General features: G+C 47.3%; 8 protein-coding genes, 1 long non-coding RNA gene and 1 pseudogene across 19 annotated transcripts in view; 5 read left to right on the top strand and 5 right to left on the bottom strand.

Moving 5' to 3' along the window:
* Positions 1-8444: 8444 nt before the first annotated feature.
* On the bottom strand, positions 8445-18144 carry LOC130190987 (acyl-coenzyme A thioesterase 5-like; annotated as a pseudogene).
* A 6538-nt stretch (positions 18145-24682) lies between these two features.
* On the bottom strand, positions 24683-29321 carry LOC130190977 (acyl-coenzyme A thioesterase 5-like). The gene is made up of 3 exons (XM_056410645.1): positions 28585-29321; positions 27658-27860; positions 24683-25075 (listed from the first exon to the last, which is right to left on the bottom strand). The coding sequence occupies exons 1-3, from the start codon at positions 29069-29071 to the stop codon at positions 24683-24685; spliced, it is 1083 nt and encodes a 360-aa protein (XP_056266620.1). The 5' UTR covers positions 29072-29321.
* Positions 29322-37712: 8391 nt separating this feature from the next.
* On the bottom strand, positions 37713-88796 carry LOC130190950 (supervillin-like). 10 transcript variants are annotated; one of them, XM_056410603.1, is made up of 41 exons: positions 88623-88795; positions 87097-87160; positions 86077-86144; positions 85932-85989; positions 85685-85836; positions 84862-85588; positions 81114-82787; positions 79514-79687; positions 79345-79382; positions 78045-78106; positions 76549-76685; positions 76408-76467; positions 74824-75103; positions 73385-73450; positions 72302-72394; positions 71812-72190; positions 69411-69765; positions 67890-68016; positions 67013-67060; positions 66225-66302; positions 65918-66065; positions 65710-65793; positions 65550-65630; positions 64566-64743; positions 64321-64490; positions 49671-49823; positions 45778-45914; positions 45311-45458; positions 45082-45227; positions 44382-44557; positions 43809-43956; positions 43429-43708; positions 43192-43343; positions 42776-42881; positions 42365-42572; positions 42137-42270; positions 41500-41658; positions 41249-41392; positions 40778-40899; positions 40055-40210; positions 37713-38313 (listed from the first exon to the last, which is right to left on the bottom strand). In XM_056410603.1, exons 1-41 carry the CDS (start codon positions 88663-88665, stop codon positions 38227-38229), a joined length of 7800 nt encoding a protein of 2599 aa, XP_056266578.1. In that variant the 5' UTR covers positions 88666-88795; the 3' UTR covers positions 37713-38226. The 10 variants fall into 10 exon arrangements, with proteins under 10 accessions (XP_056266578.1, XP_056266572.1, XP_056266571.1 ...); XM_056410601.1 differs by adding an exon at positions 39958-39974 and having other exon boundaries at positions 38226-38496; positions 71812-72394; positions 88623-88796; XM_056410600.1 differs by adding an exon at positions 39958-39974 and having other exon boundaries at positions 38226-39583; positions 71812-72394; positions 88623-88796.
* A 10073-nt stretch (positions 88797-98869) lies between these two features.
* Positions 98870-100193, top strand: LOC130190983 (uncharacterized). Its single transcript, XR_008831093.1, has 2 exons — positions 98870-99485; positions 99836-100193. It is a non-coding gene; the product is annotated as an uncharacterized LOC130190983 (long non-coding RNA).
* A 15210-nt stretch (positions 100194-115403) lies between these two features.
* On the top strand, positions 115404-123498 carry LOC130190871 (protein starmaker-like). The gene is made up of 3 exons (XM_056410460.1): positions 115404-115559; positions 121367-121714; positions 122311-123498. The coding sequence occupies exons 1-3, from the start codon at positions 115404-115406 to the stop codon at positions 123496-123498; spliced, it is 1692 nt and encodes a 563-aa protein (XP_056266435.1).
* LOC130190969 (G protein-activated inward rectifier potassium channel 3-like) lies at positions 123446-129486 on the bottom strand. The gene is given in 9 exon segments (XM_056410633.1): positions 123446-123791; positions 124321-124451; positions 124742-124939; positions 125661-125853; positions 126391-126592; positions 128035-128248; positions 128316-128484; positions 128486-128727; positions 129406-129486. Coding segments are annotated over 8 exon segments (1449 nt in total). The 5' UTR covers positions 128567-128727; positions 129406-129486; the 3' UTR covers positions 123446-123530.
* Positions 129487-130226: 740 nt separating this feature from the next.
* Positions 130227-133903, top strand: eif3f (eukaryotic translation initiation factor 3, subunit F). The gene is made up of 8 exons (XM_056410634.1): positions 130227-130364; positions 130652-130722; positions 131665-131744; positions 131839-131976; positions 132069-132160; positions 132685-132821; positions 132905-133018; positions 133749-133903. Exons 1-8 carry the CDS (start codon positions 130253-130255, stop codon positions 133824-133826), a joined length of 822 nt encoding a protein of 273 aa, XP_056266609.1. The 5' UTR covers positions 130227-130252; the 3' UTR covers positions 133827-133903.
* Positions 133904-135428: 1525 nt separating this feature from the next.
* On the bottom strand, positions 135429-136225 carry LOC130190872 (MICOS complex subunit MIC26-like; the record flags this gene model as incomplete). The annotated part of the gene is given in 2 exon segments (XM_056410461.1): positions 135429-136124; positions 136127-136225. Coding segments are annotated over 2 exon segments (588 nt in total), but the record flags the coding sequence as incomplete, so codon positions are not given.
* Positions 136035-139414, top strand: dnaaf6 (dynein axonemal assembly factor 6). Of its 2 annotated transcripts, none has more exons than XM_056410636.1 (7): positions 136035-136221; positions 136713-136996; positions 137368-137431; positions 137524-137629; positions 138366-138462; positions 139027-139112; positions 139222-139414. In XM_056410636.1, the coding sequence occupies exons 2-7, from the start codon at positions 136898-136900 to the stop codon at positions 139352-139354; spliced, it is 585 nt and encodes a 194-aa protein (XP_056266611.1). In that variant the 5' UTR covers positions 136035-136221; positions 136713-136897; the 3' UTR covers positions 139355-139414. The 2 variants fall into 2 exon arrangements, with proteins under 2 accessions (XP_056266611.1, XP_056266612.1); XM_056410637.1 differs by having other exon boundaries at positions 139027-139109.
* Positions 139415-140469: 1055 nt separating this feature from the next.
* pip4p1a (phosphatidylinositol-4,5-bisphosphate 4-phosphatase 1a) overlaps positions 140470-142500 on the top strand; it is a 16631-nt gene continuing 14600 nt past the window's right edge. Inside the window, exon 1 of the mRNA XM_056410635.1 lies at positions 140470-140646. Within this exon, the coding sequence (XP_056266610.1) occupies positions 140526-140646 (121 nt within the window). The 5' untranslated portion in view covers positions 140470-140525. The remainder of the gene's footprint in view (positions 140647-142500) is intronic.

A 142500-nucleotide genomic window follows, 5' to 3' on the forward strand; every position in this document is an offset into this window, starting at 1 on the left:
GCAGTCTGCTAGTACTCTGCTAGTACTCTGCTAGCAGTCTGCTAGTACAAGATTCAAGATTCAAGATGTTTTATTTGTCACATACACACACAGGGTGTGCAGTGAAATGAAAGTGGCAATGCTCAGCAGGAATGTGCAAGGGCAACAAGTACACACTATTTACAAATAAAAAACAACACAATATTTACAGTAAGTGTGTGTGTGTGTGTGTGTGTGTGTGTGTGTGTGTGTGTGTGCCTAAGAGGGGCAGTTGTGTGGGTCTATGTGGGGGTCCTGGTGAGGTCGGAGTTCACAATCCTGATGGCCTGAGGAAAGAAACTCCGTCTCAGTCTCTCTGTTCTTGCAGCGTGACTACGGAGGCGCCTGCCTGACCGCAGCAGCTGAAACAGTCTGTTGTTGGGGTGGTGAGGATCCTTCATGATCCTGCCGGCTCTGGTTCTGCACCTCCTGGTGTACAAGTCCTGCAGGGTGGGGAGTGTAGTTCCAATAGTGCGCTCAGCCGAACGCACTACTCTCTGCAGAGCCTTCCTGTCCTGAGCGGAGCAGTTGCCAAACCAGGCTGTGATGCTTCCTGTCAGGACGCTCTCTACAGCTCCAGAGTAGAAGGACTGAAGGATCCTCTGGGAAACTTTAAATTTCCTCAGCTGCCTGAGGTGGTAGAGGCGCTGCCTTGCCTTTCTCACCAGAGTGTCTGTGTTTGTTGACCATGTCAGATCCTCGGTGATGTGGACTCCCAGGTATTTATACCCGCTCACCCTCTCCACAGTAGTCCCGTTAATCCCCAGTGGTGAGTACGTCCTCTGTTGTTGTACCCTCCTAAAGTCCACAATCAGCTCCTTAGTTTTGGTGACATTCATGATGAGGCTGTTGTCCTGGCACCAGAGTGACAGATCAGCAACTTCCTCCAGGTAGGCCTTCTCGTCGTTGTCGGAGATCAGGCCCACCACCACTGTGTCATCCGCAAACTTGATGATGGTGTTGGAGCTGAACCTGGCCACACAGTCATGTGTGTACAGGGAGTACAGTAGGGGACTGAGGACGCAACCCTGGGGGGATCCTGTGTTCAGGGTGAGGGATTTGGAGGTGTGTCTGCCCACCCTGACCACCTGTGGCCTGGCGGTCAGGAAGTCCAGGATCCAAGCACACAGGGGTGTTCAGTCCCAGCTCAATCAGCTTGCCGGCCAGTCTGGAGGGACTATGGTGTTGAAAGCTGAACTATAATCAATGAACAGCAGTCTCACATAGCCCCCTCTGGCTGTCCAGATGAGAGAGTGTGGTGTGCAGTACCTGGGAGACAGCATCATCCGTGGATCTGTTTGGGCGATAAGCAAACTGCAGCGGGTCCATGGAGGAAGGGAGGAAGGCGCAGATGTAGTCCTTTATCAGCCTCTCAAAGCATTTCATGACCACCGAGGTGAGGGCCACGGTCGGTAGTCATTCATACATGCTGGAGAAGCATTCTTGGGCACAGGGACAATAGTGGATCTCTTGAAGCAGGCGGGGACCACGGACTCAGCCAGGAGAGGTTGAATATTGTGGTGAACACTGGAGCTAGCTGGTTAGCACAGGTCTTCAGTACTCGCCCAGATATGCCATCTGGACCTGCAGCTTTCCTGGTGTTCACCCTCAACAGAGCCCTCCTCACACTGTGCTCGGTCACAGAGAGTGTGTGTTCATCCCCAGCGGTAGAACTCACCTCGGCTACGCTTAACGGTGTTGTTGTTAGCCGAGCTAGCGCTGTTGTTGCTAGCCTCAAACCGTGCATAAAATGAGTTCAGGTCGTCCGCTAGGGATGCGTCGGCACTCACCATTGCGGGGAGTCTGCTCTGGAAGTTTGTGATAGTCCGTAGCCCTGCCATAGGCACCTGGTGTCGCTGCTCCATCTGTGATTCCACTCTGTCTCGGTACCTCCTTTTGGCGTCCTTCACCGCCCTCCTCAGTCCATAGACCGCTGCCTTGTACTCGTCCATGTTGCGGATACAAGACCGGAGTTATAGGCAGCAGTACAGGCGTTCACAGCTTCACGGATGGATCTATCAACCCACGGCTTTTGGTTAGGAAAGTCCCTAACTTTTACCGTGGGGACGATGGTGTCCGTTAGCGTTGCTATGAGGCTCATTGCTACTTCCGAAAACTCGCTGACGTCACTGGAACTGGATTGGATCATGTCCCAGTCGACAATACTCAGAGCGTCCTGTAGCTCAGCCTCTGATTGGTCAGACCACCGCATTCGTTCCTCGTCACTACCGCTTCCGCGCGATCCTTTGTTTATACTCCGGAAGCAGAAAAATGGCGGCATGGTCTGATTTCCCTAACGGAGGAGAGAGACAGCCTTGTAGCCTCTCTTGAATGGCGTATAGCAGTGGTCCAACGTTCTTTCCCCTCTGGTAGCACACGTAATGTGCTGGTGAAAGTTCAGCATGACTTTTTTTAGGTTTGCCTTGTTAAAGTCCCCAGCCCCCACCCCAGCCCCGGCGGGATATTTGTTCTGATGCCGACATAACACATCATGTAGGTCCCATAGTGCTACGGCGGTGTCCGCTTGTGGTGGAATGTAGCGGCTGTGGTGATGACCGAGCTGAACTCCGGGAAGGTAGAATGGACGGCATGAGATCGTCAGATGTTCCAGGTTCGCGAGCAGGAGCGAAAGAGTCTTAATGTTCTTGGGGTCGCACCACATGTTGTTCGTCATGAAGCAGACCCTCCACCCTTAGATTTACCAGACTCTTCCGTTCTGTCTGCACGGAAAACAGAGAAGGACTCGGTTGGGCATATGACTCGATCCGGCATCAGCCAAGTTTCCGTCAGACAAAAGATGTTACAATCCCGCATGTCCCGTTGGAATCTGATCCTTGCCCTAAAATCATCCATCTTATTTTCCAGAGACTGGACGTTAGCAAGAAGGATGCTGGGCAAAGGTGGACGGTGGGCTTGAACTCTCAGTCTGTTCGAATTCGCTCCGTTTCCTCGATGTTTTCGTCGTCTCCCGTAGTAGCGGCTCCACTGTTGTTGTTGCGGTTCGCCGACGATCTCTGCCGCCACGCTGGATCGATGGAAAAAGTGGACAAAAACCCTTGTTTTGCGCAAAAGTTTATGTCCAAAAGTGTGCTGCGGTCGTATGTTGTTAGTGCCGATGTGTTTGTGGCAAAGAAAATATTAAAAATAAACACAAAAACTAAAAGAGCGCACAATCTCCGCGGAGCTGCCGCGACGGCGACTGGACACAGCCGCGCCATGTTTGCCCCTACTCTGCTAGTACTCTGCTAGTACTCTGCTAGCAGTCTGCTAGTACTCTGCTAGTACTCTGCTTGTACTCTGCTAGTACTCTGCTAGCACTCTGCTAGTACTCTGCTAGTACTCTGCTAGTACTCTGCTAGTACTCTGCTAGTACTCTGCTAGCAGTCTGCTAGTACTCTGCTAGTACTCTGCTAGCAGTCTGCTAGTACTCTGCTAGTACTCTGCTTGTACTCTGCTAGTACTCTGCTAGTACTCTGCTTGTACTCTGCTAGTACTCTGCTAGTACTCTGCTAGCAGTCTGCTAGTACTCTGCTCTGCTAGTACTCTGCTTGTACTCTGCTAGTACTCTGCTAGCAGTCTGCTAGTACTCTGCTAGTACTCTGCTAGCAGTCTGCTAGTACTCTGCTTGTACTCTGCTAGTACTCTGCTTGTACTCTGCTAGTACTCTGCTAGTACTCTGCTAGTACTCTGCTAGCAGTCTGCTAGTACTCTGCTAGTACTCTGCTAGTACTCTGCTAGTACTCTGCTAGCAGTCTGCTAGCAGTCTGCTAGTACTCTGCTAGTACTCTGCTAGTACTCTGCTAGCAGTCTGCTAGTACTCTGCTAGTACTCTGCTAGTACTCTGCTAGCACTCTGCTAGTACTCTGCTAGTACTCTGCTAGCAGTCTGCTAGTACTCTGCTAGTACTCTGCTAGCAGTCTGCTAGTACTCTGCTAGTACTCTGCTAGTACTCTGCTTGTACTCTGCTAGTACTCTGTTAGTACTCTGCTAGCAGTCTGCTAGCACTCTGCCAGTACTCTGCTAGCAGTCTGCTGAGTACTCTGCTAGTACTCTGCTTGTACTCTGCTAGTACTCTGCTAGCTCTGCTAGCAGTCTGCCAGCACTCTGCTAGCACTCTGCTGCACCCGCTGCTCTGCTGTACTCTGCTAGCACTCTGCTAGTACTCTGCTAGCACTCTGCTAGTACTCTGCTAGTACTCTGCTGGCACTCTGCTAGTACTCTGCTAGTACTCTGCTGCCAGTACTCTGCTAGTACTCTGCTGCAGTCTCTAGTACCTGCCACTCCTCTGCTAGTACTCTGCCAGTACTCTGCTAGTACTCTGCTAGTACTCTGCTTGCACTCTGCTCTGCTAGTACTCTGCTAGTACCTGCTAGTACTCTGCTAGCACTCTGCTAGTACTCTGCTAGTACTCTGCCAGTACTCTGCCAGCACTCTGCTAGTACTCTGCCAGCACTCTGCCTTGTACTCTGCTTGTACTCTGCTAGCACTCTGCTAGCACTCTGCTGGTGCTCTGCTAGTACTCTGCTAGCACTCTGCCAGCACTCTGCTTGTACTCTGCTAGTACTCTGCCAGTACTCTGCTAGTACTCTGCACTGCACTCTGCTAGTACTCTGCTAGCACTCTGCTGGTACTCTGCTAGTACACTCTGCCAGCAGTCTGCTAGCACCTGCCAGTACTCTGCTTGTACTCTGCTAGTACTCTGCCAGCAGTCTGCTAGCACTCTGCTAGTACTCTGCTAGCAGTCTGCTAGCACTCTGCTAGTACTCTGCTTGTACTCTGCTAGTACTCTGCTAGCACTCTGCACCTGCCAGTACTCTGCTAGCACTCTGCTAGTACTCTGCTAGTACTCTGCTAGCAGTCTGCTAGTACTCTGCTTGTACTCTGCTAGTACTCTGCTAGTACTCTGCCAGCAGTCTGCTAGCACTCTGCTTGTACTCTGCTGGTACTCTGCTGTACTCTGCTAGTACTCTGCTTGTACTCTGCTTGTACTCTGCTAGTACTCTGCTAGTACTCTGCTTGTACTCTGCTAGTACTCTACTAGTACTCTGCTAGTACTCTGCTTGTACTCTGCTAGCAGTCTGCTTGTACTCTACTAGTACTCTGCTAGCACTCTGCTTGTACTCTGCTAGCACTCTGCTTGTACTCTACTAGTACTCTGCTAGCACTCTGCTAGTACTCTGCTAGTACTCTGCTTGTACTCTGCTAGTACTCTGCTAGCAGTCTGCTAGTACTCTGCTAGTACTCTGCTAGTACTCTGCTAGTACTCTGCTTGTACTCTGCTAGTACTCCGAGTACCACTTGTACTTCTATTCTATATTCTACCACTATTACTGTGATTGCGAAACACTCTCAACATGTGTACTTCACTTCCTCTACTACATGCATTCACGACAGAAACACACTATATATATATATATATATATATATATATATATAATCAATAACACAATCTGTTCGCACACGGACAACAACACAAAACCTGGAGCAGCACCAGAGGAACGCTCGGCCTCCGAATACCTCGTCAGCTAAATATAGCCGGGAGATGTCTGTCAGCCCCCCCCCCTCCCCCGTCCCCTCAAGCCCTTATCTTAATTATTTCCAGACCTTTCAAACACACACACACACACACACACACACACACACACAGCTGATAAAAAAATACCAGTGTTGTGTTTACAGGCCTTCCTGCTGATGTTAAAGTCAGAAGAATGGCCGTGACTGTGTGTGTGTGTGTGTGTGTCTCTGTGTGTGTTTGTGTGTGTGGGTGTGTGTGACTTTGTATCTGTGTGTGTGTCTGTGTGTATGTATGTGTGTGTGACTGTGTATCTGTGTATGTGTGTGTGTGTTTCTGTGTGTGTTCTCTGTAATCTGATGTGTGTAGTTGTGCGTGTCGATTATACAATAATAACACAAAACTCTCCTTTTCTCATTGTTGCATAATTTGTAATAACATAAAAAATTAAGAAAAACTCTACGCCTACTTTACCCATGATGCAACTGGAGCCCCGTTACCCATGATGCAACTGGAGCCCCGTTACCCATGATGCAACTGGAGCCTCGTTACCCATGATGCAACTGGAGCCCTGCTAGCTTTCCTTCTCTGTAAACAACAGAGGTCAAAGGTCAACGTCGACTTGAAGTTCTCGGTGATTGTTACGTAACTCACTCAAGTCACAGCAAAAACCAGCAACCGTGTACGGCGGACGTGCCTTGCTCAGGGGCAGCGACACGACGTCGATGGTTTCATCCTTTAATCTTTATTCTTCAACGACACTTTACAAGATGAAACCTCTCCTCCTCTTCTCCTCCTCTTCTCTCTCTCTTTGAAACCGTCTCAGGCCACAGGGTCATTTGAGGCTTCTCTATATTTTGCACATGCACACACACACACACACACACACACAGACACACACTTTAGTTTTATCTCTTTATTCTACTCAAGGTCGACGTTTATAATAAATAATAAAGATCAAAGGAGCAGCGGGCTCTCGAGGAGGTCTTCAGTCTGAAGAGATGAATCATTCCTCAATTAATGTTGCGTTCAAGCTCCAACTGCTCAACTGTAGCGCCCCCGAGCGGCTGAGCAGAGTATTACACCATTAGAGAACAATCTTGACATAAACTATATATAAACTATACAATTCTATATATAAACTATACAATACTATATATAAACTATACAATGCTATATATAAACTATACAATACTATATATTGCTTCTCAGAGAATCTTGATTTTATAAAAACACACACACATACACAAACCGACTTCTGCTAAATGAATGAATGTCTCTAACAATCACTAATAATTCATAATTATAATCGTTGGTCTTTCCGTTGACCCGTATCGTGATGCACTGTTGCATTATGGGTAATAAGGAGCACATATGAGAATACTACTACAGCAAAAGTATTAATATATAAAAAGGTAGTTGTCTTCACATGTCGAGGTATTCACAGGTAGAGGTCTTTACGGGTAGAGGTCTTCACATGTAGAGGTCTTCACATGAAGAGGTGTTTATGGGTAGAGGTCTTTACGGGTAGAGGTCTTCACATGTAGAGGTCTTCACATGTAGAGGTCTTTACGGGTAGAGGTCTTCACATGTAGAGGTCTTCACATGAAGAGGTCTTTACGGGTAGAGGTCTTCACGGGTAGAGGTCTTTACGGGTAGAGGTCTTCACATGTAGAGGTCTTCAGAGGTAGAGGTCTTTATGGGTAGAGGTCTTCACATGTAGAGGTCTTCAGAGGTAGAGGTCTTCACATGTAGAGGTGTTCAGAGGTAGAGGTCTTCACATGCAGAGGTCTTCACATGTAGAGGTCTTCAGAGGTAGAGGTCTTCAGAGGTAGAGGGCTTCACATGTAGAGGTCTTCACATGTAGAGGTCTTCAGAGGTAGAGGTCTTCACATGTAGAGGTGTTCAGAGGTAGAGGTATTCACATGGAGAGGTCTTCACGTGTAGAGGTCTTCAGAGGTAGAGGTCTTCACATGTAGAGGTCTTCACATGTAGAGGTGTTCAGAGGTAGAGGTCCTCACATGTAGAGGTCTTCAGAGGTAGAGGTCTTCACATGTAGAGGTCTTCAGAGGTAGAGGTCTTCACATGTAGAGGTCTTCACATGTTGAGGTCTTCAGAGGTAGAGGTCTTCAGAGGTAGAGGTCTTCACATGTAGAGGTCTTCACATGTAGAGGTCTTCAGAGGTAGAGGGCTTCACATGTAGAGGTCTTCACATGTAGAGGTCTTCAGAGGTAGAGGTCTTCACATGTAGAGGTCTTCAGAGGTAGAGGTCTTCACATGTAGAGGTCTTCAGAGGTAGAGGGCTTCACATGTAGAGGTCTTCACATGTAGAGGTCTTCAGAGGTAGAGGTCTTCACATGTAGAGGTCTTCACATGTAGAGGTGTTCAGAGGTAGAGGTCTTCACATGGAGAGGTCTTCACGTGTAGAGGTCTTCAGAGGTAGAGGTCTTCACATGTAGAGGTGTTCAGATGTAGAGGTCCTCACATGTAGAGGTCTTCAGAGGTAGAGGTCTTCACATGTAGAGGTCTTCAGAGGTAGAGGTCTTCACATGTTGAGGTCTTCAGAGGTAGAGGTCTTCACATGTTGAGGTCTTCAGAGGTAGAGGTCTTCAGAGGTAGAGGTCTTCACATGTAGATGTCTTCACATGTAGAGGTCTTCAGAGGTAGAGGTCTTCACATGTAGAGGTCTTCACATGTAGAGGTCTTCAGAGGTAGAGGTCTTCACATGTAGAGGTGTTCAGAGGTAGAGGTCTTCACATGTAGAGGTCTTCACATGTAGAGGTGTTCAGAGGTAGAGGTCTTTACGGGTAGAGGTCTTCACAGGTAGAGGTCTTAATAATTTTGGCTCTAAAGTTCTTAATTAAATTGTAATTCTTAACTTTTCCCTTGAAGCACAAATAGATGTAAATGTTGTAGAAACATTTTATTGACTTGCTTGAAGCTGCTTTGTGTTTCTGAATATTAGATTCTTCACATTCTAGCTTTAACATCCTTGGTGCCGACGCTCAGGTGAGCCCTGAAGAACTCCTGGATCTTCTTCCACAGGTGGATCTCGGCGTGGGCGTGGCCGCGCGGCTCCCCGCCCCACATGACGGGCTGGCTGACCACGCGGTGGAAGCTGGAGGGGCAGTAGGGCCCGTAGGGCGGCTCCAGGTAGTGCCCCGCCCCCGGATAGCACACGCACTCAAAGTTCTCCTTCCCGTGGCGCCGCAGCCTCGCCGCCGCCGCCTCCATGTTCGCCGCGCTGTCTCAGTTGTGGTCGTCACCCGCCGCTGCGAAGAGGAAGCGGCACTCGGCGTGCTCCACGGGCACCAGGGCGGCCCGGTTCTCCTCCGCCAGCGGGTCGCGCAGCACTTTCCTGCCGTCGGCGGCGCCCGACTCGTCCTTGGGGGGGATCAGCTTGTCCACGTCGAGTCTCAGTCCCGGGAGGAGTTGCTTCCCGTGGAAGTGGAGCGGCAGCATGACGTTGGAGCAGCAGCCGTAGATCCACACGGTGGCCGCCACGCCGGACAAGAAGGAGGCGATGGACAGAGCCAGGTCGGCACTCTTGGACATCGAGATCACACCGATGTCGTTACTGCCCACCTGCAGGGAGACACGCTCAGTATGGACTCAACACGCTCAGTATGGACTCAACACGCTCAGTATGGACTCAACACGCTCAGTATGGACTCAACAAGCTCAGTATGGACTCAACACGCTCAGTATGGACTCAACACGCTCAGTATGGACTCAACACGCTCAGTATGGACTCAACAAGCTCAGTATGGACTCAGCACACTCAGTATGGACTCAGCACGCTCGGTATGGACTCAACACGCTCGGTATGGACTCAACACGCTCGGTATGGACTCAACACGCTCGGTATGGACTCAACACGCTCGGTATGGACTCAGCACGCTCGGTATGGACTCAACACACTCGGTATGGACTCAACACACTCGGTATGGACTCAGCACGCTCGGTATGGACTCAACACACTCGGTATGGACTCAACACGCTCGGTATGGACTCAGCACACTCAGTATGGACTCAGCACGCTCGGTATGAACTCAACACGCTCGGTATGTACTCAACACGCTCGGTATGGACTCAGCACGCTCGGTATGAACTCAACACGCTCAGTATGGACTCAGCACGCTCGGTATGGACTCAACACGCTCGGTATGGACTCAACACGCTCGGTATGGACTCAACACGCTCGGTATGGACTCAACACGCTCGGTATGGACTCAGCACGCTCAGTATGGACTCAGCACGCTCGGTATGAACTCAACACGCTCGGTATGGACTCAACACGCTCAGTATGGACTTCTTCTTCATCATCGTCTATGTTGTTTCCTTTTCTATTTCATCTTTATTCTTATTTGTCTTATTTTCCTTCATTGTTGTCTTCTTTTTCTCCTTCTTTTTCTTCTTCGGCATTGTCGTGTTCTTCTCCTTCCTCATCCTTCTTTGTCTTCTTCTCCTTCATTCCATCCATTATCCATACCATTTATCCTCATTAGGGTCACGGGGCGCTGGAGGCGATCCCAACTGACATAGGGCGAAGGCGGGGTTCACACATAGAGACAGACAACTAAGATCAATTGACTGCATGTCTTTGGACTGTGGGAGGAAGCCGGAGAACCCGGAGGGAACCCACGCTGCCTCCACACAGAAGGACCGCCCAGACCGGGAATTGATCCCACGGCCCTCTTGCTGTGAGGAGACAGTGCTAGCCACTACCCCACCGTGCTTACACAAAAGAGTAACACTGGGTGATGGTCTATAACAGGACCACGGTGTCCACCTGTTGTTTGTTATGAAGCTGGTTAACAGATCATTAAATATACGTTTGGAGGCGTTTCTTTGCCTCTTTGTATTTACTACTTCCGGCCACCACGTTGTATATCTTACCCATATAAATTCTGTTTTTATAGGAAGCTGATGTACAGAAAGAAGATGTGTAAAGGAAAGTTGTGTTCCGCAGGTATGTTCTTCCTTTTGTTAAATGCTATGATTTTGCTGAGTCACTCACTAACGCAGTTATTTATTTGGTCCACTTGGGGTCACTGTTTTTCCCTTTTGTTATAATTCATGGATTAAGAATAGTTGGTTTAAGATAAGAATTGTTATGATTTAGATTTCCCCTAGTCCTGTTTTAGAGATACTAGTGTGATATTGCTGAGAGAAGCTGATGTACAGAAGGAAGACAATGTGTTATTGTGTTCGGCAGGTATGTGTTCTTCCTTTTGTTTCACGTTATTATTTTCACTAACTAACTCACGCAGTTATTTATTTTGTCCACTGGGGGTCACTCTGTCCCCTTTTTGTCATTCGCAACAAAAACAATACGTTCAAAACTCAGATTAATAACTCACCCCATCTTGCTTTTTTAACAACCGAATAGCCTCCTCGAAGTAGTCCAGGTGGACCACCTGAATGGCCTTCGGCATGTCTTCGTGGCCGTACAACGCCACCGTCAGGACCAGGAAGCCCCGGGAGGCCAGCAGCGAGGCCCTCCTCTCCGACAGACCGCCGCCAAAGGTGTACAGGTCCAACACGGCGGGGAACGGACCTTCACCTGGACCGGAAGACACAGGGGGGGAGGAAGGGGGGGGTTCAAAATGATGGGAGACCATCTGGACCGATCTGAACCATCTAGACAGATCTAGACCATCTGGACCATCTGGACCGATCTAAACTATCTATTCTAGACCATCCAGACCAGGGGTGCTCAATACGTCGATCGCGATCTACCAGTCGATTGCGGCGATCTACTAGTCGATCGTGGCGTAGTATTGGTAGATCGCATGACATTAAAAAAGAATTGGCCCGCCCTCCTGAAATCTCCGCCCGCTCGTCTTTGTTCTTTTATTAAACTAAACAGCCGTCTGTTGTTGGTCGTCTCTACACAGCAGCATGTCATTTCTGTCTCTACGTGTCGCATTAACACCCGCGTGCTGAAAAAGTGTGAGCACCCCTGATCCAGACCATCTAGACCAGGGGTCAGGAACCTTTTTGACTGGGAGAGCCATAAAAGCCAAATACTTCTCAATATGTTTCATTGAGAGCCATATTGTATTTTTAACGTATAATGAATTAAATATGTCTTGCTTGTAATGCGACTTCTGGTGCTGCATGATGCTACGGGTGACTTTTTCCTTGCTCCGTCTCGATGCGTGCGCACACGCCGGCATCGGAGCTTTGCGGCGCGCGAGACGGCGAGCCGAGAAGTGTTAATGCGACACGTAGAGACAGAATGACATGCTGCTGGTGAGATACGATCAATAACAGACGGCTGTTTAGTTTAATAAAAGAACAAAGACGTGCTCTTTAAGAAAAGGACCTTAAATTACTTCTGCTGTAATCTGGCGTTATAGAAAAAATTACAGGGTGGCGGGCGGAGATTTTTTATTTTTTAAACTCCAAATTGCCTGGGAGCCATATGCCGTCACAAGAAGAGCCATATACAGGACTGTCTCAGAAAATTAGAATATTGTGATGAAGTTCTTTATTTTCTGTAATGCAATTCAAAAAACAAAAATGTCATGCATTCTGGATTCATTACAAATCAACTGAAATATTGCAAGCCTTTTATTCTTTTAATATTGCTGATTATGACTTACAGCTTAAGAAAACTCAAATATCCTATCTCTAAATATTAGAATATCATGAAAAAGTATACTAGTAGGGTATTAAACAAATCACTTGAATTGTCTAATTAACTCGAAACACCTGCAAGGGTTTCCTGAGCCTTGACAAACACTCAGCTGTTATAAATCTTTTTTTTACTTGGTCTGAGGAAATATTAAAATTTTATGAGATAGGATTTTAGAGTTTTCTTAAGCTGTAAACCATAATCAGCAATATTAAAAGAATAAAAGGCTTGCAATATTCCAGTTGATTTGTAATGAATCCAGAATGCATGACATTTTTGTTTTTTTAATTGCATTACAGAAAATAAAGAACTTTATCACAATATTCTAATTTTCTGAGACAGTCCTGTATGGCTCGCGAGCCATAGGTTCCCGAGCCCTGATCTAGACCATCTGGACCCATCTGAATCATCTGGACCGAGACAAAGGACTACCTGGTGGAGTGAACAGGACCCCACGGATATTCCCGTCTTTGATGGTTTTCCGGCTGACCCCGTCTCCAATCAGAAGCCTCTCATTGGTGGCCTCGGCCAGCACCCTGCCCCCTTCCTCTTGCTCCTCCACGGAGAACTTCACCACGTGGGGGTTCATTGCATTGGTCCTCTGGAACCTCTTGTGCGGGGTGGCCGGCTTCATGGACCACAGCAAGCCTGTGGGTTCGATCCCGGTGTAGGTCCCTCTCAGCCCATCCACCTTCACCTGAACAGGCTCGTCGAACAGGCACCTGGCCCTCGGCAGCAGCCTCAGCCTGATCTGTGAGGACATCTTTTCTGAAACGAAAAAGGAGCGAAACATGTATGTAGTTTCACTGTACTGTCTCTTTGAGAGTGTGCCTGTAGTTTCAATCTTTGTACTGTCCCTTTAAGAGCGTGTCTGTAGTTTCACTTTGTATACTGTCACTTTAAGAGTGTGTCTGTATTTTCACTTTAAGAGCGCGCCTGTATTAGATAGATTCTGACCCTTTTTATTAACAGCATGCACCTTTACTTTCAATACTTAAGTACATTTAATATTAGAAAAACACGAGTGATAAGTATCAGACACTGTAACTCTCCAGTAGTATTCTCATCACGGGCGTTCTGTCGCCATCTAGCGGCGAAGGCGAGTCACGACATGCTGAGAGTCCTCTGATCCCCTCGGTGAGGATGGACCTGTGCTCTCTCTCTCTCTCTCTCTCTCTCTCTCTCTCTCTCTCTCTCTCTCTCTCTCTCTCTCTCTCTCTCTCTCTCTCTCTCTCTCTCTCTCTCTCTCTCTCTCTCTCTCTCTCTCTCTCTCTCTCTCTCTCTCTCTCTCTCTCTCTCTCTCTCTCTCTCTCTCTCTCTCTCAGCGTGAGAGGACGTGTGATTGCTGAGCAGAGGAGCATTGTTGGTTTAAAGCAGTGGCGGTTCGTCCATAGGGGGCGCCGCCCCTCTCAAAATTTGGAGATGAAAAAAAAAAGAAGAAGAAAAAAAATTATGTTAAAAAACATTATATGCCAAATCATTTAAATAGTAAATATACCGTGTTGACGCGCTAAATGTGTGTGGGAGACCGTAAACCCCTGTCAACAACCACTTAAGTTAATGTGAAAAAATATAATATATCGCCATTATCACGGAGAGAAGCCCCTCCCCTTTTTCGAGGCGCTGGTCTAACGTGTGTGTACGGCATCATACAACATTTCAGTCGTTTTGGCAATGACCGGCTTCACATTGGCAGATGAAACCGGGAATCTTGGGGCGCACAAATGTGCGCACGCGATTGGATTATTCAGAGACCCGTATGTTCCCTCAGCCCATAGAGCAGTGTTGCCAGGTCCGCGGTTTTCCTGCGGAATCGGGCCACTTTTGAAGTGTTGCGCGGGTTGAATTTTTTGTCCTTGGTTCGGGTAGACCTATTTTGCATGCAAATTACATGAATATCTTGAAATAAAAATCCATATTTTAAATGAAATAATTTATTCATACCCAAATCCTACCAAACTGACTCCAGATCAGCACGTACACATTTTATTTATGATAATATACTGTATCTAATTACACAAGGCCATTTTAGGACCTAGGTGAAATAACTTGAGGGAAAACTGCTTTTAATGCTGTCAAACTAAACATATGTTGTTACTTTGTAGATATTACAATACATTTGGCAATGATAGCAATGCTGTTGGACTTTAAAAGCAGTGTATATGGTTTGGCACGGGCATATTTTGAGTTCTGATATTGGGCTGGTTTTTGGGCTGGTTGTGTCACACAGACCTGGCAACCCTGCTGCCCAGAGCTCCACGGAGGTACGCGAGCAACATAGCTAGCAGAAGCTTTATGTTAGTATGGCGTCGACTGAAAACTCTGGTATCTCTACACCAAACACCTTTCAATCGACGGTCAGATATTGACAAGAAGAGGCTGAAAGAGTTGGGACCCGAACATCCGGATTTAAAAATTCTGCAGCAAAGCGCTGACCGCTGGAGGACGACACCCGGAGGTTCTCCTCAAGCCGATATGCTAACCGGAGCTGGTTAGCTGAATGCTCCATGAGTAATTCGTTTTTTGTTTCCCCTGTCTGTTTTCCAAAGTCCTGGGACGGAAACTCTCTGGACTACAACGGGTGAGGGATCTACAGAGCTTCAGACAAGTGTAAAGCACGAATCTTGCCGCAGTTATCTAGCTAAGAACATGGAGCTAACTCGCTAACAGCATGAAGCTAACCCTGTTTGCAGACCGAACTGGCATCGAAAACACAACGAAGAAGTTCTGAAAAACAGACACATTCCCTCCAGAATAATGAAACAGGCTGGTTACAGACATGATTGACTTTAACCAGAGTTATTGAGAAGTTTGACCACTTTAAAGAGAGGAGGCTACTTTTCTTTACATATAGTGGGTCTACTCTGTCAAACAGTTAGAAATGCACTCTGTCATTTCTTGTTTTCAATGTATTGTATTTTATTTTTGTTTGTTGTTCAACGATATTCTTGAGTGTTTGTGAATTTTATTTTAATGAGCTATTTTTATTTAGCGTTATTTTTAAAAATCTGTTTCCTGGAAATTGCTTTCCATCTGTTGCACTTCCTGCTCCTGAGTCCGTCTTTCCGTCACAATGGATTTATATTGCCGAGGTGAGTTGAGTGAAAACGATTTTGCACTATTTTGGCTATATTCTTTAATAAAATTAACCGTTTATGTTACATACAGTAATGGAATGTTAATACGATCCCGGCCCAGCTGTCGTGTCATTTAGACTGTCAAAATATACGTTTGGTGGCGGTTTCATTGAGCCACTTTCTAGCTCATGTAGTTATTTATTTTGTCCATTAGCGGTCTCTGTTTTCTCCTTGTATGTTACATGTCATGGTTTTTGATGAGAATTGTTATTATTTAGATTTAATGTGGTCCTGTCTTCCATGGACAATGGTTTTTTATTGCTGAGGGAAGTGGAAGTGCAGAGACAAATCAGAAGGCAAATGTGTGTGTTCTGTTGTCTTCTGCAGAATAAATAAGTGCTGGGAAAATCCACCATCTGAGCCGACTTCTTCCATGCCCGTTCCACATCAGTTACATCTGCTCTGAACCTCTTTCATGTGAGGGTGAAACTCTTTTATTTTGCAAACCTCTGAAACCCAACCCCATGTTCCTTAAAGCTGCTCTGAACCTCTCATGCCCAAAGTTACAGTGTGTTGATAGTTGTTGTTGGACAGTGTTGAGCACGCTGTGTTCTTGAAATAAAGCTTTGTTTTTTACAATATTCTACTCAAAACCTCTTCTTCTCATTGTTGAGTGATATTTAAACCACGTCGCCCAACTGCGCCCCCCCCCAAAAAAATTTCACCAGCCGCCACTGGTTTAAAGGTGTTTTTTTCCGCGCTAAAGAGTGACTGGGTCTACAGGTATGTTTGTTGTGAGTGTCTGTGGGTTCACCCGACTGTCTGTGTGAGTGTGTGGTTTCACGGAGGGTTTTGTTTGTGCGTGCGGCTAGCGGGGAGCTAACCGGCAGGCTAACGGGGAGCTAGCGTCATGGAGGACATGAGCTTCCTCACGCGGGAACACGGCATTAGAGTGGCGCCGAGTTTCCCGTGCTCGGAGGAGGAGGTGGGGCTGGCAGTGGGCGACGTGGTCGTGAGGACTGCGTGAGGTCCGCTGCCCGTATGAACGGAGCGGTGGTTCTGTTCCTAGACAGCGTGCCGAAGGTGAACGAGGTGGTGGTGTCGGGTCATCAGAGGCATGTATGTGCCGGTGGCGCCGCTGGCCACACCGTCGGTTCGGGTCACCGTGGCCAACGTGCCTCCTTTTATAAAAGAGGAGGTAATTTTAAAGGAGCTGGTGAAGCACGGGAAGGTGGTGTCCCGGCTGTAGAAGATCCCCTCAGGGTGGAAGTCCTCCCGGATGAGGCAGTGTGGTCCCACCGGAGGCATCTCTCCATGATCCTGAACAACAGGGGAGAAGAGCTCCGCCTCCGGGTGTTCATCAGGGTGGAGAGCTCCGCCTCCGGGTGTTCATCAGGGTGGAGAGCTCCGCCTCCAGGTGTTCATCAGGGTGGCCGAGCACAACTACCCCATCTACATCTCCTCAGGGAACGGGAGGTGCTTCATCTGTGGGGAGAGGGGCACATAGCCAGGGACTGCCACCGGTGGAGAGCTGCTGAGCAGAACACCAGCAGGGCGGCTCCTCGGGGGCAGAACCAGGGGGGGGCGGAGGGCACGGGGGGTGCACAGCAGGGGGGGGAGGGGGAGCAACCAGGGACTGCAGGTACCCAGAGGGGGGAGGAGAGAGAGCAGGCAGAGATGGGGGGTGCCCAGCAGGTTGTGGAGGAGGAAGAGGAGGGGGGCACTGGTCCAGTCCAGCAAGGTGAGGAGGGAGAGGGGGAGACGGTCACAGGCCAGCAGGGTGAGGGTGAGGAGGTAGGAGAGGAGAGAGGAGGGAGGGGCTGGTGTAGGCCAGGAGGGTGAGGAAGAAGAGGAGGAGAGAGGAGGGAGGGGCTGGTGCAGACCAGGAGGGTGAGGAAGAAGAGGAGGAGGAGAGGAGAGAGGAGGGAGGGGCTGGTGCAGACCAGGAGGGTGAGGAGGAGAGGAGAGAAGCGGGTGGGGCTGAGGTGGCCCGACAAGTTGAAGAGGAGGACAAAGGAGAGTCAGAGGAAGAGGGGGGCAGGTGCCAGAGAGGTGGTGCTGTCAGACAGTGAGGTGGACATGGAGGGGGAGGAGCCTCAGAGTCCCTGGCTAAAGAGGAAGAGGGGGGAGGAAGGAGAAAACCCACAGGCCAAGAAGGTGACGGCGGGCAGACGGAGGTCGAGGAGGAGAGGGGCGGAGCCAGAGTCCAGCTCGGAGGAGGAAGGCTCCACCCCTCTTCCACACTACAGTGTGGAGGAGCTAAAAGACTTCCTCCGCAAGACGAAGCAGATGTGGCACGTAAAGGTGGAAGACCACTTCTGCAGAGACAAATTCTTCCTCTCTGCCACCTTCCTCACGATGAAGACGAGAGAGGAGCCTTCACTCCACAGGAGGTCTACAGGCTGAAGAAGATCCTGTGACCTCAGGAAAGTGCTGCTGGTGGAGGACGAGGAGAAGAGGAGGAGTTGAGGTCGACTGAGGGGGAACACCTCCTGGCCTCAGGGAGCAGCTTTGGTTTTTGTTATTAATGAACCTGAGCATCATGAACAATTTTCTTTTTTCAGGATTGGTGCTGCAGTGAAAGAGATTTGTGTTGATTGCAATTTGGTTTTATGTGGTGCACGGTTTGAAATAGTTTTTTTCAAAAATCAAAAAAATCTCTCTATCAATTCAATTCAATGCAGATCTCTCTCTGAACTCACCTGTGGTGGAAGAAGTCCGGTTGTTGTCTGTGTTCTGCTGACGCGCCACTCTTAAAACACTCTTCCCGTTCGTTGGACTTTGGACGTGCATCGATGATTAACCAATAACTGTTTATCGCAAGTCCAAAACATCCGAAACCTTCAAAGGAACGACCCGACCAGTAACACGCTGTTCATAAGCCAGACTACACCGAGTCCAGGCCGGGTCTTGGGAGTCCAGACTCCAGGGGACAGGAGGAGGAGGGGAGGAAAGGAGGAAGGGAGATTGGATTGGAACAGCAGCTGACTTGGTGACGTCACCACATCAACTGTTCTTGCTCAAGAGTTTAAATATTCACTGTAAATTATTTTATTACCGTTTATATATATATATAGATTGTTTATAAATATATTGTTTATTTATAAATATAATAAATGTTTTATATATATAGTTTATATATAAATATATAATACATGTTTTATATATTGTTTATATATGAACATTTTGATATAATAAATATATTATTTATAAATATATAGTTTATACATAAATATGTGTATATATATATATATGTAGTTATTCCTCCGTTGGAGTCGAAGGGCAACGCCACCGAACTCAGAGTTCCTGAACATGAACTGAATGTTCCATCTCACAGGAACCACACCAACACGAAGCACATACACACAAGAACAACAGACAGGAGTGTACTATATATACATACATTATATATTATATACAGATATAATATATGTTTGTATATACTATATAAATATATTATATATGTACAGTATATACATATATAATATGTATATATTATACAGTATATATTGTTACGGTGTGAGTGTTGTGGAGGACCCAAACGCACGCAACACAGTAGCTTCAGAATCAAATTCAGGATTTTATTAACCTGAATGCACAAAACCAAAAACAACAAACAAACAAATCTCAACACGGGGAGAACTGGCAGTCTCACTTCAAAATCGGGAGGGCAACTCCACCGAGCCTGTGAAGTCGGGAGGGAAACTCTACCGCTCTCTGCTGATCCGGCGTCGGGAGGGCAACTCCACCGAGCCTGTGAAGTCGGGAGGGAAACTCAACCGAGCTTGTGAAGTCGGGAGGGAAACTCAACCGAGCTTGTGAAGTCGGGAGGGAAACTCAACCGAGCTTGTGAAGTCGGGAGGGAAACTCAACCGAGCCTGTGCGCTGCTGCTGAACCATAGGCTTTACCGGAACGACCTGACAGCACGCCAGAGAAAGACATGGTCCTTATAACCACTGCTGGTGATTACCAGAACTCATCACAGCTGGTCCAACGGAAGCGGGCGTGGCAGTGGGCGGAAACCGGGGGTGGATACTGTAGACCAGGGATTCCCAAAGTGTGGTGCGGGCACCCCCAGGGGTGCGCGAGCTGCCTCTAGGGGTGCGAGAGGAAAAATGTAATGGTGGTCTAATGGTGTAATAATTAATATTAAACATTCTCAGGGCTCTCAAGTGTCATTTCGGTCTTAACCAGTGGCGTCCCTAGGCTAAAAAACCCGGGGCTAAAGCCCCGGATGTTTTTTAATTATCCCCGAATGTTAATAAAAAAATTAAAAAATAAAAGATTTGGCACACAAGTGGTTAACACCTCCAGGTCGCACGTGACGTCATTCACCCAAAGCAGCGGAGTCAGACTGGCAACAGGCGCACGTAACAGCAAGCTTCTGTCTGAGTGTTTCTATGTCTACAAATTTCGCTGCTTCACTCTTCTGGGCTAAGCCCAGCGCCGCCGCTCCCATAACGCGCATCGCTCCCCCCCGTCAACAATTCTCGGCTCGATGCCGGCGCGCGTCACGCCCACGCCGTGATGCGCGCACAGGTGAGCACACTCTCACTCGCACTCCCCCCCCGTCCCGTCAACAACTCTTCTCGGCTCAATGCCGGCGCGCGTAATGCCCAGCCGTGATGCGCGCACAGGTGAGCACACTCTCACTCGCACCCCCCGTTAACAACTCTTGCATTCTGTTGCGTTTTTGTTTAAGGTGTGGGGGATTGGGGGTGCGTGAACCCGGTCGGGATGTAGAAGGGGGTGCGTGGTCTAAAAAGTTTGGGAACCCCTGCTGTAGACAGACAACACCACACAGACAGAAGGGAAACAAGACAGGGGAATCACACACTAGGAGCAGACAGGAACCCTAACATATATATGTATATACAGGACTGTCTCAGAAAATTAGAATATTGTGATAAAGTTCTTTATTTTCTGTAATGCAATTAAAAAAACAAAAATGTCATGCATTCTGGATTCATTACAAATCAACTGAAATATTGCAAGCCTTTTATTCTTTTAATATTGCTGATTATTTTTTACAGCTTAAGAAAACTCTAAAATCCTATCTCATAAAATTTTAATATTTCCTCAGACCAAGTAAAAAAAAGATTTATAACAGCTGAGTGTTTGTCAAGGCTCAGGAAACCCTTGCAGGTGTTTCGAGTTAATTAGACAATTCAAGTGATTTGTTTAATACCCTACTAGTATACTTTTTCATGATATTCTAATATTTAGAGATAGGATATTTGAGTTTTCTTAAGCTGTAAGCCATAATCAGCAATATTAAAAGAATAAAAGGCTTGCAATATTTCAGTTGATTTGTAATGAATCCAGAATGCATGACATTTTTGTTTTTTAAATTGCATTACAGAAAATAAAGAACTTCATCACAATATTCTAATTTTCTGAGACAGTCCTGTATATGTATATACAGGACTGTCTCAGAAAATTAGAATATTGTGATAAAGTTCTTTATTTTCTGTAATGCAATTAAAAACAAAAATATGCATTCGATTCATTACAAATCAACTGAAATATTGCAAGCCTTTTATTCTTTTAATATTGCTGATTATGGCTTACAGCTTAAGAAAACTCTAAAATCCTATCTGATAAAATTTGAATATTTCCTCAGACCAAGTTAAAAAAAAGATTTATAACAGCAAAACAAAATCAAACATTTGAAAATGTGTTTCCAGGTGTTTCGAGTTAATTAGACGATTCAAGTGATTTGTTTAATACCCTACTAGTATACTTTTTCATGATATTCTAATATTTAGAAATAGGATATTTGAGTTTTCTTAAGCTGTAAGCCATAATCAGCAATATTAAAAGAATAAAAGGCTTGCAATATTTCAGTTGATTTGTAATGAATCCAGAATGCATGACATTTTTGTTTTTTTAATTGCATTACAGAAAATAAAGAACTTTATCACAATATTCTAATTTTCTGAGACAGTCCTGTACATACATATTGTATATATAATATGTATATACATATATAAATAATATATATATTATTTATATATGTATATACATATGTATATATAATATGTATATATTATATATACATATTATATATATGATATATATTATATACTATTGTACTACACATGTTTAATTAAGACATATAACTGTCATTAACATGTAGAAGTACGACACGTGTTTTATTGCAATCTATTACATTCGTACTATTGATCAAGGCACCTTTAAAAAGTGATTTAATGCTAAAATAATCACGTTTAGCATTATTACTCCTGATTATTAAATATAACACACACACACACATACAAACACACACACACACAGAGAGAGAGAGAGGCGTGGCTTGAGTTGAGCATGTTGTGATTTTATTCCTCATTATCACAAAGTCTTTAAATGCATCATTCTGTATATAAACTGGACACAAACAGCAAGGCACTATACACCCAGAGTGCTCCTCCTCTTCCTCCTTCCGTAACGACGTTCACATGAAAAATCACGAACAGGAACGGTGATGAAGGGCAGCCCTGGCGGAGACCAACACCCACCGGGAACGATTCTGACTTACTGCCGAGGATGCAAACACAGCTCCTATTGCAGGCGTACAGAGACCGGATAGCCCGTAGCAACGGATCCGGAACCGCATACCCCCGCAGCACCCCCCACAACAATTCCCGAGGGACCCGGTCGAAAGCCTTCTCCAAGTCCACAAAGCACATGTAGACTGGTTGGGCATATTACATTACATTACATTACATGTCATTTAGCAGACGCTTTTATCCAAAGCGACTTACAATAAGTGCATTTCAACCTAGAGTACAAACTAAGAACAACAAGAATACAGGAAGTAACATTTCCTCAACATAGTCGAACTCCAAAAGTACCATAAGTAAGTGCTATTTAAGTGCCACTGAAGTGCTAATCTGTGTTTTAATCCAGATATAGTCGGAAGAGGTGTGTTTTCAGTCTCAGGCGGAAGATGTAGAGACTTCCTGCTGTCCTGATGTCAGTGGGGAGCTCGTTCCACTACTGAGGAGCCAGGACAGCAAACAGTCTGGATGTAGAGTGATTAGCCCGCAAAGGTTGTTAAAAAGCTCCTTGGTGGCAAGGCGCCGGGGGTGGATGAGATCCGCCCTGAGATGCTGAAGGCGCTGGACATTGTTGGGCTGTCTTGGCTGACACGCCTCTTCAGTGTCGCGTGGGGGTCAGGAACAGTGCCCTTGGACTGGCAGAACGGGGTGGTGGTTCCCATTTTAAAAAAGGGGGACCGGAGAGTGTGCTCGAACTATCGTGGTATCACACGTCTCAGCCTCCCGGAGAAAGTTCATGCCAGGGTACTGGAAAGGAGGCTCCGACCGCTGGTCGAACCTCAGATTCAAGACCAGCAGTGCGGATTCCGTCCCGGTCGTGGAACAGATGACCAGCTCTTCACCCTCGCAAGGGTCCTCGAGGGGTCACGGGAATCAGAAGGCGGCACAGGTTCTGGTCCAGGCTCTGGTCATTTCACGCCTTGACTACTGCAACTCCCTCCTGGCTGGTCTACCTGCTAAGGCCATCCGACCTCTACAGCTCATCCAGAATGCAGCTGCTCGACTGGTCTTCAGTCTCCCGAAATTCACCCACACCACTCCGCTCCTCCGCTCTCTTCACTGGTTACCGGTGGCTGCTTGCATCCGCTTCAAAACACTGGTCCTGGCGTACCGTGCTCTGAACGGATCGGGCCCCGTCTACATCCGGGATATGGTCACACCGTACACCCCGGCACGTTCGCTCCGCTCGGCAACAGCCAATCGTCTTGTGCCTCCTGCACCTCGGGTTCTTGGTTTGCCGCCACGACAGGCACCGATGACCTTCCGACCCCAGCTCCTGTCGGCCGCTTCCACAATAGAGGCTTTGAACATGGTCCACTCAGATTGCATGTCCCCAACCTCCCTCGGGATGTGTGGGAAGTTCATCTGGAGGTGCGAGTTGAAGACCTCCCGAACAGGGTCCTCCACCAGACATTCCCAGTTCACCCGCACAACACGTTTGGGCTTGCCAGGTCTCTCTGGCCGACTCCCCCGCCATCTGATCCAACTCACCACCAGGTGGTGATCAGTTGACAGCTTTGCTCCTCTCTTCACCCGAGTGTCCAAGACATACGGCCGCAAATCAGATGATACGATTACAAATTTGATCATTGATCTCCGGCCTAAGGTGTTCTGGTACCAAGTACACTTATGTGCCATCTTATGTTGGAACATGGTGTTCGTTTTGGACAAACCGTGGCTAGCACAGAAGTCCAATAACAGAACACCGCTCGGGTTCAGATCGGTCAAGCCGTTCCTCCCAATCACCCGACAGGATTCTCTGTTATTGTCCACGTGAGTGTTGAAGTCTCCCAGGAGAACTATGGAGTCGGCAGGCGGTGCCCTCTCCAGGACCCCTCCCACCAACTCCAAGAAGGTTGGATACTCTGAACTGCGGTTTGGTGCATAAGCACAAACCACAGTCAGAGCCTTACTCCCCGCAACCCGTAGGCGCAGGGAGGCGACCCTCTCGTTCTCTGGGGCAAACTCCAACACAGCAGCGCTCAGCCGGGGGCTTGTGAGGATCCCCACTCCCACCCGGCGCCTCTCACCCTGGGCAACTCCAGAAAAAAAGAGAGTCCAACCCTTCTCCAGGAGCTTGGTTCCAGAGCCAGCGCTGTGCGTGGAGGTGAGCCCAACTAGATCTAGTTGGTACTGCTCCCCCTCCCGCACCAGCTCTGGCTCCTTCCCCGCTAGCGAGGTGACGTTCCACGTCCCTAGAGCTCGTCTATGCCACCGGCGATCGGCTCGCCCAGGCCCCCTGCCCGGCATGCCGCCCGGTCTACATAGCACCCGACCCCGATGATTGTCCCTGCGGGTGGTGGGTCCACAGGGTTGCTGCTCCATGTTGTTTCTTCGGGCTGAGCCCGACCGGGCCCCATAGGCGAAGGCCCGGCCACCAGACGCTCGCCGACGAGCTCCCCTCCTGGTTCTGGCTCCGGGAGGGTGCCCCGGTTTCCCTTGTCCGGGCGAGGTGACGAAAGTCCGTGAGTTGCTATTCATCAGGGTTTTTGAACCGCTCTGAGTCTGGACTCTCACCCGAGACCTGTTTGCCTTGGGGCTAATGCCCCGGACAACATAGCTCCCGGGATCACTGAGCCTCTCAAACTCACCCACCACGTTAAGATGGCGATTCACGGAGAATTTTGGCATTGAAGTTATTAATAAATGAGAATTCCCTTGAAGCACAAATAGACGTAAACATTGTAGAACCATTTTATTGACTTCACAACATCAAACAAGCTGCTTTGTGTTTCTGAATATTAGATTCTTCACATTCTAGCTTTAACATCCTTGGTGCCAACGCTCAGGTGAGCCCTGAAGAACTCCTGGATCTTCTTCCACAGGTGGATCTCGGCGCACAGGTAGTGCCCGCCCCGGATAGCACACGACTCAAAGTTCTCCTTCCGTGGGCGCCGCCCCGCCGCCGCCTCCATGTTCGCCGCTGTCCCAGTTGTGGTCGGTCGCCGCCGCTGCGAAGAGGAAGACGCACTCGGCGCGCTCCACGGGCACCAGGGCGGCCTGGTTCTCCTCCGCCAGCGGGTCGCGCAGCACTTTCCTGCCGTCGGCGGCGCCCGACTCGTCCTTGGGGGGGATCAGCTTGTCCACGTCGAGCCTCAGTCCCGGGAGGAGTTGCTTCCCGCGGAAGTGGAGCGGCAGCATGACATTGGAGCAGCAGCCGTTGATCCACACGGTGGCCGCCACGCCGGACAAGAAGGAGGCGATGGACAGAGCCAGGTCGGCACTCTTGGACATCGAGATCACACCGATGTCGTTACTGCCCACCTGCAGGGAGACACGCTCAGTATGGACTCAACAAGCTCAGTATGGACTCAACACGCTCAGTATGGACTCAACACACTCAGTATGGACTCAACACGCTCAGTATGGACTCAACACGCTCAGTATGGACTCAACACGCTCAGTATGGACTCAACAAGCTCGGTATGGACTAAACACGCTCAGTATGGACTCAACACGCTCGGTATGGACTCAACAAGCTCGGTATGGACTCAACACGCTCGGTATGGACTCAACACGCTCGGTATGGACTCAACAAGCTCAGTATGGACTCAACACGCTCAGTATGGACTCAACACGCTCAGTATGGACTCAACAAGCTCGGTATGGACTCAACACGCTCAGTATGGACTCAACACGCTCGGTATGGACTCAACACGCTCGGTATGGACTCAACAAGCTCACTATGGACTCAACACGCTCAGTATGGACTCAACACGCTCGGTATGGACTCAACAAGCTCACTATGGACTCAACACGCTCGGTATGGACTCAACACGCTCGGTATGGACTCAACACGCTCGGTATGGACTCAACAAGCTCGGTATGGACTCAACACGCTCGGTATGGACTCAACAAGCTCGGTATGGACTCAACACGCTCAGTATGGACTCAACACGCTCGGTATGGACTCAACAAGCTCACTATGGACTCAACACGCTCGGTATGGACTCAACACGCTCGGTATGGACTCAACACGCTCGGTATGGACTCAACAAGCTCGGTATGGACTCAACACGCTCGGTATGGACTCAACAAGCTCGGTATGGACTCAACACGCTCAGTATGGACTCAACACGCTCGGTATGGACTCAACACGCTTAGTATGGACTCAACACACTCAGTATGGACTCAACACGCTCGGTATGGACTCAACACGCTCAGTATGGACTCAGCACGCTCTTCTTCATCATCGTCGTCGTTTTCGTTGTTCTCTCCTTCTTATTCTTCTTCTCCTTCATTCCATCCATTATCCATACCACTTATCCTCATTAGGGTCGCGGGGCGCTGGAGGTGATCCCCAGCCAGACATATAGGGCGGCGGGGGGTTCACACATAGAGACAGACAACTAAGATCAATTGACTGCATGTCTTTGGACTGTGGGAGGAAGCCGGAGAACCCGGAGGGAACCCACGATGCCACAGGGAGAACATGCTGCCTCCACACAGAAGGACCGCCCAGACCGGGAATTGATCCCACGGCCCTCTTGCTGTGAGGAGACAGTGCTAGCCACTACCCCACCGTGCTTACACAAAAGAGTAACACTGGGTGATGGTCTATAACAGGACCACGGTGTCCACCTGTTGTTTATTATGAAGCTGGTTAACAGATCATTAAATATACGTTTGGAGGCGTTTCTTTGCCTCTTTGTATTTACTACTTCCGGCCACCACGTTGTATATCTTACTCGTATAAATTCTGTTTTTATAGGAAGCTGATGTACAGAAAGAAGATGTGTAAAGGAAAGTTGTGTTCCGCAGGTATGTTCTTCCTTTTGTTAAATGCTATGATTTTGCTGAGTCACTCACTAACGCAGTTATTTATTTGGTCCACTTGGGGTCACTGTTTTTCCCTTTTGTTATGATTCATGGATTAAGAATAGTTGGTTTAAGATAAGAATTGTTATGATTTAGATTTCCCCTAGTCCTGTCTTAGAGATACTAGTGTGATATTGCTGAGAGAAGCTGATGTACAGAAGGAAGACACTCAGTGCGTTTACATGATGGTATAATTCTAATCTTGCTTTAGTCGGACTCTGCTATCTTTTGGGGGATCTGCTGTTATCCCAATATACATGGCAGTGAGTCATTCGAATCATTGGCCTTTCAAAGCATGTCATATCCGATACGATAGGTGGCGCTGTTTTCATTACAACTCGTGGTGATACAGCCATTTCTGCTTGACCTCTTCACCACCACCAACAACAACCAACAACAACAACATCAACATTTCGAGAAAGAACCATGAACTTTAGTATGTTCAACTCCTTCAATACATTAAGCATAAATTCTGTCTGCTCTTCGGTCCAGAAATGTGTGGTGGCTCTTGTGTTCTCCATAGTGTTGTTTGTTTGTTTTCTGCCGGCCAGGCTCCCGGCAGTGACAACTTATCGTCTCTTTCGACTTCCGGGTCACGACATGGGAGGGAGGGGGGAGGAGGGCGGCGGGATCTCAAGCATGTGGAAAGACGCAAAGTCCAGTTCCTAATCCAATTCACCGTTACATGCCGCGATCGATAGTCGAATTATCAACCGGATCGGATCGAGTTATCCAGGGTGTTAATCGGATCGTAGTCGAACCGCACATAGTCGAACAAAGGTGTTTTCATGAAACGGATAATTCGATTTCAGTCCGACTAAGCCAGTTATTCGAATGCATGTAAACACGGTCAATGTGTTATTGTGTTCGGCAGGTATGTGTTCTTCCTTTTGTTTAACGTTATTATTTTCACTAACTAACTCACACAGTTATTTATTTATTTTTATTTATTTTATTTTGTCCGCTCTGTCCCCTTTTTGTCATTTGTAACAAAAACATTACGTTCAAAACTCAGATTAATAACTCACCCCATTTTGCTTTTTTAACAACCGAATAGCCTCCTCGAAGTAGTCCAGGTGGACCACCTGAATGGCCTTCGGCATGTCTTCGTGGCCGTACAGCGCCACCGTCAGGACCAGGAAGCCCCGGGAGGCCAGCAGCGAGGCCCTCCTCTCCGACAGACCGCCGCCGAAGGTGTACAGGTCCAACACGGCGGGGAACGGACCTTCACCTGGACCGGAAGACACAGGGGGGGAGGAAGGGGGGGTTCAAAATGATGGGAGACCATCTGGACCGATCTGAACCATCTAGACAGATCTAGACCATCTGGACCATCTGGACCGATCTAAACTATCTATTCTAGACCATCTAGCAGGAACCTTTTTGACTGGGAGAGCCATAAAAGCCAAATATTTCTAAATATATTTCATTGAGAGCCATATAGTATTTTTTAACGTATAATAAATTAAATATGTCCTGCTTTTAATGCAACTTCTGGTGCTGCATGATGCTACGGGGGGGGGGGGGGGGTGCAAGTGACTTTTTCTTTGCTCCGCCCCGATGCGCGCACACACCAGCATCGGAGATCTGCAGCGCGCGAGACGGAGAGCCGAGAAGTGTTAATGGACACGTAGAGACAGAAATGACATGCTGCTGTGTAGATACTATCAATAACAGACGTTTAGTTTGATAAAAAAAACAAAGACGTCTTTGAGAAAAGGACCTGACATTACTTCTGCTGTAATCTGGCGCGATAGAGAAAATTACAGCTCAAAATTGTCTGGGAGCCATACGCCGTCACCGGAAGAGCCATATATGGCTCGCGAGCCATAGGTTCCCGACCCCTGATCTAGACCATCTAAACCATCTAGACCGATCCAAACCATCTGGACCGATCTAAACCATCTAGACCATCTAGACCCATCTGAACCATCTGGACCGAGACAAAGGACTACCTGGTGGAGTGAACAGGACCCCACGGATATTCCCGTCTTTGATGGTTTTCCGGCTGACCCCGTCTCCAATCAGAAGCCTCTCATTGGTGGCCTCGGCCAGCACCCTGCCCCCTTCCTCTTGCTCCTCCACGGAGAACTTCACCACGTGGGGGTTCATTGCATTGGTCCTCTGGAACCTCTTGTGCGGGGTGGCCGGCTTCATGGACCACAGCAAGCCTGTGGGTTCGATCCCGGTGTAGGTCCCTCCCAGGGACGGGTCCCTCTCCAGGTCGACCACCCCGCCCCCATCTGCCCTGTAGGTGGCCGAGGAGCTGAAGGCCACGCCCCTCTCGTCGGTCGCCCTGGCCCTCACGGTGACCATCTGGCTCGACCTCAGCCCGTCCACCTTCACCTGAACAGGCTCGTCGAACAGGCACCTGGCCCTCGGCAGCAGCCTCAGTCTGATCTGTGAAGACATCTTTTCTGAAACAAAAAAAGAGCAAAACATGTATGTAGTTTCACTGTACTGTCTCTTTAAGAGTGTGCCTGTAGTTTCCCTTCGTGACCTGTCCCTTTAAAGAGCGTGCCTTTTTTCCCCTCCGTGACCTGTCCCTTTAAGAGCGCGCTTGTAGTTTCACTTTGTGTACTGTCCCTTTAAGAGCGCACCTGTAGTTTCAATCTGTGTACTGTCCCTTTAAGAGAGTGTCTGTAGTTTCACTTTGTTTACTGTCCCTCTAAGAGTGTGTCTGTAGTTTCACTTTGTGTACTTTCCCTTTAAGAGCACGCCTGTAGTTTCAATCTGTGTACTGTCTCTTTAAGAGCGCGTCTGTAGTTTCACTCTGTGTACTGTCCTTTTAAGAGTGCATCTGTAGTTTCACTCTGTGTACTGTCCCTTTAAGAGAGCATCTATAGATTCACTCTGTGTACCGTCCCTTTAAGAGAGCGTCTGTAGTTCCACTCTGTGTACTGTCCCTTTAAGAGAGCGTCTGTAGTTCCACTCTGTGTACTGTCCCTTTAAGAGAGCGTCTGTAGTTTCACTCTGTGTACTGTCCCTTTAAGAGAGCGTCTGTAGTTTCACTCTGTGTACTGTCCCTTTAAGAGAGCGTCTGTAGTTCCACTCTGTGTACTGTCCCTTTAAGAGAGCGTCTGTAGTTCCACTCTGTGTACTGTCCCTTTAACTCAGTTTGAACTCCTTAGAGTCATCCATCATAAACAATGATGTAACAATGATTGTTCATCTTGACCCAACGGGAGGGCTCCGTGTGCCGGGTACTTTTGATAAGCTTCGGTCCAGAGGAACTCCCACACACACACACACACACACACACACACACACACACACACACACACACAAAGAACATATGTGATTGGTGGAGGGCTGAATCCCCTGCTGGAAGGCCTCCAATGTAATGTGGCCATTAGAGGGCAGGGGGGGGGCTACTTGGCCCGGGGCCTGAGTTATTTTTGGAGATGTAGAAGACGCTTTCCTTAAAGACGCTTTCCTAGAAGGCGTGTTCTTAAATTAAACCTTAAAGGGGACATATTATGAAAATTCCACTTTTTTAGTGCTTCTATACGTTAATGTGGGTATCTGGCAATACAAAAACACTGGAAAAATACAACTCCCGCGGCTTGTTGTGGTTCCTCTATATCAGAAACGAGATGCTTGAGTGCGTCCAGAGGGATCACCACCAACGTCTACGTAGACTTTGAAGCACGCCCATGTAGGGAGTCTGGCTACATGGCCTTGGACCGCCCCCCACCACAACTTTGCAGGTAAAGTTTATTTGAAAGTTGTGTTCATATTACAGACATGAGTCATCAAATACAATGATTTAATAAGTAAACAAGGTTTAAACGCTAATTAATGGAGGTAGAAACGTTACCCCCGCCCCTGCTTGGTCACTTCCTGTTGTCAGGTAACACTTTAGTTTACAGATGGAACTCATGGAGCATTTATATCTTTATGGCGTTCCCATTACTTGCATTTACACAAACACTTTCACAAACAGTAACTTACATAAACACACTGTATTTGCTTCATACTCATACATGCACAAACTATTCACGTACTCGAATCTCTAGCACCACTATGCTCTCAAAACCGCTAACAAGACTGAGACCTGAGCCAATGGACAAACAAAAAGACATGTAGAAGTGACATTCAGAAACGTCCTGTTGAGCCCTAACTTCTCGAACTGTTCGGGAGCCTCTTCTTGTTCCGGGTCTGACTCTGGTTCAAAACCAAATGGTTGCACGACGCTATCTTCATCTGCAGTAGCCATATTTCTACAAAGGTAATGGCTCGCTGGGCAGGCAGCAGCTAGGCGAGCGGATCTCATGGAGGAGGGGGAAGGGGGGAGGGGGGAGGGGGGAGCTGGCTCATTAGCATTTAAAGGAACAGGCACTCAAAACAGGTAAATCTGTGGGGAGGTGTTTTTGACAGGGTAAAAAGGGTGCTGTTTGAAATGATTCTTGTGGTATTTTGACCAAAATATGTTACAAACATTTCATTAAGACCCCAAGGAACCAAATCAACTTGTGGAAAAATGGGCATAATATGGGTCCTTTAAAGCTCCGCCCCCAAAGTGAAAGTGAGATAAACTGAGTCTCTTTCTGTCGGACACGTTCAACATCAACGTCGAATATAAAGATTTAAAACAAGTCAACTAGGGCTGCAACAACGAATCAATAAAATCGATAAAAATCGATAATTAAAATAGTTGGCAAAAAATGTCATTATCGATTCGTTGTGTCGCGTGATTATTACGGCCCTCAATAAGTCCCGGAGTATAAACAAATTTGAGTTGAGAGCAAAGCGGCGCAGGAGAAACCAGAGCGGAGCGAGAGGGAGAGGACAGAACGCTGCGTTGTGAGAGCCAATCAGCGCTGAGCGGCTCCGCTGTTGATGAATCTAATTGGCTGCTGCGGCTCTCGTGGCGCTGGAAGTCGGAGTGACATTCACGGAGCTGTGTGCGCCTCCGGGTGACGTCATGACCCCAGACACCAGGGCGCTACATGTTACCACGTGTGTGTCATTTCCACAAGAAGTATAACGTAGAAAAAGTGGTTATTTATTCCGTTGCCGATGGCGAAAAATATTTTTCCACGGAGAAAGGCAACGGAGATAAGCCCCGCCCCCTCACCGACACGTATGACGCGTTTAACCCACAAATAGCCGGCTGAGTAAACTCAGGAGAGTAAAGCTGTCTGTTTGTGACGGGTTCATCCACATGACCAATGAACAGGTTCATCCACATGACCAGTGAACAGGTTCATCCACACGAACAATGAACAGGTTCATCCACATGACAAATGAACAGGTTCATCCACATGACCAATGAACAGGTTCATCCTCATGACCAATGAACAGGTTCATCCACATGACAAATGAACAGGTTCATCCACATGACCAATGAACAGGTTCATCCACATGACCAGTGAACAGGTTCATCCACATGACCAGTGAACAGGTTCATCCACATGCTGACCAGTGGATCTCCAGGACCTTTCCATAACTTTAAACCAAATTTCCATGATTAAACATTTTGTGAAAATTCTGTGTTAGGCTACATGAACAAGTGAGAAGATGTAGTATTTAAACTAACAATGAGAATTAAAAGGCATACCGTATATATTCCGTGTAAATTAACATTTGAATATAACACATTTGCATTACTTTTCCAATTATTTTGGGATTTTATTTTTTTCAATTACTTTTCTAGGCCTGCTAATAGCCATTTAAAAACTCCATGAGTTTTCCAGGTTTTCCATGACCGTACGGACCCTGTTTTGAATAAAGGGTTGAAAATTACAGTTTTATTGTTTTTTATCCGATTAATCAATTAATCGAACTGATAATCAACAGATTAATCGATTATCAAAATAATCGTTAGTTGCAGCCCTCAAGTCAACGTCTCTCTGCTCGACGTTTCACCACGACGCCCTTCATTGCGATGCATCGTAAAACAAACAAACAAACAAACAAAGATACAAAGATGCAACGCCGACTCTGACATGTAAAAACAATATTTACAAATTTGTTATCATAAATATTTCAGATTGTTCCGTTAGTTTAATTATTCGCGTCCTCACCTTGTGCCCGGAGAGAGAGACCGGAGCTAACGCCACTCAGTGTGTGTGTGGGTGTGTGTGTGGGTGGGTGTGTGTGTGTGTGGGTGGGTGTGTGTGTGTGGGTGGGTGTGTGTGTGGGTGAGTGTAGTGTGTGAGTGTGTAGGTGTGTGTGTGTATGGGGTGTGTCCAGTTCTCAGGAGGTCAGGTTCCAGCGCTGATCAACTGGACCCTCGAGCCAAAGGATATTTAAAGTGTACCGAGCACTGATCACTCTACTGCTCACTCTACTGATCACTCTACTGGTCACTCTACTGGTCACTCTACTGGTCACTCTACTGGTCACTCTACTGTACTTGAGTCGTTTTTGGGATATCTCTACTTTACTTTACTGTTTATATCGTTGTTTACTTTAATTTTATTACATTTTGGGAAGGAAACTGAAACTTTACCCTGAAAACCTTCATTACTCCTACAAAATAAAACCATTAGAAACAAATTAATCATGTGTATATTTATTTATATATATATATATATAATATATATATATATATATGTAATGGAGTTAGAAATACACTCTGTCATTTCTTATTTTCAATGTATTATATTTTATTTTTGTTTATTATTCAACGATACTGTTGAGTGTTTGTGAATTTTATTTTAATGAGTTATTTGTATTTAGCGTTATTTCTAAAAATCTGTTTCCTGCGGAACTTGCTTTCCATCTCTGTTGCACTTCCTGCTCCTGAGTCCGTCTTTCCCTCACAATGATTCTATATTGCTGAGGGTGAGTTGAGTGGAAAACGATGTCGCACTATTTTGGTTGTATTCTTTAAAAAAGTAACCGTTTATGTTACACCCGGTAACGGTCGCTAATACGATCACGGCGTTGTGTCATTTAGACGGTCAGAGTATACGCTTTGTGGCTGTTTCATTGAGCCACTTTGGCGCCGTTTGTTTAGCTACATCCGGTCACCCCGACGTATATTTTCCCTGTATAAATTGTGTTGTTTTGCGTGTTTAGGAAGTGGAAGTGCAGAGAGAGACGGATCAGAAGGCAATGTGTGTGTTTTATTGTCTTCTGCAGTTATTTATTTTGTCCATTAGGGGTCGCTGTTTTCCCCTTTGTATATTACAATTCATGGTTTTGATGATAATTGTTATTTAGATTGAATGTAGTCCTGTCTTCCATAGACAATGGTTTTATATTGCTGAGGGAAGTGGAAGTGCAGAGAGTGACGGATCAGAAGGCAATGTGTGTGTTTTATTGTCTTCTGCAGGAATAAATAAATGCCGGAACATCCATCATCTGAGTCGACTTCTTCCATGCCCTTTTCACATCAGTTACATATATACATATGTATATATTTATATATGAACATATATATATATATATATATATATATATGTGTGTATATATACATATATATGTATATATACATATATTTTTTGGTTAATATGTATATACACATACATATACATATATATAGGGTTTATATGTATGTGTGTGTATATATATACACATATAAACCCAGATATAATATATACCCATATATATATTTTTATATATCACAGTCATATATATATATATGACTGTGAAGATGAACACACCTCTTTATAATATAAATAAATAATATATAGTAATATATATGTATAATAATAAACTTTATAATACTTAAGTACATTTAATATCAGAAAAACACGAGTGATAAGTATCAGACACTGTAACTCTCCAGTAGTATTCTCATCACGGGCGTTCTGTCGCCATCTAGCGGCGAAGGCGAGTCACGACATGCTGAGAGTCCTCTGATCCCCTCGGTGAGGATGGACATGTGCTCTCGTCACTGACGCGTCACGAGTTCCTCCTACGAACTAAAGCACCGCGTGTCCTGTTGGAGATGCTTTTGGGGGAAAAACGACATACTGGACTTAAGTAAATAATAATTTTAAAAAAATATTATTTTCATTTGATCTAATAAGAAATGAGGTGAAACCGACCACATTATCGCTCTCTCGCTCCACTTTCGTTTATATATATATATATTGTTTTTCAATATATTGTTTACATATAAATATGTAAATATAATAAATGTTTTATATATTGTTTATAAATATATAGTTTATATATAAATATGTAAATATATATAATACATGTTTTATATTGTTTATAAATATATTGTTTATATATGAACATGTATATATAATAAATATATTATATAGTGTTTATAAATACATACATTGTTTATAAATATATAGTTTATATATAAATGTGTATATATAATAAATATGTTATACATATACATACATATTTGTATATATATATTTGTGTATACATATATAGTTTATATATAAATATTTGTATATATATAACACATGTTATATATACATACATATTTATATATAAATATATAGTTTATATGTAAATATTTTTCATAAATGTTTTATATATTGTATATAAATATATTGTTTATATATGAAAATGTTTATAGAATAAATATATTATATATTGTTTGTAAATATATAGTTTATATATAAATATGTGTGTATATAATAAATATGGTATTTATATATATATATATATATATATATATCTGTGTGTTAGTGTGGTGGACCCAGACGCACGCTCAAGCAGCAGTTTTAAAAATAAAGCGAGGACTTTATTTTCCTGATTAGGGAGAAAACAACAACGAATGAAACAAAACAAAGACAGACAGTTATTCCTCCGTTGGAGTCGAAGGGCAACGCCACCGAACTCAGAGTTCCTGAACATGAACTGAATGTTCCATCTCACAGGAACCACACCAACACAACATGAAGCACATACACACAAGAACAACACAGACATCGACGTTGTATGATAATCTATAGGTCCTCCATTCTGACACCAAGTCAGTGATCGGGCCTATAATAATAGTAACAAATATAAATTGTCATTGTATATAATATGGTCATTCATGAACCAACTTCCTTTTTTTTGCCGTGAACAAGTCTTCAAGTCTTGTGCTCTGCTGAGCCACGAGTCTGTTCCATGAGTCTGTTCCATGAGTCTGTTCCTCGAGTCTGTTCCATGATCTGTTCCTCGAGTCTGTTCCATGAGTCTGTTCCTCGAGTCTGTTCCTCGAGTCTGTTCCATGAGTCTGTTCCATGAGTCTGTTCCATGAGTCTGTTCCTTGAGTCTATTCCATGAGTCTGTTCCTTGAGTCTGTTCCATGAGTCTGTTCCATGAGTCTGTTCCTCGAGTCTGTTCCATGAGTCTGTTCCATGAGTCTGTTCCATGAGTCTGTTCCTTGAGTCTGTTCCTTGAGTCTGTTCCTCGAGTCTGTTCCTCGAGTCTGTTCCTTAAGTCTGTTCCATGAGTCTGTTCCTTGAGTCTGTTCCATGAGTCTGTTCCATGAGTCTGTTCCTCGAGTCTGTTCCTCGAGTCTGTTCCTTGAGTCTGTTCCATGAGTCTGTTCCTTGAGTCTGTTCCATGAGTCTGTTCCTTGAGTCTGTTCCATGAGTCTGTTCCTTGAGTCTGTTCCATGAGTCTGTTCCATGAGTCTGTTCCATGAGTCTGTTCCTTGAGTCTGTTCCTTGAGTCTGTTCCTTGAGTCTGTTCCATGAGTCTGTTCCTTGAGTCTGTTCCTTGAGTCTGTTCCTCGAGTCTGTTCCTTGAGTCTGTTCCATGAGTCTGTTCCTTGAGTCTGTTCCATGAGTCTGTTCCTTGAGTCTGTTCCATGAGTCTGTTCCATGAGTCTGTTCCATGAGTCTGGTCCTTGAGTCTGTTCCATGAGTCTGGTCCTTGAGTCTGTTCCTTGAGTCTGTTCCATGAGTCTGTTCCTTGAGTCTGTTCCATGAGTCTGTTCCATGAGTCTGTTCCTCGAGTCTGTTCCTTGAGTCTGTTCCTCGAGTCTGTTCCATGAGTCTGGTCCTTGAGTCTGTTCCATGAGTCTGTTCCATGAGTCTGTTCCTTGAGTCTGTTCCATGAGTCTGTTCCTTGAGTCTGTTCCTTGAGTCTGTTCCTCGAGTCTGTTCTGCCTCTACCTGGTTGTCACGATCTTCTAACCATACCTGCCATAAATATCATGATACAATACCATAAAAACAGTACCATAAATACGAGACTGGTATATTTATCTATAATAGTAATAAATAAAATATCTGTATGGTTCACTTTTTACCAACTTGTTCAACACTTAACAAATGGCAGTAATATTAGTATTAGCCTACAAGATATGAATGAAACCACATGGTTCCATCATAGCATTGATGATCCACTATGAGGCCGTTAGTCTCTGACCGGATGATACAGAGTTCATCAGGATGAGCAGCTGGAGAGTTACACAACTTTACAGACTGAACTTAAACATTTCACTTCTGGCATCTTTTTTTATTTTTAAAGCCGAAGACTCGAAAATTCCGCCACTTTTCGCCACTCGCAGTGCGTGCAGACAGCGTGACACGGAGCAGCGCGTGCGCTCTGATCGCTCTCTTAATGAAGTATCGAGACTAAAAATATGCTAAATCACATCGTGTTTAACGTACGGGTACTTTGTTAGTATCGCTACACCGTGCAGCGTGACAGCAGCAGATGTAGCGGACTAACATTCAAGCTAACCTAACTTCCCAAACGCTGTCGACATCTGAACGCTGATTGGCCGAGACGCGACACGTCCCATCAAAGATGTTTTATTGCGAAGAGCACCACTCCACATTTTCTCCGTGTCCCACTCAAATCTCAGAAACGCCGGCCGGCCAATTGACCCCCACCCCCCACCCCAAAACAAAAACTCTTCGGATCTACACGACTCACGTAAGTCACCTATTTTGGTTTCAAAACGGCGAATTTCGCCGAAAGGTGAGGGATTCTCATGCCTGTTAATTAAGACATTTAAAAGTCATTAACATGTAGAAGTACGACACGTGTTTTATTGTAATCTATTACATGCGTACTATTAATCAAGGCACCTTTAAAAAGTGATTTAATGCTAAAATAATCACGTTGAGAATTATTACACCTGATTATTAAATATAACACACACACACACACAAACACACACACACACAAACAAACACACACACAGAGAGAGAGGCGTGGCTTGAGTTGAGCATGTTGTGATTTTATTCCTCATCACAAAGTCTTTAAATGCATCATTTTGTATATAAACTGTACACAAACAGCAAGGCACTATACACCCAGAGTGCTCCTCCTCTTCCTCTCCTCCTCCTCTCACAACATGACGCAACACACACACACACACACAGGTCGACGTTACACACACACATTATATACAATCGCACACACACACACACACACACACTTGACCCAAAGCACCGAGCGTCCCGGTGTGCACGTCGATGTTTGCAGGCGACTCCAAAACACACAGAAACACCACCAACCAACCACAATGTTGTTGTTGTTGTTGTTGTTGTCCTTCTCGTACGCCGTGTGGTGTAACGACGTTCACATGACCAGCGCTCGTCCTTCTAGATTCAGATACTTTCCTCGCCCGCTGCCAGCCAATCGGCTTCCTCCGGTCTCTCCACTGTCTCCTTCCATTGTTTGTTTGTTTACTCCGCGTCGGGAGAACAAACAAAAACAAACAAACGTCCTCAAAACAATCCTTTGGCCTTCTTCGTGTTCACTTGCTTCCACCCCGGTAACCCCTCGTACTCCTCTCTGGTCATGTCCAACGCTTCCTGTGAACCACACACACAAGTATGTGAATAGAAACTTTAAGGACCTTTTGTTGTTGTTGTTCTTGTTGTTCTTGTTGTTCTTGTTGTTCTTGTTGTTGTTGTGATGCGTAGAAATGTTTTTAGTTTGATTATTTAGCTCAAAGAAAATCATGATTATTGTTTACAGCTTTCAAAGAGAAGCTTCTGGAGATAAAAGACATTAAACACGTCTGAGAAGTATCAAAAACAACATAACACCAGATATGCAAATGAGATGCAAATGATTTCCTTTATAGCTACAGAAATCAATATACAGTATATATATAAATGTATATATAAATATAAATATATTTATATATAAATAAATATATTTATATAAATATATTTATTTATATAAATATATACAGGACTGTCTCAGAAAATTAGAATATTGTGATGAAGTTCTTTATTTTCTGTAATGCAATTAAAAAAACAAAAATGTCATGCATTCTGGATTCATTACAAATCAACTGAAATATTGCAAGCCTTTTATTCTGATTTATTGCTGATTATGGCTTACAGCTTAAGAAAACTCAAATATCCTATCTCTAAATATTAGAATATCATGAAAAAGTATACTAGTAGGGTATTAAACAAATCACTTGAATTGTCTAATTAACTCGAAACACCTGCAAGGGTTTCCTGAGCCTTGACAAACACTCAGCTGTTATAAATCTTTTTTTTTACTTGGTCTGAGGAAATATTAAAATTTTATGAGATAGGATTTTAGAGTTTTCTTAAGCTGTAAGCCATAATCAGCAATATTAAAAGAATAAAAGGCTTGCAATATTTCAGTTGATTTGTAATGAATCCAGAATGCATGACATTTTTGTTTTTTTAATTGCATTACAGAAAATAAAGAACTTTATCACAATATTCTAATTTTCTGAGACAGTCCTGTATATGTATAAATATATATAAATATAGACATATATTTTATATATATAAATATATATATATATATATTTTTTAAGGTTTTTGATTCATGTGAAACAGACACATTATTTTGAAATTCAAGCATCTTGTCAAAATAAAACATTTTTCCAAAAACTTTCAAAATAAAAGTAAAATAAAAACAGGTTCTGGTTCTCAGTGGTCTCATTAGTCTCCGAGGTCTTAGTAGTCTTAGAGGTCTTAGTGGTCTTTGCGGTCTTAGCGGTCTTAGTGGTCTTCAGGTCTCAGTGGTCTTCAGGTCTCAGTGGTCTTCAGGTCTCCATGTCGTGTTCCAGTCGTGAGTCAGACTGCAGTGAAGCTGATGGTGAATCAAAATGACAAAATGCACTAATAAAAAATATAACAAAATACAAGATATATAAATTAACTAATTATATATAAATACGTGTGAGAGATTCTATCTTCTATAAATTATTTACGCCAAACTCTCCTCCTTCTCTTCCTCCTCCTCCTTTCCCTCCCCCTCCCCCTCCTCCTCCTCCTCCTCCACCAAAACCGTGAGTGAAACAAGAATTTTGAAACCACATTGAGAAAGAAAGAAGGAAAAGGAAGGATTAAAGAAAGGAAGATAGGAAGAAAAAGACAGAGCGAGGGAAGAGGTGCACACGTGCAGCGTGCGGTGAGGAGGACAGGCGTCCTGGATGCTGATTGGTCGAGGACATGAGGTCTTACCTGCTCTAGGACTTGGTCTGTGAAGTGAGAGTGAGATGATTAGAGGATGAGAACAGAGTGTGGGTCACATGATCAGGAGAGAGGGGGGGGGGCTGACCTCAAAGTCCCGGTCCGACAGGTAGACCTCCAGGCGCAGCGGGTCCACCCCCTCAGGGAGCGGCCGGGCCTGCAGCCGGGCCAGAGGGAAGGAGTCCACCCCGAGCCGGGCCAGAACCTCCTCCACCAGGATGATCTGGTGGCACACCTCCTCCTCCTGGGGTCAGTGAGGGCATGGGTCAGTGAGGGGGGTGTATGTGTGTCTGTGTAAGTATGTGTATATATGTGTGTGTGTGTGTGTATACGTGTGTGTGTGTGTGTGTGTAGGTGTGTGTGTATGTGTGTGTGTATGTGTGTGTGTGTATATGTGTGTATATGTGTATATATATATGTATATATATACATATATATATATATATATATATATATATATATATATATATGTATATATATATATATATATATGTATATATATGTGTATATATATGTATATATATGTATATATGTATATATATATATATATATGTATATATATATGTATATATATGTGTGTATATATATGTGTGTATATATGTATATATGTGTGTATATATGTGTATGTATGTGTATATATGTGTGTGTATGTATGTGTGTATGTATGTGTGTGTATATGTGTGTGTGTGTGTGTGTGTATGTGTGTGTGTATGTGTGTGTGTGTGTGTGTGTGTGTGTGTGTGTGTGTGTGTGTGTGTATGTGTGTGTGTGTGTATGTGTGTGTGTGTGTGTGTGTGTGTGTGTCTCTGACCCTCTCTGTGATCTCTGCTACGTCCTCCCTGTGTTCCCAGCTGGGGAACATGTTGGTGAAGGTGAGCGGCTCCAGACCGGCGTGGATCAGGTACGACTTCTGGGGCTTCCTGTCGTTCTTCTCTGTGGGAGGAAGAGGAGGAGGAGGAGGAAGACGAGGAAGAGGATGAAGAAGAGGAGGAGGAAAATATCGGTCAAAATAAGAACTATTTAAATTTTAAACTCTTAAAAACAAGGTGGTCGTTAATTTACAACCCTCCCCGGCGACTCCCCTCCCCGGTGTCTCACCCCCGTCTCCCCAGTGTCTCCCCAGTGTCTCCCCCAGTGTCTCCCCGGTCTCACCCCTCCCCGGCGTCTCACCCCCAGTGTCTCCCTCCCCCAGTGTCTCCCCAGTGTCTCCCCAGCGTCTCCCCGGCGTCTCCCCGGTGTCTCCCCAGTGTCTCCCCCGGTCTCACCCTCCCCGGCGTCTCACCCCTGCAGTACTGCAGCACCGTCTCCATGGCGCTCTTCCTGTCCGAGTCCCAGCGGAGGCGAGCCGAGCCGGTGCAGCCGGAGCCCCGAGGCCACCAGCCCTGCCACAGGTAGACCTCATGCAGGTTATCCACCAGGAACAGGGCTGCAGGGGGGAGGGGGCGTCAGTGTGTGTGTGTCTGTGCATATGGGTGTGAGAGTATGTGTGTGTATGTAGGTGTGTATATGTGTGTATATAAGTGTGTCCCTCACCTGGCTGCTGGGGGCCCGTGTACAGGTCCTCCTGGAGGAACGGCAGTGAGCTCACGAGCTCCGGAGCTCCTGACGGGTGGAAGAACTCACTGGCCACGAAGTCTCCAGACGAGCTGCTGAGCTGGAACAGACGGGGGGTGAAGCTGAACTTCCCCGGGTCTGAAGAAGAAGAAGAAGAAGAAGAACAAGAAGAAAAATATTGTTTTTACGGCTGTTTAAGACAACAATAAAGTTTCCAGGAGGAACTGTAACTCTGTGTTGTCTCTGGCGACCCCTTGTGGACAAAAGAGGAAGTGCACCAGAGTCTCATGAGCCTCGTCTGTCCTCATCGGTTCTCCAGTGCCTCCCTTCTGTGGGTGAAATACAGCCTGGATCTCCAATAACGATCATTAAGGGAAACGATTCAGACTCCTCCTCTTTGAGGGTTTACTTACGCCACGGAGGCATCGAACCGAGACTTTAAAAACAAGATACAAGTTCCTTACAGCACCATAGAAACGTTTTTGTGTGTTTTTTTATTACTATTTGGACAATATAAAGTGCCAATCCTACTAATTTCCGCCTAAAAGACCCCACTCATTGTGTGTGTGTGTGTGTGTGTGTGAGGTCATGTGATGTACAGGTGTGTGTGGTGCACCTTGCAGCATGCAGTCGTAGGCCTTCCTGTCTTTCCCTTCCAGCGCCTCCCAGAAGCCCGGAGGCTCCGCCCCCTCATCGCACTCATGTATGGTCACCTGGCTGCTGCTGTGGAGCCCCGCCTCCAGAGGACACCTGAGAGAGAGAGAGGGGAGACAGAACTCATGTGTAATACCCCACATCCCCCACCAGGTGGTGCTAACGTAAATCAGGATATTTTGAAGCTCACTGGTCTTTGATCTTGAGCGCCGCCGCGTTCCCCACGCCGCGAGTGTGCGTCTGCGTCTTGCTGCCGTGCCACAGGTAGATGACGGCCTTGTTGACGTTGAGCAGCAACATGGAGGCTCTGGAGCGCAGGCTGCTGCAGTGGCACGCCACCTCCAGCAGGTGGCCCTCCACCGGCACCTCGCCGCGCACGCAGTACAGCCGCCACTCACCTGGGGGCGCAAGGGTCCTTTTAAAGCCTTTTTCTGAGCAAAAAAATAAGCCCAGAGTCCAGACGTTAACTCGTCCTCAACATACTGGGTATTGCTTTGTGTGCCGAAGATGGCCACCTGAACTATTCTGGCACAAAGGGGAGGAGCTTTGAGCCAGAACCTAAGTTCTAAACTACGGTCCTGGATAAATGAAGAAGTTTTACACTGAGCGTTCTCCTCCTCTTCCTCCCTCTTGCCGGCGTGGACGATCATCCCCCCGTTGAAGCACTGAAGGAAACACGGCGGCTCCTTCCCCTGCTGCACCTGGACCTGGAACCCGAGAGGACGCCAACAGAAACACCGTGTTAACGACGTGAGTCACCCGCTGGACTTTTTGTGGTTATTCGCTTCACTCGCGCCTTAGAGGGGGCGGGGCTAAGAGGGGGCGGGGCTTATCTCTGTGGCTTATCTAAGTGGAAACAGTTATCACTTCATTCATCCACCACGAAGAACTGACCACGACCCTCAGTACCTGCATTCGTCATATCTACGCCCCTCGCCCCCCCCTCTGTACCTACGCCCCCCCCCCTCCGTACCTGCGCCCCCTCCATACCTACGCCCCATGCCCCCCCCTCTGTACCTGCGCCCCCCGCTCCTCGTCCAGCTCCACCGTCATCAGCGCCGACGTGCCCTTCTCGCTGACGGTGGAGTGGCGTCCCTGCCAGAAGAAGTAGCAGCAGCGCTCCTTCCCCGGCCCGCCGCTCCTCGCCTCGGGGTTCTGCCTGCGACCGACTGACGGGCGACAGGAACACGGGCTGTAAGACACTCACTCTGAACACCCAGAACATCTCTCCGTGTCAAGCACGCGGCGCCGAACCCGAGGTGTTGAAGGTGTACTTCCACTGGACCACGTAGGCGTCGCCCTCGTGGAACTGGCCGATGCTCTGGCGCGGCAGGCGGCTGTAGTCGAACTCCAGGATGTGCCAGACGTCCACCGACGCCGTGCCGACCTCCCGGGTCCGCATGCGGTCCCCGGTGTCCACCGGGCCGTGGCCGCGGCCCACGTCCGACCCGTCCAGGACGGTGGAGACGGGCGACCGCTGGACGGGCAGCATCAAGGTGGCGTCGTACGGCCGGCGTTCTCGCCCCGGCGCCTCCTGAGGGGGCCGAAGATCAACGGGAAGGATTTATGACGAAAGCGCATTTTGGGACGTGGCGGTGACTTCCCGCCCCGATCTCTCGTGACTATTGTTGCACCTTCTGCTCCGGTACGAGCTCGCCGCCGTCCTTTGGCGTTGGCGACTTGGCTTCGGTCCAGTCCACGAACTTCTCCTTGAACAAGATGGTCTCGTTGTGCTCCGTCAGCCTGCCGAATATCGCCCAATCGGGACGGCCCTGGCCCTTCCTGTCGACGGAGGCGTACGCAAGGATATTGTTTGTTTGTTTGTTGAATCAAAGATAAGTTGTCCTCTATCGTCTTTAAGATATAGTTTATAATCACTGTGGTTAAAATACAAAGAAGCCGATTGTAGCAACTTGGCTATCCAAGTAAAGTTCTTCTTCTTCTTCTTATCATCATCAAGAGAAGATTTAAAGAAGAAATCATTTAAATGAATAAGGGTCCTGACAAGAACATAAAATAGTGTGTATGTGTGTGTACTTGTATTATGGTTGCCGTGGGGACCTGAATGCAGTCACACACTGACATTATGGGGACTCAGCTCCCATCTGGGGACTCTAGTTGATCCCACTGGTTACTCATGAGTTCAGACTTGTTTTTGGGGTTGAGTGACTTTAAAATGTGGGTTAAGAAAAGGTTAATAAACCCACCTGGGTATGAGCGCATTGCAGCCTCCGGGGTCCAGTGGGTTGACGTCACAGCAGGTGTAGTCAAACGTGCCGTTCCACAGGTGTTTGGCGAGCTGGAAGGCGACTTTCCTCTGGGCCAGAGTCACGTCCTTACCGTGCCACACGTACACCTCGCTGCCGAAGTCAAACACCAACACCTGCAGCGCCACGGAGACAACGGCAGAGCGGCGTGTTAGCCAACGGCTACGCTATGCGGACACCACGCGTGTGTTTATACAATAGAAATAGATGATAACATGTTAAAAAAAAACTTCATTAATTTGCTAAATGAGCAGTGTACGATCCCGTCTCGGTTTATGTTCGGTAAGCAGATGGATGTGGGATGTTGGCTCGCCGCGGGCACCTGCTGTTGCTAAGCGACGCATTTAAAAACCAGCGAGAAGCACGGACGCTCCTCTCGACGACGCCGACGTGTTATAAAAATGAATTTTTGAGAGCCCGACAGGACAAGTACTCGCGGTACCTTGATTTCCACCAAATCACCGCGAATTCACTCACTTTCAAGGACTTCTAGCGCGAGGATGAAGGCAGCGAGAGCGACGGTAGATCTCCAGATCTCCAGACACCACCAAACGGCACCACGACCGCTAATCTAAACCAGGTCAACCGCACGGACGTTCTCCCCATTTTAGATCTAAACCAGTATCCTCATCCCTCTGACCTCCTTGGGCGCCAGCAGCGAGCAGCGGGGGACCTTCCCCCACTCGTCATCGTCGGGAACCAGCTTGTCGTCCAGCAGTCGGAAGATGCAGTTGGTTTCCACGACGGCGTTCTCGAAGCGCTCGTCCTCCTCCGGCGGGCCGGCCGCTGTCGACACACAGAGAGACGGAGGCGTCAGGAAGTCCCGACCGCACCTGGACCCTGAAGCCCCTCGGGGGCCCCGGCCTCACGTTGGTAAGCAGCCGGTCCGCCGAGCAGCGTCCAGAACTCCTGGGCGTCCGGGCCCTGGGGGTCGACCCCTTCCTCCACGGTCTGCACGCGGCTCGCCCGGCAGCCCAGGTCCTTCTTCGTCTGGATGAAGGTGGCCAGGTCCATCGCCTGCGAGCCACAAACACAGCCTTCTTGATTTACTCTGTATTTTTAGAATCTGGGGGCGGCGACTGTGGACACACCTGGATGGTTAATGTGCATTTGAACCATCACGAAATGAGTGAAGTGAAGCAGGAGGCGGAGCAGAAACACAAATGTTTATCGTAAAGCGTCCAGACGGACGTCCTTTGGGGAATTGTTGTCGCCTGAGAGCATGTGATGGGCGAGGAGCGCAGGTGTGTGTGTGTGTGTGTGCAGGGATTGTAAATGATTCTAGACGTGCAAACCGAAGCTCCGGAGGCGGTGGGCGGAGCCAGGCGTCGCTCACCTTGGCCTTCTCGATGACGTTGGAGAACTCTCCCAGCCAGACGACGCAGCGCTCCGGCGTGACCAGCAGGAAGCAGTCGCCGCCGTTCAGCGACGACGCTCTGGGCTCCACCAGCCGGGTCTGAACGTGACGACGACCTGGGGGAAAGAAATATATATAGATGTGTTTATTGATTAATCTCCTGATTTATAAAGACAGAGCATGATTAAGCCCCGCCCACTTCCCAGCAAAACACAGCAACATGTCTAAAAGCTGCCGAGTGGAGGGATGAACGACCGACAGTAAATAACCTAAAGAAGAAGAGCTAAAATAAACAAGCCTGAGTTTCCAGGATCGAGGCATCAGCAGGAAGAATCAGTGGATGCTAAAGTAAACAATCCTTCGACATGCTGAGATCTCATGATTTAGACATTTTTACAGGCATTCAAGTTTCAAGTTTTTATTGTCACATCCCCTTTTATACAAGTATCATCGGTTCGTGAAATTCTTATGTGCAAAACACCCGACAGCAGTAGCAGACTAAAAAAAGAATAAGAATGAGAATAAACTATACAATATCCACACACAAAAAAGAAGAAAGTATTAACAATATATATATAAAACAATGTAATAGAATATACATCATGGCAATATATATATATAAAACAATGTAATAAAATATACACTTTTTTGAGACTATATATATATATATGTATATACATACAATATATATATACAATATATATATATATAAACAATGTAATAAAATATACACCATGGCCATAGATATTCACAGAATATGTTCTGGTGTGTAGTGTTAATGAGGGTCTCAGTCCTTGTTCAGCAGCCTGATGGCCTGACTGAAGAAGCTGTCCCTCAGTCTGTTTGTCGGCACTTGATACTGCGGTATCGCCTGCCTGACGGTAGAAGGGTGAACAGTTTGTGGCCGGGTGGTTATTGTCTTTCATCATCCGTTTGGCCCTGGCCACGCACCGCTTGGTGTATATGTCCAGGATGGAGGAAGCTCACCTCCAACGATGTACTGTGCCGACCGCACCACCCTCTGTAGTGCCCTACGCTCCAGGGCGGTGCAGTTCCCCGTACCAGGCGGTGATGCAACCTGTCAGAACACTCTCGATGGTACTGGTGTAGAATGTTCTGAGGATGCGGGGCCATGTTGAATTTCCTCAGTCGCCTAAGGAAATACAGGCGTTGTTGGGCCCTTTTCACCACGTGAGTGGTGTGCGTGGTCCATGTGAGGTCCTCGGAGATGTGCCGCCGAGGAACTTGAAGCTGCTGACCTCTCTACTGCAACTCCGTCTATGGAGATGGGGTGTGCTCTCCTCTCCGCTTCCTGTAGTCCACGATCAGCTCCTTGGTCTTCTTGACGTTGAGGACGAGGCTGTTCTCCTGGCACCACTGTACCAGTGATCCAACCTCCTCCCTGTAGGCTGTCTCGCGTCGCCGGTGATCAGCCCCAACACTGTTGTGTCGTCAGCAAACTTGATGATGACGTTGGAGCTGTGCATGGCCGTGCAGTCGTGGGTGTACAGGGAGTAGAGAGAGGGCTCAACACGCATCCCTGAGGGCTCCCGTGTTGAGGGTCAGCGGCTCTGAGGTGGTACCGCCCATCCTCACCACCTGGCGGCGGCCCGACAGGAAGTCCAGTATCCAGCTGCACATGGTAGAGTGCAGGCCTAGACCTCTGAGCTTGGTGTCGAGCTTGGCGGGAACAATAGTGTTGAACGCTGAGCTGTAGTCCACAACCAGCATTCGCACACAACAGTTCCTCCTCCAGGTGGGAAAGGGCGGTGTGAAGTGCCATGGCAATTGCGTCGTCGGTGGATCTGTTTTGACGATATGCAAATTGCCATGGGTCCAGCGTGGCAGGCAACATGGAACAAATGAAGTCCTTGACCAACCTCTCAAGCATTTACTGACAATCGAGGTGAGGGCTACGGGTCTCCAGTCATTCAGGCAGGTTACCTTGGGGTGTTTGGGGACAGGCACAATGGTGGACATCTTGAAGCTCTCAGGAACAACAGCCTGGGACAGGGAGAGGTTGAAGATGTCTGCGAAGACTCCTGCCAACTGGTCTGCACATGCTCTGAGGGCGCCCCGGGATGTGGTCGGGACCTGCTGCCTTCCGGATGTCCACCCGCTTGAAGGCTCTGCGCACGTCAGCCTCTGAGATGATCAGCAGGCTGGTCTCCTCGGGCGGCGCTGCCTTGACGGGCTGCCGTCACGCCGAACCGAGCAAAGAATGTATTTAGCTCGCCTGGGAGGGAGGTAGAGGAGTTCTCTTCACCGCTGGTTTTCCCTCTGAAGTGGGTGATTGTCTGGAGGCCCTTCCACACACCTCTCACGTCATGGCTCTTGAGCTTCTCCTCCACCTTGTTCCTGAACTCCCGCTTGGCAGAGCCGATGGTCTTACGGAGGTCGTAGCGGGCTCTTTTGTATTCCGCCATATTCCCGGAGTCAAAGGCGGTGTTACGCGTCTGGAGTGCAGCGAACATCGCCATTTATCCACGGTTTCTGATTGGGATAAATCCGAACCGACTTGGTAGGAACAACGTCATCTATGCATTTCTTGATGAACCCGGTGACTGAGGACGCGTACTCACTGACGTTGTTGTCCGACGCGACCCTGAACATATCCCAGTCAGCACGTTCAAAACAGTCCTGTAGCATAGACTGCGATTGGTCCGACCAGCGTTGCACTTCCTTCGCAGCGTTTGGTGGCTGCTTAGGCCTCTGCCTGTAGGCGGGAGTAGTTGGATGGAGCGGTGGTCCGATTTGCCGAACGGTGGGCGGAGGAGGGCTTTGTATCCATCCCGGAAGGGAGTGTAGCAGTGGTCGAGAATCCGCCCCCTCGTGTTGCTTTTATGTGTTGGTAGAACTTGGAGAACTTTCTTCAGGTTCGCTTTGTTGAAGTCCCCATACAATGAAAGCAGCCTCGGGTGTGCCGACTCCTGCTCGCTGATCGCCCGTAGAGTTCCTTCAGCGCTATGTCCGTGTTAGCTTGAGGCGGAATGTACACAGCAGTTACGGTGACTGCTGTAAACTCCCAGTAGCCAGAATGGTCGACACATGAGCATTAGGTACTCCAGGTCCGGGGAACAGAACGACTTGAGAGTATGTACATGACTTTGGTTGCACCAAGATCTGTTTATCATGAGACATACCCCCTCCACGATCTTTACCAGAGAGAGTCTTTGTTCTGTCCGCGGTGGACGGAAAATCCTGCCGGCTCGATGGCTGAGTCGGTAACCTCCTCCGACATCCATGTCTCCGTAAGGCAGATGATGCAGTTGTCCTTAGTTTCCGGTGGAATTGAATACGAGCCTGGAGCTCGCATAGCTTATTGTCCAAAGACTGTACATTTGCCAGTAAAATGGTGGGTAGTGGGGGTCGATTGGCTCGACGTCTCAGCCTAACCAGCACGCCAGCTCGCTTCCCCCTCCGTCGGCGACGTTTGCGTGAGATCGCGCCTAAAATGGACGGAGATAGTTCCGCTACTGTTCCTGGCGGGACGTCCGAGTAAGAGTTGAAAAACTCTGGTAGGCGGCGAGCAACTGCCGATCCAATCTCCAGAAGTGTGCATCTGTCGTACGTTAACTGGCTGCTAACGTTTTGTGCAAAAATAGTCGCAATAAGAAGAATAAATAACAAAAAACTACTACAAAATCCGGGAGCTCGCAACACAGCCGCCATCACGTACGGCGCCACACGTGTGTGTCGCATGTTGTTGCTCTGGCGCGTCGTTCCACCCTCGTGAATATAAAGCTACGCTAGTTAGCTTAGCACAGAGACCGCCTCAGACAGTGAGCGTGTTGTTGGCTTGAGTCCAGGTTGTGATGAAGGCGTGACGTGTAAACCCAGTAAAGGAAGTGGGAGGAGCTCCGGCGGTTCACCTTTGACCTGCATCAGCATCAGCATCTTGTGCGGCGCGGCGCTGTTGTTGCTCGTCTGCTCCGAGACGCCGACGCTGCGCAGACTCACGCTGCCGAAGTCCTCCCGGCTGGCCAGAGCGGCCAGAGCGGCCTCCGACAGCCCAGAGGAGGTCACTGGAACGACAGACAACCACAGACAACCAACACTCAGCCCAGAGGAGGTCACTGGAACCACCGACAACCAACACTCAGCCCAGATGAGGTCACTGGAACCACAGACAACCACAGACAACCAACACTCAGCCCAGAGGAGGCCACTGGAACCACAGACAACCAACACTCAGCCCAGATGAGGTCACTGGAACCACAGACAACCACAGACAACCAACACTCAGCCCAGAGGAGGTCACTGGAACCACAGACAACCAACACTCAGCCCAGAGGAGGTCACTGGAACCACAGACAACCACAGACAACCAACACTCAGCCCAGAGGAGGTCACTGGAACCACAGACAACCAACACTCAGCCCAGAGGAGGTCACTGGAACCACAGACAACCAACACTCAGCCCAGAGGAGGTCACTGGAACCACAGACAACCAACACTCAGCCCAGAGGAGGTCACTGGAACCACAGACAACCAACACTCAGCCCAGAGGAGGCCACTGGAACCACAGACAACCACAGACAACCAACACTCAGCCCAGAGGAGGTCACTGGAACCACAGACAACCAACACTCAGCCCAGAGGAGGTCACTGGAACCACAGACAACCAACACTCAGCCCAGAGGAGGTCACTGGAACCACAGACAACCAACACTCAGCCCAGAGGAGGTCACTGGAACCACAGACAACCACAGACAACCAACACTCAGCCCAGAGGTCACTGGAACCACAGACAACCACCGACAACCAACACTCAGCCCAGAGGAGGTCACTGAACCACAGACAACCAACACTCAGCCCAGAGGAGGTCACTGGAACCACAGACAACCACAGACAACCAACACTCAGCCCAGAGGAGGTCACTGGAACCACAGACAACCAACACTCAGCCCAGAGGAGGTCACTGGAACCACAGACAACCACAGAAGAGAACCACTCAGCCCAGAGGAGGTCACTGGAACCACAGACAACCAACACTCAGCCCAGAGGAGGTCACTGGAACCACAGACAACCACAGACAACCAACACTCAGCCCAGAGGAGGTCACTGGAACCACAGACAACCACAGACAACCAACACTCAGCCCAGAGGAGGTCACTGGAACCACAGACAACCACAGCCAACACTCAGCCCAGAGGAGGTCACTGGAACCACTTAACCACAGACAACCAACACTCAGCCCAGAGGAGGTCACTGGAACCACAGACAACCACAGACAACCAACACTCAGCCCAGAGGAGGTCACTGGAACCACAGACAACCAACACTCAGCCCAGAGGAGGTCACTGGAACCACAGACAACCACAGACAACCAACACTCAGCCCAGAGGAGGTCACTGGAACCACAGACAACCAACACTCAGCCCAGAGGAGGTCACTGGAACCACAGACAAACCAACACTCAGCCCAGAGGAGGTCACTGGAACCACAGACAACCACAGACAACCAACACTCAGCCCAGAGGAGGTCACTGGAACCACAGACAACCACAGACAACCAACACTCAGCCCAGAGGAGGTCACTGGAACCACAGACAACCACAGACAACCAACACTCAGCCCAGAGGAGGTCACTGGAACCACAGACAACCACAGACAACCAACACTCAGCCCAGAGGAGGTCACTGGAACCACAGACAACCACAGACAACCAACACTCAGCCCAGAGGAGGTCACTGGAACCACAGACAACCAACAACTCAGCCCAGAGGAGGTCACTGGAACCACAGACAACCACAGACAACCAACACTCAGCCCAGAGGAGGTCACTGGAACCACAGACAACCAACACTCAGCCCAGAGGAGGTCACTGGAACCACAGACAACCACAGACAACCAACACTCAGCCCAGAGGAGGTCACTGGAACCACAGACAACCAACACTCAGCCCAGAGGAGGTCACTGGAACCACAGACAACCAACACTCAGCCCAGAGGAGGTCACTGGAACCACAGACAACCACAGACAACCAACACTCAGCCCAGAGGAGGTCACTGGAACCACAGACAACCAACACTCAGCCCAGAGGAGGTCACTGGAACCACAGACAACCAACACTCAGCCCAGAGGAGGTCACTGGAACCACAGACAACCAACACTCAGCCCAGAGGAGGTCACTGGAACCACAGACAACCAACACTCAGCCCAGAGGAGGTCACTGGAACCACAGACAACCACAGACAACCAACACTCAGCCCAGAGGAGGTCACTGGAACCACAGACAACCAACACTCAGCCCAGAGGAGGTCACTGGAACCACAGACAACCACAGACAACCAACACTCAGCCCAGAGGAGGTCACTGGAACCACAGACAACCAACACTCAGCCCAGAGGAGGTCACTGGAACCACAGACAACCAACACTCAGCCCAGAGGAGGTCACTGGAACCACAGACAACCACAGACAACCAACACTCAGCCCAGAGGAGGTCACTGGAACCACAGACAACCAACACTCAGCCCAGAGGAGGTCACTGGAACCACAGACAACCACAGACAACCAACACTCAGCCCAGAGGAGGTCACTGGAACCACAGACAACCACAGACAACCAACACTCAGCCCAGAGGAGGTCACTGGAACCACAGACAACCACAGACAACCAACACTCAGCCCAGAGGAGGTCACTGGAACCACAGACAACCAACACTCAGCCCAGAGGAGGTCACTGGAACCACAGACAACCACAGACAACCAACACTCAGCCCAGAGGAGGTCACTGGAACCACAGACAACCACAGACAACCAACACTCAGCCCAGAGGAGGTCACTGGAACCACAGACAACCAACACTCAGCCCAGAGGAGGTCACTGGAACCACAGACAACCAACACTCAGCCCAGAGGAGGTCACTGGAACCACAGACAACCAACACTCAGCCCAGAGGAGGTCACTGGAACCACAGACAACCACAGACACAACCAACACTCAGCCCAGAGGAGGTCACTGGAACCACAGACAACCACAGACAACCAACACTCAGCCCAGAGGAGGTCACTGGAACCACAGACAACCAACACTCAGCCCAGAGGAGGTCACTGGAACCACAGACAACCACAGACAACCAACACTCAGCCCAGAGGAGGTCACTGGAACCACAGACAACCAACACTCAGCCCAGAGGAGGTCACTGGAACCACAGACAACCACAGACAACCAACACTCAGCCCAGAGGAGGTCACTGGAACCACACAACCACAGACAACCAACACTCAGCCCAGAGGAGGTCACTGGAACCACAGACAACCACAGACAACCAACACTCAGCCCAGAGGAGGTCACTGGAACCACAGACAACCAACACTCAGCCCAGAGGAGGTCACTGGAACCACAGACAACCACAGACAACCAACACTCAGCCCAGAGGAGGTCACTGGAACCACAGACAACCAACACTCAGCCCAGAGGAGGTCACTGGAACCACAGACAACCAACACTCAGCCCAGAGGAGGTCACTGGAACCACAGACAACCAACACTCAGCCCAGAGGAGGTCACTGGAACCACAGACAACCAACACTCAGCCCAGAGGAGGTCACTGGAACCACAGACAACCAACACTCAGCCCAGAGGAGGTCACTGGAACCACAGACAACCAACACTCAGCCCAGAGGAGGTCACTGGAACCACAGACAACCACAGACAACCAACACTCAGCCCAGAGGAGGTCACTGGAACCACAGACAACCAACACTCAGCCCAGAGGAGGTCACTGGAACCACAGACAACCAACACTCAGCCCAGAGGAGGTCACTGGAACCACAGACAACCACAGACAACCAACACTCAGCCCAGAGGAGGTCACTGGAACCACAGACAACCAACACTCAGCCCAGAGGAGGTCACTGGAACCACAGACAACCAACACTCAGCCCAGAGGAGGTCACTGGAACCACAGACAACCACAGACAACCAACACTCAGCCCAGAGGAGGTCACTGGAACCACAGACAACCAACACTCAGCCCAGAGGAGGTCACTGGAACCACAGACAACCACAGACAACCAACACTCAGCCCAGAGGAGGTCACTGGAACCACAGACAACCAACACTCAGCCCAGAGGAGGTCACTGGAACCACAGACAACCACAGACAACCAACACTCAGCCCAGAGGAGGTCACTGGAACCACAGACAACCAACACTCAGCCCAGAGGAGGTCACTGGAACCACAGACAACCACAGACAACCAACACTCAGCCCAGAGGAGGTCACTGGAACCACAGACAACCAACACTCAGCCCAGAGGAGGTCACTGGAACCACAGACAACCACAGACAACCAACACTCAGCCCAGAGGAGGTCACTGGAACCACAGACAACCAACACTCAGCCCAGAGGAGGTCACTGGAACCACAGACAACCACAGACAACCAACACTCAGCCCAGAGGAGGTCACTGGAACCACAGACAACCAACACTCAGCCCAGAGGAGGTCACTGGAACCACAGACAACCAACACTCAGCCCAGAGGAGGTCACTGGAACCACAGACAACCACAGACAACCAACACTCAGCCCAGAGGAGGTCACTGGAACCACAGACAACCACAGACAACAACCAACACTCAGCCCAGAGGAGGTCACTGGAACCACAGACAACCAACACTCAGCCCAGAGGAGGTCACTGGAACCACAGACAACCAACACTCAGCCCAGAGGAGGTCACTGGAACCACAGACAACCACAGACAACCAACACTCAGCCCAGAGGAGGTCACTGGAACCACAGACAACCAACACTCAGCCCAGAGGAGGTCACTGGAACCACAGACAACCAACACTCAGCCCAGAGGAGGTCACTGGAACCACAGACAACCAACACTCAGCCCAGAGGAGGTCACTGGAACCACAGACAACCAACACTCAGCCCAGAGGAGGTCACTGGAACCACAGACAACCACAGACAACCAACACTCAGCCCAGAGGAGGTCACTGGAACCACAGACAACCAACACTCAGCCCAGAGGAGGTCACTGGAACCACAGACAACCAACACTCAGCCCAGAGGAGGTCACTGGAACCACAGACAACCACAGACAACCAACACTCAGCCCAGAGGAGGTCACTGGAACCACAGACAACCAACACTCAGCCCAGAGGAGGTCACTGGAACCACAGACAACCACAGACAACCAACACTCAGCCCAGAGGAGGTCACTGGAACCACAGACAACCAACACTCAGCCCAGAGGAGGTCACTGGAACCACAGACAACCAACACTCAGCCCAGAGGAGGTCACTGGAACCACAGACAACCAACACTCAGCCCAGAGGAGGTCACTGGAACCACAGACAACCACAGACAACCAACACTCAGCCCAGAGGAGGTCACTGGAACCACAGACAACCAACACTCAGCCCAGAGGAGGTCACTGGAACCACAGACAACCACAGACAACCAACACTCAGCCCAGAGGAGGTCACTGGAACCACAGACAACCAACACTCAGCCCAGAGGAGGTCACTGGAACCACAGACAACCACAGACAACCAACACTCAGCCCAGAGGAGGTCACTGGAACCACAGACAACCAACACTCAGCCCAGAGGAGGTCACTGGAACCACAGACAACCACAGACAACCAACACTCAGCCCAGAGGAGGTCACTGGAACCACAGACAACCAACACTCAGCCCAGAGGAGGTCACTGGAACCACAGACAACCACAGACAACCAACACTCAGCCCAGAGGAGGTCACTGGAACCACAGACAACCAACACTCAGCCCAGAGGAGGTCACTGGAACCACAGACAACCACAGACAACCAACACTCAGCCCAGAGGAGGTCACTGGAACCACAGACAACCAACACTCAGCCCAGAGGAGGTCACTGGAACCACAGACAACCAACACTCAGCCCAGAGGAGGTCACTGGAACCACAGACAACCAACACTCAGCCCAGAGGAGGTCACTGGAACCACAGACAACCACAGACAACCAACACTCAGCCCAGAGGAGGTCACTGGAACCACAGACAACCACAGACAACCAACACTCAGCCCAGAGGAGGTCACTGGAACCACAGACAACCAACACTCAGCCCAGAGGAGGTCACTGGAACCACAGACAACCAACACTCAGCCCAGAGGAGGTCACTGAAACTACAGACAACCAACACTCAGCCCAGAGGAGGTCACTGGAACCACAGACAACCAACACTCAGCCCAGAGGAGGTCACTGGAACCACAGACAACCAACACTCAGCCCAGAGGAGGTCACTGGAACCACAGACAACCACAGACAACCAACACTCAGCCCAGAGGAGGTCACTGGAACCACAGACAACCACAGACAACCAACACTCAGCCCAGAGGAGGTCACTGGAACACAGACAACCAACACTCAGCCCAGAGAGTCACTGGAACCTGAACAACCACAGACACCAACACTCAGCCCAGAGGAGGTCACTGGAACCACAGACAACCACAGACAACCAACACTCAGCCCAGAGGAGGTCACTGGAACCACAGACAACCAACACTCAGCCCAGAGGAGGTCACTGGAACCACAGACAACCACAGACACCAACACTCAGCCCAGAGGAGGTCACTGGAACCACAGACAACCACAGACAACCAACACTCAGCCCAGAGGAGGTCACTGGAACCACAGACAACCAACACTCAGCCCAGATGAGGTCACTGGAACACAGACAACCAACACTCAGCCCAGAGGAGGTCACTGGAACCACAGACAACCACAGACAACCAACACTCCCCAGAGGAGGTCACTGGAACCACAGACAACCACAGACAACCAACACTCAGCCCAGAGGAGGTCACTGGAACCACAGACAACCAACACTCAGCCCAGAGGAGGTCTGGAACCACAGACAACACTGGCAGAGAGGTCACTGAACCACAGACAACCAACACTCAGCCCAGAGGAGGCCACTGGAACCACAGACAACCACAGACAACCAACACTCAGCCCAGAGGAGGTCACTGGAACCACAGACAACCACAGACAGCAACACTCAGCCCAGAGGAGGTCACTGGAACCACAGACAACCACAGACAACCACAGACAACCAACACTCAGCCCAGAGGAGGTCACTGAAACTACAGACAACCAACACTCAGCCCAGAGGAGGTCACTGGAACCACAGACAACCAACACTCAGCCCAGAGGAGGTCACTGGAACCACAGACAACCAACACTCAGCCCAGAGGAGGTCACTGGAACCACAGACAACCACAGACAACCAACACTTAGCCCAGAGGAGGTCACTGGAACCACAGACAACCACAGACAACCAACACTCAGCCCAGAGGAGGTCACTGGAACCACAGACAACCAACACTCAGCCCAGAGGAGGCCACTGGAACCACAGACAACCACAGACAACCAACACTCAGCCCAGAGGAGGTCACTGGAACCACAGACAACCACAGACAACCAACACTCAGCCCAGAGGAGGCCACTGGAACCACAGACAACCAACACTCAGCCCAGAGGAGGTCACTGGAACCACAGACAGCCACAGACAACCAACACTCAGCCCAGATGAGGCCACTGGAACCACAGACAACCACAGACAACCAACACTCAGCCCAGAGGAGGCCACTGGAACCACAGACAACCACAGACAACCAACACTCAGCCGGACCCGCTGTCTGCTGGGGACTGTCTGTTGGTGACTGTCTGTTGACTGTCTGTCTGTTGTTGACTGTCTGTTGACTGTCTGTTGGTGTATGTCTGTTGGTGTCTGTCTGTTGGTGTATGTCTGTTGGTGACTGTCTGTTGTTGACTGTCTGTTGGTGACTGTCTGTTGGTGACTGTCTGTTGTTGACTGTCTGTTGACTGTCTGTTTGTGACTGTCTGTTGGTGTCTGTCTGTTGGTGACTGTCTGTTGGTGACTGTCTGTTGTTGACTGTCTGTTGATTGTCTGTTTGTGACTGTCTGTTGGTGACTGTCTGTTGACTGTCTGTTGGTGACTGTCTGTTGGTGTCTGTCTGTTGGTGACTGTCTGTCTGTTGGTGACTGTCTGTTGGTGTCTGTCTGTTGACTGTCTGTTGTTGACTGTCTGTTGTTGTATGTCTGCTGGTGTCTGTCTGTTGGTGACTGTCTGTTGGTGTCTGTCTGTTGGTGACTATCTGTTGGTGTCTGTCTGTTGGTGACTGTCTGTTGTTGACTGTCTGTAGACTGTCTGTTGGTGTCTGTCTGTTGACTGTCTGTTGTTGACTGTCTGCTGGGGACTGTATGTTGGTGTCTGTCTGTTGGTGACTGTCTGTTGGTGTCTGTCTGTTGGTAACTGTCTGTTGGTGACTGTCTGCTGGTGTCTGTCTGCTGGTGACTGTCTGTAGACTGTCTGTTGGTGTCTGTCTGTTGACTGTCTGTTGGTGTATGTCTGTTGGTGACTGTCTGCTGGGGACTGTCTGTAGACTGTCTGTTGGTGTCTGTCTGTTGACTGTCTGTTGTTGACTGTCTGCTGGGGACTGTATGTTGGTGTCTGTCTGTTGGTGACTGTCTGTTGGTGTCTGTCTGTTGGTGACTGTCTGCTGGTGTCTGTCTGCTGGTGACTGTCTGTAGACTGTCTGTTGGTGTCTGTCTGTTGACTGTCTGTTGGTGTATGTCTGCTGGTGACTGTCTGTAGACTGTCTGTTGGTGTCTGTCTGTTGACTGTCTGCTGGGGACTGTATGTTGGTGTCTGTCTGTTGGTGACTGTCTGTTGGTGTCTGTCTGTTGGTGACTGTCTGTTGGTGACTGTCTGCTGGTGTCTGTCTGCTGGTGACTGTCTGCTGGTGACTGTCTGTTGGTGTCTGTCTGTTGGTGACTGTCTGCTGGGGACTGTCTGCTGGGGACTGTCTGTTGACTGTATCTTGTTGACTGTATCTTGTTGACTGTCTGTTGGTGACTGTCTGCTGGGGACTGTCTGTTGGTGTCTGTCTGTTGGTGACTGTCTGTTGACTGTCTGTTGGTGATTGTCTGTTGGGGACTGTATGTTGGTGTCTGTCTGTTGGTGACTGTCTGCTGGTGTCTGTCTGTTGACTGTATCTTGTTGACTGTATCTTGTTGACTGTCTGTTGGTGACTGTCTGCTGGGGACTGTCTGTTGACTGTATCTTGTTGACTGTATCTTGTTGACTGTATCTTGTTGACTGTCTGTTGGTGACTGTCTGCTGGGGACTGTCTGTTGGTGTCTGTCTGTTGGTGACTGTCTGCTGGGAACTGTCTGTTGGTGTCTGTCTGTTGACTGTCTGTTGTTGACTGTCTGCTGGGGACTGTATGTTGGTGTCTGTCTGTTGGTGACTGTCTGTTGGTGTATGTCTGTTGGTGACTGTCTGCTGGTGTCTGTCTGCTGGTGACTGTCTGTAGACTGTCTGTTGGTGTATGTCTGTTGGTGTCTGTCTGCTGGTGACTGTCTGTAGACTGTCTGTTGGTGTCTGTCTGTTGACTGTCTGTTGTTGACTGTCTGCTGGGGACTGTATGTTGGTGTCTGTCTGTTGGTGACTGTCTGTTGGTGTCTGTCTGTTGGTGACTGTCTGTTGGTGACTGTCTGCTGGTGACTGTCTGCTGGTGACTGTCTGTTGGTGTCTGTCTGTTGGTGACTGTCTGCTGGGGACTGTCTGTTGACTGTATCTTGTTGACTGTATCTTGTTGACTGTCTGTTGGTGACTGTCTGCTGGGGACTGTCTGTTGGTGTCTGTCTGTTGGTGACTGTCTGCTGGGGACTGTCTGTTGGTGACTGTCTGTTGACTGTCTGTTGACTGTCTGCTGGGGACTGTATGTTGGTGTCTGTCTGTTGCTGTTGGTGACTGTCTGTTGGTGTCTGTCTATTGGTGACTGTCTGTTGGTGTCTGTCTGTTGGTGATTGTCTGTTGGTGTCTGTCTGTTGACTGTCTGTCGTTGACTGTCTGCTGGGGACTGTATGTTGGTGTCTGTCTGTTGGTGACTGTCTGTTGGTGTCTGTCTGTTGGTGTCTGTCTGTTGGTGACTGTCTGTTGTTGACTGTCTGTTGACTGTCTGTTGGTGATTGTCTGTTGGTGTCTGTCTGTTGACTGTCTGTTGTTGACTGTCTGCTGGGGACTGTATGTTGGTGTCTGTCTGTTGGTGACTGTCTGTTGGTGTCTGTCTGTTGGTGACTGTCTGTTGGTGACTGTCTGTTGGTGACTGTCTGTTGGTGACTGTCTGTTGGGGACTGTCTGTTGACTGTATCTTGTTGACTGTCTGTTGGTGACTGTCTGCTGGGGACTGTCTGTTGGTGTCTGTCTGTTGGTGACTGTCTGCTGGGGACTGTCTGTTGGTGACTGTCTGTTGACTGTCTGTTGGTGATTGTCTGTTGGTGTCTGTCTGTTGACTGTCTGTTGTTGACTGTCTGCTGGGGACTGTATGTTGGTGTCTGTCTGTTGGTGACTGTCTGTTGGTGTCTGTCTGTTGGTGACTGTCTGTTGGTGACTGTCTGCTGGTGTCTGTCTGCTGGTGACTGTCTGTTGGTGTCTGTCTGTTGGTGACTGTCTGCTGGGGACTGTCTGTTGACTGTATCTTGTTGACTGTCTGTTGGTGACTGTCTGCTGGGGACTGTCTGTTGGTGTCTGTCTGTTGGTGACTGTCTGCTGGGGACTGTCTGTTGACTGTATGTTGTTGACTGTCTGTTGGTGTCTGTCTGTTGTTGACTGTCTGTTGACTGTCTGTTGGTGACTGTCTGTTGGTGTATGTCTGCTGGTGTCTGTCTGTTGTTGACTGTTGACTGTCTGTTGTTGACTGTCTGTTGACTGTCTGTTGGTGTATGTCTGTTGACTGTCTGTTGTTGACTGTCTGCTGGGGACTGTCTGTTGGTGTCTGTATGCTGGTGACTGTCTGTTGGTGTCTGTCTGTTGGTGACTGTCTGCTGGGGACTGTCTGTTGGTGTCTGTCTGTTGGTGTCTGTCTGTTGGGGACTGTCTGCTGGGGACTGTCTGTTGACTGTATCTTGTTGACTGTCTGTTGGTGTCTGTCTGTTGTTGACTGATTGTTGACTGTCTGCTGGGGACTGTCTGTTGACTGTATCTTGTTGACTGTATCTTGTTGACTGTCTGTTGGTGACTGTCTGCTGGGGACTGTCTGTTGGTGTCTGTCTGTTGGTGACTGTCTGCTGGGGACTGTCTGTTGGTGACTGTCTGTTGACTGTCTGTTGGTGATTGTCTGTTGGGGAATGTATGTTGGTGTCTGTCTGTTGGTGACTGTCTGCTGGTGTCTGTCTGTTGACTGTATCTTGTTGACTGTATCTTGTTGACTGTCTGTTGGTGTCTGTCTGTTGGTGTCTGTCTGTTGGTGTCTGTCTGTTGGTGACTGTCTGCTGGGGACTGTCTGTTGACTGTATCTTGTTGACTGTATCTTGTTGACTGTCTGTTGGTGACTGTCTGCTGGGGACTGTCTGTTGGTGTCTGTCTGTTGGTGACTGTCTGCTGGGGACTGTCTGTTGGTGTCTGTCTGTTGACTGTCTGTTGTTGACTGTCTGCTGGGGACTGTATGTTGGTGTCTGTCTGTTGGTGACTGTCTGTTGGTGTCTGTCTGTTGGTGACTGTCTGCTGGTGTCTGTCTGCTGGTGACTGTCTGTAGACTGTCTGTTGGTGTCTGTCTGTTGACTGTCTGTTGGTGTATGTCTGTTGGTGTCTGTCTGCTGGTGACTGTCTGTAGACTGTCTGTTGGTGTCTGTCTGTTGTTGACTGTCTGCTGGGGACTGTATGTTGGTGTCTGTCTGTTGGTGACTGTCTGTTGGTGTCTGTCTGTTGGTGACTGTCTGTTGGTGACTGTCTGCTGGTGACTGTCTGCTGGTGACTGTCTGTTGGTGTCTGTCTGTTGGTGACTGTCTGCTGGGGACTGTCTGTTGACTGTATCTTGTTGACTGTCTGTTGGTGACTGTCTGCTGGGGACTGTCTGTTGGTGTCTGTCTGTTGGTGACTGTCTGCTGGGGACTGTCTGTTGGTGACTGTCTGTTGGTGATTGTCTGTTGGTGTCTGTCTGTTGACTGTCTGCTGGGGACTGTATGTTGGTGTCTGTCTGTTGCTGTTGGTGACTGTCTGTTGGTGTCTGTCTGTTGGTGATTGTCTGTTGGTGTCTGTCTGTTGACTGTCTGTTGTTGACTGTCTGCTGGGGACTGTATGTTGGTGTCTGTCTGTTGGTGACTGTCTGTTGGTGTCTGTCTGTTGGTGACTGTCTGTTGGTGTCTGTCTGTTGTTGACTGTCTGTTGACTGTCAGTTGGTGATTGTCTGTTGGTGTCTGTCTGTTGACTGTCTGTTGTTGACTGTCTGCTGGGGACTGTATGTTGGTGTCTGTCTGTTGGTGACTGTCTGTTGGTGTCTGTCTGTTGGTGACTGTCTGTTGGTGTCTGTCTGTTGTTGACTGTCTGTTGACTGTCAGTTGGTGATTGTCTGTTGGTGTCTGTCTGTTGACTGTCTGTTGTTGACTGTCTGCTGGGGACTGTATGTTGGTGTCTGTCTGTTGGTGACTGTCTGTTGGTGTCTGTCTGTTGGTGACTGTCTGTTGGTGACTGTCTGCTGGGGACTGTCTGTTGGTGACTGTCTGCTGGGGACTGTCTGTTGACTGTATCTTGTTGACTGTCTGTTGGTGACTGTCTGCTGGGGACTGTCTGTTGGTGTCTGTCTGTTGGTGACTGTCTGCTGGGGACTGTCTGCTGGGGACTGTCTGTTGACTGTATCTTGTTGACTGTCTGTTGGTGACTGTCTGCTGGGGACTGTCTGTTGGTGTCTGTATGTTGGTGTCTGTCTGCTGGGGACTGTCTGTTGGTGACTGTCTGCTGGGGACTGTCTGTTGACTGTATCTTGTTGACTGTCTGTTGGTGACTGTCTGCTGGGGACTGTCTGTTGGTGTCTGTCTGTTGGTGACTGTCTGCTGGGGACTGTCTGTTGACTGTCTGTTGGTGATTGTCTGTTGGTGTCTGTCTGTTGACTGTCTGTTATTGACTGTCTGCTGGGGACTGTATGTTGGTGTCTGTCTGTTGGTGACTGTCTGTTGGTGACTGTCTGTTGGTGACTGTCTGCTGGTGTCTGTCTGCTGGTGACTGTCTGTTGTTGTCTGTCTGTTGGTGACTGTCTGCTGGGGACTGTCTGTTGGTGTCTGTCTGTTGGTGACTGTCTGCTGGGGACTGTCTGTTGACTGTATCTTGTTGACTGTCTGTTGGTGACTGTCTGCTGGGGACTGTCTGTTGGTGTCTGTCTGTTGGTGACTGTCTGTTGACTGTATGTTGTTGACTGTCTGTTGGTGTCTGTCTGTTGTTGACTGTCAGTTGACTGTCTGTTGGTGTATGTCTGCTGGTGTCTGTCTGTTGTTGACTGTCTGCTGACTGTCTGTTGGTGACTGTCTGTTGTTGACTGTCTGTTGACTGTCTGTTGGTGTCTGTCTGTTGACTGTCTGTTGTTGACTGTCTGCTGGGGACTGTCTGTTGGTGTTTGTCTGCTGGTGACTGTCTGTTGGTGTCTGTCTGTTGGTGACTGTCTGCTGGGGACTGTCTGTTGGTGTCTGTCTGTTGGTGTCTGTCTGTTGGGGACTGTCTGCTGGGGACTGTCTGTTGACTGTATCTTGTTGACTGTCTGTTGGTGTCTGTCTGTTGTTGACTGATTGTTGACTGTCTGTTGGTGACTGTCTGTTGGTGTATGTCTGCTGTTGACTGTCTGTTGTTTGACTGTCTGCTGGTGACTGTCTGTTGTTGACTGTCTGCTGGTGTCTGTCTGTTGTTGACTGTCTGTTGACTGTCTGTTGGTGACTGTCTGTTGACTGTATGTTGGTGTAGCAGGCCTGAGGCCGCCACCCGTGGGTTTCCCCCCCCAGCACCAAGGATCCGCCAGACCGCAAGAGGTGTTGTTCAAATACATATTTATTCGTCACTCACACGACACCGAGCAGACCGCAAAACACGTGCCTCTGCTCACCTCTCTCCCTCCACTCTCAAGTGGGAGCATTTATAGGGGTGGCCTCGGCTGCTGACTAATTGCCAATCACCAGCAGCCGAGGCCAAATCAGACACAGCTGCCACAGTTGGTAACTGTCTGTTGTTGACTGTCTGTTGACTGTATGTTGTCTGTCTGTTGCTGTCTGTTGACTGTATGTTGTTGTCTGTCTGTTGTCTGTCTGTCTGTTGACTGTCTGTTGGTGACTGTCTGTTGTTGACTGTCTTTTGACTGTCTGTTGTTGACTGTATGTTGTTGACTGTCTGTTGGTGACTGTCTGTCTGTTGTTGTCTGTTGGTGACTGTCTGTTGTTGATTGTCTGTTGGTGACTGTGTCTGTTGGCGACTGTCTGTTGTTGACTGTGTCTGTTGGTGACTGTGTCTGTTGGTGACTGTCTGTCTGTTGGTGACTGTCTGTTGTCAGGTCTCTGTATGTCTGGTGTTGTTGTTCACCCGTCTGCTGTTATATATGTCATGTTTTTATGTTCTGAAGGAGAAGAAAGAAGAAGGAGAAAGAGGAGAAGAAAGAGAAAGAGGAGAAGGAGAAGAAAGAGAGAGAGGAGAAGAAAGAGAGAGGAGAAAAAGGAGAAGAAGAAAGAAGCAGAAGACCCTCACCCTGGCTCCGCCCCCTGGTGGTCTCCGGCGGCGCTGCATGGAGCCTCTGCTCCGTGTACTCGTGCCTGACGTCCTCTCTGGCCGCCAGCTTCCTCAGCGGGTTCCTGGACGCCGGCACGTTCCTGGACGGCCGCACCGAGCGCTTGTGCTGCAGCATGGTCGAAGTCAGCCTGCGGGGGGGGGGGGGGGGGTGAGCGGCGAGGCCGACGCGGCGCCGCCTCCTCAAAGCCTCGCCGGGTACTCACTTGGGGCCCTGGGAGCCGAAGATGGCGTCGAAATCCGCGTTGATCTCCACCCTGGTGGGCAGGCGGGGGAACTCCGCCACGCGCCGGTAGAACTTGGAGAAGATCTCGTCGTCCAGCTTCATCACCTCCTTCACCGCCTGCTCCGTCACCGCCACCGTGGCCTCCTGCAGACCCGCCACTGGCAGACAAGGAGAGCCTTGAAGACGCTGGCGAGGGCGCAATGAGCCCACCCAGAGACCGTTCTCTCCCTCTCGTCTCTGAGCAGGGTTCTGACACACCGAGACCACTGGATCTCCAGGACTTTTACAGGAATTTTACAGGAATTTAAACCAAATGTCCATGAAAACTGAAATCTCGGTATAAACATGAACAATTTAGAAAATGTTGCATATTGAGAGCGTACGCCGGCTGATATTTTGAGCGTCTTTCTTTAAAATACATATTCATTATTTAAAACTCCATGAACTCAAACAAACATGTGATTATAAAAAAATCCCAGGACCTTTCCAGGACTTTAAACCAAATTTCCATGAAAACTGAAATCTCGGTATAAACATGAACAATTTTGAAAATGTTGCGAATTGAGAGCGTCTTTCTTTAAAAAACGTTTTAATTATTTCAAACTCGGCATAAATGAACATGTGATTATAACACGTTTCCATGACTTTTCCAAAACTTTTATGATTTAAGTTTTTTCCAGGACTTTAAACCAAATTTCTATGAAAACTGAAATCTCGGTATAAACATGAACAATTTAGAAAATGTTGCGTATTGAGAGCGTACGCCGGCTGATATTTTGAGCATCTTTCTTAATTATTTCAAACTCGGCGTAAATGAACATGTGATTATAACAAATGACTTTTCCAAAACTTTTATGATTTCAGTTTTTTCCAGGACTTTTCCAGGCCTGGAAAAGACCATTTTAAATGGACTTTTCCAGGTTTTCCGTGACCGTACGAACCCCGTCTGAGGAGCCTGCCGTACCTCTGCTGTTCAGGCGGCCCAGGAAGCTCTCCAGCTTGTCCAGCTTCTTGTCTGATTCCATGTCTGACCGCACCTCGATTTCTAAAAAAGTGACATCATGTTATTGTGAAGCCCCCGGCGACACGCACGATCACATGACCTTGATTCCGTGGCGTCTCACCCTCTTGTGGTCGGCTGCTCTTGAGTTTGGTGGAGAGCGGCGACAGGATGGGGCCGATCACCGAGGAGGAGGCGGCGGCCAGGCCTGCAGGCACACACACACACACACACACACACGGTCAACAACGTGGACAGGTGAGTTTAGGAGTTACAGGGCAAAGGTCACATTTCAAAAGGCCTCCCGCGGAAACGGGGTCGGCCGCACTGACCTTTCCTGACCATGCGGGCGGCCACGGTGTACTGGGTGGAGTCGTTGGCGGCGCCCCTGCCCTTCGTCTTCCAGGCGTCCTCGCGGATGGAAATCAGCTGTTTCCGCTCCTCGATGGACATCTGGGCCTCCAGCTCCTCCCCCGTCGTCTGCAGAGGAGACGAGGACATCGGGACACAGACCCGTCACCAAGGAGCCTCCACACGCCAGAGAGCCTTTACTTCATCACCAAACACACGACTTCACACGGCAGTAACGCTGCAACAGCGAAGCAGGGAAAAGGGGGAGGAGCCTCCGGGCATCCTTACCTGACTGCGGTGGTCAACATACTGACACTTTTGGCCGAGGGAGATAGTGGGAGAGAAGGTGGAAGAGAAGACAGGCTCCTGAGGGTGAGGAGGCAGAGTGAGAGAAGGGAAGAGGAGGAGGAAGAGAAAAGGAAGTCAAAAGGTGAGCATGCAGAGACGAAGGGAGGACAAGAGGACAAGGGGACAAGAGGACAAGGGGATAAGAGGACAAGGGTAGAGGATGCAGAGGAGAGGAGGCCGGAGACGTTAAACCACTCGCGATTGTTGCAGCTTCTAAAAAAACTCTGGAGACAATAAAGTTATCATCTTAAGAGGTTAGAAAATTTAAAAGATATTGCTTTTCAATCCCTCAAACTAAAGTAATTAAATGCAATATATATATATATTTATATGGACACATATATATATCTAAATATATTTATTTATATATGTTTATATATTTATATATATGTTTATATATATATATAAATATATATGTACAAAATAAAATAAATATATATAAAAATAAAGAAATATACTTATGTATATATATATATTGCTGCAAAAAGTCCCATATTAAAATCCCCGGAGCAGCTTTACCAGGTGCATTAATATATATGTATGTATTTATTCTATGGAAGTGGTCCACAAGTGTGTTTTTCTACCCTCTCAGATTCTTTATTTAAATAACATTTCGAGGCCTTAAGAGTCAAAACAATCCAGAACTTTACAGGAAGTAAACAATGACTCAATGAGCTGTGATTGGACGACACACTGAGCTGTGATTGGCCCACACCGGGTCGTCTTACCCACAGCTGCTCCGACACGGCGGAGTCGTCCTGGACCAGCAGCACCTCCTGAGGGTGAAGCACAGAGGGAGGTGTGGGTGAGACGGGGGACAGAGAGGAAGAACTGCAGGGAGGAGAAGGACACGATGGAAGAGCTGAATGTATTCGTCGATGTTTGAACCGAGAGACGATAATAAATCAGAAGAGAGATTCTCTAAACACTTTGTCTTTATGTTGAATCAGATCTTCAAGGATCGATTTACACACAATATGAAATAAATAAATAATCTATTCCCAAACCAGGAGAGACTGATAACTGTCCAGCAGACGGTCCTGTGAGCCTCCTGGTTTACAACCTCTCCCTCTCCCTCCCTCTCTCTCTTCCTCCCTCCCTCTCCCTCCCCCTCTCTCTTCCTCCCTCCCTCCCTCTCTCCCTCTTTCTCTCTCTCTTCCTCCCTCCCTCCCTCTCTCTCTCTCCATCTCTCTCCCTCTCCCTCTCCCTCCCCCTCTCTCTCTCTTCCTCCCTCCCTCCCTCTCTCTCCATCTCTCTCCCTCTCTCTCTCTTCCTCCCTCCCTCTCCCTCTCTCTCTCTTCCTCCCTCCCCCTCTCTCTCTCTTCCTCTTTCTCTCTCTCTTCCTCCCTCTCTCTCTCCATCTCTCCCTCTCCCTCCCTCTCCCTCCCTCTCTCTCTCCCTCCCTCTTTACAGCTTTTAGGGGCCAGATGATGTTGTCCCGGTCTGAACCGCTGTACTTAGACTGCTGCCGTGGTAACCATGAAAGGTTGTGTGTGTCTGTGTGTGTCTGTGTGTGTTTGTGTGTGTGCGTGTGTGTGTGTTTGTGTGTATATGTGTGTGTGTGTGTTGACTCCGCCCCCCCACTGTAGCTTCCTTCAGACTGACCTCCTTCTCGCCGCTCTGCTCTGCCTCCCGTGGCGGCGGCTCGGCGGACGCCGCGTGGGCCGCGTCCTGCTTCTTGTTGATCCGGTTCCTCCAGTCCTCCTCGCCGCTCTTCTTCAGCAGCGCGACCCTGAACGCAACACACACACACATCAATGTCCACCGCCACCCTGAACGCAACACACACACACATCAATGTCCACCGCCACCCTGAACGCAACACACACACACATCAATGTCCACCGCCACCCTGAACGCAACACACACACACATCAATGATTCACACCTGAGAGAACTGAGGCTCCATGAAGGCCTCACCGAGTCAGTCAGTCAGTCAGTCTCCCTCCCTCCCTGACTCTCTCCTTCTACCTCCCTCCATCTTTCTCCCTCTCTCCCTCCCTCCCTCCCTGACTCTCTCCTTCTCCCTCCCTCTCTCCCTCCCTCCCTCCCTGACTCTCTCCTTCTCCCTCCCTCCATCTTTCTCTCTCTCTCCCTCCCTCCCTGACTCTCTCCTTCTCCCTCCCTCCCTCCATCTTTCTCCCTCTCTCCCTCCCTCCCTCCCTGACTCTCTCCTTCTCCCTCCCTCCATCTTTCTCCCTCTCTCCCTCCCTCCCTCCCTGACTCTCTCCTTCTCCCTCCCTCCATCTTTCTCCCTCTCTCCCTCCTCCCAACGTAAAAAGCCGGAGTCATTAATGAAAATAATAAAGATCTGTGAGGAGCGAATGGATGAGAAAAATAAAAATAAACTCAAACTATATAATGTTGTTACTTCATAATTCAGAGAGAACAGACAGAAGAACTAAAGATGAGTCCTCACACCCTCCATGCTGAAGGCTACATCCCACGGAGAGAGAGAGGGAGCGAGAGAGAGAGAGAGGGAAAGAGAGGGAGGGAAAGAGAGGGAGAGAGAGAGAGGGAAAGAGAGAGGGAAAGAGAGAGAGGGAGAGAGGAAAGAGAGCGAGAGAGGGAGAGAGAGAGAGAGGGAGAGAGAGAGAGGGAAAGAGAGGGAGAGAGAGAGAGGGAAAGAGAGAGAGGGAAAGAGAGAGGGAAAGAGAGAGGGAGAGAGAGAGGGAGAGAGAGGGAAAGAGAGGGAGAGAGGGAAAGAGAGAGGGAAAGAGAGGGAGAGAGAGAGAGGGAAAGAGAGGAAGGAGAGAGGAAAGAGAGAGGAAGCAGAGAGGAAAGAGAGAGGGAGAGAGAGAGGGAAAGAGAGAGGGAAAGAGAGAGAGGGAAAGAGGGAAAGAGAGAGAGGGAGAGAGAGAGAGAGAGAGAGAGCATATCTTTGAGTGGGAGGAGAACGCAGCAAAGACAGGAAATAACCTCAAAATGCTCTCGCAATCTCTTCATTATTAACCTTATTACCCCTTCCTCTCTTTCCTCTCTTTCCTCTCTTTCATCTTTCTCCTCTCTTTCCTCTCTTCCTTCTCTTTCTGGGAGTGAGCACCTGAATATCACTGACGCTAAAACATGAACAAGGAAAGTGACGATAAAGATAAATAATGCGACGGCCCCCCGGCCCCCGCTCACCTCTCCCTGATGGACATCTGTTTGGACATGGCGTCAGACAGAAGCTCTCCGGACTCCGTCGGGGACGGAGGATCTCCAGAGCCGTCGCTGCGCCGCTCAGAGTCCTCGCCGGGGTCCGGGACCGCGGGCCGGGACCGGGGGGCCGGCTGCAGGTAGGGCTTCGGGAGCGGCTGGACGAACCCCTGAGGCCGGGGCTGCGTTTGAGGGGACGGGGCGAAGGGCCCGGGGGCCGTCGGCGGGGGCCCGACGTCGGCAGGAGGCCCGGGGAGAGCTTGAGGGTTCTGGAGGGCGCTTGACTCGTGGGCCACGGCCCTGGAGGACGCTGAGGCTGCCAGGGGCCCCGACAACAGCAGGTCTGAAACCAGAGGACAGATACACTTTCACACAAACTCTACCTTCCTGTCCCCTACCTTCCTGTCCTCTACCTTCCTGTCCTCTACCTTCCTGTCCCCTACCTTCCTGTCCCCTACCTTCCTGTCCTCTACCTTCCTGTCCCCTACCTTCCTGTCCTCTACCTTCCTATCCTCTACCTTCCTGTCCCCTACCTTCCTGTCCCCTACCTTCCTGTCCTCTACCTTCCTATCCTCTACCTTCCTGTCCCCTACCTTCCTGTCCCCTACCTTCCTGTCCCCTACCTTCCTATCCTCTACCTTCCTGTCCCCTACCTTCCTGTCCCCTACCTTCCTGTCCTCTACCTTCCTGTCCCACCTTCCTGTCCCCACCTTCCTGTCCCCACCTTCCTGTCCCCACCTTCCTGTCCCCACCTTCCATCCTCACCTTCCTGTCCTCACCTTCCTGTCCCTCCATCCTGCTTCCTGTCCTCTACCTTCCTGTCCCTCACCTTCCTGTCCCACCTTCCTGTCCCCACCTTCCTGTCCCCTCACCTTCCTATCCCATCCTGTCACCTTCCTGTCCCCCACCTTCCTGTCCCACCTTCCTGTCCCCACCTCCTGTCCCACCTTCCTGTCCTCTCTACCTTCCTGTCCTCTCACCTTCCTGTCCTCTACCTTCCTGTCCCACCTTCCTGTCCCTCACCTTCCTGTCCTGACCTTCCTGTCCTCACCTTCCTGTCCCTCACCTCCTGTCCCCACCTTCCTGTCCCTCACCTTCCTGTCCTCACCTTCCTGTCCCTACCTTCCATCCTCCACCCTCCCACCTTCCCTTCCTGTCCCCACCTTCCTGTCCCCTCACCTTCCTGTCCTCTACCTTCCTGTCCCCTCACCTTCCTGTCCCCACCTTCCTGTCCCCACCTTCCTGTCCCCACCTTCCTGTCCCCACCTTCCTATCCTCACCTTCCTGTCCTCTACCTTCCTGTCCCCACCTTCCTGTCCCACCTTCCTGTCCCCACCTTCCTGTCCTCTCACTTCCTGTCCCATATCCTTCCACCTTCCTGTCCCCACCTTCCTGTCCCCTACCTTCCTATCCTCTACATTCCTGTCCTCTACCTTCCTGTCCCCTAACTTCCTGTCCCCTACCTTCCTATCCTCTACCTTCCTGTCCCCTACCTTCCTGTCCCCTACCTTCCTATCCTCTACCTTCCTGTCCCCTACCTTCCTGTCCTCTACCTTCCTGTCCTCTACCTTCCTGTCCCCTACCTTCCTATCCTCTACCTTCCTGTCCCCTACCTTCCTGTCCCCTACCTTCCTATCCTCTACCTTCCTGTCCTCTACCTTCCTGTCCCCTACCTTCCTATCCTCTACCTTCCTGTCCTCTACCTTCCTATCCTCTACCTTCCTGTCCTCTACCTTCCTGTCCTCTACCTTCCTATCCTCTACCTTCCTGTCCTCTACCTTCCTGTCCTCTACCTTCCTGTCCCCTACCTTCCTATACTCTACCTTCCTATCCTCTACCTTCCTGTCCTCTACCTTTCTGTCTCCTACCTTCCTGTCATGGAGGTGCTTTTATCTTTCTGTGCATGCATGAAAGACACACTCTGCAGGCGTAAATTGTCGCCCCCTACAGGCGGTGAGGCGGTGGTGCACGGGGACCACAGCCCCGGTGACAGTCGGCATGTCAGGAGAGGGGCTTCCTCTTTCTAGACAAAGAGGGCCACGAGGCAACATGCATGGGAGAAATATGCTAATGAGATGCAGCTTCAGACACCCTCTCTCTCTCTCCCTCACCCTCTCTTTCTCTCCCTCTCTCTCTCTCTCGCTCTCAGACAAATCCACTCCCCCCAGCTGTGACGAGTGTGTGTGGGAGCCCGCTGCACGAGACAATGAGGCTAATGAGAACAGACGCTTCTCCCTAGACATTTGATGTCACTTCTCTTTTTTTTGGTCACTCCCTTTCTCTCTCTTCCACACATCCCTCCTTTCACCCTCGGCCATTCACATCCCCCTTTTTTCTCCATTCCTCCACTACTTTTCCCTCCATCACACATCTCTGTAAGATCTCTTACCTGAGATGCCCGGCTGGCTCCTGCCGCCACCGCCGCTCTTCTCCTGCTCCTGTGTGGAGGAGCCGTGAGGAGCCTCCTCCTCCTCCTCCTCTTCCTCCCCCGGGCGCCCTCCTCTCCCTCCTCTCCCCCCTCCCTCGGCCCTCTCCTTCCTCTCCCGGGAGCGTCCGTCTGCGGCTCTTCGGTCGGGCTCCGGCTCCGAGTGCTGAGGCTGAGGATGCTGGTCCCGGTCGGGGGAGTGCAGCTTTCCCTCAACGCTGCCGTCTCGGACCTCTCCTCTGGCTCCTCCCTCCTGTCTCCCCCGAACCACCTCCTCCTCCTCCCGACGCTCTCTCCAGAGAGGGGAGGAGGAGCGCGGCTCGGGGTGGCCCGGCTCTTCGCTCTGGGTCATGGAGAAATACATCAGCGCCCTCTCCTGGCGGCCGCTCGACGCGCCAGCAGCCTGTTGTCGGGCAGGGATGCAGGGCACGCCGCCGCCGCACGTCATGGTTACCGTGGAGACGGTGGCTTGGGAGGTGACGGCCGCCACGGACCGGATCAGGGAGGCGGACAGCGGCTCCAGTTTGAGAGCGCCGCCGCTCTTCAGCTGCAGGACACAGCAGGAACCGTGTGAGACGTGCGGGGGATGGACAGAATGACAAGAGGAGGGATGGAGGGCGAGTTAGAGGTGGGTGGAGGTGTGTGTGCAGGTCATGGGGGGGGGGGGGGGGGGCAGCGGCAATGAAAGCAAATTAAGGGAGTTTGGGTTTTGCAGAATCTCTGACATTCACAAAATGGCAGCAGGAAGCCGAAAAAAAGACAAAACATTTGAGCTTTCAGTCGTCATCTGAAACTCAAAAGCTTCACGAACGATCGTTAACTCAACGTTTATATATATATATATATATATATAATCAGTTAAAATCGACATTTTGTACGTTTCATATTTCCAATAAATGTGATTTTTTTTGGCTTGAAGACAGGTACGTAACCTTCAAACGAGAGCTGGGTGATAGTTATGAAATCACATTAAACAAACACCATTGTCATATGTGATGATGCTTTGATGAGAGCTCATCATGATGAGGCTTTACGTGTTGATTTGACTGAAGGAGGGCAATCAAATAAGTTCATTAAATGATGTAACAGCCTCAGAGGTCAGTAACACACATCCATATGCATTATATTGAGATACGACCCACCTCCAGCACCAGAGGACTTAGAACAGGCCTTGGTGTCGACACACACACATACACACACACACACACACACACACACACACACACACACACACACACACACACACACACACACACACACACACACACACACACACACACACACACTCTGCTCGTTCAGTCTGGAGGAACCGGCTCAACGAACACGCTGAATGTTCGGAGCAATAATTCACATGCGTGTTTAGCGGCCGCCGAGCGAGAAGCTCGTGGACACACACCGGGCCCCACGGGCCGAGACAAGGCGGCGCCGGGCGCCAGCGGGGCCGATCGGGTGGATCAGAAGCGAGGGTTCGTTTGATGCAACCAATCAGAAGCTCCGTACAGGCAGCGGGGGGGAGAGGGGGGGGGGCGGGTCTTACGTGTTGTCCCCGATTGGCCTTTAAGTCACCACTACGCGGCGTGGAGGTTACCACCGGCTCAGCTTCCTGTGTGGACACCAGCGATTGGCTATGAACGGAGGTGAAGTCGACCAATCACAGAGCGTCTCACGCTGAGGACACTATCGGCGTATGGTGTATATATATATATTTATATGTGTATATACATTACCGTTCAAAAGTTTGGGGTCACTTAGAAATGTCTTTATTTTTCAAAGAACAGCACTGTTTTTTCAATAAAGATAACATTAATCAGAAATACCCTCTATACATTGTTAATGTGGTAAATGACTATTCTAGGTGGAAACGTCTGGTTTCTAATGAAATATCTCCAGAGGTGTATAGAGGCCCATTTCCATCAACTATCACTCCAGTGTTCTAATGGTACATTGTGTTTGCTAATCGCCTTAGAAGACTAATCTCTGATTAGAAAACCCTTGTGCAATTATGTTAGCACAGCTGAAAACAGTTATGCTGGTGATATAAGCTATAACTGGCCTTCCTTTGAGCTTGAAGTTTGAAGAACAAAATTAATACTAACCTTGTCAATGTCTTGACTATATGTTCTATGAAATGTTCAATTCATTTGTGTGAGGGTGTGTGAAGATGTGTGAAGGTGTGTGAGGGTGTGTGAAGGTGTGTGAAGGTGTGTGAAGGTGTGTGAGGGTGTGTGAAGGTGTGTGAAGGTGTGTGAAGGTGTGTGAAGGTGTGTGAAGGTGTGAAGGTGTGTGAAGGTGAGTGAAGGTGTGTGAAGGTGTGTGAGGGTGTGTGAAGGTGTGTGAAGGTGTGTGAAGGTGTGTGAGGGTGTGTGAAGGTGTGTGAAGGTGTGTGAGGGTGTGTGAAGGTGTGTGAAGGTGTGTGAAGGTGTGTGAAGGTGTGTGAAGGTGTGTGAAGGTGAGTGAAGGTGTGTGAAGGTGTGTGAAGGTGAGTGAAGGTGTGTGAAGGTGTGTGAAGGTGTGTGAAGGTGAGTGAAGGTGTGTGAAGGTGTGTGAGTGTGTGATGGTGTGTGAAGATGTGTGAAGGTGTGAGTGAAGGTGTGTGAAGGTGTGTGAAGGTGTGTGAAGGTGAGTGAAGGTGTGTGAAGGTGTGTGAAGGTGTGTGAAGGTGTGTGAAGGTGTGTGAAGGTGTGTGAAGGTGTGTGAGGGTGTGTGAAGGTGTGTGAAGGTGAGTGAAGGTGTGTGAAGGTGTGTGAAGGTGAGTGAAGGTGTGAAGGTGTGAAGGTGTGTGAAGGTGTGTGAAGGTGTGTGAGTGTGTGAAGGTGTGTGAAGGTGTGTGAAGGTGTGTGAAGGTGTGTGAAGGTGTGTGAAGGTGTGTGAAGGTGTGTGAAGGTGTGTGAAGGTGTGTGAAGGTGTGTGAAGGTGTGTGAGGGTGTGTGAAGGTCCGGATCAAGGAAACAGGAAGTGAACCTGTTCTTCTCTTACCTGCTCCACCTCCCCCTGGGTGATGGGCTGGGTCTGGAACCGGGCGCTGGCCCTGCGCTGCCGGGTGTCCCCCCGGACCCCCTCGGGGGTCTGGGCCGTGGGCCGGGTCAGCCGGTTGAAGAGCGCCATCTTTTCAGCCAAGGTGAGGGTGGACAGGTCCGGCTCCCTGGAGAACGGCTCCTGGCCGTCCCCCTCTGGACCAGCGCCGGGAGCCGGAACCGGTTCACGGCGGTCCGGGGTCTCCTTCTCCCGATCCTGGACCGCCGAGGAGGCCGGGACGCTGGGTAGCGACAGGGGGAGGGGGGTCATGGGGTGAGGGGTGGGTGTAACTCTTCTAAGAACCATTTGATTTCTGCTTAAGGCCGCCAGGACATTCAGATTTGAAGTAGTTAGAAAAGAGAATCTGTCCTCGTTGAATTTCAGTTTCTAAAAGATGTTTAATAAATTAAATAACGGAGCGGCGAGCACCTGCAGCAGATTACTGGCTGTAAGCAGATCAGCGTGAGATCATCATGTCGCACTCCGGGGGTTTGGAGACGTTCAACCGGCGAGCGACCTGCAGGACACGTGGACCTGAACGCGGCCTTTAACCGACTCGACCTCTGACCTCTCAGGAAGATACGCAACCTTGTTTTGTGACCTTTGGTGACAGGAAGTACCGAAGGAGTTCCTCCCCCTATAAGGAGCCCTGAGGCAAGACGCAGTTCAGCGCTGCCGCCAGCAGGGGGCAACAGAGAGTGAGATGACTCCCTACGTTTCAGTTTCATGTTCCTTTGTTGAAGATGTAAATAACTATAGATATAAATTAGCTTTGTTTAAAAATTATCTCGAGGGTGAAATAGTTCATATTTTATCTCCTCACTTTTTTAAATAGAGATATTTAAAGATGTAGATTAAAATGTGAAAAAAGGATTTTGGTCATTTCTTCTCCCAGAGGTCCATCTACTCAGCGTCGGAGTTACACCGGGGCAAAGGGGAAACTGCCCCTAAGAAATATAAGGTTGCCCCTGATATCACGAGGAGAGGCAACAGATGCCCCAGAATGTCCTCTAATAATTATAATAATTTAATAGCGTTTTGTTTTTGTTCTTTCTTGTGTGTGTCCTGTCTGTATTGCCTGTAGGTACACACAAACAAATCAATAAATATAATTTTTAATTGGGGAAAAAAACTAAAAAATAAGTTAAAATTGTTAATAGTTGTTTAAAAAATTTAATAACAATAAATAACCACAAACAAATAAGAATAAAATTGAATATGATTGTTTGAAAAAAATCTAAGAAAACACTTTTTTTGTCTTTTAATTGCCTTTTTTGTGACAATTGCTCATATACTGTAAGCTTAAATAAATATATTTATTATTTTATAACCAAGGCTAAATGTTATTTCACAAGTTTCAAAAAGTGCCCCAAATTTATTTTTAACTGCTCCTGGATTTCAGTCAGTGGGGAAAATAATGCCCCCTAAAAAATACGTAAATGTTCCTCCCTGCATCTCCTGTAATGCTTTCATTGAACTGGGATCACACGAGCACACGTATTATTGGGTATCTAAGACAGCTGACATGTGAGCAGCCGGCGGTACCTGATGCTGGACACAGCGCTGACGTGAGAGTAGCCGCTCCGAGGTTGAGACGACGATTCACTTGAGAAGAGGGAAAAGAAACTGTGAAATACAGATGAAGCAAAGAAAGACCTTCAAGTGGAGGAGGAGAGGAAGAGCCACCTGGAGGCGTGGACCACCTCCTTGTTGGTGACGGGCTGAGTGTGAGACCGGTCCTGGACTCTCCTCAGCCGCCGGTCCACGGCAGCGTTTCGAGAGCGCGGTTTGGGAATGTTTCCGTCCGACGTCCTCTCCAGCTCCTGGAGGGACGCGTCAGGAACACGTCAGGACTTTCACTTTTTTAGAAAAGCTAAATGATGTTTTAGAGAAGTTATATACAAAGGGAGAGTATTCAGACCCCTTTAAAATGCAGCCATTTGCTAAAATCAGAAAAGTTCATTGTATTTCTCATTAAACCTTCAGTTACTGTTAATACTTGACAGAAAAAAAAAGAAATGTGGACATTTTTGCAAATTTATTAAAAGAGTAAAAACTGAAATATCACATGGTCATAAGTATTCAGACCTTAATAAGAAATAAAATTAACTTTTTTGATTTTAGCAAATGGCTGCAATGAAACAAAGAGTGAACATTTTAAAGGGGTCTGAATACTTTCTGTACCCACGAAAAAAGTTTATTTTATTTCTCATTAATCACTCCGCACCCCATACGGACAGAAACAAAACAGAAATGTAGAAATTTCTGCAAATAAAATGAAATATCACAAAAACTACTCCACACTGAGCAACGGCTCTGAATACTTAGGACCATGTGATATTTCAGTTTTTATTTTGTAATAAATGTTTTTTTTTAAATTGACATTTCTTTTTTTTTCTATTCAGATGGGGCGCTGTTTGTACATTAATGAGAAATAAAATTAACTTTTTTGATTTTGGCAAATGGATGTAATGAAACAAAGAGAGAACATTTTAAGGGGTCTAAATACTTTCTGTACCCAACAAAAAAGTTCATTTTATTTCTCATTAATGTCACTCAGCACCCCATACAGACAGAAACAAAACAGAAATGTAGAAATTTCTGCAAATAAAATGAAATATCACAAAAAGTACTCGACACTGAGCAAAGGCTCTGAATACTTAGGACCATGAGATATTTCATTTTTTATTTTTTAATACATTTACAAAAAATTCTAAATGTTTCTGTTTTTTCCTATCCAGATGTGGTTCTGAATGAGAAATAAAATGAACTTTTTTAAATGTTAGCAAATGGCTGCAATGAAACAAAGAGTGAACATTTCAAAGGGGTCTGAATACTCTCCGTACCCACTGTATATTTGAAGCTATTGAATAAACTACACAAAAGCAAAAATATGAACGAAGCCCTCTGCTTTTAGTTTTTGAGATTAAGATCAAGAAACATACAAAAATAAACAGTATAAAAGTTAACTGAGCCACCAGAGAGATACGAGGTGCTCTTGTTTCTATAAACATTGGAACACGTGTTTGTTTGCATGGTTTTTTTAACCACGAGTCTTTACCTGCAGTGATCGTACCCGTGTCCTCTTACTGTATTTTACATATTATTGTTGTATTTGTAATTGTTGCTTTATGGACTAAAATAACGATTTAATCATGTGTTTCATGAGGCAGGAAGTGTACCCTGAAGAGAGACCTCTTGGCGGCCACGCTCATCTTGGCTCTGTCGTCGACTTTCCCTTCTTCTGGAAAAGGAAAGAGAGAATAAATAAATACTTTAAACTTATTATGACATGTGCATTCCTGCTGATCAGGCACGTGCACAGATAGAGCCCTAGTGGTGCTCAAGCTCCGCCCCTTTGCCCTGGATGAGTAAAGTGCCCTTTTTGCTGGAGACACATTTTTTTTATTCATCCGTATTTAAGAATAAAAGTTACTCTCTCGGTCATCAAGTCCCCCCAAATGTGTTTTAATATCCGACGGGGCATTTATTTGAGTTCTTGTGAGAATTTCGCCCTGACCCGCTCCGCGGCGCTCACGAGCCCCCCCCCCCCTCCTCTCCCTCCCCCCGCCGCGCCCCTCCCTCCTCCCTCCTCCTCCTCCACTTCCTCCTCCGCGCAGGTCTCCTCGTGCCACCGAACGGCTGCACCTCCTTCTCCTCTGACCCGCAGCACCAGACACACAGGTCATGACGCTGTTTGTCCCCTGACGGTGTTTTGTGATAAATCAACCACAACATTAGCGCTGCTGAAAACATGACGTCACAACTGGTCCGACGTTTCCTAAAAAAATAAACAAACAAAAACTCTGTGATTTCAAAGCCTCGTCCAGCTGTTTACTGACGTTAGTTATGTTTAAAGAATAGAGAGAGGGAGAGAGAGAGAAGAGAGAGAGAGGGAGAGAGAGAATTCAAGAGAAAAGAGAGAGAGGGAGAGAGGAGAGAGAGAGAAAAGAGAGAGAGGGAAGAGAGAGAAATAATTCTTATTCCGTTCTATTCAACAGGGGCTAGTCTAGGATTTGCGTGGCCAGACTGAAAAAAAATCATAAGGCCTCTCTTGTTCAGAGGGCCGGGCCAAATGTGGAGGCGGGCCGTATCCGGCCCGCGGGCCTTAGTTTGAGCTCTTGGCTGTTGATGTCTATCAATATCGCTCATTTTGAAAATGACGTCAGAGGGCAATACGGATCCGTATCAGACCAGCGAGGAGGGCAATACGTGGCTGGCATGACGCCCATTAGCCAATCAGAACGCTTTTACTGTCATTGCTATATAATAATTCATCTTTATTCATAAAGAAAATGCAAGCTAGCGGTCTGATGCTGCCCAGAGGAAACGCAGTTCGAGGACAGCTCCATCAGTGTATTGATGCTTATGCTTCAACTCTGTCATAATTTATTTTTTTGGCATTGGGTGCCCTTTTTTTTGGTTTGAGCACCTGCCCCCCAAAATGTCTGTGCACGTGCCTGCTGCTGATCCTGAACTCACCTTTGGGATCCTGGAGCTGAGACGGGCTGAGGCGAGACCTGCAGGAGACAAGAACAGACGTCAGCGTTTGAGACGTTTGAGGAGCCGTGACGAGATCATCCGGATCCGACCCAGAACCGCTCTCCACCCCGCGAGGAACAAATGATCAACAAGAGCCCCCCACCGGTACCTATCTGACTCCAGCCGCTCTGCAGACGTGATGGGCTGGGTCCTAAACCTCTCCGACATGCGGCCGTCTCCCGGGGCGAGGTAGCGCAGAGGCCTCCGAGCCCCCCGGTCCCGATCGGCGCCGCCAGCCGGGTCTACTACCTCCGGCGCCGGAAGATCCACTTTAGTGGTCTCGCTTTTTTTGTGTGGATTTTTAGAAAGATTGACGAGGGACAACAAAAGAGGGAGAAGTAGAAGTGGAGGAAGCTATTAGCGTAGTTTGGGGTTTTTAGTGGTTTACCAGAACCTGCAGTCGAGTTAGAAGAACGGGTCTCACACACACTTCTCAGAGGTCAACATGCAGCACGACGACGGGGTCAGATCAGACTATCAATGCAAACGCACACAGAGAGACTCACAAGTGAAAACTCGAAGATTCACAAGTGAAGACTCGAAGATTCACAAGTGAAGACTCGAAGATTCACAAATGAAAACTCGAAGATTCACAAATGAAAACTCGAAGATTCATTAATGAAAACTCGAAGATTCACAAGTGAAAACTCGAAGATTCACAAATGAAAACTCGAAGATTCACAAATGAAAACTCGAAGATTCACAAATGAAAACTCGAAGATTCACCAATGAAAACTCTAAGATTCACAAATGAAAATTCGAAGATTCACCAATGAAAACTCTAAGATTCACAAATGAAAACTCGAAGATTCACAAATGAAAACTCGAAGATTCATTAATGAAAACTCGAAGATTCACAAGTGAAAACTCGAAGATTCACAAATGAAAATTCGAAGATTCACAAATGAAAACTCGAAGATTCACAAATGAAAACTCGAAGATTCACAAATGAAAACTCGAAGATTCACCAATGAAAACTCTAAGATTCACAAATGAAAATTCGAAGATTCACCAATGAAAACTCTAAGATTCACAAATGAAAATTCGAAGATTCACAAATGAAAACTCGAAGATTCACAAACGAAAACTAGAAGATTCACAAATGAAAACTCAAAAATTCACAAATGAAAAGAGAGCAGCAGTCAACCCACGGAGATAAGACCGGCCCCTTGAAAATGAGGGCACCATCTGATTGGCTACGAATAGGTCCGTGTTAAAAAAGAAACACAGTTACGGATTGAGCCACTGCAGGAGAGTCTCATACATCCGTATATCTGTGTGTAGAGATCCACAAATAAATGTGTGAATTGTTCTGTGAGCATTTGTGAATCTTCGAGTTTTCATTTGTGAGTCTTTGCGTTTTCCTTCGTGAGTCTCTCTGTGTGCGTTTGCAGTGATCGAGACTGATCCGACCCCGTAGACGACTTCCCTACAAGTAAGTTCAGCTCCAGAGAACAAAACCTGAACGTGATGACGGTAGAGGTCACGGTAGAGGTCACGGTAGAGGTCACAGTAGAGGTCACGGTAGAGGTCACTGCGATACACCAGGACACAAATTCATGCCACAGAACCATTCCATCAGCATTCATTATGTCCTCTGATCACAGAGGATTACGGCTCACTGATGCAGAGTTAGACGGTTATTTAGTGATGCAACACAGAAGCCCATGCCCCTCCCCCCCCCCTCCCCCTTCCCCCGGTGGACCTACAACTCGGGTTTCCGGTTGGCGTTCTCCAGATACGAGTGTCGCAGCTGCGCCACGGACACCCTGGTGTCCAGGGCGTCCGTCTCCCCGTCGGGCGGCGGCGTCGGCGCGGCCCTCAGCGCCTCCCTGCAGGCCGCCGCCCTCTCCATGCGGGACGTGGTCGAGCCCACGTCGGACATGGCGCGGGTTCTCATCTTGGGTCTGGGCCCGGCGCCCATCTCCTCGCTTCTTTGGTTGGCCCGCGGCAAAGACGAGCGCTTCTGGAGATCGACGGCCGAGTCCGACATCTGGTTCCCCGAAGGCTCAAAGTCCAGGAGGAGCTCTTGTGGATTTCTCCGGAAGTCTCGCTGATGATTTGGAGGCTCTTGGCGTTGGAGGTCGAACTCCTGAAGTCTTTGAGGGAGCCGTTGAGGCTCTGGAGGCTCTGGAGGCCGGTCGTACTGATGCGGAGTTGGAGGCTCTTCCTGTTGTCTCTTTCTGGGTTCATACTGTAGTGGCGTTGGAGGCTCTTCCTGTTGTCTCTTTCTGGGTTCGTACTGTTGAGGCGTTGGAGTCTCTTCCTGTTGTCTCTTTCTGGGTTCGGACTGAAGTGGCGTTGGAGGCTCTTCCTGTTGTCTCTTTCTGGGTTCATACTGTAGTGGCGTTGGAGGCTCTTCCTGTTGTCTCTTTCTGGGTTCGTACTGTAGTGGCGTTGGAGTCTCTTCCTGTTGTCTCTTTCTGGGTTCGTACTGTAGTGGCGTTGGAGGCTCTTCCTGTTGTCTCTTTCTGGGTTCGTACTGTTGAGGCGTTGGAGGCTCTTCCTGTTGTCTCTTTCTGGGTTCGTACTGATGCGGCGTTGGAGGCTCTTCCTGTTGTCTCTTTCTGGGTTCGGACTGAAGTGGCGTTGGAGGCTCTTCCTGTTGTCTCTTTCTGGGTTCGGACTGAAGTGGCGATGGAGGCTCTTCCTGTTGTCTCTTTCTGGGTTCGGACTGAAGTGGCGTTGGAGGCTCTTGCTCTCGATGGTAGGTAGGCTCTGAGGGTTGCTGGAGTACGACGGTGAGGGAAGGCTGCGTAGACCTAAACAATCTCTCCTCTTCTCTATCGTGTCTCGAGAGATGCTCTCGCCCTCTTTCCCTGATCCTCTCGACGTTCCTCTCCCTCGGTCTCTCCCGATCCCAGTCTTCCTCGCCCCGACCAGTCCTTCTCCGTTCCGGGCTTCGGTCCTGCCGGTCCGAGTCCTCGCTCCGCCCCCCGCGAGGTTCGTCCACGCTCTTTTCCCTCCGGCGGATCTCCGAGGGCAGAACGGCTTTGCGGCTCTTCAGTAGGCCCTTCGTGTTGGCCTCTTCCTGCAGGGCCTGCCGGGCCTCCAGTCTCACCTCCATGTGGGTGGCGTGGAGTTGGTCGGCGCTCACCCTCCTTCGCGGTTGCACCTCAGGAGATCCAGGGAGTTTGGCAGAAGCCGTCGGGGCAGGGAGGGCCAGATAGGGCTGAGAGTCCACGGCGGGGCCGGTGTGTCGGTACTCCGGGACGGAGAGGGGGCGGGCCGCTTGGCGGCCTTTGCTGGGCCGAGGCTGGGGGGCGGTCCTTTGTGGGGCGAACAGAGCGGAGTTCCCCTGGGGGCGGTGTCGGTTCCCCTGGTGCTCGTCTGGACTCCAGTCGGGTGTTTCATCCCCGGACAATCGTTCTCTTACCCGGATTCTTGGGGAAATAAACGGATAAAAGGCGGACACTGAGACTCCAGTTCAGTTAAAGACCGTTCGGCATTCTCAGAACTACAAAAACTCAAACAAGAGGCGACTAAAAGACCATAATAAGCTTTTAATCCCAAGGACCACAAGGAACATGATTAAATATATACACGAGCCAATGTACTACATATTTTGCTCTAGCTGCCGGTATTGCGAAAGCCTCTTATCGTATAAACGTTTATGAAACAAGAGATCACGGGACCAACTGGAGCTCAAAGACCCTACAGTCAAATTGCCAGAAGAACAAGTAGCACCATGCCCTGGGTTTCCGTCCGTCTCTCTCTCTCTCAGCCAAACTATTTGCATCTCCAACCTTCTGACCCCCTGGTAGCCAAAGGTTCCTGTAATCTCGTTGTGGACCACTAAGCCAGACATAATCGACGGGCCTCTGCTTCATCTGACGTGGCATGAAGGACTTACACAGCGCTCGTTGCTACATGAGCGCACGCTAACGCTAGTTAGCACGGGCAGCCGGTGAGGCCACGAAGACATGCGATCGATTGCAATCGATCCGAATGTCTTGTTTGCTTGTGTGAGCCAATGAACTCAATGAAGCTCTATAACACCCTCTAGAGAGGTTCGTCTCCACCACGTTGGATTACACCTGTCCACGCGGCTCAACGTGCAGCGAGCTCACGTATCTGGGCCACGGTCCAGTCCAGAAATACACAAATACTCAACGACTTTAATGGAGAAAAAAAACAAAAAGATTTCTGGCGATCCGTTTCTTTCTAGAATCCATTCGGCACCGAAACGGATGCACAAAAAACCATCTCATTTTACGCAAAAGACGATGTCACGGGGTACCCGGGTGTAATTTCATAGGAGTTAATGGGCCAGAATCTGAAAAAAGAGAGGGGGGGGGGGGAGCGCGGCATCAGCTGACAAGTGCTGAGTCAGACTGGGGGGGGGGGGGCATCGACCTGACTTCTCTGGATCACTACCTCCTCTCAACACAGTCACGGCTAATTAAACGAGGCTCATGGCAAGAATTCAACCAAACCATTTCTACGTTTTAGGGATGAATTCACAATTCTTTTTTCTTATAAAGGGTGACTTTCAGGCCGAGACTCACTTTTGATATTTTTGACTTGAATAAATGTGACGTTAAAATGAGAAGTCGGTCTTCAGTGAATCCGTCTCGTGGATACACTGAAGACTAGATTAGCGGTGACGGCGTGCCGGTTGGAGGGTTTAAATCCCACTTCGCTCCGACGGACTCAAAGATGACGCGGCGACAGCGTTAAACCCTCGAGGGGAAACCCTCCTCAGAGATTAGAGCACAGGGAGCAGCTGTGATCAGCTGAACTGTAATCGTGGTTATTTGAACACGTTACAGGTGAGGATCAGTTTAAAATGTGCACTCTGGTCATCAAAGTGAGACGATGTTACTAGTTGACCTTCACATGAATTGATAATTATATTAATAATATGACATTATTCATAAAGGTTATTTTCTCTATTTCAATCTGTCTATTTTTCTCTAAATGACTCATCTCTCTTGTGGTATCGTATTAAAGTGTTACGCTATATAAAGTGACATAAGCTGGTAAATCGGGGTCTCCTCTCGGGCCAAGCAGGGAAACCACATCCCCTCCAGAACAACCTCCCCCCAGAGACCGTCTCCGGGTGGAACCGGACCCGGACCCGGACCCTGGGGACTGGCAGCGGGCTAGTTTAGCTCATTATGGTTTTTTAAATGGTTTTGGACGTGGACGAGTCTAAAAACTGTCAGGAAAACAGGTTCCATGGTTTAAACACATCAGACTCCTCATGGACCACGGGCGGCTTCACCCCGACCCGGAGAGGAATGAGTACCGGCTCGGGATCAGGAGTTTGTGTTTAAAAAGAGAGTTTCTGCACAATAAAATGAAATAAAAAGGAATAACATAGGTGGCATGGACACAAAAAGGTCTTGTGTGACTTGAAAGGAGCTAAATGAAAAATTGGGAGCATTTGCATTGACTCTTCACGGCTCTCAAACCGTTTCTGTGGATACGATGGAGCGCTTTCTGTGAACTCACCCCTGTCGGCTGAGGATGCTCTGGGCCTGCTGCTCGATGAACAAGTCCCCCGGTGAGACGCCGTACCGAGGGCAGGGCAGCGAGGCCCGGCGGGCGGCGCGAGGGGAGCCGGGCACCCCGCCGACGCTGTGGTCCCTGGTGGAGGCGGGGCTTAACTCCTGATAGGCGGCGTCCTGCCGCTGCAGCTCCTGGGTTCTGGATCTGGAGGCGACCGAGCGCTCGGCGGGCGCGCCGCGCCGGTGGTTCTCCGTGTTCATCGCCCTCTCCCGCTGCGAAAAACGCCTGGGCCTTTCCGGCGTCGGGGGCGGGGCTTGTTTCGAGGAGGTGGAAACGGGGGCGGGATCCGGGTGAGTGCTCGTGTAAACCCGGCCCGCTCCAGCGCCGCACGCCGTCGTTCCTCGTCTCTGTTCCTCGGCCTCCCGCCCGGACGCCGCTTGCCGGTCGGCGCCGTTGGCGTCGCGGCGAGGCCAGTAGCGCGGCGCGTAATCGAGCTCCGCCTCCTGGTCCAGGAGGATGCCGTAGCGCTCCGACAGCTGGCGGCGGCGCTCCGCCTTGTAGCGGGCGATGCGTTCGGCCTTTGAGCTGAGGCTGGAGGGGTCGGATAACGCCACGGGGTCCACGTACACCAAGGCGGGCTCCGGACGCACGCCGCCACCTTGGCCGGATCGGTCCAGAGACGACAGCTTCCTCGGGGGCGCCGCCGACTCCTCTCGGCTGTAGCGCCTCACTGCGGGAGAATAGAGGAAGACAATCGATTACGCTCCGGAAAACCGGCGATCCAAGTCCGACTGAAGGCGCCGCCGTTGGCCGATGCCGCGCTCACCCGTCACGCGGGGCTCGCAGGGGTCCGAGGCGCGGGTGTACCGCGGCGGGTCCTCCTCCAGCATCCTGTTGGCGACCAAGCCGCCGGGCGCCGGCGTCGGGGGGGCGGCGTCGCTCTCCACGCCCTCCAGGCGGCGTGCGATCCTCTCCTTCCTGTCGACGGGGGGAGATGGGTGGGCAGAGAGGTCAAAGGTCAGAGCGGCTGTATATAGTCAAGACAGGCGAGAGCAGCGAGCCCCGGAAGTCACCTGTTCATTCCCAGGTGCTTGGCGACGGCTCCCTCAAAGTGTTTCTTCAGCTCTGAAACTGAATGTTAGAACAAAGCAAAACGTCATGCTTCGTAAAAACAACAACAACAACAACAACAACAACGAGATGTCTTCCGAGTCTCACCCTTGGGAAGGACAACCAGGAGTTTGGCATCTGAGTCTGAAACGCTCTTCACCAACACGGTCTGAAAACTGGAGTCACAACCTTTTATTACATCCTGACGACGTACGTCTGATGTGTCTTTACTGAGCGGTGAAGACATAAAGCATGAGTCTGCTCCGGACTCAGAGGCTGTTTCTTCCTGACTCTCCTCCAATGAGAAACACAGTCAAGGTCTTAATTAATGACATAACATATCACAATCAACGGGTCACTCAAAACAAACTATTGATATATAAATATATATATATAAATCAATATATATACATATATATATGTGTATATATATAGTTATACATATTTATACATATATATATGTATAAATATATATATATATCAATATATATATATTTATATATAAATATTTATACATATATATATATAAAATAAATATATATATTTATATAAAAATATGAATACATATATATATATAAATAATTATAGATATATATACATATTTATATATATATATTCTTTTTAATTTTTTAAACAGAAGCGATTTTCACTGATAAATTTCCAGTTTTTGACAAGATAACGTAAAAAAACAGATCGTGACACTTAAAATAAATAAATAAATAAAAGGACAGTTAAAGTCTTAATTAATATTAGTTTATAATTAATTAAAACAATTGATAGGTCACTCAAAACAAACTATGTCATGTATATATTTTTATTAAACAATTGATTCTTTATTTATTTTTAAGGACCAAATAAAGTAAAAATACTGCTTATGACACTTTAAATAAATAAATATATATATACTCCTGGAGGAGTTACAGCCTTAATGCCATGGCCACATAAAAAGGTGTGTTTTAGGATAAGCTGTTCCTTTCCATGCTTACTGCGCATAATGAGCTAAAGCAGTAAAGCCGATCCCCCTCCGAGGCCGAGACCTGAACGCTCCTAAGTCTTTATTTATTTTAACTACCTAACTATCTGATCTTTCTGTCATTCTGGTGATTGCAGAAAGAAACGAAGACTCACCTCAAGGTTTCTGTGGGCAGCGAGGCGGAGCTGCAGATCGTGCTCCGAGCTTTAGGTCCAGACTCTGTAATAACAATAATAATATGTTTTATAAACGTATGTTTTCCTGGTCAAGATGGACAAAGAATATAAAGTTAATGCCACGATGTTCGTGCGACACAATGCATGACAGCTGGAAGGTTTCATCCAGACCTGCAGTGTGAGAAACACACCGGGGAAATATAATGTTGCCCCTGATATCATGAGGAGAGGCAACAGATGCCCCCAGAATGCCCTCAAATAATTATAATTATTTAATAGAGATTTGTTTTTGTTCTTTGTTTTGTCTGTACACAAAAAATATTTTATATATATATATATGTGTATGTATATAAAATATATATATTATATATATATATGTGTGCATATATATATGTGTATATATATAAAATATATATATCTATATTATATATATACAATATATATATATATATATGTGTATATATATTATCTATATATATTATATATATGTGTATATAATATATAAATATATAAATAATATATATATAATCTTGAATTATAAATAAGTTATAGTTGAATATGATCGTCTGATTTATGTTTTCTGTTTGTTTTTTGTTCAAAGGATCTAAGAAAACACTTTAAATCTGTAGACTACTGCTTAATAATCTTATTATTGACATTTTAATGACAATTGCTCATATACTGTAAGCCTAAATAAGTATATTTATTATTTTTGTAAAAAAATTTAATGTATTTCACAAGTTTCAAAAAGAGCTCCCAATTTCAGTCGGTGGGAACAAAACTGCCCCCTAAATAATATATAGATGTCCTACCCTGGTCCTATTAGTTCATAACTGTTCATCAACCCGACCCTCTGTTCCTTCATGTCTCTTCCTTTCCTGTGAAGGCCTGAGTATGAGCAGTGAACTGTTGAGAGTACTGTTTCTTATTATTATTACAGCAGTTAAGACGTTCAGAGGGGTCCGATAATGGAAGTGTTCGGCCTTTAACTTCAATGATTCGTTATGAACGGGGATCAAAGTGCCCAGCGACCACGGGACGGCGGGGTGGAGGTCGAGGGGTCGAGGGCTTCGAGACACGAGCGAGGCCAGAGCCTCTGGGTCTGGTATCCTTATTTTATCCTATTTTGTGAAGGTTGTTTATCCCGTCCTTCACCTGCAGGCTGTGTGTTTATCAAGTGAGATCACACACACCTGTCGTAGTGGCAGAAATGACCTTTCACTAGAACACCCGTCCTTCAGAGAGTATCCCCAAATACTTCAAGGCGTCAGACGGTGGGAGGGGGGGGGGGGTATCCTCGTTTTATCGGATCCAACCAAGCAAACAGAAAAACCAACATCCACCTCATCATCATCATCGTCATCATCATCATCATCATCTATCACTGGGAAGGAGCTAAACTGCACGAGCCTCCCAAAGTCGGGTTACGCTGTGTTCGGCCTTCTGTAGCCCCCCCCCCCCCGAGGCCACGCCGAGCCCCCCCCCCCTCCGCCCAGAGGCCTTACCTTGGGTCACAAGGTAACTAGAGATCCACGGGTTGCGAAACATGTTTGAGAGGAAGAGGAGAAGAAGAAGAAGAAGAAGAAGAAGAAGGAGGACGCCGCGAGACTCCAACCTCCGGTGGCGGGCGGCGAGCGGGGATGACACACACACACACACACACAAGCAGAGTGACTGCCCCGGCTGCACGGCGAGCACAGACTACCTGTCACAAGGGATGTGTGTGTGTGTGTGTGTGTGTAAGCAGCTCAGGGCTCTAATCAGATTACAGGCAGAAATTAGCCTTGATGGTGAAAAACTGTGGAGCAGGATTGGAGGAGGGCGGTGTGTGTGTGTGTGCGTGTGTGTGCGTGTGCGTGTGCGTGTGTGTGTGTGTGTGTGTGTGTCCATCTCGCTGTGGTTGAGTGGTCTTGTGGTTGTTTGTCTCCCCGGCTCAGCGGGCTGAGTGGGCCACTGGGAGGACGACTCGTCGCGGTCCAATGGCTTTCACTGACGGTGCCGGCTCAGCCAATCGGAACGGCTCTAACGTGAACAGGTGCAGGAGCCTTTGATCATGACCGTACAGCTGGAAGAGAGCTCACTCTGGACTCGCTTTGGAGTCTAGCTCCTCGTCTGTCGGCTGCTTTTTCTCACCCGTTCACACACTCCTCCCCTCCCCCCCCACACACACACACACATAGACACACACACATGCACACACACACACACACAGTCTGCCTCCACTCCCCCGTTGACGCCCCTAATAAGGCAATATGTGTTGTGAGTGGCTGAGGTCACCGCTCGGTGTTTACCGGGAGGGGGGGGGGGGGGGGGCTCCCTTTCCTTCCTCAGATCTGTCCCCTCACCTTCATCCCTACTCCCTCCCTCATTCCTCCTCTCTCTTTTCCCTCCTCTCTTTCTTGCATTTCATTCTCTTTTCTTCTCCTTGATCTTCTTCTCTGCAACGAATAAGATGAACGCTCCCCGTCTGAGCGGTAACGCACACGGGCGCGAGACACGGACACCTAAAGCCTCCCAGTGAGGCGGGGGGGGGGGGGGGGGGGGGCGTGACAACATGTGAACTTGTGTCAGACCTCGTGACCTCATGACCTCATGGCCTCATGACCGGGACACAGACATCCGTCATCCGTTGACAAATTAGCGAAGGAGGTTCAGTTGCAATCTGCAAACCTCGCCAATAGAGGGCGCCACTTCCTACACGTCGCACCTTTTGAAAAGTCTCGTATCTCGTTGCACATTCGGCACCTTGTCAGTGTCCGAATGTACAGAACATCGATGATACCCGCCCCGACCTCTCAGGAGGCTTTCCATCCTCGTGGACAAGAGAGAAAAATATTATATTAATCAATCCATAAATTAATGATAGGACTGAAAGGACGGCAGCCTGTAAATGACAACTATCAATATCACTGAATGAGCCAACCAGTCAACAACAAAATAATATATATACTCCCGTTCAAAAGTTTGGGATCACCCAGACAATTTCGTGTCTTCCATGAAAAATCACACTTTTATTTATCAAATGAATATAAAATAAAGTCAAGACATTGACAAGGTTAGAAATAATGATTAATATTTGAAATATTAATTTTGTTCTTCAAACTTCAAGCTCAAAGGAAGGCCAGTTGTATAGCTTATATCACCAGCATAACTGTTTTCAGCTGTGCTAACATAATTGCACGGGTTTTCTAATCAGACATTAGTCTTCTAAGGCGATTAGCAAACACAATGTACCATTAGAACACTGGAGTGATAGTTGATGGAAATGGGCCTCTATACACCTCTGGAGATATTTCATTAGAAACCAGACGTTTCACCTAGAATAGTCATTTACCACATTAACAATGTAGAGAGTGTATTTCTGATTAATATTATCTTTATTGAAAAAACAGTGCTTTTCTTTGAAAAATAAAGTAATTTCTAAGTGATCCCAAACTTTTGAACGCTAGTGTATACACATATATATATATACACATACATGTATGCAATTTATATATATATACACACATATATATATATGCATATATATATACACACACATATATATATATGCATATATACACATATATATATGCATATATAAATATGCATATATATACACATACATATACAGGACTGTCTCAGAAAATTATAATATTGTGATAAAGTTCTTTATTTTCTGTAATGCAATTAAAAAAACAAAAATGTCATGCATTCTGGATTCATTACAAATCAACTGAAATATTGCAAGCCTTTTATTCTTTTAATATTGCTGATTATGGCTTACAGCTTAAGAAAACTCTAAAATCCTATCTCATAAAAGTTTTATATTTCCTCAGACCAAGTAAAAAAAAAGATTTATAACAGCTGAGTGTTTGTCAAGGCTCAGGAAACCCTTGCAGGTGTTTAAAGAATAAAAACTTGGCATATTTTCAGTTGATTTTATGAAATCAGAATGCACATGACATTTTTTTTTTTTGAATTAATTCCAGAAAAACTAAATCACAATAATATTCATTATATTTTTCTGAGAGTATCCTATATATATATATATATATATATATATATATATATATATATATATATATGTATACCATATATAATATAAACACCACAAGCATCTCTGGTGTGACTCCTGCATCAAAGCATCTTAGCTCTAGCTGCTGCTGTCTCAGCTCACACACATCATCATGGAAGCTTCACATCACATGACAGCTCAGCTGGCCTGAGCTCAGCTGCTCCACACTGTGCTGCTCTGGCGGGAGAGCAGCCTGCTGCTTTTATAATACAGATTTGATGTCTAAGTAGTTAATATTTTCTGCAAAAAAATAACAATGTCATGCATTCTGGTAAAATACAAATTGTTTTAAAATCCTATCTCATAAAATTTTAATATTTCCTCAGACCAAGTAAAAAAAAGATTTATAACAGCTGAGTGTTTGTCAAGGCTCAGGAAACCCTTGCAGGTGTTTCGAGTTAATTAGACAATTCAAGTGATTTGTTTAATACCCTACTAGTATACTTTTTCATGATATTCTAATATTTAGAGATAGGATATTTGAGTTTTCTTAAGCTGTAAGCCATAATCAGCAATATTAAAAGAATAAAAGGCTTGCAATATTTCAGTTGATTTGTAATGAATCCAGAATGCATGACATTTTTGTTTCTTTAATTGCATTACAGAAAATAAAGAACTTCATCACAATATTCTAATTTTCTGAGACAGTCCTGTATATTAGGGCTGTGAAACGATTACAATTTTTAATCAGGTTAATCACAGGTTTCTGTGGATTAATCATGATTAATCACATATATACATTTATACACAGGGGGGCACATAACTTGCTCACCAGTGCGCGCGCCGGCATCGGAGCTCTGCCGCGCGAGACGGAGATCGGAGTCGTGTTAACGTGACACTAGAGACAGAATGACATGCTGCTGGAGAGACGACCAACAACAGACGGATTGGAAGCTCATTCTGCGCATGCGTTAAATGCGTTAACAAATTTAACTAATTAATCCTGTAATTTAATCATAACGCGTTAACGCGTTATTTTTCACAGCACTAATATATATATTATATATATCAATGTTACGACATCCTAAATCTAATACGAGCCGCTCACTTCTCGCCGTGTTTTAACAACGTTCCCCCAAAGTGACTGTTCCCACACCTGGTGTAGAACAGCCATGCCGTTATTGATTTATTGGTAATAATAACCCTAACCCCTAACCCTCTGCAGCAGCTCCACGCTCGCCTGCCTTTATTAGGAGAAACGGTCCGGCCACACACACACTCATATAAACACACGAGTGGAGAGGAAGTGTGTGATCCAAGGTCTCTCACACACACACACACACACACACAGACCACAACATGGGTCAAGTGGGGAGCCCGAGGAGGAACCTTCCTCGTCCACTCCTCCCTTAAACGTTCCCCGTGTGGATGCAGATCCGCGTTCCTCTGCGCTGCCTTGCGTCAACTCGGCCGACACGGAGCTCCGAGAGCCGGCCTCCTCGGCTCTTATATGGAGACCGAGGAGATGAGGAGAGACACTCGGGGAGAGAGGGAGAGAGGGAGGGGAAGGGAGGAGAGAGGGAAGGAGGAGGCAGGAGGAAGAACTTCAAACCAGAAATGGTCTTTTGTCCATTCCCCGTGCAGAAAGCCGAGCGTTGACTTGAGCTTTTATTTTAAAAAACAACTAACACTGAGAAAACGACAACTTTGTATCTTATTGGTTGTATTATAAAGATACAAAGTACTTCCTTTGGCTCATTGTTGTCGTTTTCTCAGTGCGTTCGTTGTTTTTCAAAATAAAAGCTGGAAAAAAAGGGTCAAAGACACGAGAATGGGGCGCTTTTGGATCGACTCTGGTTGGCTCTCAACATGGCGCCAGCCTATTTCTAAACGTGCAGATAGCCAATCATTGGTTGGATTATAAAGACACAAAGTACTTTATTTGGCGCATTGTTGTCGTTTACTCACTGCGTTAGTTGTTTTTCAAAATAATAGCTAAAAAAAGGGGCAAAGACACGAGACTGGGGCGCTTTTGGATTGACTGGTTGGCTCTCAACATGGCGGCGTCTGAGCTGCTAAATCTCCTTTAACTGACCGCATTTAATTTGTGATTGAAACATCCATAAACTACCATAACAACAACAATATTTATTATCACATTCAACTTTATCATTTCATTTAAAGTCGACACTTTATTGCATAAAAACACAATTAAAATGTAAAATATTGTTTTGTTTATTATTGATCATGGAACTTTAGCATCGCCAGTTTTACTTTCTATATTTTAAGCTGCTTATTGCTCATCATAATTAACTTTCTAATATCTATCGCACGTTGATTGCATTCATTCAAGTTTCTCACCAAAACTACATTTCACACGACTACACGAGTAACGCTATCCTATAACTAGTTCTCTTTTATTTTATTTATTTCATTTATTTTAAATATTTTATTTATTTTGTTTATTTTATTTATTAACACCTCCCCCTATATAATATTTAACATTTTACAAAATTACAAACATAAAATGAAAATGCATAAGATAGACAACAAAAGAAAGAAAAGAAAAATAATCTATTTCTGTCGAGTCTGTGTCGGCGTGTGTAAAAGTGTATTTTACTTGGGATTTTATTTGTATTTTATTCTATTTGAATGTTTTGTATAATCTGGACCGAGTCGGAAGAAAAAGTTTGATTGATGGATAAACTCTCATCCACAAAACTCACATATACATGTAAGATGTCTCCTGAGGAGGAGCGTTCAGGAGCGTTCAGGAGCATTCAGGAGCGTTCAGGAGTATTCAGCTAATATGCATATTCTTATAGGCACAGATGCCTCCAAGGGTCAGAAGGCCGGTGAACCCGTCGGTGTGACGGCTGCAGCAGCTGCAGAGCAGCGAGCGGCTGTCACACACACACACTCGCAGACACACACACACACACACACACACACACACACTCGCAGACACACACACACACACACACACACACACTCGCAGACACACACACTACGAAAACAAGCCGGCACAAAGAGGAAAGATCAGCTGCACGCGCCGCCAAGCGGCCGTAATCTGGGGGCTGGAATGCTGTGACGCCCGCGTGGTTACTGGAGACGGCGCGAAGCAACAGGCGGTTTGAACCGGTCCCACGGCGGAGCTCTGGACCCCGGGACGAGACCCTCAAAGCCACGTCAGAGCGTTCACCGTTACTGATCCTTTGAGGTCATGGTTTACAAGTGATGCTTTACAACTTTCCCCTGCCGATAACGACCAGGACACCAGAATGAATGGAGGCAAAATGTTTTAAAGTGAATCAACTCCTGAGCATGCAGACGTCTCGGGATTATTCGGTACACGTGTCACCAGTTTATCCGACGTCAGAGTATTATTATTAATATGTTGCTATCGGGAGCTTTCATAGTAAATAGAGTAGCCAAAACGTCCTTTAAACTACTTTAAATACACCCGAGTGCACAATGTGCAACATGACACAACGCTGAATGATGGTGAGCAGAGCATGAAATAACTCTCTCTCATATATATATATATAACTCTCTCTCTCGAAATATATATATATTAGTGCTGTGAAAAATAACGCGTTAACTCAGTTAATTCAATTACAGGTTTAACGAGTTATTTTTTTTTAACGCATTTAACGCATGCGCAGAATGAGCTTCCACTCTGTCTGTTGTTGGTCGTCGGGACGAAAAAAAAGTCACTTGCAAAATGAGCTTCCAATCCACCTCTTCAATCTGAACTCTGTCCGCTCTCATGCAGACGGTCTGTTCATCGGTAATGATCCTTCCGCAGGTTCACCTCCGGAAACCTTGTGACGACTTTTACTTCCTGTAGATCAGGGTCTCAACACGTCGATCGCGACCTGCCAGTCGATCGCGGCGTAGTGTCGGTAGATCGCATGACATTAAAGAGATTGGCCCGCCCCCTGACATGTTCTCTATAGCACATGTTTGTTCTTTTATGAAACTAAACATCTGTTGGTGATCGTATCTCCACAGCAGCATGTCATCTCTGTCTCTACGCGTTGCGTTAACACTTATCGATCTCCGTCTCGCGCGCCACAGAGCTCCGTGCGCGCGCATCGGGACCGAGCAAAAAAAAGTCACTTGTCAATCTGTCCACCTGTCCGGGCCGGTGAGGTTTCAGCTTTGCAGCGGTGTCCCCGCCGTCCCTTTCATCACGGCCCAGTTCATGAAGAAAACCCACACAGTCAGTTTGCCTCAGCAGCTGCTAGAGGAAGACTAGAGGCCTTTAGATTGTATCATGGTGGAGTTAATGGTTGACAAACAAGAGAAAATGTTCTGTTTAACCCTCCTGTTACCTTTACATTTACTAACATATTTTACCTCGGGGTCAATTTGACCCCAGCAATTAAAACCTCCAGAAAATTATTAGAATTAATATTGCTTCCCAAGTTTAAGTGTGAGGTACTTTATGTTTGTTTGTTGACTACCTAAATAGCCCTTTAAATAAATAAAAAGTTGATATTTCTTATATGTTTGACACAGTGAAAAACAGCCTGGGGTCAAATTGACCCCAAAGAACACCGACATTAAACATTGAATGGGGTCAAATTGACCCGAAAGGTAACAGGAGGGTTAAACATTCTGTTTAGGATGAAGATGTATTAATGTTCCATATGGAAGAAAACTGCTAAATAACTGCTGAGTTGCAGCACCATTGTATAGAAGAATGTATAAATGTATATATCCGTCTTTTGTCATAAATCTCTATGTTCTCACAAAATATACCGAGAATATCGGTAATATGTGATTAATCATGATTAATCCACAAAAACCTGTGATTAACCCGATTAAAAATTGTAATCGTTTCACAGCCCTAATATATATATATATATATATATATATATATTTATACCACAGCCTGCATGAGATCAAACTGAAGAAAGACTAAAACAATACTCACAATGTTTTCGCTTCAACGTTAGTCCATTGATCCCGTCGGCAGACGTCTAAGTTCCTCACTAGTTCCTCATTCAGAGCGACACAGAGGAGGGAGGAGGAAGGAGACAGGAGGCAGGAGGGAGGAGGCAGAAGGGAGGAGGCAGGAGGCAAGAGGCAGGAGGTGTGATCAGGTAAACCCTTAAAAAAAGAGGATCCAAAGCAGGTCCGACCTCAGCCCGGTGCTCAGTGCAGCAAGCAATGAAGAGAGAGAGGAAGGGCGAGTGAGAGAGAGTGTGTGTGTGTGAGTGGGGGTGGGGGGGTGCAGGGGGAGGGACAGGGATGAAGTCCAAGGGAATGCACAAGAGAGGGGGGGCGGGGAAAGGATCTGATTCTTCAAACTATTCCCGAAAGACTAAAAAAACAAAACCCCAGCCAGTCCATGGATCCAGCGGCGGGTTCTGGGGCCACCGGTCCGGTCGGTCACACCGACGGCGAGAGGCGACGCCGCAGTGGCTCCGCGGGGCGTGTGTGTGTGTGTGTGTGTGAGGTGGGGGGCCAGAACCGGAGCGGTAACCTCATCCCACAGCCACCTTGTATGGGCTGAAGAGAGCGGGCATCGACCACAAATAGCCAGGAAGCGTGAGGGACCCGAACCAGCTGTTCATCCAGACTCTGGGGGGGGGGGGGGGGGACAACAACATCAACAGACTTCATCTCCCTCCACACGGCGTCACGGCACGGCGTGTCGGTTCATTAAACTTCACACATAATAATACATATTCCGCCGCGTGACACGGATGAAATACTTGAAGGGTCTTGGGATCTAAATGGAGGGAGAGGATCCTCGCAGCTCGTGAGCGGACAGCTGCTCACCTCTTCTCCGCTCACAAATATCTACAAAATGTCTTTAAAAAATGGAAATGTGAGCGTTTTATTCACAGATTTATTCCTACATTTATTTCACAAAATGGCTTTTTTATTTTAATTGTATAGGTATTAAAGTCAACTAAATGATTTGCTGCAATAACCTTTTTATTTTAGAGAAAAGTTGGCGGCGTGTTGGAATTTAACATTTATTGATTGCACCCTTTAGTTTGTATAAATCTATTAGTGTAAAAAACTAAATGCTCCTTCATATATGGAGTGACGGGGACTTTCCCATGATGTAATGCTATATTTAAAAAGGACTAAACCGTAAGAAGGTACGCTCTCGTCTCCTGGTGGGGTCAGGTGTATTATTATAGTGTAGCGCCATCTAGTGGACATAGTGAGCACATAGCACTGCGATCCTTTCCGTCTTTCTACAGGTGTTTACAACCAACACATATTAGCGTAATATCGTGAAATACTACTTCCTCCAGAGGACTGGAGCGGTGTCACAGAGAATACAGTCCGGGCGCCAGAAAGGGCAACTGGAGCCGTAATGGCGGCACTTCTTCCCCGAGCGGTGAACAGTAACGAGGATCTGTCCTCACGGCGGCCCGGAGACAGCCGTGGTGAGGGGGGGAGGGGGGGGAGTCAGGAAAGAATAAAAAAGGGCGATAAAGCGAACGTTACTCCATAAATACACAGTCCACTGGCATATTATTGCATAGCATAAACAATATAGTGATAGTTACGCAATAATAATAGTAAAAGTCGTGTCTTATTTGCTATTAAATGTGTTTAAAAAAAGTGAAATAGTATGTGTTAAATTGTGATATTCTGGGTTGTTCTTTTTACCTGAAGAAGGCGGTCAGCAACGGTCACCGGCGGCAACGGCCATTTTTAAAATAAAGTAGCTCGCGCCCGACGTCACGTGGTTTGATTTATTTCTGCGGTAAACCGGAAGCTGCTTGGATTCAGAGAAAAAAAAATACCGCGGTTTTGATTCACGGTGAGCAACAAAAGGTAAGAGAACAACAACATGCCACGTCTTGATATCATGTTTACAAACCACGGAGAACCAATCCGGAAATCTAATAAGAATACTTTTTTTTTGTGTAGCACTTTAGAACAAAGCCAGAAGTCGATTTCCTTCTATTTGGGGCTAGCGTTAGCTCAAAACCATGAAACACAGCTAACGCTAATCATCGGTAGTAAGTGTAAAGTTTGAATAAAAGTAATTTATCCACCTGATTAATGCAGTATTTACCTGAACATATGTATTACATATTCATGTTATGGTTATTAGGCTGATGAGAATAATTAAATTGGCTATTAGAATTTTTTAATATTTATATTATATAGAATTATTATTTCAAGCCGTATAGTTCATTATTTACTATTATAACAAGAATAAGAATAGATTTTTTTTCTTCTTTTTCCAGAAATCGATTTCCTCCTATTTGGGGCTAGCGTTAGCTCAAAACCACGAAACACAGCTAATCATCATAAAATGTATCTATCCACCAGATTAATGCAGTATTTACCTTTTACACTAATACTATGATTCTGTATTATATAGTATGTATATATCAGGGTGTCCGCGGGTCCTTAAAAAGTCTTAAATTGCTTTTCCTAAAAATAAGGCCTTAAAAAGTCTTAAATTGTCTTAAATTCAGATTGGATTGGTCTTACATTTTTTGGGTGTCATGTCCAGGGGTTTTCCTGGGTCAAAATGGGTCTTCGGTGCTCCCAAAAAATATGTTGGCGAGCTGCGCGCGCACCGTCTATTTGTGCAGGTCGGGCTGTTGAGTGATCAGCAGCTGGCCGCTCGGTCCATTCACACCTCACAGTTGCGTATTGATCAGACAAGAAGACACGCTTATCAACTCCAGTGTTTCCCCTATAACAGGGTGAAATCCCCCCCCCGCAAACAATTCTCGGCTCGCGACAGAGCGATGTGCTCGCCGGCATCGAAGCTGCCGTGATGCGCGCACACGGGTGAGCACCGCGTATTCGGTCCTATCAATCCCCGACAACGTGAAGCATCGGCTACTTTAGAAAACATGGCAGGATGCAAGTTCAACAACGGCTTGAAAAGAACGAGTGTTTCTGGTCACGGTGGGTGAAATGCTTCTGAAGCTGCGTTATGTGTCGCGAGACTTTCCAGCGGTGGAATCTCACGTGCAGAGCAAGAAGCACAGAGACTAGCGAAGGCCGCCAGCAGCGCGGGGCTAGCTGCTGCTCCGCCGCTAGCTGCTGCTCCGCCGCTAGCTGCTGCTCCGCCGCTAGCTGCTGCTCCGCCGCTAGCTGCTGCTCCGCCTCTAGCTCCTGCTCCGCCGCCCGCAACGACATCAACTACAACGCTGGAGGTCACCGGAGGAAATCCAGCGCCGTGCAACAAAGAGCTCATCACCGAAGACCAACGCTGCAGTGCGTTCTTCATTCTGTTCCACGAGACTCTGGACCAGACCACCGCGAGCAGACAGCTGGACTTCATGTGCGTTATTGGTGAAATGACCAGGTCCAGTCAGGATCCTGTGGAGCTCATGGGCCATGACACCAGGACCTACTTCAGCACCTCAAAGTAAGTCTAACATAAATATATGTATTAACTAACCTCATGTATATGAGTATGTGTTTCATATAGTTAAGCTTTACTCATGTGTCAAGTTAATAACAGCTATGCATAGGCGCACTACACATTAATTAAACTAATTAAAAATAGTTTTAGAATGGTAGTAGAGTGGTGTTTACCTGTCAATATGTCTACATAGTGTTCACTAGGCTCAAGAGATGGCTCACGTTGCTTAATTTGTAAAAATAGTATTCATTCCTATTTATCCAGTCTGACATTAATCTGAAGTGGTGGTGTCATGAAGAGATGTGGTGACTGTTGTTTGGCTAATGTCTGCCTTTTTTCTTTCTTTTTTCCAGGAGAATGGACCAAATGTCAACTGGAAGTTTTTATATTAATACAGTTTGAAAAGGATTGTTTTCCTAGTATATTCACAAAAGCTCAGGAGTAGACATGAACCTGTGCACAAACATCCATCACATAGAGACATGAGAACTCACTCACACACACACCCACACACACATACATTCTATTATGTAAATGAATTTGCATTTTAAAAGCAGCTGGAAATGTTATTTGTTATTTTATGGATTTTTTTGTTCAAAAGGAACTATGTTGCATGTATTTTTTAAATATATTTACTTAATTTTAGAGACATGTGTTCATGGGACTTAAATGTTCTGAAAATGTATTAATAAATATAATTTACAACAGCAATGACATTTGTATTATCCTTTTGCATTACACCATACTGTTAATTTTGAACAGACATCAGTGTGTTTACTTTGAATTAATTAATTTAGATTAATGTATATTTCCATCGTAAATTAGGTCTTAAATTTTATTTAGACGTGGTCTTAAAAAGTCTTAAAAAGTCTTAAATTTCACTGGTTTATTCCTGTAGACGCCCTGATATATGTTAATTAAACCGTTATTAGGCTAATCATCGGTAGTTTTAAAACTGGAAAGTTTGTATATAAGTAATTTATCCACCCGATTAATGCAGTATTTACCTTTTATTGTGATTCCGTGAACATATGTATTATATAATATGTATATATATATATTAATTATATGATTATTAGGCTGATGAGAATAATTAAATTGGCTATAAGATTTTTTAAATATTTATATTATATAGAAATATTATTTAAAGCTGTATAGTTCAGCATTGACTATTATAGCAAGAATAAGAATACATTTTATTATTTAAAAGAAAAATGAATTTGCGCTTTAGATCCAGAAATATAATATGACATTTTATTTTTAAAAGAAATATTATTTCAAAGCATTGAAGTTCAGCATTGACTATTATAGTAATAATACATAGATTATATATATATGATATATATAATATACTGGAGAGAGGAAGTTCTGTATTTTCTATAAAATAATGATAACTATATTTAGTAAATACAGAACTGCACTTCTCCAATATATTTATATATATATACAGTATATATATATGTATATATTGGAAAGAGGAATTCTGTATTTTCTAAATATTTAACGAAAAAGAACAACAGTATTTCCCCCAGTAACCTGAGAGATCCTCCAGATGTCCCCTGATAGGAAATTGACCACAGACACAACTTTCATGCAAAGAGTTTATTTATGAATCAGACTGCAGTATCATACAACAGTAGCACAATCATATGACTATGGATTATGCTCATATTTATAGATACAAAGATAAAGGCATGTCTTAAAGGAAGAAAAAAATGAATGACTTTCTTATTTACTCTAAAAATAGCTTTTAAATACTTGGCATAGTTTTGTAAATGAAATTATGAAACATAATGTTTGCCCACTGGTTTTTACTATTGGAGTACCAAATGCAAATATACTTTATGAAAAAACATTGTTTTCCCTCCTCTCTCTCTCTCTCTCTCGCATTTCATGCAAGGAAGAAAAAAAAGATGTCAGTGAGTACAAAAAAGCACTTAAATCTCATATGAAAATAGAAAATATTACAAGTGTGCATAATTACTTCATGTTGCACATAACCTGCAGTACAAAAAAGTCAAATGACACTATGTTCAAGTGTACCTGACATGCCAATTATTGGGGGGGGGGGGGGTTTGGGAAGGGGGTGTGTGTGTATGTATTGAAATAGCTATTTAAATGTCGTTGGGGGGGCAGTTTACACACAAGGGCGAGGCTAATACGCCTTTCGGTCTGCAAAATGAATTTTAATGAGATGCGTCAGTAGTTATGGGCGTGCCAGCTGGTCTTCCCCGTGATGCTGTCTCGAAACACCGAATCTCATCCTGTAGTTTTTCTTTTATTTTCTTCTAAATTATGCTTTTTTAAAATTTATTTCAAGTTCACAGTTTTGATTGAATGTTCCCTACAGATAAAACTATATATATCCACAATGCTACTGTACCTCTGCAGCCAGAGGGATGGCAGAACAGTGAGTCGTAAAGGTATGAAACAGTGCTCATAGGTTAATATTTGGCATTGCCCGGAGTATAATGTTAATGCACACGTAATAAGGCGACATGATTATTCCAAATTTACAAGAAATGTTTTGAAATACAAGAGTTTGATCAAATGCTACAACTGCAAAATGCTACATAACAAGTAAGTGATTTAAACAACGATGGTTTACTACAAACATGTCGATATACGTTAAAACAATGCAGCGCTGTCGTTGTGGGAAAAACCACATAACTGCACCCTGGATTATTTTTTGGGATGATTAATTAAAGTTTTTTTTTAGTGACGATTTAAAATGTATTTAAAAACCCTTGTACGAAAAAAAAAAGTTGTATTTTCTTTAGCAAATTCGTGTTTTTCTTAGCCAAAAATAGCATACTGCATTGTATCCTTTAGTGCAATAAGTGTTCGGGACATTTCACACAAAATGAACACACCGTGGAACGAAAGAAACAAAGGAAGGAAGGAGGAGGAGGAGGAGGGAAAGGAAGGAAAGAATTGGGAGGGATCGAAGGAAGGAAAAAGGGAGAAAAAAATCCCAATTTTTATTATTTCTAAAAATGTTTTTTTTTTCTTCGAGGAAACCAACAACAGAACAATACATGATTTTGAATTGGAAAACGTACAAAGACAAAACAACAAAGACACCGGTCATGTTCTGAACCAACAGGGATACACAGCTGGGATGGATGGACGTGTCAAATATCACAACGTTGACTGGTAGCGTATGAAAAAAAAGCACTATCGATTAGAAAGCATGGCACAATGGAAACGTTCCCACCACATCGACACTGGCGACAATGACACCCCGCCCCCCCCTCCCCGGAGGGGGGGGGGGGGACGTCCCTTCTTATATCACTCTGATAGATTTTCTTTTTTAAAGCACTAGAAAAATGATGTATACTCTCGGTATATATGATTCTATACAAGACGTGAGACACTTTCAGCTCGATTATAAGTGTGGAGAAATAAAATGTTCATGGTTAAATACAAAATATCTCTCAAAATATTTAAAATATACTTTATTTTTTTGTACACTGCAAACCGATTGACAAATTCGACGATAACGATGATAACAAAAATAAATCTCCCCATGAAAATGGTCATAATTTTTTTATTTATCGCGATACAGATGTGTGAACATAGATATATATCTAAATATATATATATATATTTAGATATATATATCATGAAGTTTAAAGCACCCGCCCCCTGTTAAGCGCCCATATACCCTGACACGACTCCATATCCCTGTAATATGATTTGAATGACACGTTAAAACTCCTCGACAATGGGTTCCTACGGCGTAGCGCCACTACACCACCGAGCTGTTTGTACGACAATATTGCTCTACCTATCTATTTTTTTTTCCGCGTTTTCTTTTTTTTCTCCATTCTTTGTCCCTACGTTTTTTTTTACGTTTACCAAATTCGCCACTCGAACTCGATCCGTGCCTTTTTTATTGCTTCCTGAAATTTACCTGGAAATGGGAGCCAGCTGTACATCGGATTGATCAAGAGGACGAACACACACCTGGTTGAAGAAGGCAGCGCTCCCTCTCTCCAGCGCCGAGAACCAAGGTAACGTATAACAGGTCGCTGGTCACGTGGTGCGCAGTCACTCTTCATTGAAGAGCTCTATGGGCGTTGTTGTTGTTTTTTATGCGCAAAAGCAATGAGCAAGGTCACGATGTCGTTCAAATAAAAAATAAAGAAAGGCCGACTGATCTCGTCTGAAAATCAAAAACAGTTCTCGAGCCAAAAAACGGGCGTCGCCTCACCACGACAATCAGATGCGCAGTTTATTTTGGTGTAGTTTTTAAAATGCAACAGAACTAAGTCTACGTCGGGTTCAACATAAACGCTTACATTCATATATCCTCCACAGCTCGCCCCGCAAACAAACTGAATCGGTACGCAAAGAAGAAGAAAAAATGCCTCGACCGTATTCGCGATGGACATTTTTTTTTTTTTTTTTAAAGTTCTATATATGCACGACAGAATTGCATAATGTCTGCCGGTGAGGAAAGAAAAGCACAGGGAGGGTAGAAGAGAAGCCGCTACAAGAAGACTAACTTGTTAAAAACCCTATAAGACGATGGGCTCGGGGATGGGGGGCGGTTGGGGGAGTCAGTCCTGGGGGAGGGATTCAAAGTGGAAGTTGCCGCCCCCCCCCACCCCCCACATGAGTTAAAGGGGCACCTCCCGTTGGCAGTGGAACAGCACTCTTCGTGGTCAACGCAGCGCCGAGGGTGAGGGGGGTGTACACAATGCTCTCGTCGGGTCAAGAAGGCCATTTCAGTGTCGGGATGAGATGAAGGCATTCGAGTAGGCAGCCGGGTCACAGTGTTGGTGGAGCTTAAAAACCTCAGGTGGAGATGGCGGACGCAGTCTTTTTTCTACACTGTCTCCACTCGGCTGGGATCGCTGGGGGGTTCTGGGACGTAGAAGGAGAGAAAATGTTCATTCACAGAAATGGTATTTTCAAATGTGAGTGCTGTGGTTGAGGAGGGGAGAGGACTTGCACTCATCTCTGGCCACTGACACCATCTTGTGGAGATGCCTTTAACAGCAAGGCCCATTGGCAGTCGCCTCAATTTTGATAACTTGCAACCCGATAATCTAATAATATGTCTCTTTGTGCAGACTTGTTCTCAAACTTACATGAGGCTATACAAGTTCCTCCAAATTTGTGTTTTTTAAAGATTAATGAGGGGAAATGCCCATAAAGTATGATACCAAATATTAAATAAATAATGTTTCCCTCATCAATCTGGACCCTGTTTAATGTCTCCTGTACAGAATTAAACCCAAAGCACAATATTGGTAAAAAAACAAACATCCATATGTTTATCATCATTCTATCAATATCCATAAACATGAAACTATCACATGAACTGGTGGTTTAGTCTGCTGTTGTCCTGAAGCATACAGAATAAATCTGTGGATAGGGATTTCTCTGGTTTATCGAATCAGTGTGGACCAAGAATTATTGATCATTTCAAAATGTGGGTGTGTGTTTGTAAAGCTGCACAGATAGTCCTCTAAATGTGGCTGACACATTCTCATCTTACCTGAGAGAGATGACTCCTCCTCATCCTGCAACACCGTCACCTCAGAGACCTCTGGATCTGGATCGATCTCCTCGTCTCCCGGAGGAGCAGGCAGGGCCTCCTCCTCTCGTTCGCCCTCCCCGGAGTCGGAGCTCCCGATGCTGAGGCGTCTCACGCGATACATAACGTCCACCTCCATCATCCGGGACATGCGCTCCACCGCCACGCGACCCGGAGAGACGGCCAGCTTGGTCTGCAGCGCCTCCATCCGCTGGGCGGGGCCCTTGCTCCTCCTCTCGCCCTCCAAGCTCAGGGACAGCCTGCGGTCGAGGTTCGGGGGAACTGAGAGTGGCAGCCTCTCCGGCGGAAACTCCGGCAACCCCGGGTGGTCTCGCCCCAGGTGGGTCCATACGCCGAGCCGATGCTCCGGAGTGGCAAACGGCTTCTTCTCTTGCTCCTGCTTCTTGCGTACCTCACACTCACTTTTCACTTCAGGTGTTTCTCCCGTGATGGCTTCCTTCTCTCCTAAATCTACTTCCTTCGTTGCTGTTTCGCTAGCACTCTGTTCCGCTGCGTCTCGAGGGTCCGCCGGCGCATCGGTCGCTAATACTGTGGTTGCGCACCCCACCGTGGCTCCGTCAGCCGGGATGCTCTCTGCCGGATCGGCGTCCACGTTTTCTGCATTGTCGGTTTCGTCGCCCTCTCCCACGTCGTCCCGCATCATTGAATGCTGATCCCTCGTTTCCTTCCGCTCCTCTGGACTCGCGTCTTCCGTCTGACTTTCCAAAGCGGCGCGTCGCGGTGGACTGCCGTTCTGATTGGTCGAGCTGTCGGAGCTGTTCTCCTCGTGAAGCGGAGGCAACGGGCCCTGTCTCATCTGGTTCTCGAGCTCTCTTTTGCAAATGGGGCAGTCCTCCTCCGATTCTGCGCTGAGATCTTGAAGAGCTTCCGCGTCGTTGGGGTTAAAGCTCCCCGTGAGCGCTTTGCCGCCATCCGCCGGGTCTCTGGTGTGACGCAAAGTCTGGCATATGTCCTCGTAATCCGGAGGACTGGTGAGCGTGGAGGCGTCCTGCATCGGCTGCCTATCTGCCCACGGCATCTCGGCTGCCGCGGTGCTCGTCGTTGGGCTGAAGTCACAAAGAGGTGTCTCGACGGGCTCGTCCGGCAGGTCCAGCTTCACCGTCCGGCCGTCGGTACTCCGTCTGCGCGGAAGATGTGTGATAACCCTGTATTCTCTGAACCCTGTCTCCCGAGGTGGGACGGGGAGCTCCTCCCTAAGCTGCTTGCTGAAGGTCACTGACTTTGTCGCGGGCCTGGAGAAGGCGCTCTTCACTTCCCTGTATTCCGGGTCGACAGACCAGCTGACTGCGCTGCGCCGAAGGCTGCTGGGTTTGTTGAGGGGTTCTGATGTCAGTCGGATTTTGATACGCTCAGGGATTTGAACAGAACAATTTGGGACTTTGTTGCTGGCAGTGCCTAGCTCCAAGATGTCTTTGTAGGCCTCGTTGAGGTCCTCTATGCACTTGTCTACACTGGGCGGTTTGCTGCTCTGCTGTTGATCCTGGACTTCTTTTTTGATGGTCTTCAGCTCTTTCACGGCGTCCCACGGATGCTGGCTGACCGGTTTCAGCAGTAGCTGCTCAAATGCCTCCTGCCCACCACTTGCTGCTGGTTGGGTCTCCTCCACATTTCCTGAGGGTGGTACTGCTGGCTGCTGAGCTGTGCTCTTGTTCAGCTGGTTGGAGAAGGTGGAGGTCAGGGAGAAGGCGCTGTTGCTCGACAGCTTCAGGCTCTTCACTCCCTTTATGGGAAAGGTGAAGGCAGTGCCACCGTCGGGAGGGGCTTCAGTGCTCGGAGGGACAGGGTCTTGTTGTGCTTCCTTGTTTTCAGAGTCAGGTCTTTGGGCCTCTGGGCTAGTTTGTGTCTCCTGGTCTCTATACTGGTTTGCAGGCCAGGTTCCCGACAGTTTCATCTCCTTGTAATGGTTTATTTTAGGGGGTCTACAGGGTACCTTTTTAAACATTTTGCTGCTCGCTCGACTGCTTGTTTTGCTGCTCGCTATGCTACCAGTGAGTGCTTGCAGCTCAGCCTCGGCTGAAGATGTGCTTTGGAGACTTTGGTTTGTTAAATGGCCAGTTTTGTTTTCACTAGGACTGTCCGCCGGTTCTGGTGACTTCTCGTTGTTGTTATTCTGATCGTGGATTATCCCGGTAAGCTGCGGAGTGACAGGAACAGACACTAAACAAAAAATGGTCTCGCTAAGTCTCTTTTTTAGATTCTTGGATTTGTCTTTCTCTGGCGGTTCAGGTTCAGGTTGTTTGTCCACCTTTTTTACCTCCGTCACAGTTTCAGAGACACCCTGGTCGGCCGGCTTGCATGGGGGAGGGGGTGGTTTACCCAGAATAGATGAAGGAAAAAACTGACTTCGATTTAGTTCAGGCCCTACACTTTCACTCTTTTTGTTTAATCCCCTGTTGCACCATCGATTACTGCCGTCGTTGTCGGTGACCGCTGTCTTGCGGGTGTCGGTATTGAGAGCTGGCCCCTGTTGGGGAGGAAAGGCACTATCATGTGTGGATTGTCCTAAAATCTTAGTGGGCTGAATCTCTTTGTTGATGTTACGGATCTTGTCCGTGTCAGTGAGAGAATTTCCGCTCGGCCCTCCTGAGATTTGCTTCACTCTTGGGTCTTCGGTGGGTATTTGACGGGCGTGACCTGGTTGTTCTTCGTGTCCAGAATGTACTAGCTTTCGGTAAGACGCCGCACGTTCGCCGTAATGTTCCAGCCATGAACCTGCCTGTCTGTAAAACCACCTTCCTGGATCTGAGTTGGGCATCTGCAGAGCTTCCGCCCTCCATCTTAGGTTTGCCATTTCATTGTGGTTGATTGAAACAGCTCTTGGGGGCGGGCCTCTTCGATAGGACGGGGGTGGGATGTAGCCTGGGGGCTCCATTCCGGTGATGGAGTGTTGTGCGAAATAGTCTTGTCTCAGCTCCCCACCCCTCGGATAGTAGATCGGCCTTTCTTTTTGTTTGGCACCCTGTTCTATAGCAAGCATTTCTGCGCTACCCCTAGTCTGCTGGTGAATCTCGTATGATGGAGGCTTTAAAGGCCTGCTGAACCTGGGCTTTGGTAAAAGTGCAACATGGCTGCTTGGCCCTGCATTCCTACCCCACCGGTCCCTGACAACTGCACCGCTATAGATGTACCTACTATAGGGCCCGGAGAAGACAGTACTGCTTATCCTCTGCTGTCTGTCAGGTAGGCTCGGCCTGGATGGAATGAGCTCTCGGCCGGCCGTTCCATCGGGTGACAAAACTCTGGGGAGAGACTGAGACTTTGCTTTAGTTCTCGGGTGAAAAAAACCCTCAGGTGTCCTCAGGCGGTACCGGTCCTGAGCCCACCTCTCCCCGTCCCCATCGGACAGCTGCCTCCCCAGGCCCACGGCTGGCCTCCACTCCTCTGTGCCGAGGCTCTGGCTCTTCCTCTCCCCGGTCACCCTTAGCTGACCGGGGGCGGCATCCAGGTCCCTCAGCCAGGAAATGTCCTCCCATAGCTGCTGCGCTTGCCTCTCCGCCCTGTGTTCCTCCGCCGCAATCAGGGCCTGTGGCCTCCAGGCGCCAGCGGAGGCCCTCAGCTCCCTGCCGTCTGCATAGTCCAGGAGGATGCTAAAGTCCTGGCCTCGCCTCCGCCAGTAGGAAACGTCCCTCTCGTCATGGCTCAGCGGCTCCGAGTGAGTCAAACTGGGAACGTCGTAGAACCTGCGAAGACGGAAAAGTGTATGAGTGAATAAGATATTCAAAGCGAGAGGTTGACACTTGCAAGACGAGTGACATTTGACTCATTTGGTATAAACACTGAATATTATTCGACAGAATAGATAGAATTGAATTGAATAGTTTTCTGGTGTTCCATCGTCTAAAAGAAGACGCAATTTAAAAAATGTACACTACCGTTCAAAAGTTTGGGATCACCCAGACAATTTTGTGTCTTCCATGAAAAATCACACTTATTTATCAAATGAATATAAAATATAGTCAAGACATTGACAAGGTTAGAAATAATGATTAATATTTGAAGTATTAATTTTGTTCTTCAAACTTCAAGCTCAAAGGAAGGCCAGTTGTATAGCTTATATCACCAGCATAACTGTTTTCAGCTGTGCTAACATAATTGCACAAGGGTTTTCTAATCAGACATTAGTCTTCTAAGGCGATGATCAAACACAATGTACCATTAGAACACTGGAGTGATAGTTGATGGAAATGGGCCTCTATACACCTCTGGAGATATTTCATTAGAAACCAGACGTTTCCACCTAGAATAGTCATTTACCACATTAACAATGTATAGAGTGTATTTCTGATTAATGTTATCTTTATTGAAAAAACAGTGCTGTTCTTTGAAAAATAAAGTCATTTCTAAGTCATCCCAAACTTTTGAACGGTAGCGTATATTTAACAAACTGTGTTTTCAAGAGACAAACCTTCTTCTCTTTTAGATTTGATAATTGTGTCTCGGTCTTTTGGCTTTTGGAAGCATCGGCTTTTCAACGCAACCTAACGAAGGAGAGCCGGCGCCGGTGAGACAGAAGTGCTGAAGTCAGCGGCTCCCAAAGTCCCTTGAAGAAACCATGAAATTGTGATGCTACTGCAATATGATGTGCATATTAAATGGTGCTGACCTTATCTTGCGAGCTGGTCTGCTGGACATCCCATAACCTGAGCTAACGAGATAGCTAAAGGACCTTTTTTTTTTTTTACCTCCAATTAACTGATCCTATAACTCAATTAGCAAGACTAATACAGTAGGATAAACAATACTGCTTCTCTGTGTCACAATAGGATGTCGTAGAGGAGGAACAACTTAAATGGAAACCTTTGTGATGTTGTTAAAATTTATATTTTATATCACAAGCTTTAATATTGATTTTGACTGAAGTTAAAATAAAATGGCGTGTGTAGGACCTCAGAACAGTGAAAGAAAAGATCACTTTAGTTCCAAATGTACCACTTTGGTGCAGGATTTGGCTGCACTCTAAACACAATTATCTGTGACGAATCATACTTATTCACAACATATTGAATCAAAAGAGGGAATTTTGGGGAATTTTCCCAAAGCAGTCGTGGTCATTTTCTGGGGGGGGGGGGGGGGGAGAGAGAGCAGGTTTGAAATGTAAACCGTCGGGTCTTTCAAATCGATAATTATATTTTCCCAGTCCCGTTAATACTTGCGATGCGACCAGTGACCTGGGAACGGCTCGCGGTTCCACGAAGGAAAGAGGAAAACAAATCTAACATGGCATTCCATATTACAATGCACAGGTTAGAAAAGTCCACTGAGAATGAATCCCAACGCCCACAGCCGAGTCGCCGGATCCTCCTCAGCTGCACACATGCTCCTGTACGGCTGAGGGGAGCCGGGCACACACTCGCCCAGCAACATGCTTCCATCACAGAGCCCGTGCTGGGCGGGTTGGTGTTTATCGTGGAGTGATGACGCGCCCTGTCTCGAGGCTCGCTCAATTCTGCTCGCTGTCTCAGCGCTGCTGTTTAACATCTGCCCGTCTGGAGGCCGTGGAGACGACGCCCCCGGGGTGGGCCTCCCCGCGGGGGTGACGCGAACACCCCCTCCCCCCGCACCCTCAGGCACGTTAAAGACCTCCACCGAATGCAAAGGCACCTTTCGCAATCCTTCATATCGCGGCACAAGATGTGTCAGCGGGCGCTGCTGCAGCCAGTGTTCTGCAGCTCTGGAAGGAGGGAACGGGGAGGGGAGGGAAGAAGCCCTGCGCAGTGCAGACTCCGTTTGCATGCAATACCGAGAGGGGGGGAGGTAAAGGGTGTGAGGGGGATAGCAACACACACAACCACCACTCACCCACTATCTGTGGCGAGAGAATCGCCCAGGGGCTGAGCCTCGCCGAGGATGCCGATGCCGAGCTCCTTCCTCCTCTGGACCCTTTCCCCCCCGCCCTCGTTGTCCGTGGCGGGGTATCCCTTCGCCAGCGCCTGCCTGCTGCCGTAGATGGCCGTGACGGTCGCACCCCCCCGGTCCGCCTCGTACCCGTTCAGCGTCCCCCGGCCGGCGGCCCTGCTGTTGTCCACGAGTTCGCGCTGGCAGTCGGCGGCGGCGGCGGGGCGCTTGTCGTAAGGCGCGGCGGGCGGGGGGCCGCTCCTGGGCAATTTATATCCGTGCGAAATGAGGAGGTCCTCCACGCTGTACATGGCGGCCGTCTCTCTCTCTCTCTCTCTCTCTCACTCACTTCTGGGACGGGAGGGCAAAGGTGGGGTGCCGTCGCCGCCTTATGCGCAGTGCTGCCGGTGGAAGCTGGAGCGCGGTTGCTCAGCAGAGGCCATCACTGAGGGGAGGGAAGAGGGGCACATGAGTTGTTTGTACTTATTTTTGTCACTTTCAGTGCGCAAAAGAAGGAAGGAAGGAAGGAGATCTTAGGAGGCCGACTGAGACAGAAACAATGCATTATAAGGAAGGTAAGAAAGAAGGAAGGAAGGAAAGTAGGAAGGAAGAAAAAAGAAGATCTTAAGAGGCTGATTAAGGTAGAAACAACGCATTATAAAGAAGGAAGGATGGTAGGAAGGAAGGAAGGAAAGAGATCTTAGGAGGCCGACTGAGACAGAAACAAGGCATTATAAGGGAGGAAAGAAGGAAGGAAGCGACTGTGGGTCTGTGGTTAGCAGGTCTGTCAATCAGGGGGTTGGCGGTGCAATCCCCGCCCGAGTCGATGTGTCCTTGAGCAAGGCACTGAGTTGCTCCGAGCTGTTCTACGGTGTGAAGGTAACATGAATGAAGTCGCTTTGGATTAAAGCCTCAGCTAAATGAAGCGTGATGTAACGTACAGCTTCAGGTGAATTCAAAATGTAAGCTCCCGTCTTTTTTTACTCCAGTTTGCTTTCCTGAACATGGATTTTCTAAAAAATAATCTAGCCACGCCCCTTCCTTCATTCCCCCCCAGAGACCCAAACTAGCCAAAACCGTCGCGTTCGCCTCATATGAGAAAAGACTAAATTGAGACTTGTTTCCAACCATTAAACCTCACAAGATGTGATGTAACCTCGGTGGAAGAAGGTTGTCAGTGTACCAGTAGAACCACGGTTATGGTTCTCCAGGAAGTAATCCTCCCACCTTCAGAGAAGTCGTCTGAGTTGAGTCTGCATCTTTTATTTGTAACGTTGTCCAGACAATTCAACAACCAATAGAAATGACTGCACACGTGGGTTCCTCCCCTCTTCTCACGGCGTCATGGCATCAGGACAACTCGTCGGATGTATTTCATGTCATTAAATGGATTCAGCTTCAGATTCACAGACATATAGTTCAAAGTCAACAAATAAGCGAGGAAAAAAAATAAAAACGTGCAAACTGAAAGGAAATAATAACGAAGAAATACAACGTGAGTCTTATTTATGACTACTACCAACTACGCCATGGCCCTGTTGAGACTCCGCCCACTCCTCCTCTCTACCTCCACCTGATGGCTGGTGGAGGTCTGGATGGTGGAATATGCCGACTACCAACTCTTCATCCACTCTGTCATATTCATTGTGTTGTTCCTGTGTTTTAATGTGTGTGTGATGATTCCTTCTGGTCAAATGACATCTATTGTTCTGTCCATCCTGGAGAGGGATCCTCCTCTGGAGTTGTTCCTGATCCGATGTGAGGTCAAAGGTCAGGGATGTCTATGTGTACAGATTTTAAAGCACTCTGAGGCATATTGGTAATTTGTGAAAATGGGCGATACAAATAAACTGAATTGAATTTAGTTTGTTATTTCATGTCAAATGTGAATTTTTAACCATTTAATTCATCTTAATGACAACTGATCGTCTCTGAACACGTCCACTCTGACAGCTGCTTCACATGGAACCACTGTGTGTTCATTTAATTGACTTGTGACCTTTCAGGTGAATCTCATCGTCACGACAGTCATCACTGATCGATCTGCCGATTATTGATCGTTTACTGATGATTAGTTCGGTCTGTGTGGGCCGGATCGTCTCGTTTTGTTCAACCGACTTTACAAAAGCGAAAAAGATCTGAAATTACTCTGAGAAGCAGAAAAGATTCCTCAAACTAGAAAAGTACTCCGACAGTTAATGTGACGTCCGAATCCGTTGATTCATTTTCTATCCTGACAACTCGTTTCATCTCTAAATATAACACAAGTTTTACGACATAAGTGTGAATGTGTGAATGTGTGAGTGAGTGAGTGTGTGTGTGTGTGTGTGTGTGTGTGTTTGTGTGCGTGTGTGTGTGAATGCAGACGCAGCCCTCCCCTGTCTGATGCACTCATTACACTGTAACGGCCCGTCCTGCCCGTCCTGAGATGCCGCCGGACGGCGTACGAAGCAGGAACACGGAGATCAAAGGCTTTTGCCGTCATCTGCATTTATTTTTTTATGTCTAAGAATGTTTGGACTCGAACGCCCGCTCTTTATTTTCTACTTAAACTTAAAGCGTTGAATCAAAGCGTTAAGATGGACTTAAATACCCCTTCCTAAAATTCACTTTCTAAATGTTTCTTGACAAATTATACAAACTTTTACCAAAATATGGTATTAAATGTGTCCTTAAGGTATTAAATGAAACTTACAGCGTAATATAAATAGAATTTAACAGCAACACTAAACTTCCCAATCAATGCACCGGACGATTATTGTTCACGATTAATCGTGGAGTAATATAATACAACGGTTGTCCATCTCTCAGAGCCCAGGTGACCTCCTGATGGTTGTGTGAGGCGTCTTTAAATCATTATCGTCATGCAATTCTCTTCTAATCCGTTGCCTGATTGTTGCAGCTCACACAAGAAGTCAACGCTGAAGGTGGAACCCAGAAACCTGTCCGTTCACGTCAAGGATGCTCAAAAAGACTTGGTAAAGTAAACCCCTTCCTCTCCTCTTGACCTTTAGGTGACCTTAACGTCCCTCACTCCATAACTTTATCCGCTGTGCGGTCAGCAGTCGCCCCGCGGCCCGGTTCCCGCTGTGAGAGTCACGTACCCTCCAGATGCAGCCCGGAGGTGATTAACACCATCCAGATGTCATAAAAGGCTCATCGGGAAAATCTCCAACCTGCAAGACCGCGCTTTGGGTGGAACACCGCCGTCCAGGAGCAGCCACATTTATTAAAAAACTCTTCTTCTTTTTGCATAGCAACAACACAAGTAGCTTTAATAATTACAACAAAGTCATATTTACCACACGCACATTATTGATGCGCTGAAGGGTGTGTGTGTGTGTGTGTGCGTGTGCGTGTGCGTGAGGACAACCAACAATAATGTCAGCTGTTGTAAAAGTTGCTGTCGAGGTCATTCATTGGTCGATATTCACTGCTCCCAATCTTTCTTCTTTTTTTACATGATAACTTTCCTGTGCTGCCCAAACAAAATGTGTTTAAAAAAAATTTAAACTTGCAGGTTGAGTGTAAAAATGTAATTAAAACTTTTAGAGCTGGAGACTGACCGCCTAGAGCCCCCACCCCCCACCCCCCACCCTCCACCCTCCACCCCAATGTACATCAGGCGAGCTGACTGCATGCACAGGTAGGGGCCACTGTAACCCCCCCCCCCCCCCCCTAACTGCCAGGGGAGTGTACCTACATCCTACCTAGTGACAGGGAGCCCTGAGCCTCAGGCTCATGTTGGAGCTGCAGCTCCACATCTTCCTCCGGAATGATTCCACATGCTTGCTGGATGAATGAATAATGATGTGAAATAGATCCGCTGTATCACAACACACAGCTATCAATAATACATCTCGCGTGTGTGTATATATATATATATAGATATATAAACAGTACGACCCACTAGCCTCTAGCAGACTGCGGTGTTGTGGGGCACAGCCTGCATGAAACGGACTGCTATGAAAATGATTATTTTCTCTTCTTAAATTCGCCTCCCTGTACCTGCTTCGCCCAGTACCGCAGGTCCACGCGCCCATCGCAGGGCGGTGGGGGGGGGGGGGGGACACCCTCTACCTGCACGCGCTGTAAATTGAGCACATCTAAATCGGCAGCGGTCATGTTTTCACCAAATTATAACCTCGTTGCACACAGAAAAAATGAAATAAAAATGCTGCGCGGCGGCAGCGGCAGCGCCGGGGTCTGTCGAAGGGCGAACATGTTGAGGTGCGTGCGTGTGTGTGTGTGTGTGTGTGTGTGTGCAAGCAAGTTGACGCGCGAGGAGGGCTCGTTTTGGGGGGGGGGTGGAGGTTGCAGATGCGTCTCCGCTGACTGAGTGTTTACCAAAAGACCCTGCACTGTACCGGAGCGGCGGCATGAGCCACAGGAGGGAGAAATACACCCCTCACCCCCCCCCCCAAAAATCAAATCAGAAATCCCCCCCCCCCATCTCCAAAAAACACACACACACAGCAAACCCCTCCCTTAAACACATCTCGCTCTGCAGACGACACATGCCGCGGGATGCCGGAGCAGTGCGCCGCGCGGAGGGCGTGAGGAGCGGCGGAGACGCATACCTGGAAGAAGCTTGGCGCGGCCGTCGCAGTTCCCCCTGCGCCTCAGCTGCTGACACGGAGCGCTGCACGAGCCTGAGCCTCGCATGCCGATTGGTGGGCGGAGACGCGCTGGTTGCTGGCTGCCTGCTGGACTCCTCGCGCTACAGCTGAGGTGGGGTGGGGTGGGCTCCTCGCACCGCATGCAGCTACGGAGAGAGAGAGAGGGGTGTGTGTGTGTGGGGGGGGGGGGGGGGGTCAAGAATGGTTTCTCCCAAGAAAAAAAAATGTTTCTGCTAACTTTGCTACTTTTGTTGTTTTTTCATAGCAACAGTCTCTTTTAATTATTATTTTTTTGTTCATTCAATCTGGCAAATTGACTGATGATAACGACCCCACGTGCACAGCAGGTGAGGTCCACCATGTATGTATGTATATATATATATAAAATATATTTTATATATATATATATTATGTTTATAATACATATATCTAATATATTATATATATATATTATATATATAGATATTATAGATATGTATTATATATATATATAGTAGATATATATATATATTATATATAGTAGATATATAATATATCTATATATATCTAATATATATATTAGATATATTTTATATAATATATATAATGGATATATATATCATATATATATATTAAATATAATAGATATATTATATACATATCTAATATATATATGAAATACATATATATATATAATATATATATATATCCATTATATATATTATATATATGATATATATATCCAATATATATATCATATATATATTAGATATATATACCCGACAGGTAAACACGGCGTGTGGTTTCCCCCTCAGTAAAAAACTCTCCCAGAGACTTACATTACTACATTGGCATCTCTCGCCCCGTCCCGTTGAGTTTTTGGATGGCGAGCGAGCGGCACTGCGCCCTTGGTGATGTTGTTGATGACCCGTCACTCGGATCGGAGAAACTTTTTAACCGATAATGTTTTCATAAAGCTTATTTATTATAACGATTCTCAGCTATTTAAAAAGTAATGCGATAGAATTGTCCGTGGCTTCGATGTTAGCATTTACTGCCTACCGTCTGAAGAGCACTTAGCATGCATGCTAGTTCTTGCGGTGGTGGTTCAGAGGGCTGCGGGTGATTTGACTCTTTAAAAACAAACCTTCATGACTTCCTTTTCCCCGGAGAGAAACATTTATTTATGCTTAAAGATCGTGATTGGACGTCGGAAAACGGTGCGAGCTGTGAATCACTGGAAACGATGAAGCGTCCGATGTCACGCGTCACGCCTGCTGGAGGTGATGTGTGAAGGTGGGTTTGTGTCTTTATTACGCAAACAAACGAAAATTTCTCGTTTGTAAGTAAATGAATTCAAGTCAAACCCACCAAGAGAAACTCCTCGCTCATTCAGCGGCGTAAGCCCCGCCCACTACGTCCAAACTCAACTCGTAGATTTTCGTATTGAGCAAACTTTTGCTTTTTGAGAGCAAAGATTTTTGATTTGCAGCAACACATTTTTGTTTCATCAGCAAAACTAACAATTAATTTACTTACAAATGAGAAATTTGCTCTCAAAACCTTTTTGTTTGTTTGCGTAATAAAGACTCAAATCCACCTGCAGAGTGTCGCAGCATTACGTTGAGGTCCAGAAAGCGATGTGCAGAACTCTATGGAGCGACCCCTTAGGGACCAAGACCGGACTCAACTTAGATCTTTATTTGTTTTACCGTGACATGTAAAAAATAAAATAACTGTAAATATCCTCCAGGACTTAATTGTTCAATGTCAAGGGCGTCCCGTTGTTTTCCACTTGAAGGTCACTGCAGCGTCGTTTCCGTCCACCGCTGCACAAACATCAAACTACGGAGTCGCCTCGACTCCCCCTGTCCGTTCTGAGGGTCCAGTTCACACACACACACACACACACGCACGCACGCGCGTGGTTGCCTAGGAGACAGCTGATAGACCAGGGGACTCCGTCTCATAACACACCAATAGGGACCGTGTGGATGCGTCGGGGCGTTTTAGCGCCATCTGGCGGCCGAGACAGAGAACCACATTTAATGTGTTTTTTCTTTTTTTTTAAACGCCACGATTCTGCCTAGTAACTCAAATATGCTGACTTTTGCTGGTGCTGAGATCCCAGCCTGGAATCTCTAATGAGGCCCACTGTACTGCAGGGCTTTCATATATATATATATATATATATATATTATATATTATATTTATTAAATATGGGGCCATTAGTCTAGTGGTCTTCCATGATTGATTGCGCAAAATTAAAGGGAGGCAAAGTGTTTTTTATAGCAACTTAAGCACTTTTTATCATGAGAGATAAACCTTTTACTGCAGCAGATTTATGAGACAGGTATTGTTGTGTTTCATGTTCGGCTTTTAAAATGAATTATTAATATATAAAGTATTACATTTAGCTCCAGGAACACATTTTAAAATCAGGCTTACATGTGTAAATGCATCAGTAATTGATGTGCAACTAACAGACGACATTCTGGAGAGAAAAGCACGACTAATACTCTTTAATACTTCAGTAAGTACTAATATTCTTTAATACTCAAATATGTACTAATACTCTTTAATACTTCAGTAAGTACTAATACTCTTTAACAATTAAATATGTACTAATACACTAATACTTCACTAAGTACTAATACTCAAATATGTACTAATACTCTTTAATACTTCAGTAAGTACTAATACTCTTTAATACTCAAGTAAATATACTATAATACTTCAGTAAGTACTAATAATTTTGAATACTTCAGTAATTACTAATACTCTTTAATACTCAAGTAAATATACTATTTAATACTTCAGTATGTATACTTCAGTAAGAACAAATACTCTTTAATACTCAAATATTTGCTATTTTTACTCAAATGAATAATCTTCAATTCACTTTACTTATTATATTTATGTACTCAATAGGTCCACTAATAATAATAATAATAATAAATACAATTTAAATAGACACTTCACACACTCTAATTGATTTGATGTGTTTTATTATTATTTTTGATGTAAAAGAAGCAATCCTATAATAACCAATGTCCCTGCAACTGAATTATATATATATATTATATAAATATATATTATTTCAGTATCCTGCTCATCAATAGGTCCACTAATAATAATAATAAATACACTTTAAATAGACACCTCACACACTAGTAATTGATTTAATGTGTTTATTTTATTATTTTTGATGTAAAAGAAGCAATCCTACAATAACCAATGTACCTGCAACTGTATTATATATATAATTTGTATTATTGAGGCTGCATGAATGTCTTTGCTGCATTTGAATGTTTATTTCTAACTTAATTTATTGTAGTTAAACAGCTTTAAAATAAATGTAGTGAGGTAGAGACACGGCACAGAATGAAAATACATGACAAATGTTTAAGTTCCTAGTACCTAGAACCCAAGGTTCTCCTCTCACGGCACACGGAGGTTCTTTCACTGCAGTTTATTAACTCTAGTCCATGTACACGTTAAGAGACATCAAGTTAAGAATGCCCACATGTCTACACAGCAGCATGAAGCATGTGCTTATCAATTTAGACTGAAAACACACACACACTCGAGTCTCAACCTGTGTGTGTGTGTGTGTGTGTGTGTGTGTGTGTGTGTGTTGAAGGTGGCAGACACTCTGGTCTCCATCGTCTCTGGAGGTTAACGTCTTCAAAGCCACCGGGCTCCGTTGACCAATAGCTGCGCTTCCACCTTGTTGTTGTTGTTTAAAGGGTTCAGTTTCCCATCCATATTGTAAATATGGCTTATACACTTTAGCTGATGTTCCTCTGAACTGGAGATCCGCTGTCGTTAACGCACCTTGAATAAAGTATATATATATACACTACCGTTCAAAAGTTTGGGATCACTTAGAAATGTCCTTATTTTTCAAAGAAAAACATTGTTTTTTTCAATGAAGATAACATTAAATCAATCATAAATACCCTCTCTACATTGTTAATGTGGTAAATGACTATTCTAGTTGGAAACGTCTGGTTTCTAATGAAATATCTCCATAGGTGTATAGAGGCCCATTTCCATCAACGATCACTCCAGTGTTCTAATGGTACATTGTGTTTGCTAATCGCCTTAGAAGACTAATGGATGATTAGAAAACCCTTGTGCAATTATGTTAGCACAGCTGAAAACTGTTTTGCTGATGAGAGAAGCTATAAAACTGGCCTTCCTTTGAGCTAGTTGATTATCTGGAGCATCACATTTGTGGGTTCGATAAGACTCTCAAAATGGCCAGAAAAAAAGAACTTTCATGTGAAACTCGCCAGTCTATTCTTGTTCTTAGAAATGAAGGCTATTCCATGCGAGAAATTGCAAAGAAACTGAAAATGTCCTCCAGCGGTGTGTACTACTCCCTTCAGAGAACAGCACAAACGGGCTCTAACAGAGCAGAAAGAGAAGTGGGAGGCACAACTCAGCAAGAAGACAAGTACATTAGAGTCTCTAGTTTGAGAAATAGACGCCTCACAGGTCCTCAACTGGCAGCTTCTTTAAATGGTACCCGCAAAACGCCAGTGTCAACATCGACAGTGAAGAGGCGACTCCGGGATGCTGGCCTTCTAGGCAGAGTGGCAAAGAAAAAGCCAAATCTGAGACTGGCCAATCAAAAGAAAAGATTGGTATGGGCAAAAGAACACAGGCATTGGACAGAGGAAGATTGGAAAAAGGTGTTCTGGACAGATGAATCCAAGTTTGAGGTGTTTGGATCACACAGAAGAACATTTGTGAGACGCAGAACAGGTGAAAAGATGCTGGAAGAGTGCCTGACACCATCTGTCAAGCATGGTGGAGGTCATGTGATGGTCTGGGGCTGCTTTGGTGCTGGGAAAGTGGGAGATTTGTACCAGGTCAAAGGGATTTTAAATAAGGAAGGCTATCACTCCATTTTGCAACGCCATGCCATACCCTGTGGGCAGCGCTTGATTGGAGCCAATGTCCTCCTCCAACAGGACAATGACCCAAAGCACACCTCCACATTGTGCAAGAACTATTGAGGGAAGAAGCAGGCAGCTTGCTGTCTGTAATGGAGTGGCCAGTCACCAGATCTCAACCCCATTGAGCTGTTGTGGGAGCAGCTTGACCGTATGGTCCTCAAGAAGTGCCCATCAAGCCAATCCAACTTGTGGAGGTGCTTCAGGAAGCGTGGGGTGACATGTCAACAGATTACCTCAACAAATTAACAGCTAGAATGCCAAAGGTCTGCAATGCTGGAATTGCTGCAAAAGGAGCATTCTTTGACGAAAGCAAAGTTTGAAGAAAAAAATTAATACTTCAAATACAAATCATTATTTCTAACCTTGTCAATGTCTTAACTATATTTTCTATACATTTTGCAACTCATTTGATAAATAAAAGTGTGAGTTTTCATGGAAAACACGAAATTGTCTGGGTGATCCCAAACTTTTGAACGGTAGTGTATATATACTCTAAGCAAAAACGAAGAGTATTCCTTTAACAAACACACGTCGCCTGAGCCTCGAGAAGATAAACAACACTTTGTTGTGCACTTTTATCATGTTTTTGTCAGCCAAATATATATATATATGTATTCATGAACATTGTTTTCTAGCGCCACCTGGTGTGCTACAAATCCTCAGAGAAACCTTCTGCATCTCAGGGAATTTAAAGTCCCTACATTTAAATGTAAAGTCATTTAAAATCTTTAAAGTCACTACATTTAAATGTAAAGTCATTTAAAATCTTTAAAGTCACTACATTTGACTTTAGTGCAGGTGCAAATAAAGCGTCCGGTGCTCGGCAGCCTATTTTAAATGTGATGGCATCTTTTCTACCGTGGTTCCAGGTTATACAGCTGTCGAGCCACCTAGAAGCATTGTGTCGTCATGTAGGAGGTCGGCGAGGGGCGGCTGGAGCTCACGACCCAAAGAATAGGAAGAAGACCGACGTGGAAACAAAAAGACGAGGTACCAAAGGACTCTAAAGACGCTAAAGAAAGAGACGAGGTACCAAAGGACTCTAAAGACGCTAAAGAAAGAGACGAGGTACCAAAGGACTCTAAAGACACTAAAGAAAGAGACAAGGTACCAAAGGACTCTAAAGACACTAAAGAAAGAGACGAGGTACCAAAGGACTCTAAAGACGCTAAAGAAAGAGACGAGGTACCAAAGGACTCTAAAGACACTAAAGAAAGAGACGAGGTACCAAAGGACTCTAAAGACGCTAAAGAAAGAGACGAGGTACCAAAGGACTCTAAAGAAAAGACGAGATACCAAAGGACTCTAAAGACACTAAAGAAAGAGACGAGGTACCAAAGGACTCTAAAGACACTAAAGAAAGAGACGAGGTACCAAAGGACTCTAAAGACGCTAAAGAAAGAGACGAGGTACCAAAGGACTCTAAAGACACTAAAGAAAAGACGAGATACCAAAGGACTCTAAAGACACTAAAGAAAGAGACGAGGTACCAAAGGACTCTAAAGACGCTAAAGAAAGAGACGAGGTACCAAAGGACTCTAAAGACACTAAAGAAAGAGACGAGATACCAAAGGACTCTAAAGACGCTTAAGAAAGACGAGGTACCAAAGGACTCTAAAGACACTAAAGAAAGACGAGGTACCAAAGGACTCTAAAGACACTAACGAAAGAGACGATATACCAAAGGACTCTAAAGACACTAAAGAAAGAGACGAGATACCAAAGGACTCTAAAGACACTAAAGAAAGACGAGGTACCAAAGGACTCTAAAGACACTAAAGAAAGAGACGAGATACCAAAGGACTCTAAAGACACTAAAGAAAGAGACGAGGTACCAAAGGACTCTAAAGACGCTAAAGAAAGACGAGGTACCAAAGGACTCTAAAGACACTAAAGAAAGAGATGAGATACCAAAGGACTCTAAAGACACTAAAGAAAGAGACGAGATACCAAAGGACTCTAAAGACACTAAAGAAAGAGACGAGGTACCAAAGGACTCTAAAGACACTAAAGAAAGAGACGAGATACCAAAGGACTCTAAAGACACTAAAGAAAGAGACGAGATACCAAAGGACTCTAAAGACACTAAAGAAAGAGACGAGGTACCAAAGGACTCTAAAGACACTAAAGAAAGAGACGAGGTACCAAAGGACTCTAAAGACACTAAAGAAAGAGACGAGATACCAAAGGACTCTAAAGACACTAAAGAAAGAGACGAGATACCAAAGGACTCTAAAGACACTAAAGAAAGAGACGAGGTACCAAAGGACTCTAAAGACACTAAAGAAAGAGACGAGATACCAAAGGACTCTAAAGACACTAAAGAAAGAGACGAGGTACCAAAGGACTCTAAAGACACTAAAGAAAGAGACGAGATACCAAAGGACTCTAAAGACACTAAAGAAAGAGACGAGGTACCAAAGGACTCTAAAGACACTAAAGAAAGAGACGAGATACCAAAGGACTCTAAAGACACTAAAGAAAGAGACGAGATACCAAAGGACTCTAAAGACGCTAAAGAAAGAGACGAGATACCAAAGGACTCTAAAGACGCTAAAGAAAGAGACGAGATACCAAAGGACTCTAAAGACACTAAAGAAAGAGACGAGGTACCAAAGGACTCTAAAGACACTAAAGAAAGAGACGAGGTACCAAAGGACTCTAAAGACACTAAAGAAAGAGACGAGATACCAAAGGACTCTAAAGACACTAAAGAAAGAGACGAGATACCAAAGGACTCTAAAGACACTAAAGAAAGAGACGAGATACCAAAGGACTCTGAAGACACTAAAGAAAGAGACGAGATACCAAAGGACTCTAAAGACGCTAAAGAAAGAGACGAGATACCAAAGGACTCTAAAGACGCTAAAGAAAGAGACGAGATACCAAAGGACTCTAAAGACGCTAAAGAAAGAGACGAGATACCAAAGGACTCTAAAGACGCTAAAGAAAGAGACGAGATACCAAAGGACTCTAAAGACGCTAAAGAAAGAGACGAGGTACCAAAGGACTCTAAAGACGCTAAAGAAAGAGACTCGCGGGCCTAATGGAGGAACCAGAGATCCTTGTATTGTCTGTTCTAGGCCTCGGACTCTGATTGGTCGGTGGCAACGCCGCTGTTCAGCTCGCCCAATCCCGTCTGCTCCTGGATGTCCGTCATCTCGCCCACGACGAAGGTCGCCTCCCCTCCTCCTCCTCCTCCGCTGTCCGGCCGCTCGGCCTCCTGATTGGTCAGCGTGGGCTCCTCGTCCAGCCGGCTGGAGATGGACCAGTAGAGGTGAGCGTCCAGTCTGGCGGCGGCCAATGAGAGATCTCGGGCCGAGCAGGAGGGCGTGTCCACCTGGGAAGGGGGAGGGGCCAAGTAGAGATAGTAAGAGATTACAAAAGGGAAGATAAGATAATACACAATAAAGATTTTAAAACTGATTAAAAGCCCAAAGAGCAAAGGACGTAAAGAGACACGTATATATTTCTAAGAATATAAATCCTCTCACTCTATTTTCTCCCTCTCGACACCTCCCCTTTCTCACACATACTCCTCCCCCTTCTCACACATGCTCCTCCCTTCTCACAAACGCTCCTCCCCCTTCTCACACACGCTCCTCCCCCTCCTCACACATGCTCCTCCCCCTTCTCACACATGCTCCTCTCCCTTCTCACACGTACTCCTCCCCCTTCTCACACATGCTCCTCCCCCTTCTCACACTTGCTCCTCCCTGTGTGCGGGATTGGTACCAAAATAAATACTTCAGTGAGAGTAGAGCTGTATTTCCCAGCATGCATTTCAACCTCTCACTCAAACACTCATGTTGTCCTCCTTCATTACCCAGACCCACACAGTGCCCCCCCCCCCCAGGTGTGTCCCTCACCTCAATGGTGTGGTGGAAGGCTCCGTAGTCGATGTCGAAGAAGCCCTTCGCCAGCAGCATCATGGGGCTGAACCGGTAACCCCACATCACCTCCTCCGCCAGGTAGGAGCTCCTCGCCTGGCACGTCATGCCTGCACACACACACACACACAGGAACGTTACAATCCCCCTCAACCCTAACCCAATGCGTGGATCTACGAGCGTGATTAACAGCGAGCGGGTCGGTGCCTTGCTCAGGGGCAGACGAGTGTTCACCGACACGTTTCTCTGCCTGCTCGCACACATACACACACACACACACTCTGTCTATCATACAACCCGTTCACTTGAATACGCTTTGATCTAAATTTTCCCCGAACGACGAGGAGATGTGACCTCGTTTTTGAACCCTTGCGCTCGTCTCACGAGGCTGTTTCCTCACCGGTGGCCTCCACCATCCCCTCCAGGATGACCACGATCTCGAAGTCCTCCTTCTCCAGCTGCACCTGAGACATGTCCCAGAAGGGCGACTGGGAGTCGATCTCGTGGGAGATCACCAGCGGAGACACCAGGAAGAGACGGTCGTCCCCCGTCTCGAAGCCCACGCTGATGTCCGTCTGGTCCAGAGGGATGAACTCACCTGTAGGGGGCGACACCACAACGGTGAGGCGTCTGGGGAGGGAGATCCTCTAGGCAACAGTGGCAAGGAGGAGAAGAACAAGAAAAGAAGAAGAAAGGGGAGGAGGAGAAGAACAAGGAGAAAAAGAACAAGAAAAAAAACAAGAAGAAAAAGAAGGAGAGGAAAGAGATGACTGAGAAGAACCAGAAGAAGGAGGAGGAGAAGGAGAACAAGAAGAACAAGAAAAGAACAAGAAAGGGAGGAGAAGAAGAAGAACAAGGAGGAGAAAAAGAACAAGAAGAAAAAGAAGGAGAGGAAAGAGATGAAGGAGAAGAACCAGAAGAAGGAGGAGAAGAACAAGAAGAAAAAGAAGGAGAGGTTAGAGAAGGAGAACCAGAAGAAGAAAGAGAAGAAAAAGGAGGGATAGGAAAAGAAGGTGAAGGAGGAGAAGTAGAAGAAGGAGAGGAGGGAGAATAAGGAGGAGAAGGAAATAAGGAGAAGAAGGAGGGGAAGGAGAAGGAAGGGAAGGAAATAAGAAGAAAGAGAAGAAGAAGAATATCTATGGCGCTCCCATCCTCACATGTTTATGTATTTCTTACCCGTGAATAACTGTGACTCTGTCTCTCTAACTGGAGTCCAGCATTCATGAGTTTTACATCATTCATAACAACAACAACAACCGGCGAAGCGTCTTCCCCGACAGATCAAAGACCCTCCCGGTAACCGCGGCAACGCCCCTCACCCTCCTGCGTCTGCTTGGACTTGATGAGCTTGGCCCTCATGTTGGCGCCCACGATGTGCGAGCTGCGCAGGTCGCCCACGCGGAACATCAGACACAGGCGGTCGTCACGCAGAGAGATCACGGCGTGGTGGGAGAACACCAGCGTCTCCGCCCGCTTGTTGGGCTGAGAGATCTTCACGAACATGCAGCCCACCTGGAGGAGGAGGGGAGGGGAGGAGGGGGGGAGGACGAGGGGAGGGAAGAGGAGGAGGAGGAAAAGAAGAAGAGGAAAATAAAAATAGAAGGGGAGGAGGAGGAGGAGAAGAAGAAAAAATAGGAATAGGAAAAGAAGAAAGAAGTAGGAGAAGAAGAACAACAACAAAAAAGAAGTGGAGAAAGAAGAAGGAGGAGAGGAAGAAGAAGGAGAGGAAGAAGGAGGAGTAGAAGAAGAAGTTTATAGAGCTCTCATCAGCACTTTCTTCTTCTTTTTTTACGCATGCATATGTAATCTCCTCCAGGTGTAACTTTGTTTCTAACTGGAGTCAAACGGCATCATTTATATGAACGTTACATTATTTAGATGATCTTGTGCTTTATTTTCCTCTTTGACCTCTCAGCGGTTTGATGAGGTCTGTGTGTCCCATGAGTCACTCACTTCCTACACTGAAACATCAGGTAGAAGTCTCACACTCTGAATTATTATTATGAACACAATTATTGTCTTGAATCGATCACAACCCCCCCCCCTCACCATGAAGGCGTTGACCATGGAGCCCAGGATGGCCTGCAGCAGCAGCAGCATGGTGCCCACCGGACACTGGTCCGTGATGACGCGGTGGCCGTAGCCGATGGTGGTCTCCGTCTCGATGGAGAACAGGAAGGCCGAGATGAAGCCGTTGACGTTGTTGACGCACGGCGTCCACGTGTCGTCGCCCAGGTGGTCCAGATCGCCCCTGAAGGGGGAGGGGCATGTGTGAGAGGGGGAGGGGCATGTGTGAGAAGGGGGAGGAGCATGTGGGAGAAGGGGGAGGCATGTGGGAGAAGGGGGAGGAGCATGTATGAGAAGGGGAAGGAGAATGTGTGAGAAGGGGGAGGCATGTGGGAGAAGGGGGAGGGGCATGTGGGAGAAGGGGAAGGAGAATGTGGGAGAAGTGGGAGGAGCATGTGTGGGAAGGGGGAGGAGCATGTATGAGAAGAGGAAGGAGAATGTGTGAGAAGGGGGAGGAGCATGTATGAGAAGGGGAAGGAGAATGTGGGAGAAGGGGGAGGAGCATGTGGGAGAAGGGGAAGGAGAATGTGTGAGAAGGGGGAGGCATGTGGGAGAAGGGGGAGGAGCATGTGGGGGGAGGGGGAGGAGCATGAGTGAGAAGGGGGAGGTGTCGAGAGAGAGAAAACAGACAATAGGGCGAGAGGATTTATATCCGTATAGATAAACACGTCTCTCTTTTTACTCCCTTTGTCGTCTTCTGATCCGACTCAGATTAACGGATGAAGTGATTTACACATCGACCATAAAGGATTGACCTCTTTTTTGCTGATGCTGCAACAAAAAATAAAGTTCCCTCGTCTCCACGCGTCCCTCAGACCTCCTCGCCGCCTCGTGGGCCTGATGAACAACAGCTGTGGCGAGAGAGCTCATTAATGAAAGTGGTGTGAAGTCGTCGATGGATGGGACCTTTATTGACCCGTGTTGGTGCCGCCGGCTCCCTGGCACCGCTCAGATACGACCACGCGGAGAGAGGTCGCCGTCTTTTACGACACGAGCACGTTAGCTAATTAGAGCGGCCGCGTCTGGAGAAGAGGAAACTCATCACGAGGAAACACTCTGGGGCGGGAAGACTGCTTTGTCATCGGGGTCAAAGGTCACGCTGCTTTTAAGCCTCCGTTGCAGAAATGTCTTCGAAATATGATCATTGGCTTTTCTTTCCCTTCAGTTTGAAGATCGATATCGCTCACATCAGTTTATTTATGAAGACTCAGCATGGGGGGCGGTTAGCGTAGCTTAGCACAAAGACTGTAGACGGGTGGGAACAGCTAGCATGGCTCAGGTCTGAAGGTTAAAAACTAAAAATCAGCTTCATATCTATCAGAAGAAGAGGAAGAAGAAGGAGGAGGAGGAAGAGGAGGAGAAGGAGGAGGAGGGAGAAGAAGAAAGAGACGGAGTAGATTCAGCCAGGGGGGCGGTTAGCGTAGCTTAGCACAAAGACTGTAAATGGGGGGAACAGCTAGCATGGCTCCGGTCTGGAGGAACTAAGAGCAGACGTCATGTCGATCTTTCCCTCTGGAATAGAAAGAGAAAGACTTCCCAACATGCCAAACGTTCCTCTCAGGAGGGGGAATGGAGAACCAAAACAAACTCTCCCTCTCTCTCCTTCCTCGTCCTCCACCGTCTCACCGGCAGTAGGCGATGAGGTACCAGATGGCGCCGAAGAAGAGCCACGTGACGGCGTAGGCCATGACGAAGACGAAGAGCGAGCAGCGCCAGTTGAGGTCCACCAGCGTGGTGAAGATGTCCGTCAGGTAGCGGTAGGTCTCGCGCATGTTGCCGTGCTGCACGTTGCAGTGGCCGTTCTTCTCCACGTAGCGCTGCCTCTTACGCCGGGTCCGGCCTGGGGGGGGGCGGGGCTTTAGTTTCATCACTTATTGTTGCTCCATTGAATAGAAGGAGCCACTCACCCCACCCGAATCTGCCCCTCTCCTGCTCCTTCTCCACCTCGGCGGTCTTCCGCCGGGGCTCGTTGGCCTGGGCCTCGCGCTCCGCCAGCTTGGCCTGGAACGACCTCTTGACCTTGACCAAGGGCGGCGACTGCGGCGCGGCGGCGGAGGAGTCGGCGGCCGCCTCCACCCTCCTCCCCCTCCACCTTCTCCTCCACGGGGAGCGAGACGGAGTCCGGCCGGGCGGGCAACACCGAGTTCTCCAGCGCCATTGGCCCGTGGGCGTGAGCGTGTGCGTGTGTGTGTGTGTGTGTATGTGTGTGTGTGTGTGTGTGTGTGTGTCTCAGGTGTATTAGCGTGTTACTGATATCCCTCCTATGGCAGTGTCTGTCCGATGGCTGTTGATTGGACCATTTGTTTGCTGGACTGAAACCTGGAACACAAGAAGAAGAACTCAGCGAGATCATGACATCATGACGTCATGACATCATGACATCTGTCACACTAATTGTGATTTCTGAGAAGGAATAGGACCGTCTCCCACAGCTTTTCACTCCCTTTAATTCCTCTGATTATACAGGTAACTACAGGACTGTAGCTTCCTGCTGCAGATCTGACGTCCTGCCCCCCCCCCCCCTCATTTAAAAACATAATATTAGCGGGAAACTGAAGTAGGAAATCACAGCGTTTGAGGTTGATTGGAAATGAGGGAGAATACATCACTTTATCTGCTCATCCCGTGTGTGTTTTTTAAGTGTGTGTGTGTGTGTTGTGTAAGTGCACTTACTGCTTCGTGCCTGCTGGGATTTCTTATATAAGTGGCGTATAAATAAGAGAAAATGAAATGCATGTTGATTAGCTCAGTAAAATGGACTCCTGTTTCGCCGCGTGCACGATGCGCGCGTCCATTTGGACAATTGGTGTTTATTTTGTGTGTGTGTGTGGGGGGGGGGCACGCAAGAAGGAGGCTGATGGTGACAATCAAGATGACGCACTACGCCTGATGGAGTAGCCTCTTGGAGGGTCTCCAGAAACCAACAAGGCGAAGCTCGGAGGATTGTTTACAGCTGGAGGATGATGCAAACAATAATAAATAAATAAACAACCTTACCTGCGACGGTAGACCTGTGAGAGCTGGATCCGGGCCGATGGTTTATCTGATCCGTGAGCGGACCTCGACTGGCCGCCTTGGCTCGATGGCCCCCATCGCTGGTGTTCAGGAGCGTCGCAGCATCTTTACCCCCCCCCCCCCCCCAAAAACACGAAAGACCACCTCGATGCGACCGCTCGGCGCAGTGGGTACAGGGCGAGCTGCAGAGAGCACGCAGGAGGAAAAACAACAAGACAGAACACACACAGGGGGGGAAACGGCAAAAAAAGACAATCACAATAAAAAAAATAAAAAAATGGTCACGGCGTTTGCTGGAGAACTTGTGTCGGGCGGCGGACTGGCGAAATGGTGGCGACGGGAGAAGAACCCGGCAGCAGCTCCATCCCCTGTGCCTCCGGTGCACTCGGTCAGGTGTGCAGCCACTGGGCGGCGGGCGGAGGATGCTGTCATCAGCCTGCCTGCCTCCAATAACTGAGTCATCTCCCTCCTCGGAAGGCCTTTGGAGAAGAAATGCATGTCATAAATACATTGCATTTTTCTTCTGGTGAAAAGGGAGTAGTATAGTATAGCTCATTTAGATTTTTAATAGGGCTTAATTGTTTTTGTTTGAATGCAAATACGTTTATTTTTGGCTCTTTTACAAGAAAAAAAACCAAGGCCTTTTTTTAATAAATATTAAATATAACTTCCTTCCTGTTATTCCACTTGATTGTCTTCATCGAGAGAATCAGCGGCTCGATCGAAATCACCGGAGCCGCCGTTCGGCCTCCAGGCCTCTAGGGGGTGCTATATGTGCGCGCGCGTGTTTCCCAACCGCCGCCTGACGTCACTCCCTCTCTTTTCCAAGATGTCGGTTTACGGGCCAGTGGTGAAGATTCACCCCGTCGTTCTCGCCTCCATCTGCGACTCGTACGAGCGGCGGAATGAGGGCGCGAGTCGCGTGATCGGGACTCTGTTGGGTGAGCGGAAGGTTTTTTTTAAATTTTTTACTCGGGGCAGATAACCGTCGTGATTGAAGCGCGGAGCCAACCGGCGGATGTTAGCTTCCGTGCTAACGCACGTTGGCTCGCGCGACTTTAGGTTAGCTAGGGAGCTAAGCTAGCGTCCAGCGAGCTAACGTACCGCGTAGCTCCGTAGCTTAGCTCCTTAGCTTAGCTCCGTAGCTTAGCTCCGTAGCTTAGCTCCCTTATAACGGCTGTTTGGGAGCTCACAGCGCTTCACTTTTAACGCGCTTTCTCCTCCTCAGGTACAATTGACAAGCACTCCATCGAGGTGACCAACTGCTTCTCGGTCCCCCACAACGAGTCTGAAGATGAGGTACGTTTCCCCCGACTCGGTTTCACTCGGCGGGCCTCGGCTCGGCTTTAATTAAACACGAGAGCCGGGGGGATGCTCCCCTCCAGGTGGGTCGACGCTCCCCTCCAGGTGGGTCGTTTGTTCGGCTCTCAAACGTTAGAGACGTACAGGTGAACATGAACGCGTTAGTCAGACACCTGGCCCTCCTACCTGTGATTGTCTCTGGCAGGAGACAACATTTAGATATTTTTAGAGGGCAGTTTTTCCCCCCCACTGACTGAAATCCAGGGGTATTTAAAAAGAGATTGGGGGCACTTTTTGAAACTTGTGAAATAAGATTTAACCTTTTTGTTTTAAAAATAATAAATATACTTATGTCGGCTTGCCGTATATGAACAATTGTCATAAAAATGGTAAGAGTATTAGGCTGTAGTGTTTTCTTGGATATTTTTGAACACAAAACTAACATCAGATAATCATTTTCAATTTTCCTATTTCTTTGTGGTTTTTTATTGATATAACATTTTAAACAATTATTTAAAAATATATAATTATTATATTTATTGATTTTTGGTGACCTACCTATCAATACAGACAGAACAAAAACAAAACTATTACATTTTTGATATTATAAGGGCATTTTTGCCCCTGTCCTAGTGATATCAGCTTCAACATTATATTTTAGTTTTGCCTTTAATCATAAATAAATATAAGGTCTTTTCTGCATAATGATTAAGATTACATTTATTTTTTTCTAAGCTACGCTATGTGTTTTTTAATGCTCATATTTTGTTAAACATTATTGAAATTGTGGGACCAATTAAAAGATAGTGAAGTTCACAGATGTATATCTAAAGGTGTTATTTATTGAACATAAATAGTGACGAAAACAAACGTGGTCGAGCCTGACACTGATGCTTTAATAACACAACGTGTCATTGTTCCCTCGGTGCTGACTGACAGGTCGCCGTGGACATGGAGTTCGCCAAGAACATGTACGAGCTCCACAAGAGGGTGTCGCCCACCGAGGTCATCATCGGATGGTGCGTCCGTCGAGCGGATTGTAAATGTAGAAAGTGGAATTGGATAAATAATATATATACATAATCTCACCACGGCGCCGTCCTCCCCTCTCAGGTACGCCACCGGCTTCGACATCACGGAACACTCGGTGCTCATCCACGAGTACTACAGCCGCGAGGCCACCAACCCCATCCACCTGACCATGGACACGGCGCTGCAGAGCGGCAAGATGAGCATCCGCGCCTACGTCAGGTAGCTCAGTCATGGACTCTCTCTCTCGTGTGTGTGTGTGTGTGTGTGTGTCTCCAGACTGTGTTGAACGTGCTTGTTTATCTCCCACACAGTGCGCAGATGGGCGTTCCCGGAAAGACGGTTGGTGTGATGTTCACCCCTCTCACGGTCAAGTACGTCTACTTTGACACGGAGAGGATAGGCGGTAAGAATACCCACGACACATGAAGGGTTACTCACTTTTAAAAAATAGCATGGGGAGAAATATTTGAATTTCAGTGTGTAAAGCGTGCATGTGGAGGGGAAATGAACTTAAATACTGTATGTTCACGTTCTAGAAGACCAGCCATGCCGTTTTTATCCTGTGGCTCGGGGGGGGGGGGCGGCGCCCACCACGTTGACGATGAAGGGTTTACTGTCATTTAACACTCGGGCTAAACAAAGACGAACGTGTTTCCAAAGCCGTGAATCCCTCCCGCTCGGCAACGCTCGGCAGCGGGGAACAGATGCCAGCGCTCCGGCTGATCCGCGCCTTTAAATGATCAACTTCTCCTCACCGTGTCGACCAATATTTACAGGATAAGGAAAAGATATCGGCGGCTGTGATTGGTTGTTCCTCGTCACGTTGATAACGATTGGAGGGAGCGTGAACGCCGGCCCCCTGGTGCGTGTGTTGTGGTGTTCTTCGTTCTCACCGTCTCGGTGCTCTTCCCCTCCGTTGGTTCTCAGTGGATCTTCTCCAGAGGACCCGCGTGCTCCCGAGTCGCACCAAGGGCCTGACCTCCGACCTGTCCCAGGTGGGCGGCTCTGCGGGCCGCGTGCAGGACATGCTGACCACCATGCTGGCGTACATCGATGACGTGATGGTGAGCGTCGGTCGTGACGTTTCTGTGTCCCGGCAGCCGCGTGTGACGTATGTTTAAGCTAACGCCGCTCGCTCTCGTCTCAGTCCGGCAAAGTGGCGGCGGACAACAGCGTGGGCCGCTTCCTCATGGACCTGGTCAACAAGGTGCCCACCATCTCGGCCGAGGACTTTGAGAACATGCTCAACTCCAACATCAACGTGAGTGACCTCACACGCTCAATGAAAACCTGGAAGGCATGTTTAAAAGTCTGTGATTTTTTAAATGTCCCCACTTGGACGAATAACGGTATATCATATCATATCGTATATAAAAATTGTAATCTCAAAAGTCATGGAAATGTGTTATATTCACATTTACGCTGCGTTTGAAGTAAATAATATGTTTTTAAAAGAAAGACGCTCTTTCATACATGTCATGGGAATTTAGGCCCCTCCCCCCATACTCGCAGTCCATTGCGCAACTCCTGTAATCAGGGTCATTGAAGTCCTGGAGAAAAAAATAATTTGCAAGGCATTGACATTTTTTTTGTTCATATGTGCATTATATGCTGAGTTTTAAATAATTACTATGCTTTTAAAAGTATGACTCAAAATATAAGCAAAAAATTCCCCGCGCTGCCAGTGAACGAACCTTAACTGAAAAGACATAAATGTTTATTCCTTTAATCTAAACTATTATCTTGTGTCATTCAAGGTCATATACTGTATGCTCTGGAATTCTAATTGTTAGTTTAAATATGACATTTTCTCACTTTTTCATGTTTACACCGAGATTTCACAAAACCTTTGGTGATGGAAATTTGGTGATAAGTCCTGGACACCCCATTGGTCAACACGTCATGACCCCTGCTCGAGGTCATGGACGTGTTTCAGCAGCTTCATGAGGCTTTACAGACCATGAAACTGAACCCTCTCGTCTGTGTTGCAGGACCTGCTGATGGTGACCTACCTGTCCAACCTCACCCAGGCACAGATCGCTCTGAACGAGAAGCTGGTGCTGCTCTGAGTTCATGTCTTTCATATTTAATTTTGTATATTTTTTTTTTTTTGGGCTGAGATAAAGAATAAAGATGTTTAACAGTCGTACCGTGTTAAACCGCCAGGTGTTGTCTTTGGTGATATTATTACTAGTGCTGTGAAAAATAACGCGTTAACTCAGTTAATTCAATTACAGGTTTAACTAGTTGTTTTTTTTAACGCATTTAACGCATGCGCAGAATGAGCTTCCAATCTGTCTGTTGTTGGTCGTCGGGACGAAAAAAAAGTCACTTGCAAAATGAGCTTCCAATCCACCACTTCAACCTGAACTCTGTCCGCTCTCATGCAGACGGTCTGTTCATCGGTAATGATCCTTCCGCAGGTTCACCTCCGGAAACCTTGTTACGACTTTTACTTCCTGTAGATCAGGGTCTCAACACGTCGATCGCGACCTGCCAGTCGATCGCGGCGTAGTGTCGGTAGATCGCATGACATTAAAGAGATTGGCCCGCCCCCCTGACATGTTCTCTATAGCACGTCTTTGTTCTTTTATTAAACTAAACGTCTGTTGTTGATCGTATCTCCACAGCAGCATGTCATTTCTGTCTCTTCGCGTTGCGTTAACACTTATCGATCTCCGTCTCGCGCCACAGAGCTCCGTCGCGCGCATCGACCGAGCAAAAAAAGTCACTTGTCAATCTGTCCACCTGTCCGGGCGGTGAGGTTTCAGCTTTGCAGCGGTGTCCCGCCGTCCCTTTCATCACGGCCCAGTTCATGAAGAAAACCCACACAGTCAGTTTGCCTCAGCAGCTGCTAGAGGAAGACTAGAGGCCTTTAGATTGTATCATGGTGGAGTTAATGGTTGACAAACAAGAGAAACATGCTCTGTTTAACCCTCCTGTTACCTTTACATTTACTCACATATTTTACCCTCGGGGTCAATTTGACCCCAGCAATTAAAACCTCCAGAAAATTATTAGAATTAATATTGCTTCCCAAGTTTAAGTGTGAGGTACTTTATGTTTGTTTGTTGACTACCTAAATAGCCCTTTAAATAAATAAAAAAGTTGATATTTCTGATATGTTTGACAGTGAAAAACAGCCTGGGGTCAAATTGACCCCAAAGAACACCGACATTAAACATTGAATGGGGTCAAATTGACCCGAAAGGTAACAGGAGGGTTAAACATTCTGTTTAGGATGAAGATGTATTAATGTTCCATATGGAAGAAAACTGCTAAATAACTGCTGAGTTGCAGCACCATTGTATAGAATAATGTATAAATGTATATATCCGTCTTTTGTCATAAATCTCTATTCTCATAAAATATATCGGTAATATGTGATTAATCATGATTAATCCACAAAAACCTGTGATTAATCCGATTAAAAGCTTTAATCGTTTCACAGCCCTAATTATTACTAACTGCACATGTTGAGTTCTCTCACATGGCGAATTAACATTAATGGAGAGGTTGTTTCTAATGTAATCTTGCTTTTTGAATTCATATCCCAAAATTGGTATTTGTCCGCTCTCATTTTAGAGTAACAGATCATCATAATTGATTATAAGACTAGTCGGGTTCATCATGTCCTGCAGTGTTGCGTCTATATTCAATTTACTTTCATATAAGTCAAAGAAAACTTTTATTTATAATTAATTCTCTATATAAATATACATTCAGGTCAAAATCTCCAGGCCCTTGTGCCCGGCCTGACTTACATCCATCCTTAGTGCAAGAGCGTGGGCGTGATGACGTCACAGGCGTCAACCCGCCGCAGCGGAGCAACAAAGCGCGTTTCATTTGGTGGTTGCGGAAGTTCCTCTCCTCGGGCTTCATTCCCCGGAGTCGGAGCCTTTTCTCTGGGGCTTCGCCATCTTCTCCAGGGCGGCGGAGCTGCGCACCGCCCGGTCGTACCCGCAGTCCGCGGCGGCCGCGCGCTCCGGGTAGTACATGGCGGCGGTCGCGCTCACCAGGCCCGCCGGGTACACGAGCCTCTTCGCCCGGGAGCGTCTGGCGAGCAGCAGCCCCAGGACGCCGGTGAAGCAGATGACTCCCGCCCGCGGGTAGAAGTCCTTCGGCGGGTCCCTCAGGTAGCCGCAGGTGTCGCGCGCGCACCCGACGGCGCTCTGAACCTTGGGTTCGATGACGTCATAGGTGGCCCGGCACCACCCGGCGTACGGCTCCGTTAACCTCCGGACCGCGGCGACCCGCTGCTCCAGGTCACCTGCTGCGGGCTCCACGCGCGGGGGCTCCGGCCGCGGGGCCCCGTACAGGCTCAGCTCGTCCCGGAGCAAAGGGGCCGGAAGTTCCGGGCCCCCGGGAGGCTCCGGGCCAACACGGGGCTCGGCCAAAGAGACGCAGCTGCCGGCATTGCGCTGCCTGTCACCTTCGCTCCTACGGTGTCCGAGGAGCGAAGCGGTAATTACGCCCCCCTATCTGCGCACACATGTCTACGGTTTTAACATCCGGGTTCTTTAGCATTACTGTTCCATTATTTGATATTTAATAGGCAGTAACTGATAAAAAAAAAAAGTTATTTAATTAGTTGAATTTGATGTCAACTTTTTACTACATTTAATTGGGTTATAGAAACACTACATTTTTATTTATTTGACAGCTAATCTGCGATTAAACTGTTTCGAAAATACAAGGTACAGCATTATATAAAGTACTTAAAACAACCAATCCAAGCCGGGTTATTAAAATGACAAACGTAAATCCATGTCATGATATTCTGACCTATACTTGCCCTTTTTAAAATGTTTAATTTGTCTATTTTTACTTTTTTTATGAACAAAACTTTTCCTTTAATGGTTTGGTTTGTATGTGTTCACTGTTGTTATTCATGTTATTAATTGATTATCGCAGTGTTTTAATTGTACTATTATCCTTCACCTTTGCCCCTCCAGTGTCCGCCCGTTCGTTTGCTCTGACGTCACCGGTTGCCATGGACACGTCAACAGAAACGGTCCCCGCCGTTCACTTTTCCGCCATTTTTTTTTTTACCGGTCGCCTTTTCGAAGGAAGTTAAATAACTTAAGTTGTTTATATATTTTTAATGATATATATATTGAAAGGTGAGCTTTTATTCTGAATGGAGGATCTCGGAGTGTCCTCCGATCAGCAGCTGCTGGCTCTCTCTTCCTTGTTATCAACTCAGCCTGAGGATGATGATGGTGATGAAGACTGCACAGTAAGATATTCTGCTCTGAGTGCTAATTGTATTAAATTCAGTCTTAATTCATGTTCTAAATGTCTTAAATCAAAGGAAGACACACAGTGACCATCTTATTCACTTGTATTTATTTTCTTGTCTTTTAACTTCTAAAGATGAGATGACTGGATGCCATGAGTGTTTATTCCTCATATTATTGTTTATTCCTCATATTATCTTTTATTTCATCTTACTAAGCAAATTAAATATATTCATGAACAGAATGTGTCTATTTAATATGTTTCTAGTTGTTAATGTTGAGTTCTTTATCCCCAAAACTCATCCCTCTATATGTAGCTCCTTTATTCTCAAGGAGGTTTTTGATGGTTTCACATGATTCCTCTCAACAGGGGGTCTCCGGTGCAGGACTGGGCCCCGGACACATCGGCCCGCCGGCCAGAAGAGACGGAGCAGGTACCGCCTTGTGTCTCTGGCATGTAACTCCGAAAACAACAACAACAACAACTCCTCAGTCCTTCACAGAACTTGTATTTGTGTTTATTTAGTGCCGTCTGTCCGTGAGAAGAAGAACGACAAAGACATCTGGAGCCAGGAGGAGGTGGCGGAGGGCTCTCAGCACGACGACCTCGCTGACCCGCGGCCGCAACCCGAGTGAGATTCTGTTAACCCTTGTGTTGCCTTCGGGTCAATTTGACCCGATTAAATGTTTAACCCTCCTGTTACCTTTATATTTACTAACATATTTTACCCTTGAGGTCAATATGACCCCAGCTATTAAAATCTCCAGAAAATTATTAGAATTAATATTGTTTTCCAAGTTTAAGTGTGAGGTACTTTATGTTTGTTTGTTGACTCGAAGAACACCGACATTAAACATTGAATCGGGTCAAATTGACCCGAAGGCGACAGGAGGGTTAAATATTGAATCGGGTCAAAATGACCCGAAGGCAACACAAGGGTTAAGAGACGAGACGCACAAAGACGCGTGGTCTTTGTGCGTCTCCGGTTGCTACGCGTCTCTCTTTGTTGCTACGCGTCTCTTTGTTGCTACGCGTCTCTCCCGGTTGCTACGCGCGTCTCTTGGTTGCTACGCGCGTCTCTTGGTTGCTACTCGCGTCTCTTGGTTGCTACGCGTCTCTCCCGGTTGCCACGCGTCTAACCCGTCCATCCATGAGAGAAAGGGAGAACGAGACCGCCTCAGATGACTCTTATTAAATATCCCCTTATTTATTGATGTTGTTCTGTCCTCTGGGACATTACCTGTGTCATTACACCTGTGTGTATACCTGTGTTATTACCTGTGTGTTATTACCTGTGTGTTATACCTGTGTCATTACACCTGTGTTATTACCTGTGTTATACCTGTGTTATTACCTGTGTGCTCCAGGTATGACGTCCTCCTGAAGCAGAGTGTGGGGACCGAGGATCTGTTCCTGGGCCTGAGCAGGAAGGACCCGTCCTCCATGAGCTGTGAGGCCATGCTGGTAACTGACCTGCTTTAGAAGAGACGCTCAACCTGCTGGGAACTCACATGGCCACTGCCTTGGGAATACAGTTAGTTCTTTAGTATTTAGTCTTGTTATTGTGTTTTATTTTTATCTTTTATTTTATTAATGTGCACCCGCTGCTGTGATCCTGAAATGTCCCCACTGTGGGACTCATAAAGGATTATCTTATCTAATCTTATCTCATTTTATCTAATCTTATCTCATTTGATCTTATCTCTTATCTCACAATAACTGCCGGCTTGTGGAGCACAAGATAATGTTTTAGGCTAAAGTGATTGAAAGTATTCATGGAGAGTAAAACATGTTTTTAAGGAGCACAGATGAGGAAGAGTAGGTCAGAGTTAGATAAAAGATATTAACATGTTTTATTTTTCACCACAATCCAGGAAATAAGGATTCATTCCAGCCGGAGCTGGTTTATTAGAAGTGTCTGTTCACAAGAGTGAGATAAAGACAATGAAATAAAAACAATCTGAATCCTCTTTGACGAAGAAGGTGAGGATAGTGATGAAGAGGCCGGCTGCCCTCCTCTTCTCTCAGGTGAGGATCAAACTGCCCGACACCGAAGCGGCGGACGTGGTCCTGGACGTGAGTGAGCGGTTCCTGGACCTCCGGACGCCTCGGTAGTACGTGATGCTCTGGACGACGTCCTCTTTCATTACTAATGCGCTCGCCTCGGACCCCCGGACCCCCGGACGTCTCCCCGTAATCCTCCGCCTCTTGCCCTCTCCTCAGTAAACTGGGTCTTCACCTCCCTCATCCCACCCACGGCCACGGGGGCCGGGCTCAGTTCTTCGCGGAGAGGGGCGAGCTGGAGGTGACGCTGCTCTTCAACCGGCCCATGGACGACGCCCACAACCTGCTCTGAGCGGCGAGGATGACCACATGACCACCTGATTACATTCTTATTAAATACGCTTTCAGAACATTTAGTTTGTTGTTCATCATTTCAGGAGGAACGCCGTGACGCGATTAAGGGGGAAGACTTTTAAGACATTGGAAGTGCTCGTGTGTCAGGGCGGCTGCACAGAAGATGAACTGGATGTCAGAATGCAGCGGTGGAAACGACCTAAACATACGAACCACGGCGCTGACTTTAACACGGCATCACGGTGTTTTATTTAAGCTTCTATTTCACCACATTCCAGAGGGAGATATTGCACTCACTTAATTTAATTAGAAGTTATACTTCATCAGATTAAATGTAGTTTTACTCACAATTATTATGGAATAATATAATAATATAACCTCCTGTATTATGAGTTATTAGTATAACTTTTAATCTGCTACTTTTTCAAATACTTGAATAGATGTGAATTATTAGGGTAATAAAAAACAAAAACATCCTGAATACATGTGTGGAAAACGCATCTCACAGGTTGGCACCGGAGTGCAGAAGCAGCACCTCTGGGTGAGCGGTGCCCTCCTCCTCCTCCTCCTCCTCCTCCTCCTCCTCCTCCTCAGCAGCAGTGATGGTGGTGTGGCCGAGCGCTCTGGGTTTGTGTGTGAGGTTCACTTATAACAAGTTAACAAACGGCTTCCCTCTTTATTTATTTGTTCCCGTTACTTTTTCCTCGCTACGGCAACCCCGGAGGGACAAACCATCTCCAACACCGAAACACGTGAGGCAGTCTGTGACGGTGGTGCTGATGGCGTGATCACGTGACGCCTGCATTTCCAACACAACAATACAACGTTGGTCGCTCCTCTCCTTCCTTCCTTCCTTCCCTCCCTCCTTCTTTCTTCCCTCCCTCCTTCCTTCCTTCTTTCTTTCCCTCCCTCCCTCCCCCCTCCTTCTTTCCTTCCTTCCTTCCTTCCCTCCCTCCCTCCTTCTTTCCTTCCTTCCCTCCCTCCTTCTTTCTTCCCTCCCTCCCTCCTTCCTTCTTTCTTTCCCTCCCTCCCTCCCCCCTCCTTCTTTCCTTCCTTCCCTCCCTCCCTCCTTCCTTCCTTCCCTCCCTCCCTCCCTCCTTCCTTCCTTCCCTCCCTCCCTCCCTCCCCCCTCCCTCCACCACCACCTCTCCCCGCGCCTGGCTCTCGGTATGGCGGACGGCGAGAGGTCCCCGTTACTCTCGGATCTGGGAGATGGTGGTCTGGGCAGCGGTAACGGCGGCGGGGTGTCTCCCGGTGCGGCGCCCTACGGCGCGCCCAACAAGCCCCAGAGTGAGTATCCATGGCGGAGCCCTCTCCTCCTCTCTCCTCCTCTCCTCCTCTCTCCTCATCCTCCTCAAGGAGCCGAGCTAACGGTGGCCTCCGCTGACAGGGCACGCCGGTTAGCCCGCCTCCTTCAGCCGGTACCGGGCCTGTCGAGACTGTGTTCCGGTGCAATGGACCCGGTTTTAAAGTCTAAACGGATGAAATGTGCCATTTAACGTTTGCACCCGGGACTGAAGGCCTTAGCAACCAACCGACCTAGCAACCGTTAGGTGTTAGCATGGTAGCTGTCGAGCGAGCTCGCTCGCTCTAGTTAGCGCCGGTCAACCCGCGCGCGCTAAACTTTACATCGACAGTTCAGCAATATTAACACAAATATGTATTGTTTACGTTCCTCGACGCACATTTCTGCGTGTTATTATGACAGCGGAATGCCCGGCAAGCTTGAAAGCTGGACCGCTTAGCTCGCTAGCATCTGCCAAACACCTGATTTGATTGACACGTGGAAACAGCCAATCAGGAGGCTGGTGAGAGGATGCTGCGACCAATGGCGGCTCACGTAGGGCGGGACATGCCGGTAAACGCAGTAATGGTAAACGGAGTCTCATCATGGCTCTCACACACTGGAGCAGCTAATGTGAGTTAATGTGACTTAATGTGACTTAATGTGACTTAATGTGACTTAATGTGAGTTAATGTGGTTTCTAGAGTCCACTGTCCGGTTTACTCACTCCTAACCAGACGTCTCTCACTAATACTACAATCTTTATTTGTTGAAATTAAACCCAACCAGAATTCCAAGAATTCTTCTCCTCGTCTAAAGCTCCGTTCAGTCCACCTCGGGACTGAATCTTATTATCTTATTAATCGCAAAGTAAGAGCTTCCTTGTTATGGGAATATAGGCCCCTGAATCCATTGACTCCTGTAATCAGGGGCGTACGTCATGGAAAAGTCGTGGGGAGAAAATCAAAAAAGTTTGGGAATTTTTTATATATTCATGAGTGCATTTACGCTGAGTTTTAAATAATTAATGTGCTTTTAAAAGAATGACGCTCTAAATATAAGCCGGCCTACGCTCTTTCATACTCGCACATTTTTCCGCGCTGCAAGTGAACGCACCTTAACTGAAAGACATGTATATTCTTTTAATCTAAACTATCGTCTCATTCATTTGAGTCATTTAAGGTTATAAACTGTATGCTTTGGATTTCTCTTTATTACTTTAAAGACAATTTTTTTTCACTTTTTCATGTTTACACCAAGTTATAAAAAAAAGTTTGGTTATGGAAACTTGGTTTAAAGTCCTGGACATCCATTGGTCCTCATGTGTGTGACCCCTGTTCATTGGTCCTCATGTGTGTGACCCCTGTTCATTGGTCATGTGTGTGACCCCTGTTCATTGGTCATGTGTGTGACCCCTGTTCATTGGTCCTCATGTGTGACCCTGTTCATTGGTCATGTGTGACCCCTGTTCATTGGTCATGTGTGTGACCCCTGTTCATTGGTCATGTGTGTGACCCCTGTTCATTGGTCATGTGTGTGACCCCTGTTCATTGGTCCTCATGTGTGTGACCCCTGTTCATTGGTCATGTGTGACCCTGTTCATTGGTCATGTGTGTGACCCTGTTCATTGGTCATGTGTGTGACCCTGTTCATTGGTCCTCATGTGTGTGACCCCTGTTCATTGGTCATGTGTGTGACCCCTGTTCATTGGTCCTCATGTGTGTGACCCCTGTTCATTGGTCCTCATGTGTGTGACCTCTGTTCATTGGTCATGTGTGTGACCCCTGTTCATTGGTCCTCATGTCTATGACCCCTGTTCATTGGTCATGTGTGTGTGTGTCACCCCTGTTCATTGGTCA

This window comes from Pseudoliparis swirei, unplaced genomic scaffold (genome assembly GCF_029220125.1).
Source record: "Pseudoliparis swirei isolate HS2019 ecotype Mariana Trench unplaced genomic scaffold, NWPU_hadal_v1 hadal_25, whole genome shotgun sequence".
Lineage (NCBI taxonomy): Eukaryota > Metazoa > Chordata > Actinopteri > Perciformes > Liparidae > Pseudoliparis > Pseudoliparis swirei.

Excerpts from the sequence above, each read along its gene's own strand:
- LOC130190977 (XM_056410645.1), bottom strand. The coding sequence starts at position 29,071 with ATGTTTTGCTCTTTTTTTGTTTCAGAAAAGATGTCTTCACAGATCAGA. Across the intron at positions 27,861-28,584 it reads GGTCCTGTTCACTCCACCAG|GTGAAGGTCCGTTCCCCGCC; the intron begins GTAGTCCTTTGT and ends CTTCCGGTCCAG. Across the intron at positions 25,076-27,657 it reads TGTTAAAAAAGCAAAATGGG|GTGGGCAGTAACGACATCGG; the intron begins GTGAGTTATTAA and ends GTCTCCCTGCAG.
- LOC130190950 (XM_056410596.1), bottom strand. The coding sequence starts at position 88,665 with ATGTTTCGCAACCCGTGGATCTCTAGTTACCTTGTGACCCAAG. Across the intron at positions 68,017-69,410 it reads CAGATGTCCATCAGGGAGAG|GGTCGCGCTGCTGAAGAAGA; the intron begins GTGAGCGGGGGC and ends TGTTGCGTTCAG. Across the intron at positions 40,211-40,777 it reads TAGCAGAGATCACAGAGAGG|GAGGAGGAGGTGTGCCACCA; the intron begins GTCAGAGACACA and ends CACTGACCCCAG.
- LOC130190871 (XM_056410460.1), top strand. The coding sequence starts at position 115,404 with ATGCCGCGGGATGCCGGAGCAGTGCGCCGCGCGGAGGGCGTGAGGAGC. Across the intron at positions 115,560-121,366 it reads TGAGCCTCGCATGCCGATTG|GAGGTCGGCGAGGGGCGGCT; the intron begins GTGGGCGGAGAC and ends GTCGTCATGTAG. Across the intron at positions 121,715-122,310 it reads ACGCTAAAGAAAGAGACGAG|AAAGACGAGGTACCAAAGGA; the intron begins GTACCAAAGGAC and ends AAGACGCTAAAG.
- eif3f (XM_056410634.1), top strand. The coding sequence starts at position 130,253 with ATGTCGGTTTACGGGCCAGTGGTGAAGATTCACCCCGTCGTTCTCGCC. Across the intron at positions 130,723-131,664 it reads ACAACGAGTCTGAAGATGAG|GTCGCCGTGGACATGGAGTT; the intron begins GTACGTTTCCCC and ends GCTGACTGACAG. Across the intron at positions 131,977-132,068 it reads AGCATCCGCGCCTACGTCAG|TGCGCAGATGGGCGTTCCCG; the intron begins GTAGCTCAGTCA and ends TCTCCCACACAG.
- dnaaf6 (XM_056410636.1), top strand. The coding sequence starts at position 136,898 with ATGGAGGATCTCGGAGTGTCCTCCGATCAGCAGCTGCTGGCTCTCTCT. Across the intron at positions 137,432-137,523 it reads GGCCAGAAGAGACGGAGCAG|TGCCGTCTGTCCGTGAGAAG; the intron begins GTACCGCCTTGT and ends GTGTTTATTTAG. Across the intron at positions 137,630-138,365 it reads GACCCGCGGCCGCAACCCGA|GTATGACGTCCTCCTGAAGC; the intron begins GTGAGATTCTGT and ends TGTGTGCTCCAG.